The following is a 144179-nucleotide window of genomic DNA, read 5'->3' as shown; positions in this document are numbered from 1 at the left end:
AGAACAATATTTTTGGTTGGACAGGTCAAAATATTTAATCCGTGGATGATTACCAATATCCTTGTCCTTGGACACACAGACTTTGGATTTAGTGGCGAGTACATAGGAAGAGGATAGACATATTGTATATTACCACAGTCTAGTATATACAGTCACAAAGTTCAATATGTAGGAAATATGCATCCATAGATAGTTGCTAACCACTAGGATCGCTACTATCGCCCCATTACAGACAATGCGAAATAGTAAGTACCGGCACAGTCTATTGTTCCTAGTACCCTCACAACTCAAGCTTCGTGACTGTATATACTAGACTGTGATATTACTATGATAGTTTCCGTGAACACATATAATATAAGTTAACTGTTCACAGAATGTTTAGTAGAATTGATTTATTTTTCACATAATGTACGTGTCTATATGTTTGTGAATATGCAGAGAGAATACAGAATCGCGCACAAGCTGTTGATAGTGTGATTCTTTGAAAAGAAAAAAAATCAACTTTTACGTAAGATATTACTAATACAGTGCGCTGTATACACAATTTATCGGTATTATAGTCTAAGCGGTAGTAGCGCGAGTGTTCAGTGGGGAGATCCGACAGCTCTCTCGCGAACGAATCGGCAGTGAATGACGGTGATATAGGTTTAAAGTCTCGTACAAATAATGCACCGGTAAGGTAAGAGGTAATAAGAAAACATTATGTTGATCTTACCTTTTATCAAAGCATATGTTCAAAATTATGCCCACCTTTCTGGATATAAGAATCACATCTGTGTAGAAAATTCTAAAACACCTTCTGCAACTCTCTATTTGCAATTTCTCCAGCTCTTCAAGACTGTTTATTGTTCACAAAATCTTTCTGTTTTATATTCCCCCATAGATAAAAATCACAAACATTTAAATCCGGAAAACGAACGGGCGAACGTCCGCGACTAATTGCGCGATGATCAAACACGTTCCCTAATGTTTTTAACGATATAGCGGTTGTATGTGCAGTGCTGTTATCCTGCTGAGAGTAAGCAGACTTTTTTCATCTTCAGTCAATAGGCCTATTACAAAAAAAAAAAGTCGCAGTATGTTGGGACCAAAATTACACTGCGCGCAGTAATGCACCATACACCCACTTTCTGACCGTGTAAAGGCAGTCCACGCATTAAATTAGGGATTTCAGTGTCCCAATGGAGTGGACAAACCGTTTAAATGGAACCAAGCTTCTCCGTCATTAATTAAGATAGATCAACAGTACCATCATGAACAGTTTGCAGCATCCACTCATAAAAATACACTGCTGGATCCCCTTGCTGTAATGGATGAACCACTGTCACTCTCTAAAGGGTGCTATTCATAGACATTTCGCTAGCCCGCGCTACGAGCGTGGTAAACTAGCCCCGGCTATCGACTGGTTACTTGTACGGGATTCATATCATAATTATCATATCGCTAACACTGGTTTATGAATACGAAAATCGTTAGTTCGCTGATCATCCACCGGAAGCCCGCTCTAAGAATGTCTATGAATACGGCCCTAAAAAGTGCAGCATTTTCAGTCCTCTTAATGCTAATCGGCGTGAAGATTTCCTAGGACTTAGCTGCATTCTTGACTGAATATCTGTAAGTTTCTCCGATGTGATTCTTTTATCCAGAAAGGTGGACATCATTTTTAACATATGCTTTCATAAAAGGTAAGAGCAACGTAACGTTTTGTTTTTATCTCTTATCGATGCATTATTTTTACAGGATATAGGCCTAAATAACTGTCATTTACCGCGGATTCGTTTTCCTCCCGTGCGAAAGAGCAGTCGGATCTCCCCATTAAACGCGCGCTACGACCGCTTATAATGCCGATAAGTTGTACAGTGCGTCTAGAGATAGAGTGGACCACGGCGGCCTTGGACTGGGCTAGAGTTGCCGCATCTACTGCCAGATTTACATGTAAACAGCCGGCAAGACCACTCCATCTCTAGACGCACTGTATATACCGCGCACTATATATGGAGATACAAGTCTCAACGGCAATTTGTTTATTACTATGGGTTTTAGGGACATTGAATAGAGAGGGAGTAAAGCAGAGCAAAATTATATTGTAATCAAACTATCATGGAATAACACAAGACGAAATGTTAACTTTAGATGCCTGTAACAGTCGAACTGGTATTGCTGCTCAAAATATACGATACTCTGTCCAGATTAAAGTTATTCAAACCAGAGGTTAAACGAAGCAGGATCAGAAGGACTAGAATAGAGTCTTTTCTTGAGCTGAATTGAGCAGGGAACCAATCACATGGTCTCTCGGTCGCCAAATATAACTCTAATGTATTTTTTTCTATAGTAGCAACAGAAGGATCATGTGTACGCAGTACATCCCATGATTCGAAAACAGAATGGCAAGGCTTATTACAACACTAACACGTTTTACAACACCATGTCTGTGGTGAGATGCTTATCGTCTCAGAATGAACGGGTGACGATTTGGACAACTTATTCAATTAAAAAAGACATTAGATTGTTGCTTCATTTGACTGTTGTGACTCGAAAACAAAAGTCAAAAATTTTTTGTTATTTAAGATACTTCACTTACTTTTTTTTTCTTTAAGAATCAGGCTATGGAGGGCTTGTGCGCGAATTATAATCATCCTAAAGAATTTTACATACACTGTGTTTAACTTGTATCTTCAACAGGAGGACACTTGGGATATTCCTACTGCCGAATATGACCTCAAGAATGAAGTAACAATGGAAGACCCTAATATGCTCCAGTCAAGGTGAGAGTCATCCAAGTTTCTCTGACTGCTTTACAATAATCAGAAATGAACAAGTGAATAGATTATAAAGATAATTCTTATGCATAGTTTACACAGGGACATCATTTTATTTTTACTAACATTTTTAATATTAACCTGGCTATATCTTTGGATTAAGGTCTAGAACCGGAAACACCGCTTGCTCCCCCTTCCAAGACTGGAGTTCGATGATACTGGCATAAAATACAAATCACTTTACTAGGTATAGGAAGGAAGAAAAGTAGTTCATCCATTTATATAAACTAGGAAATATCGCAATTTTGAGTTTGATAATTTTCATTAGGTTTTTGTTTAATCAAAATACAATACTGTAGTCCACACCTGTGGAGTAACGGTCAGCGCATCTGGCCGCGAAAGCAGGTGGCCGGGGTTCGAATCCCGGTCGGGGCAAGTTACCTGGTTGAGGTTTTTTCCGGGGTTTTCCCTCAACCCAATACGAGCAAATGCTGGGTAACTTTCGGTGCTGGACCCCGGACTCATTTCACCGGCATTATCACCTTCATTTCATTCAGACGCTAAATAACCTAGATGTTGATACAGCGTCGTAAAATAACCCAATAAATAAATACAATACTGTATTAACACTTAGTGTTTTTACTAATGAATTGAGCTATCCATTCGGACTTATTAATTATGCAGTGTATATTGTACTGTTACAGCACATTAGCGTACAATATAGAGAATGAAGTTAAATTGAAAAATAATCATAATATGGATAAGGGTAATGGTGAAGATATCCCCGTAACATGCCATGAAGGCACTTGGGAGGCATGGAGGTAGAGCTCCATGCTTTCCATGACCTCGGCACTAGAATGAGGTGGTGTGGTCGGCACCACGCTCTGACCGCCTTTTACCTCCGGGAAAGACCCGGTACTCAATTTTATAGGAGGCTGAGTGAACCTGGGGCCGTTCTGAAAGTTTGGCAACAAGAAAAATTCCTGTCACCACCTGGGATGGAACCCCGGACCTTCCAGTCCGTAGCCAGCTGCTCTACCAACTGAGCTACCCGGCCACCCAATCATAATATGGATAGACTATTTAAACACACCCAATCATAATATGGATAGACTATTTAAACACATTTTTGAAAATGATGGCCGTTCATTTCGATACAGGCTTCAGATCTTTTGTGCATATTGTCGCACTGTAAACTATTGCATCTAATTCCAGTTACCAGTTTCGTCCTTCGTACTAGTAACTCATGTTGAAATAATTCTGTACCTACTCTATAAAAGAGTACCTTACGTACTGTAAATTCAGTTTTCACTTCCGCCCGATCCGAAAAGATAAAATTACTCAGACATGCTATCTACTGTCCGTCCAAGTAGTTATGTCGCAAAATCGTAGAAAGGGAGGAAATCACGTGACGGTTAATTACTTAACGAAGCCCTTTTATTTAAGTTATTTTAAACAGTTGTATAATATTACGTAGACGTCCAATTCCTAACAGAAATTAATGTTTTCAGAAAAGAGCTAAGACAGCCCAGCCACTAGTCTTTACAGAGGGGTGAACAGAAGCAGGTGGGGAAATCGGGATGCGACGTAGGCAAATGGACGACAGTACCTGTGCGTAAATATGATTCAATATTGAAAGCTCTTTCGTCACTGGAGAACGCGAACATATTTATGGAACGTACTATACTCACTAACTCAGTTCTGTTTACTATATGCGGCCTTGGTTCTGTGTGAAGGACAGTTGGAACTTCATTAGTAGAAGGGGTGGGAGTGAAGTACATTCAAAAATTCAGGTACAATAAAAATTGAAGTAAAAATAAAATGATGTCCCTGTATATTATGTAAATCTGAATTAGAGTACTTGTCAGTATGTCTTCCAAAATTTACTTATGTTAGTTCATAGCCTAACAAAGCTGTCTTGTTTCCACACAGCTTCCACGCAGTTGCTTGCGACGGTGCTGGCTCCACGGAATACGAGAACCATTTCATCAGGCGATCCAACGTGTTCGTGCGACGACGCAAAGTGCTGAAGGAGAAGCCGTTCCTGTGCGACATATGCGGCAGCGGCTTCGCTTACCGCAAGACCCTAGTCAGCCACATGCGCGTCCACACGGGAGAGAAGACCTACAAGTGCAACGTGTGCGGCAATGCCTTCGCGCGGCGCGGGGACCTGCACATGCACGGACGCAGTCACACCGGAGAGAAGCCATTCCGCTGCACTGTCTGCGGTAAAGAGTTCGCTCACCGCGGCAACCTTGTCACGCACGATCGTAGTCACACCGGAGAGAAACCGTACACATGCAACGTCTGCGGTAAAGGCTTCGGTCATCGCGGGCACCTCGTCACGCATGGGCGCATTCATACTGGAGAGAAGCCCTACACGTGCGCATTATGTGGGAAGTGTTTTGCACAGAGGGGCCAACTCGACAGACACATTCGCTACCACACTGGAGAGAAGCCGTATTCGTGCAACACGTGCGGGAAAGCATTTGCTCAACGCGGACATCTCGTCAGGCATGCGCGAGGACATACTGACAAGTAGGGCTTTCATATGCTGTGATTATGAGTTGTTTTTTGTTCATCGCTATTTTTTTGTATAATAAATTATTTTTTTGCATTGTGTCATTCATTTTCTAGTTGTTTGTACAACATATTCGCTATCGGCATAGTCTAGGGCATTGGTTTCCAAAGTGTGGGTCGCGACTCCTTAGGTGGTAGTATAAACCTGAGGGGCGTCGTGAGATGATTCATAAAATAAAACAAAAACTCCTTATTAAAATACATGTTGTATTTGAAAACATAAAAGTAAAAAATGTTTAATACGAATCAAGTACGCATAAAAATAATTAATGCGATAAATTTTCCTGTATTTGAAAAAAGCATTTTCTCAATTCCTAACTCTATATTCTATATAATAACCCTGCCTCTTTCTTTTGGAAATTAAGGACATTTTATCCAAAATAATAAGTAATAGAAGTAAAATACTCAGTTATGATCGGAGCACATTATTAAATCTCATTAACACGTAGGAAGTCGCGCAGTTCTTCCTAACATTAGTACTCGCGTGAGGTGTTCCTACAGTACCATTGGAAAGTCCCTCCGCAGCTACATTAGTTCTAGTAATCCTGTAGAACGTTCGCACGTAATCCTGTATAAAGTTGGCACTCTCCCATTAATTCCAATTTGACAATCTCACATCCCCAGTTAATCATATGCTTAGCTGCCAGTGCTGCCACTTGAATTCTCTGCCTAGTGGATTCTCGGCTACACCGTGGTTACATAAACTGCGGAGAGACTTCTCGATCCCACTGTACTTAATATTTATTGCATTATGTGGTATTTGTCTAGATATTGTTAAAATGATAATCTTGCAAGTCATTTTTAAGTTTTAAATATAATATTACAGTGTTAATTATCAAAAATTTACAATTTTATGAATTTCAAATTTTTTAACACCTAGCAAACACTGCTTCATTAAATCATCTTAATTTTTATTGCACACTTTCTGAATGCACTTACATATAAACAGGATAATTAATTACACTTGAAAGTAAGGAGTATCAAAAGTAGATCATCTGAATTCACTCTGTGTCACTGTTATGCCCTTCCGAACTTTCGAAGCATTTCTCACAAGCCGACAACAATTTATGTATCTATTACTTTAAAATCTAACGGGACGAAACTTAAGGCATTCCTTAAAGGTATTGAAGGTCAAGGCATTTTAAAGGAAACAATATCCTACATACAGTGTTCTAAATACAGGCGAGTTCTTATGGATTACAAATGATTATTATTAAGAAAATGGTCTGGAAAAAAAATACTCTTGCTAGGCCTGAATCATCATGGAGTTTATTAACAGAAAAAAAAACGTTGCAGGGACATGATCCTGTAAACCTACGTTGCAGAAACCAACCCCAATATATAATGTGAAGCTAACAGGAGAACCGACTGCAGGACATTGCATCCTGGAAAGAAACATTGTCTTTTACGTGATGCTCTGCTACTGAGCGGCACTTTGTAGTCAAGGATGCATTTTTCCTAGGCAGAAGTTTCAACAAAATCACGTTACTTATAGTTGATTCTTCAGAAGTAGTTACAATTCCGTGACAATACGGCTATATCATAGAATTTTTACTTGTAGTAAATGTTCCAGTAAGTATATCGTGAGTTGATTCAATCTTTTGCGTAGTATTGATTCATTTTTTCCTGTCGCGCGGAGTCTGGCAGAAGCGGGACATTGCTTAAATCACTTCACCTTTGCTAACAATTTATATCTTCAATAAAGGCACAATGTACAGAACAGACTATGTCATGAGAAAGTCGGAACATTACCTTTTTTTTATTAGTGTAAAATCATTGCATTACAGATTATGTTACGTCCTGAATATTCTTCCATTGCTTCTGTAGTGTGAGTATAGATAAAGCGGATATACTGCACAGTTGCTGCTATTTGTTGGAAGAGAGGAAACTAATTTCTTAGTTACAATAGATTTTACAATAGTGAGACCATTCCAGACAATTTTTCTGAATCAAACGTCCCGATTAGCTATTTTCTAGAAAGATCATTTTCCCGAACCCACTTCCCTGACTCCATTTTCCCCGAAACCACTTCGTATCCTTCCCCCTCCCCGATCCAATTTCCCCAATGCCCAAAAACCCGAATACGTAGATACTTTTCCTGAAATTCTCCGAAATAAGGATACCACAGTGAAGCCTGGGACAATAATTATAAATCGTTTTTGTTGTCATTGCATAGTAATCACAGCTTGTTTGTCTACACAATTAACATTTTTACAACATTGATGCGAAATCAGAAATTATATCTACTGGTACTAGATCGTTACAATTTCTCCTCTATCTACAGCCTATATATTATACACGGTAAAGGAAATAAAGTGTTTCCGGATCAATATTCATGTAACGTTTTTTCATCCTCTATATTTGAGTAATATTCCCCTAAAGTTTTTACATACATTTTAGTTACACCCTATATTATAAAAGTGAAAGTAAGGTTTATTGATATTGTCAAAGACTAGGCCAGGAAAAGAGTAAGGCCAGTTCGATTACCGCAGGACGCAGGGATAATATTGTCATGAAAGACTATATTCGTCACAATCACATGCACCAAAACACAGAGAAAAAGCTCAAGAGGAGATTGTTGAAGCTAATCTTAAAGAAGCAGTTCATGGCTATCCAGAACTAAATATGGAGCAGTTGCTGAGAAATCAATATATTTATTTAGTTGTGGAGAACGAAAGAAAAAATTACACCGAAACTACATTGAATATATCCATTTATTAGAATTTTATTTAACATTTTATATTCGGGAAAGTAGTATTCTGGAAAATGGATACCAGATATTGCATTCCGGAGATTGTTTTCTTTCGGAGAAATAATCATTGAGCATATTGTATTTGGAATTTTATACGGAAATCTAGTGAGACGTATCCATGGCGCAACAAAATGTAATCACTTTTTTGACGAGACTGTAAAAACTGTTGACAGCACCGAACTTCAGTTGGCAAAACACTGCAGTTTAACCACAGGCGGTGTTACACAGGAATGACGAACTTCTAACGAAACAAGTGGAAACTTTACAGGGAACTGTAGGCCTACATAAACTACTTTGCATTCTACATACAGAATAACTGAGCTGAAGCTACAAACCCCGGTAGTGTTATGCACACTGCGATAAAAATTGAATTTGTGAGAATGATAATTATAGTCCTAAGACATACAGAGAAAATTTCACAGGAGAGCGTATTAAAAGTTTAATAGAGTCCAATGCTATTAGGTGCGGTATCATAACTTCTTCAGCGTATACTTAGGCCTACGTCATTTGTTGAGTAAATTTTATAAAATATTACTAGTAGATTTCCCATATGTATAAGAAATATACCGGCACAAAAAAAAAAAACAATTTTTGTTAAAAGTGGGCTTTGGACTATCTCATTTTTATCCCTTATTAATTTCAACCGAGGCAGAGACTATCAAAACTTTTGATAATATAGCAAGTCGAAACTTTAGAGAGGACTGTACATAAACTGCATTGCAGTGTACATATAGGGAGACTGTGCAAAAGTAAAAACAAAAACCTGTGGTGTTATGCAGACTGTGAAAAACTAATTAAACTTCTTCCGAAGCAGAGACGATCAAAACTGTTAATAGCATTCAACTTCAACTGGCAAAACTCTGTAGTATAAATAAAAACTAACTTCTTACGGAGCAGAGACGATCAAAACTGTTGATAGTACTCAACTCCAACTGGAAAAACTCTGAAATATAAATAAAAACTAACTTCTTATGGAGCAGAGACGATCAAAACTGTTGATAGTATTCAACTTCAACCGGCAAAACTCTGTAGGGTAAGTAAAATCTAACTTTTTTCGGAGCAGAGACGATAAAAACTATTGATAACATTTAACTTCAACCATTAAAATTGTGTAGTTTAAGTAAAAACTAACTCCTTCCGAAGCAGAGATGATCAAAACTGTTGATAGCATTCAACTTCAACCGGAAAAACTCTGTAGTGTAAGTAAAACTAACTTCTTCCGGAGCAGAGATGATCAAAACTGTTGATAGCATTCAACTTCAACCGGCAAAACTCTGCAGGGTAAGTAAAATCTAACTTCTTTCGGAGCAGAGACGATCAAAACTGTTGATAGTATTGAACTTCAACCGGCAAAACTCTGTAGTGTAAATAAAACTAACTTCTTCCGGAGCAGAGATGATCAAAACTGTTGATAGCATTCAACTTCAACCGGCAAAACTCTGCAGGGTAAGTAAAATCTAACTTCTTTCGGAGCAGAGACGATAAAAACTATTGATAACATTTAACTTCAACCATTACAACTGTGTAGTTTAAGTAAAAACTAACTCCTTCCGAAGCAGAGATGATCAAAAATGTTGATAGCATTCAACGTCAACCAGCAAAACTCAGTAGTGTAAGTAAAATCTAACTTCTTTTGGAGCAGAGACGATCAAAACTGTTGATAGCATTCAACTTCAACCGGCAAAACTCCGTAGTGTAAGTAAAACCTAACTTTTATGGAGCAGAAATGATCAAAACTGTTAATAGCATTCAACTTCAACCGGAAAAACTCTGTAGTGTAAGTAAAAACTAACTTCTTCCGGAGCAGAGATGATCAAAACTGTTGATAGCATTCAACTTCAACTGGCAAAACTCTGTTGTATTATAAGTAAAAACTAACTCCTTCTGGAGCAGAGACGATCAAAACTGTTGATAGCATTCAACTTCAACCGGCAAAACTCTGTAGTGTAAGTAAAAACTACTGACAAAACTTTGTAGTATAAGTAAAATCTAACTTAATTCGGAGCAGAGACGATCAAAACTGTTGATAGAATTCAACTTAAACCGGAAAAACTCTGTAGTATAAGTACAGGCGGTGTGTTTTGCATGTCGGAGTTATACAGGAATGATGACGATCCCCCTCCAAGTTTCAAATGTTCTTACATGAAACTAACACTGAATATGGTGACATGATTTACCACGCAAAAGTAACATGGCTGAGCCGTGGTCACAGATTGGCAAGATGTTATGTACTGCTAAAGCAAATCCGACAACTTATTGAAAAAAAGGGATTAAGTGACTCCGATTGGCTAGCCTGCCGAGCATTTCTTGTTAATTACAAAACACTTGGATAGCACTGTATTATAATAGACGTAGCTCAGACGTTACTTGCTGACCCGCTCTTGTGCGTGTGTTCGATTGTCACTTGATCTAATTACCTTCTTAGGATTTTTCTAAGTTTTTCTCAGTCCGTAACGCGAACATCAGGTAGCTACATGGCGAATCTACGGCTTCATTTCGCCAATACCATCTCGCCATCATCAATTCGACGCTAAAATAGTCCACCAGGTGATGCAGACTATAATGCCAGCATCACGAATTAGTTTCGCATGGTAAGAGGATATCACGCGTTCCCGGAAAGTAGATTACACCCTGCATCCTACTTCCGAAAAATTGTGGTCTTCACACGTACTTCAATGAAAACAGTATTAATTCTTGTTCGACTGACAAGTATCCACGCCGTATGTAAGTGAATTAATTTTTCTTCTGAAAACAGTTCCTTGAGATAACATTTAAAGCAAACGATAATGAATTTTTCCACCACTATAATACGGGGTTAAGTTTACTCACCGGACGAAGTGGTGTCTTCCTTTGATTATAACCTCCTCTCAGCCGGCAAACGAGATCGTAAAGAGCAGTTCGTAGCATCAGCAGGCCAGGGCTCTCCTGAAATAATACATCATCTATATCACTTTTCCAACCTTTTTCCCCTGATGATGACACATTCTAATTGTCTTTAAGCACCAGAAATATCTGAAATTTTGAAGGTTACCGGAGGAAAATAATTTTTTTAAAGACAATATTTTTGAAAAAAAAAATATATATATATATATATATATATATACACATATTTAATTAACGTATACACAAAATGATAACACATTTGTATGTATCAAACAACGGGATCTGTTCATTTATCACACTTTTTTTATTTGGTTAACAAGGTAACAGGTTTTGTTTATAAAGTGTCAAAAGTAAATTTACTTCTTATTGAATTCTTAAATCACTATCATTGTGTTTTAAAATAATTTTGACTTTACAAGATCGAATTAGTCTTGTTCAGTGTTATTATCAATGTAAAAGAAGTTTAACAAACGGCAAACATAATTTAAGAATTGGTCCGTGCAGTTTACAACTTTACAGAAAGTTAATGTACAACGTGAGATAAACTGGTTGTGTCACGAATGAGAAAAAGTCTAAAAGACCCACACTGGATAATGATGTTAATGTTATTGAAGTGTTACATCAAAATGAAGATAGTAAACATAATAAGCAGACATTTTCCTAACACCTGGCCAGCGCGTTCCCCCGATATCAATCCAGCAGATTTTTGGCTGTGGAGTTATTTAAAAGACCGAGTTTTTGTAACTAATCCTACGACTACCGACGAACTAAAATATGCAATCTCGCAACAAATTGCAAATATTCCACCAGATCTATTAGTAAATGTTGTTCAAAACATAAAAGAAAAATTGTTGCAGAACAAAATGGCGGACATATTCAACATTTAAATTGCATCCAATAAACTCCATATCTTTATGAGTATAAGTGTGTTCTTGTTTTGTGTATATCTTAATTCTTAAAAAGATTATGGTGACGTCAAAATGTAACTTACTTTTTAATAACCTTATAAATATGCACGCTTAATGGAAAAGTAAAATATCCTACATATTGTATTTTTAAAATAAGGGTAGAATGGAAGTGTCAAAAGTATTATTGATGAAGCACTGGGATTTGCATGACTCAAACTAGTTTCTTTTTATCAGACTGAGTTTTGCTCAAATTTTTCACCACAGTCAGTCCTTTTCGATATTTGTACCTAACGAAAATAAACACAGAAAAAAATTTCTCATACAAATATAGAGTATTGATAAGAAAGAAACCAAGAAGTTGATGACCTCGGCGACCTCGGGATAGGCACATCGCGCTTTGATCCTAAAGAAAGAAAGAAATAGAAAATGTCGAAAAAATATTTTTTTAATTTTAGTACAATATCGTGGGTCTAGTAGTGTAACATCCATATTTCATGACTATCCACTAGGCCTAAAGATGTCGATTCGGTTATTCACACTAGTTCGTCTCGCCTTATCTGCATGGCTGTTGAATCGCCTAATGCTAAGGTTATTTCATTACTTATTATTAGAGGAGAAAAATTCGCTCCGGCGCCGGGGATCGAAACCGGGTCCATGTTTCTACGTACCAAGCGCTCTCACCATTGAGCTACGCCGAAGTCCAATCCACAGCACCGGATCAAACCAACCCCTCTCCTCCAGTGTTTTTTTCCCTTTGTGGCCTGACTTCCAGTTGGGCATATATGTTGACATTTTATATTGTCAACTGCCATTTTTCTTCTCTAATATTAATTGTTAGCATAACAGATGTATTCTGTAGGATCAAAACGAATTTTTCTCCTCTAATATTAATTGTTACCATAACAGATGTATTCTGTAGGATCAAAACGAATTTTTCTCCTCTAATATTGTTACCATAACAGATGTATTCTGTAGGATAGAAACGAATTTTTCTCCTCTAATATTGTTACCATAAACAGATGTATTCTGTAGGATCAAAACGAATTTTTCTCCTCTAATATTAATTGTTACCATAACAGATGTATTCTGTAGGATCAAAACGAATTTTTCTCCTCTAATATTGTTACCATAACAGATGTATTCTGTAGGATCAAAACGAATTTTTCTCCTCTAATATTAATTGGTACCATAAGAGATGCATTCTGTAGGATTAAAAAAATAATAATCTTCACATAGATTATTTCATCACTCCTGTCTGGTGTTATGTTATCCTTCAGGCATCAGCTCTTTTTGTGTACGCAAGAGACACGGAATAAGAAAAAAAAGAGAGAGATCACTGCGTTATAGCTGAATCCCTGGTCCTCCAAATTAGCTGTACCAGTCTGCAGTCTGTCCTTGACACCGATAGAAAAGGCATACAGGGATTCAGCTAAGAATAAGTGCAGTTTATTATGTTTTTTGAAAAGGTTATATATTCAACGCGTGAACGTGTACACATTTTGAAAACGTACATATGGGAAAATGAATCTTGTGGCAGAAGAAAGGAAAATTTTAGACGTAAATTCCCTGGCCGTCCAGTTCCGCGTAAGAGAACGAACAATATTACCTAAATTTAGTGAATATAATTGTGCATTATTATTATTATTATTATTATTATTATTATTATTATTATTATTATTATTATTCATTGTTATGATAAAATCATTTACATTATCCTATGCCAAAGTCTTTCACTTTTATTGTTGGTAAATTAATTAGACAGAAATACTGAATACTAAGTTGACTGAATTTTGCTTTGGCACCGATTAAAATGATAAATGTTTATATCAATTACCCGGTAGTAGAAATCAAAGCGAAATGTTAACTAAACTAGATGTGTTCAAAATAATTACATAGTATACACCTATTCTTAAGATTTAATCTTAAATGCATTTTGCATTAAAATAATCATTGCTACTTTTTATTTAAAACATGAATAATAACAAAAAAAATAATAATTAATTTATTCGTATATACATACAAATCTTTTCTTTAAAAACTAAGAGGGATTGCAACATCCACTCATAAAATTCACGTGGATGGTTTGATCCTTTCACAGTGACCGCAGTAATAAACCCTATATATGTACGCAATATGACTGTAACCTTCTAACAACCTTTTCCCTTACCTTAACCTTGTGCACAATATAGGCTCTTCTCCCCTTATGACTTTGGAGGGGGGGGTAGTGAGCAGTGATATTAGATAAGTAGGGTGCACTTCGACTTTCCTGAGGAGTCGAACAATAAAATACATACTACATGTACGAATCATGTAACTACTATTTTTCAATTTTCTGAATCACCAGTTTACCGACAGGGTTAATTAATTTGCTTACCGATTTCCCTAAATTATCTATGCGTCATGTCATTTTACAAAAATCTGTGGTTTCTACCAGCGTATTCCGAATCTCACCGCACCGGTGGACATCAATGACGTCACGCTGCAGCGGAATAGGAACAAAACTGCTGTAAGGTTCAATGGCTATCATGCAAGAGGAGTTCTACTCCTCTTGCTATCATGGTGGCTGTACAAATTGTTATTGTGCTACGCTAGCAAGATTTTTCGAAATTTCCATACTGTCATCTCGCTCAAAGAAAAGAAAGCATAAACAATTTATTTCTTGAACCAGTAGTAATAACTGGTCCGTTGACATGTTCGTCGATAAGTCATTAACATAGTTTTTTACGTTATGCTAATTGTAAACAATACAGCAGAATCAAAGCAGAACACACCGCCATGACACAACAGTGCACGATGTCATTCGTCTGCTAATTCCCGCCCAATACAAGAACCAATCAGATTAACTGATGGCGGCTGATGGAGACTGCCACCACCTGTGCAAGCTGATGGGACCGGTGTGACACCGGTGGAGTATCAATGACGTCATCGGTGGAATTCGGGTTGATTAGCGCTGAGATTCGGAATACGCTGTACTTATCCCTCTCCACTGCTAACCATGCCTACTCATGCGGAAATAAACAAACCCATACCTATAGTAAAGGAAACAAGTTTTGCTCCCTGTTCATCTTGTTCGCCAGTAAACATACATTCATTATAATTCTCTAACGCACACCTCCACTGTTTTCCTGTTTCAGTTAGTATTGTATATTCACATTTAACACTTTTGAATACCAAAAACTTATGGTCCCTCTTGCTTAACATTAAACATAACTATGTTTATGCGAACAAATGAAGAATGCCACACCCACTGCTGTTGTTTTGGTGACTTGAACGCAACTTGATGGATGGACCTAAGAGTACGAATAATGCGATCGTTATACTAGGCTGTAATAGTTATGCGCAGAGATTATGAGACAGCAATGTTTAAAATAACTTTCAGCGCTACGTGCCTATGCCAACGTAATATCTAGGCTTCGAGACTTCGGACCCAATAGAGCAGTTCAGTGGGAAATCCGCATAACGTCGTACTGAGTATAGTGGTAAAGCGTACAGTGGGTGGGGGTACTTTTTCCAGGCTTCATCAATAATTCAAGGAAATTTCATAATATAGCAAAAATATAACAAAACTAAAAGTTTAGGCAGTCCCTGTATGATTAGTTGAAATACATAAAACGGATAAAATCAATTTTATTTTAAATTTAATTAATTCGAATGTGTAGTTACGTTAAGGTACAAGTACCATCTGTCCTGGATTCCTGATGAGAGAATCTGGCAACCCTGGTTGCAAATCATGTTACTATTACATAAATGCGTTTCAAGTTATTTGCAACTAAATGCGCATAGGCTACTTATGCCTATTTAAGAGATTAATGCATATTTCAGCTTTTAGCGCATATAAAGCATAGCCTATTTTGTTCTTTTTAAGCATTCTAGCGCTTAAACCAAGATCAAGAACACGGGAAATCAGCAAAATGGAATACAGAAGAAACGAGTCATTGAAACTCATTGCATTTATACAGAGTGCAAGGGGTATAAGTGCCGTCCTTTTCACAGTCGTCGGGACGGTCTACAGGATCAAAAAAAAATGTCCATACAACATAGGGTCAAAACTTAATATTTTTCCCAGAAAAAAATATTTCTTTTCTTATTTTATTTGAATTATACTGCTTATATCGTTAGTAAAATTACGAAAACAATTACATCAGTACGTATATCTAGCAAACAGTTAATATTAGTTTAAATAAATATTTGTATGTTCTATTACGTTTTTGTGAAATTAAATAAAAATGCATGTTTAAATTTGTTAATATTCTGGCGTGAGAGACATGGAAACATGTTCAGCAGGCAGTACTCTGCACAGACGTACGTAGGTACACGTCAGCTGAGTTCAAGCTCCCTGTCCATAGGTATACTGCCGAGCGGATGACAGTACAGAGTATTCAATAAACAACTTACGATGTAGGAATATCATATGTTACTAATTTATGGAGAAAGTCGTCGTAATTCAAGTGAGACAAGAAGGATGTACCGTCAACGTTTTCCTCAAGGAAGGTTACCTAACCAGCTAACTTCTGTAGCAGTTTCTCAACGATTTTTAGAAACTAGTAGTCTCTTGCCCTGTTTCGAAAATCACACAACCAAAAATTTGTTTAAAAATGATACTCCTTTACGGAAGCGGGAGAAATAAAAATTCTGTATTAGAAAAAGTTCGTGTGATTTTGTGCAGAAAACCGTTATTGTTTATTTTTAAACATACAATAAAAAATGGAGCAATATTATTACATGCAATGTAAATTTACCATAATGTTCTATTAATTAGATTGAAAGTTTGTATTTGCTGCTCGTTTTATGTAAAAAAAAAACAGTATTATCATGGTCCGCTCCTGCATTAGAACAGAGCATCTGTACCGGTATGTCTGTACCCGCTTGAGCTGTACTGTGTACTTGCAAACTCCCTCCTCCCCATCCAGCAACGTTGCAAAATGTCTAATATTGTAAACTTTAACAATTTGTTAAATATTGCAATTATAAAAAAAATTGTAAGGACATTTTTTCTTCCTTATGACATGAATAATCACATAATAATGGCACTTATACCCCTTACATTCTGTATTTTATTTACTGCAGTATGACAACATAACAGTGCACTGTTATCAGCGAATCATTTGTGAGCAATTCCGCCACAATCAGTAAAGCTCTCTGATGTTGAAAGGAGCTTCTCATCACAACGCTTCATGAACATTTCTGTGTTGTATTAGCCTAAGTATTGATACTAAAACTTTGTGCTGTACTAGTAGACTATATTGTATAACCTTTCTGCATATATTTCAACTAGACTGTGACTATAATTAAGACTTTGTAGTACTATTAAGATTTTTTTTGTTTGACATGTGCCATATTCTAGCCGTGAAGCAAAGTACTATAACCATGGAACGTAAATAAATATAATACAATTTAAAAAGATTATAGTAGATATGTGGACAATAGAAAATGTTTGTTGTCTAACAATTTAGTTGAATATGCAACTCCAGCACAAATAAATGAAGTTATGTTCTCACTATCTTTATGTATAGTAACAGGAAAACCATCAATAATAGCAAACTGCTTAATAAAATAGAAAAGTTATTAACTTCTGTTTTCAATTTTAACAGTGCACACGTGCTTGCATATTTTGTCGTTTTTTAGTGCATATGAATCCGCTCCCTAATCATCAAACTAATTTAGCAGAGCCAAACAGATCTTAAGTCTCCATAATAAAAATTAAAATTAAAATTTAAATTTAAAATATTTAAATATAAAATTTTAAAATATAAAATATAAAAATTAAAAAAATAGCTATAAAATATATATAAAAAATTTAACAAAAATAAAAATATAAAAAATAGGAAAAAAATTAAAAAAAAAGAAAGTTAAAAAAAAAATAAAAATTTAAGAATGAAAAATTAAAATAAAAACGAAAAAAATATTATTTATTATTATTATTATTATTATTATTATTATTATTATATGTAATTTCTTAAAAATTGTAATTCTCAGTTTTGTACGACTAAGTATTTTACTGTACGTTTATCTTCTCAACACAATCATGAACTTTTCACAATTTGCTTCCATGTATTCTCAAGAAAGTAAAAAATCACTACTAGTCACGTACCTGCCTTAATATTATTAATTCCGGTGTCTTAAGATGTTCGTAGTTATCTCTCCTTTAATAAGTGCATAAAATCACTTGCACACACTATTAATTAGCAGAATAAATTTAATGCTAGTTCGACAATGTATAATATTCACATTTCAGTATCCCAAGAGTTGTTACGTAATTCATTCTTGCGAAGATTGTCTCTAACTTTGTTTTTAGGAGACATAGCTATAGATATGGCTTTTGACGCATGGATACAATTTGTTTGTTTACATTAGGATCCATTCTAAGAGTGAAACAATATCTTAACACATTATTCAAAATTATTCAACTAAAACACAGCACAAACAAACCAACATAGGCACTGTTCTCGACATCATAACCGACGTAATAAACGTTAAAGAAATGAATATCAACGAAAACAATTGTTTCGTAACGTACGTATGCCACAGTAGACCCAAGTATTCTATTGATTTGTTTTTTCAGAACATTACTAGTACTAAGAATCTGTCTTTATCACCTTAGACAACTTTTTCATGGTTACGATCTAATATAAAATAATCTACTGCCTCCATTAACTGTATGATAGTTTTTACGTCTTTTTAGAATACAGCTATCTTAAGACCGCCTAAGAGCAAATTTTGAGTGGAGTTTGTAAATGGTATTCACTATTAATTTATTTTATTTTTACTCACCATAAAGTTTGCTTCGGTTAAATTCCATGCTCTTGAGGTTCCGTACAGAGACAGTCACTAGCGGCACTCTAACCAGCAGCCCGACGGACGGACAACTGATTCCAGTATTGATATTAGCTTGAGGGGATGATAAGCAATTTATCTAAGAGCCACTACTCTACAGTCAAATTCAGCTATTATAAGCACACAGTTCGTCCTCATCTTTACTTACTATACCACCAGTCAAAATATTTGCAGTTTATAGTAATTGTTTCAAATAACATAAGCAAGTTTCGCATACGTTCAATTGCGTAACCTTCCCTCTCATTCATCTGCTAGAGCAGTTTTTATGAATGACTGCGGAACGTGGCTGGATATGTTTTAACGTGGAGCTATTTTAAATTCTGTATTTAGATTTGTTAATAATTTATTTCATAAAATATAAAGTCATGATGAGATTAATCAAAATCTTATTGGAATAATAATTATATAGTCCATAGCCACACGAACCTCTTCCCTTTCGTTCATTGACTTTTCTTCCTCTTCGCAATCGAAATGCGAGATTATCTTTATCTTTAAAACAGTAAAACTTCATGGTTGTATCTTTTATTTTGCTTCGCTTTCATTAGCGAATTGAACGATGACAAAAAATCATTGAACTTACGAGACAAAGTCCAGTGCTATGCGACTTTGAAAATAGTAAATATACAATAATATGATAGTTTTTAAAAGGTGTTTAACGTTCTTCCTTATCCAAAATAACAACACATACTATTTTTTTACTTGGTTATTTAACGACGCTGTATCAACTACTAGGTTATTTAGCGTCGATGGGATTGGTAATAGCGAGATGGTATGTGGCGAGATGAGGCAGAGGATTCGCCATAAATTACTTGACATTCGCCTTACGGTTGGTAAAAACCTCGGAAAAAACCTAATCAGGGAATCAGCTCAAGCGGGAATCGAACCCACGCCTGAGAACAACTCCGGATCGGCAGGCAAGCACCTTAGCCGACTGAACTACGCCGGTGGCTGATCAACTATCTAATATAATATAATATAATATAATCTATATTAATAATAAATCTGTAGCCGAAATTTTTCTGGTAATTTTCGATTTTCTAAAAATAATTGGTCCTAACATATATATAATTAATCACCCTGAAACCGAAAATCGCTTTTTTGACATTTTTGTTTGTATGTCTGTGTCTGTCTGTCTGTCTGTCTGTCAGTCACCTTTTCACGCGATAATGGCTGAACCGATTTATATGAAAATTGGAATATAAATTAAGTTCGTTGTAACTTAGAATTTAGGCTATATGGCATTCAAAATATTTTATTTAAAAGGGGAGTCATAAGGGGGCTCGAATTAAATAAATCTAAATATCTCCCTTATTATTAATTTTCATGAAAAATGTTACATAACAAAAGTTTCCTTAAAAATTATTTGCGATGAGTTTTATTCCTTGAAAAATTTTGATAGGACTGATATTTAATGAGATAAATGAGTTTCAAAATTACAATAAAAACGCCATCTAAGGCGGTGTAATGAAATAAAAAACAAATGACTTCGTCTATAAGGGGCCTTGGACAACAACAATCGAAAGCTATGAAACATATGGTAGCCTACAGAGAATGTTTCTGTGTTTGTATGAAGTAATATCGGAAGCTAAATTAACCGATTTGTATAATTAATTATTAATTCACGATTGGAAACTGTAGTTTCTCTAGATGGACATAATGCTATAATGTTATTACAGTAACTTCTGAGTGAATCGAGGACATGTAAGATTAAAATAGCTTCTTATGAACAGAAAACTTGATAGGCATTCGTTTCCTGTATTTCCTAAAATAATTTTTATGACCAAATGAGTGGTCTCTAGATCAAAATGATCGCATTTTAATTTTTTAATACAATTTAAATTAAGTAACATAGTAAACGATTTATCCTTCTATCAAACACGAATGTTCCCTGGATCAAATGTTATATTTTAATTATGTAATTACTTTATATTTATTTCTAACTGGTGCAGCGGAGCGTACGGGTACGGCTAGTATAATATAATATAATACTTATGTATCATTTATTATTTAGTACTTATTATTTCCTTAAAGGAAGGTGGAAAATAGAAAAGATTGAAGAATGCTGGGTTCGCAGTTAAAGATCTGCCCTTGGGCAAAACTCTATGAATGAATGTTTACTTATTATCTACTTACGTACCTCATTATTTACTCACCTAGGTTCAGTTGTACGATCGCGGAATAAATCGAGGAATAGCCTAACTATAGAATAAATGGAGCTCCGTGTTGTATGACGTTCGTTGATTCCAAGGTTACCTAATCCATAGTTAGCAGAATTGGAACAGAATTTGGCAATACTTTAGATCAGTGATCGTCAGCACTCGCTGAAATGGGTAACGGGTAAGTAATCTACCGGAAGATGCACCGTCGTGCAGAAGAGAGAAAGAGAAAGCATACCCGCCAGCAGCCACGGATGCACGCTAGTGCATCTTTTATTCGTGGCGGGTAAGAGACGCTAGCCCGACAGTGCACTGTGCTGATGACCGTTGCTTTAGATGGTGTTTCGTTTATAAAGTACGTTCACAATACCATTTTTTTATATTTTTGAATATATTATTAGTATTTTGTATACGGAGTTTATTATAAAGATTTATTTTTTATTTTATTGGGTTATTTTACGACGCTGTATCAACATCTAGGTTATTTAGCGTCTGAATGATATGAAGGTGATAATGCCGGTGACATGAGTCCGGGGTCCAGCACCGAAAGTTACCCAGCATTTGCTCGTATTGGGTTGAGGGAAAACCCTGGAAAAAACCTCAACCAGGTAACTTGCCCCGACCGGGATTCGAACCCGGGCCACCTGGTTTCGCAGCCAGACGCGCTGACCGTTACTCCACAGGTGTGGACTTATTATAAAGAAATGAATATGAATCAAGAGGAATTAGAAATCAAATCTATAAGACAGAAGATACATTCAAGCTAGTTCACTCGACTGACTGACTCATTCATTTACTCGCTCGCTCGTTCGTTCACTCGACTGACTGACGCATGCATTCATTCATTCATTCATTCATTCATTCATTCATTCATTCATTCATTCATTCATTCATTCATTTACTCGCTCGTTCGTTCGTTCACTCGATTGACTGTTCATTTACCCACTCTTTTGCTCGTTTGTTTGTCCGTTCGTTCACTCGACTGACTCATTCATTCATTTACTCGCTCGCTCGTTCGTTTGTTCGTTCACTCGACTGACTGACTCATTCATTCATTTACTCGCTCGCTCGCTCGTTCGTGGCATATGTGGAGTCACAACGCAGCTGTATTTGTGATGCGTTGTCTCAGTTCCTCCAAAGTGATAGCGCTGCCTCTTTGGTACACAGCATCCTTCATAAAGCCTCAGGAAAAAGGTCCAAACGGGTCAAATCGGGTGACCTGATTAGCCAGGCAATGGGTCCTCTTCTTCCGATCCACCTATCCATGTACGACGAACACGGCGTTGTATTCGCATAACAGATATTTATTCTGCTAGCTATAGCACACATTGAACTTTCTGTTATGGTGTCCACATCTTGACCATGGCGTGTTCTTCTACAAAATGGCGCCAGGCTTGTTTCAGCAAGAAACAAACGAAAGTTAAGCATGCAGCTGTTTTCAGACTTTGTTGCGTAAACTAGGACAGTTTCTCTATATTGTCAGATGTAAATCTCAACGATATCTTCATCTGGGTTTAAGTGGTGAGCATTTATTTCTCGATCCCTCTAAGCAGGACACGGTGTATTATCAAATTAATTTGCATTGAAAAGGACACTAAAACACACATACACATACTTTTGTATCATAGGCCTCCGGTTGACAGTTCTTTACCAGTGTTGCCGACCCAAAACTCCCATTTTCTATGTAAATGGCTCTGATTCATCTCAATAAGTTGTCTGTTGATATATTATTTGAACTCGTGTTTCATGTAAATAAACAGATGCGAATCATAGCAGTCATAGAGTTGGTAGACAAATTAGCACATTTCCACATTTTGAAATAAATACATATATAATATCATGAGGTAGAATTTCTTTATTTTTACCAGAATGAGTACAATATTATGTTTACTATAATTGAGAACAGGTTTAAACTTACGTTTTATGTAGGAGGGACCCGAAGGCTTATTGTGCTTATCACTGTTCTATGAATGATACTTGTAGCCGAACGGCCGCGCCCTTATACAAGTACAACACGCAGCACCATGAAGTTAATCCTAGCCTTGTATGGATGATGAAGTTAAAGGTGATGATGATGATGATGATGATGATTATCTGTGAATTAATGTTGGCAAAATGAGTCCGAGGTCCAACGCCGAAAGTTACTATGCTTCAATTGGTTGAGGGACTATTCCGGAAAACCACCAATCATGTAATTTGTTCCAACCAGAATTTTAATCCGGACCCGCTCGTTTCACAGTCAGACGTGTTAACCGTTACTCCATAACAGTGGACTCTTACACCTACTTACCACTACTTCGTGATCATACTCATGAAATCATGACTGAAGAGAGTAAAAACTCAAAACTTCATTTATGCTAAGAGTTTAAATATTATGATTTGTTTTTTGTCGGATTATGGATAGTTTTATATGCTGATGACTAGACTTCGTGGAATTGCCACGAGAATCGCAAGGTTTACTGCGCATGCAGTATAGACTGTATGAGGAGCGGGCGTGCAAAAGATGGAGTATGCCTCTGATGTAAACACTGAGCAGTATACTGCGGTTACAATACAACCTGTATCCTGTATTCAAGAAATATAATGAATGATCATTGAAATAGGTAATGTCTAAAAATGTAAATACACAATTATTTTATAGTGAGATATATTAACTCTTAAAATTTAATGTAAGATACTCACATCATCCTTGAATGTGTGCATTGCAGTGAAAAGTTACGTACATTTTGAGCAACTGCAAAGTAACCTCGTCCGATGGTCACTTAAACAGTTTTTAATTTGGGAAAATGTACGTTCAACATCACACGATGTAGTATGTGCATATTTGAAGAACGGCAAGTCACTACTTTTTAGTACACCAACTTCAGACGTCTTGTCGTGACCTGATGGTACATCATTTACAGTACGAAGTTGTGAATAGGCAGAATTTTCACCAATAATGTTTCTCAACTTACATTTCATTTTTTCTGAAATTAGTGAATTGCTATTTTGGATAACGGTTTGTGATACTTTATACACTATATTAAGGGCTTCTGAGAGTTGTAGTTTAGACGATTCTAACAGGATGATGCTTTTCGACACGATTTTAAAATTAGAATCAATGAACAGAATATATTCCAATAGCCGTTCAGAAGGCAATGATTTTACAGCTGCAACAGCGAAACTGTCTGTGCTATCCAATGCATCAATTACTTCCATTATTTTGCTGTAATGTTCTGCATAATAATTAACAGCATCCAACCACGTTCCCCAACGGGTCAAGACTGGCTGCGGGGGTAAGAGTATTCCAGGGGCAATTATTTGGAACAGCAACACTCTCAATGTAGTATGTTTGATTGAATTCTTGTCTGCACTGAACAAATGATAAGCTTTGACAGTAATGCAAAAACAAGTGCTTACTTAGGTATACATTAGCTGTAGGTGCTCTATCTATTTGGACCTGTCACAACTCTTAACATGGACTGCTGCTACTACGAGACCGGGCGGTCGCTCACCTCCTCTATATTACCGTACATCGGCAACCTGATTGCATGCTGCGTGTGGCAATTCAACGAAGTCTAGTGATGACTAGTTGATGACCTAAAAATCACATAAAATTACTATAAAATGACCTTAAATTTCAGAAAATATGACATTAAAATTTAAAAAAAATGAGCATGATTTTAATACCAAATACAAACTAAATAATAGTAGGCCCATACTTCCATCTGTGGAAAATGCACTGTCACCAAACTCAGTCATTAACTGTCGCAAAAAATACTTAGTCTGCTTTGTTTTACTTTCGGGAATTTTAGATCTTCACTTGTAAGATACAATATGCTGACTGCAGACACAGTGGCTGCAGTATTTGTTCTGTTGCATTGAATGGGGGGAAGCACGTAACACACGTGATCAAGAGTCAGGCTGATGCAACCATAAGGAAAATTCTGTAAAGCGCAATCGAAATCCGTAAGGAATCTGCAGTAGGTTCTCAAATATACACCGTAAAAATGTCCGTTCATAAGCAGAAAAAGGAAAATGCAAAATAAAAGTAGGCTATATTGGTTCGTGTTGAAGTGAAACGAGTCCTGCATTGTCTGTGATGTCTGAGAAAAAAAGATGATATTTCATCAACTTCTGAGCCCTAGTGATGACGTTCAAGGACTCCTTGGTAAGATAGAAAGGCTTGCGATTGGAATGTTATTGTTAGCAAAATACAATAACTAGTTTTCTAGTTTGACCTATAATCTTTTCGCTGTAAGAAAAATCCTAATGTAAACAATAGCACGTAACTGAAGTGAGGCTTCATTGGCCGCTGTTTGGCGCCATAGATTCTCAGTATGTGTTGTCGCCTACTGTTGTACATTCTGTTTCATGTCAAACATTTCCCGTTACTCGTCAAGTAGGCCTAACCTCACTACTATGCATTCGTTTGCTTAGAAAACATTTACTTTATAATTACTGCAATTAAATTATTTTTAAGTCTTATGTCTTCACAATGGACAGTTGAGGATACAGAACCCATACTTCAATACCACGTGTTTACGTGAACTACTACGAGATCAAGTGACGCCAGCTTGTTACAAGAACAGACTACCTTGGTATTACTGTTGGTATTCACCCGCGTTCATAGTACATAACAAAATATAAAAGTAGCTTTTCTTTTACACAGCGTTTTACATATGAGTGAAGTTATATGTTTCATCGTATTAAACAAATAGAATTCATTTTTTTTTTATTTTCAAATAATACAAGATTGTGGTTTCCAAATACGAACTATATTTTCCTGCGTCATGTGAGTGTTTCGACTGGGAGCCAATCACGGGTATGACAGCAACGTGCTTATGTTTACATTAGGATTTTTCTTACAGCGAAAACAGTATATACTGTAGGTAATCTAAAGGATAATATACATCTCTTAGGATATCAAACATTCGTTTGTAACTTAATCCAGTCGTACAGAGCGGATACCTTGGTGTACACGCCGGGATGGTCGGGACGCGCGCAGCCTTCGCCCCACGACACGATGCCCACAAGAGTGCCGCCAGTAACCAGAGGGCCGCCGGAGTCCCCCTGCGAGTACATGAATCTTATTCAAATCGATTCGGTATTGTAATCTGAAAAGCACGAGTTGTGTGTGTGGGGGAGGGGAACTTTGAAACACTTATCTGAAACAATTTAAACTGTTTCGAAATATAACATTTCCAAAAGGGGTTTCTATTATACTCCAGTGGTCGAAGCCATAGTTCCACATCGTTCAGAATAGCAACCAGTCCATTATACTCTGCGGCTATGGACACACTCCTAGCTATAACCACTACCTCAAGCCGAAAATAAACAAATACAGAGTGGAAAGTTCCCTAATGCATTAATTCACATAGTCAATGCGAACAAGTTTTGTCAAGTAAGTTTTTTGATACGTCCAATAGTTTTGAGAATACGAAATGTGGGGATGAGTGTAACTGCAATCATCCACTCCGTATGACTTGCAAGAGAAGAATGTAAACAAAAACGTCTCATCAGAAACGTTTCGATCAAATTACTATAGATGGAAACATAAAGTAGGGGAGACTCGGCTGATTCCGCAATATTAAGAAGTAAATCTGTCATGTTTATAGAAAAATATTATCAAGGTATGCAGACACGGACGGAACCTTTCATTACCAAATGAGATAAAGAGACCTATTAAAATGCAAATATATTTAGTTGTACATACATTACAGTTGAAAAAGAACAACTCGGGTAATTCCGCAACAGTGCGGATAAATCCGCAATAGGACTTGGTTAATTCCGCAGTCGTAAATAATTATTATGAAAGTAACATAAAGGTAACAATTTATATGTAACAATGCTCATTGTCTTCACAGCTGTGTAGCAAAACACGAAAAACAGCAAACTTTCGATGTTTCACTGTATGGCTGACAGAGGTGTCGACCAATATCCTTGATTTTTTTCTATAGCACTGCAGAGGACATGCCTCCTGTTGACAGCCTCTCAAAACTTACGTTCACGCTATTGTAAAGCCGCAGTAAAATCATACATGCACTACTGTGGAATTACCCGTACTGCGGAATTAGCCGAGTTTCCCCTACTTTTATTCAATTGATTACGCAAATTGTTTAGTTTTAACATTCTTTATTACCACTTTAAATCTGAATTTAATACCATGAAACTTATTTAACATTTACAGTGTCTGTTGATGTTTTTGCTTTTTACGTAATTACAAACTAGTAAAGTATGTACATTCTTATAAAACAAAACTATTTCAATTGAATATTCTTTTACATTTGATGTAAACTGAAAATAACATTATTACGAATACACGTTCTGTAACTCATTCTCCATTTAAGTTATTACCTTTGAAGAAATTAAAAATAAATTTATTTAGAAATGAAATTAAGTTTACAGTAATGTTAAGTAAATGTTACGAATGTAGCCTATCTGATGAGACGTTTTTGTTTACATTCTCCTCTCGCAAGTCTTGCGGAGTGGAGAATTGCAATTACACTCACTCCCACTGCGGAGCAATGACCTGTTGCAGCGTTGCAACACGTTATATTTCGTATTCTCAAAATTATTGGACGTATCAAAAAACTTATTTGACGAAACTTGTTCGCATTGTCTTGATCTATTACCCCTGTGAATTATGCAATAGGCCGGAAATGACCGAGTCGAAAGTTACAAGTAAAAATTGTGAGGAAATGAAATAATTTTATTCCTCTGTACACCTTATTTATGTGTATTTATCTGTACATTTTACACATACTGTATTCATCTGACGTTGTTTACGTTGTCTACTTACAGTATTCCATTCAGTGCGCTGTCTGAGGGATGGGGACAGGAAACTACACTAAAGCAATGCAGATAGCGTAATGTGTAACGGACATTGTCGGTCCTGATATGCACGTCTGTAGACAGCAGTGTATGTGTACAAGTTGCAGTGTCCAGTCGATCAGTCCTAGTGAAACGGAGGAGTACATGAGAGCGGAATAAGCAGACCTGATTTTCGAATACGGATGAGCCAATGGGAACAGTAGACAAGCTCACAGATTGTATCGGTCCTAGTACCCACGTAGGAGACATCCGGCCCATACCATCTTTCCACGACTGTTTCAAGGGTTAAGGGAAGGAGGGCACGTGGTGCCAAATTACAATTCCATTTTCACACAACTATTTTTGCTTGTAACTTTCGACTCAAAAGACGCTCGCAACTGCAGAGGTTATATCAGAGTGGCCGGATGTGCCGGAATTTTGTCCCGCAGGAGTTCTTTTACATGCCAGTAAATCTACTGACATGAGCCTGTCGCATTTAAGCACACTTAAATGCCATCGACCTGGCCCGGGATCGAACCCGCAACCTTGGTATATATATATATATATATATATATATATATATATATATATATATATATATATACATGTTACTCGCAAAATGAGAAATGTATTTTAAAAAATTAAATAAATCACAGTAACTAACATGCTAAATAACAACGGAAAGTGAACTAATTGGCTTTACATAGCGTATGTGATATGAAAAGTCCGTACGAATTGCGTAGTGGTTCCTGTTTGACTGCTTAATCTTTCTTTGATTAGCTCATTATAAAGTCATTACGTTCATATAGTGCAATTAATATACAATTATATTATACATTTTGTTAAAATTAGACGAATGGCATCATAGCCAAGTGCCAGAGCACTAGAAACCAACCAACCTTTTGTTAAAATAGGTCAAGTATAATCAAAGTAAGTGCAAAAACATATTATATTAATGAAAGGGACATAATTCAGTTCAAATAATGTAATTATACTGTATATTTCAAATTGTTGTTTCGGTACAGTTATTTTCAAACGGTTCTACCAGTGTTGAAGTTGTAGTGTTTGAAAATTGTACAAAAAAAATCAACCAACCACTAGACAGCTGTTGATTTAGCAATGTAAAACTAACGTTTATTTGAGAAAGCGTTCTTCTAATTATGATGTTCAAGCATTCTGACGTAATTAATGAGATACTGACATAAATTAATTTTAATGCATCTACAAGGTGTTCCAGTAGAATGTGCCAGTTTTCAGAACACTGTCGTTTCTAGTATTTTTTGCTTTGGAGGAAATATTGGGTGCTATGCGACATTCAAAACATGCTCTTGATTGTAGGAAATGACATTAAATTTAAAAGCAAACTTACTAGGCATTGGTCAGTAATTGATTTCTTGTAAATAGTTTCCTTAATCTATCACAAAATTTTTCAATATCCGGTAATTTCATCACTAAACAATTTTGTTATTCTATGTTTAAATTTGTAATTCAGTAAATATAAAATATTCTTTGTTTTTCTATGATAAATTATCTAGCTTTCATTAGTCAGGTAATATTTTCATACTTTGACTTTTATTATAATTGTAAATTTAATACTAATTGTAATTTTATTTGTAATTGTAATTGTAAATTTGATACTAATTGTATGTAATTTTATTTTTCATATTATAGTTGGAATCTTCTGGTAGAGGGACAGAGAAGGCCTGACGGCCTTATCTCTACCAGGTTAAATAAATAAATACTAAATACATTATGGCTAACTAGATGGTGGCAGTATGTGTATTTGCAATAACAGCATATATTGAGTCTAAATCCATCACACATCGCAGAAGATTTAGAAATGAATTTAATGTTTTACTTGGTTATTTAACGACGCTGTATCAACTACAAGGTTATTTAGCGTCGATGAGATTGGTGATAGTGAGATGATATTTGGCGAGATGAGACCGAGGACTTGCCATAAATTACCTGACATTTGCTTTACGGTTGGGGAAAACCTCGGAAAAAATCCAACCAGATAATCGGCCCAAGCGGGAATCGAACCAGCGTCCGAGCGCAACTCCAGATCGGTAGGCAAGCGCCTTAGCCGACAGAGCTACGCCGGTGGCTAATTTAATGTTCCACGACAAGTCAGAAGTAAATTCAATAACACTGGGAATGTAAAACTCACCAAATTGGAAAACACTGTACAATTTACTATAACTACTTGCTGATTCAAATTAATTAAACCGAGAATGAAGAAACATTACTAGCAATCACGAAAACAGAACTCCCTCTGATGACAAGATACTTACGTGGCAGACGTCCTTGCCGCCCTCCGGATAGCCAGCGCACATCATGCGGGGGGAGATGCCGCCCACATCTTGGTACACACGGGCACAGTAGGCATCGTCCAACACTGGGACCTTCACGTGGCGCAGCACATTGCACGAGATGCCGCTGTGCTCCTATAAGAAGGGCACCATCTATAGCTGTTGCTTAGTCAATTGTCGGAAAACAGGTTTGAACCTCTGAAGTGACATCAAAAAGGCACCATTTATGAGGCAACTAAGTCAGAAGATATGGGGTATGGTGTCCATTTCCTTTCCCCCCTAATCAGTAAGGTTCAGATAAAGTAGCTGTATCAGGATAGGCTGTATAGCTGTATAGGATAGGGCCTTGACTTGCTTCAGTCTAAGTAAACACTACCCCCTTCCACTAGCTAAAACTCTACCTGCTGGGAAGAACGCTCCCCACCCCCTAGCTGAAACATCAGTGAATGGACAGTACAGCCGATAGGAGCTGAATATACGTCGTCACTACTGTCGGCTGGGGGACACGCGACAATTCATCTACTTATCCTAACGGGGAATTCCCAGATCTTATTTCAATTCTCCCACCATCACACGCTGATTTTAGTTGATTGCAACATTCGCCGTTTTTTGTGAAGGTTTTGTATCACTTTAATGGATTTTTGAATGAAGAGTATCACAATTTTGTCTCGGCCCCACTCACTGAATATCCCCAAAATCCTTATTAATCACTTAACTGTAATTTCCGCGGATGCATGAGCAACTATGATTGTGATTGTGGAGAAAATTGAAAAATTACAAGTAACTTTTTTTTTACTTTAGTACAATCTTAACTATTTCATTTTGGGAATACTTAATTACTGGCTTGACTGGTGTGATATAACTTTATCAACAACTGTACAGAGAATTACAGTATAAGTTTCAGGTTATAGGTTCGGACTGCTTTGAAACGTAAAACAGTGAACACCTGACTTGTCGTCCAAATAAAATAATGCTACGGACTATGGCGGAGTATGATTTTGTGACACTCCAGGATGTAGGCCTAATAAACTTAAAAAAAAATAATAATTTGTAGGAAACGTCGGTCTATCCTGCTGGTTAAGCCAAAGTCATGGAAGGAGGCTATTCGAATGCCTGTGAGATACGAATTTAACATACTTACGCGGCACTGAATTTAGGAAGGAGAATTCAAATAAAGACTACTTTGTGGGGAGGAAAATGGACAGAATGCGAAATAGGACTAATAACATTACTAGATTTTCTTAACGCAGTTAAACGGAAAGATGTGCCCAAACTATAAAAGTAATATACTATGTGTGGCTAGAGATATGTACTTGAAGTGTAAATAGTGTATGATTCTTGTTTGTATTTTGCTGATTTAGAGCTGTTTCACCGGTTTGTGGCATATCGATGTTGTTGAGTTTGGCTGCGTGATAAGTCGATCTATGTGATGAGTCGGGTAACACCCAAAAAATGAATGGATGTGACGCTAAGTGTAAGAAGTGAAATAGTTTGGACTCATATACACATGTTTTAGGGATGAAAGCAAATGCTTATTTGTCCGTGTCTGGAATCTGTAGATCTAAAAGACGAAACAAGTCCTCTGCGCAAGTGGTGAGTGGAGGTGGCAGGGCCAATGACCACTCTGGAAGGAAAATCATGGCGTGGAGGAAGCGAACGATATCACCTTCTATAGGGGAACAACTTACAAAACTCCGTTGGTCTGCGCATGAGTCAATCTTAAAGAGTGACACAATATATACTATTCACCTCCTCCTTCCTAATTGTCAGCCAATAGTAGCGCGTACTGATAGCAGTGATGCGTCACATGACTTGTCAATCTATAGCGACAATGGTTCAGATTAATGGAGGGAAACTCCAGACTCCGCCTCCAGCACAGCGGTAAGGCATGGATAAATATATAACAGGATGCGAAACTGCGGTCAGCATCATCTGGCGGCAGGGGGCTCAAATAAGATGATCAGCGCTCGACGTCGTAGGTGGTGAACATTAGAACTACGTGTTGGGTACATTACCCAGAGTTCTCTATTTATCCGTTCGAGACGTTACTCGAGAAGGCAAGATGGCATCCAGAAACTTGCTAATTAGTGAACATAAAGTGATACTACGTCTGTGTATAAGCAGTGTATGTTAAACAGTGATGTTTATGGACATTGTAAAAATAGTGTTGTTGAATGTATTGTAAAGTAATAGTAATATAATAAATTGAACTATCTAAGTAGTTTTTGCAGACTTTCCATTGCGCTGTACAATAAATACCCAAAGAATACAATCTCAATTATCTAATCTTTTGCTTTATTTTTTGTCTCTGTCTAGTTATATTTTAATTGGGTAGTGTAAAATAGATCGTCTCTTTTATCTTCCTGTTGTCTCCGGTAAGAATTTTCAGTAGAAGATGCTGTGAGGAATAAAAATGTAAATGTTTTATTTTAAATTGGGTTAGTTTTGAATATCGATGAGAGTGGGAGGGAATACTTTCTGCACAGTTTAACATTTTCGTCACCAGGTGCGCTGCTAAATGCATGGAGTAATTAGTTCCTATTTTCGGTACTTGGTGCGCTGCTAGATGTAATAAGTTCGCCTACTCCCAACAGGTGGCAGAAAGATCAATTTCTACATTAGCGCCTCTAGCATATGTTACGGGAAACTCAGTAAGTTTCGCATCCTATTATATATTTATCCATGGGTAAGGTTTAGTAACCTACAACGGGGTTTTGCCAGTTGCAGACCTACAGGCCTACACTACTCGCATCTTACTCCTTAGTGGTCGAGCGCCGATAATGCCCGCAACACGACTCCTGCATTGCTAGGCTCCGCCCATTCGTTTCCTATCCACCTCAACCCAAATGCGCCAGCGAAGTCTACAGATTCCAGGATACGGACTTTAATACTATTATTTTGGAATAAAAGAAGGATTTTGAAAGTCTCTATTATCCAAGGTGAGAAGTACATTTGGCCCAATATAGGAGGTGTTACTCTAATTGTCGACTTTTATCGCAATAAAGCAAAAACTTTACAGACAAATTCATCTTACTAACCGTGGTGAAACCCCAGCCGCTGACTTCGCAGACGGTTCCCACAGGCACCGACGAGTTTCCAAGAGGCACGATTTGCACAGAGTCAGACAATTCGAAGACCGGAGTAACCTGAAAGTGACAGATTTTTCAATTTTCATTGGTATTCGAACACATATTTCATTTAATTTCTTTTTACACAAGATAATGGCGGCCTTAAAACATCTTAATTCATTTTAATTACATTTAACGCAGTGGTTCCCAACCTTTTTTGACTGACGACACATTTTACTGAACACCCACGATATCGCGACACACTTATTTGATTTTAATAATAATAATAATAATAATAATAATAATAATAATAATAATAATAATAATATAATAAAAAACTACTACTTTTCTTCTGGAGAAAAAGGTGGTCGAACTCTGTGTAGAATATTTTATAGCGGACGGGGAGATGGGATTCAAATTTTTCAAAATTAGTCCGGAACTATGTGAAAATATTAAAACTTATGCTCTAATTTTAGGATCAAAGGGGATTACTGTTCACTGCACGGGAATTTTGTCGTTTTTAACCTCCTTTTCGTCCAACTAAGATTTCCAAGATCTAAGCGGAATTCAAAGAAGAAAATTATATTAAAAACATAGTTATTCACACATATATCGGTTCCATGATGAAAAATGCAACAAAAAGGTGCCGTTCCAGCGCGTTCTGCCAGAAAAAGGGCATTGATAACAACTTCTATGTAGTGTTGGACATCCAGTGTTGTAGTAGGTTGATGTTAACACGCAATCGAAAATTCTAAATTCTAAATAATTTTTTCTAATGCCACTCAAGTTGCTACTTGTTATTTTCTATCTATGCTGGATGTTCGATAAAAGATTTTTATTGTCGTTTTTGAAAACTCGCCTATTTAAATTATTGTGAACTCTGTGCTTGGTGGGTTGCACAGAGTTTCTCCATACTTGGCCTTATGGTTGAGAAACTGAACTGAGCATTGTTGCAGGTGTTCAAGTTTCATTGGTAAAGTCTGTCTCAAAATAAAATGTACCATATCAAGGACTTCGTTGCAAATAAAAAATGCGTTGTAAAGAGGCTTTCTGGATGCAATAAAACTTATTTTTGAATTCCAAAATTTCGCGACACACTCCATGGAGCTGCGTGACACCGGTTGGGAACCCCAGATTTAACGTATGGTAATCATAAAATTATTTGCATGCACCTTCCCTTTCCGTTGCCACGTCTGGAGTTTTTGCGTGTACGAAAATAATCATTTAAGTACCATTTGCAAAATGAATGACATCGATCACCGGAATGCAAGTAAGAGAATATTCATATTCCTCAACAATATGTAAAGATTTAATGACTATTTATCATTTACTTCAGTTGGAAGAACACCAACTACTCACATAAGTGCTAGGCTAACTTAAACTACGAAAAATTAAATATTTACGGCAAAACCCATGTTTTAATATTCATATATCACGCAATGCATGTGACCATGAAATTTCTTATACGGTTCGATTTTCGACACGATATGTAGCGTGTTGTCATTTCGTAAGAGTGGAAGAAGCAGAATAAGGGACAGGCATGAGGAAGGAAATGTAAGTCTTTTGTTTTACTGCTAATTTGAGGGTACCCACCTTGGAAAGCCCAACTGATTTGAATAAGGTATCTCTTATTAGGGCCCTGTCTCTTATTTGGGTACTTACATCACTATTGCAGCTTTGAAATGTGGAACATTCATACACAATATATGCATTAATTTAATTCACAAATGAATCAGGGATTGCAGAAACAGCACATGTCACTATTTGTGGCGAAATGAGTTTATTCGAGTTTCATGGACTGTTGATATAGGGCTATCATTCCATACAGAAAACACATATGTCAGTATAGCCGTCTCACATTTGGAGACCTGTGAAATCCTGGAAGCGCGCAGAAACAGCTCATGTCAAAGACATGTGCCGATACATTGGTTCCGATTCCAGACGGCAGACATCTACGACACAAGGATACAAAAATTGATCCCACTGAATGACAAATGTCTCAGTTCTGGTGGTGAATACGTTGAAAAATATCTCAACAATTGCTATATCTGTTCCAATAAAACTTTCAATGAAATTTTGTTCCCTTTCTGTAAACGGCCCCAGAGGAAACTTATTTTTTTACGGCCTGCGTAATTGCGCTCGAGTGGCCAAAATTTGTGTAATCACTTCTTTTGACATTATTAAAATGATGGAAGAAAAAAGATTAATTTTTTATCTACCCCCATGAGAATATTTGCTTGTAAGTACAAAGGAGAATACCATATTTACCTTCATTGGCATATCCAAACAAAATTGTGCCAATTCAAAGAGAGAAGCTTGACGATAAACACAAACTTATGCGTTACATATCACACGAATATCAAGAATTTTACAACAATATTCTTCAGTGGCCTATTATGGAAAAATAAGTTCATTTACATGCTGAACTTAAGTATTAAGTACACAGTTGGCCTATGCATATATCATATCCCTAATTTGACAAACTTTAGTTGAACTGAAATTATTATACTAAAATTTTGATTCCTTGCAGAAATAGCACATGTATGTGTATATATGTATATATATATATATATATATATATATATATATATATATATATATATATTGATTTATTTCATTAACAATTCATTACATTCCAATAAATCTGGTATAAAACGACACATCTATTAGGCTTCTGTCTGAAGAAGCCAGTACTATAACCAATGATGTGGTCTACCACCAGTAATACCGTTTTTCGTGTCTACTGAAAAATTTAGTTTTCATGACATATGCTGTTTCTGCAATCCCCGATTCAAATATAGACAGTTCATGAGTTGAGTATAATATACTCGTATGAATATCGAAAAATTGTCATAAATCACTTATAAACTTATTTTCTTGCTGTCTTGAAAACATTAAGATTAAAATTACGTATGTTGTAATTACTACTAAAACAATTATCCTGGTTTTTAACAAAAAGAACATAATCATGAAGACATGTACTCATAAAATAAGGCTATGATTTTTAAATTTTGACAAATCTGTTTACAGGATGTCCCTTTACGCACACTTGGAAGATTTTCTTAAGGTTTTTTTATAACTCGAAGATATATTTAGCTTCAGATTAGTTAGAAAAAAAATCACATTTCATCATAGAATGAAAATATACAATATTTAATATTCCCCCTGCATCATCCATATCACCGTCAGGCTACATAGGGGACTTTGGCCTCATATAGGTACAGAAATATGAATCGTCTAGAACCTTCCACCACTACCATCTCCCAATGTTCTGACAAACCGCGAGGAACATCTATTGTGGAGGACTGCGACTTTGACACCACACAAACGCATGAGATGCCCTATTTTTCGAGACAGAGATGATAATGTGAGGGTAATTGTGGAGAGTTGATGAAATGACGAGGGAAAACGGGAGAACCAGACAAAACTCCTCACAACCAATGGCTTTGTCCACCACAAAATATAGCTCCGTCATCGCCGAGATTTGAACTCGGGTCTGTGGTCGTTATAAGCCAGCGTTCTGCCAATCCAGCTACCAAGGCGGCTCTTAATGAATGATGTTTTGACTCTAGATAATGATTCTGCCAAGTTTTCATGAAAATCTCAAAATGAATTTTTGCAGTATCACAATTCTGGTGGCGTGAAAGAGAAGGCCTGATGGCTTTAATACCACTAGAATAAATGCATTATTATTATTATTATTATTATTATTATTATTATTATTATTATTATTATTATTATTATTATTATTAATTCTTTCCCTTCATAAATCTTAAGCGGTAATAAAAAAGTGGGCATAGGTAAACTTCGGAAAGATGAATATAAATACCGCCTTACTTATTTACAAATATGGCTTTTAAGGAACCTGAAGGTTCATTGCCGCCCTCATATAAGCCCGTCATCGGTCCCTATCCTGTGCAAGATTAATCCACTCTCTATCATCATATCCCATCTCCCTCAAATCCATTTTAATATTACCGCCAAACATTTTTTTGTATTAAGGCCATACGTAAATTCCGCTGAAACCAACCAAACATTATGTTATTCCTTCCCACTTTCTCCAGACTTAGAACTGGCAGGCTTTCAATAAACCTGTTGTAATTAAAAATTATTTCGTTTCACACAAATCATAATAATTCTTCACAGTTGTTGCGTCAGAATGGAAGTTACTAAAATCATGCCCTTTTGTTTGTTTGTCTTTTAATTTAATTATCTATGTTTACATATGTATATTTATTTTTTGAGGATATACTGAGTCCGTAGGAGCTACCCTCAATGGGGGCAGTTTGTAATTAATTGTATAAAATTATAAAATCTGTGGAAAGCAGTTTTAACACATTTTCTGTGAGCAGCGCCATTTTTGTATTGCTCGAAAATGTTGTGAAATAGATTTAGGCGCTTCAAGAAACGGTTTGCATACTTTCTGTTTCTTATATTACTTTTGATATTCTTATGTAGTTTTCTGTTGTAAATTGCCGGAATATGTCCAAGAAACGAATAAAGATGGATAAGGAGAATGAAATATTTCATCAAAATGGGCGTGAAGGGATTCGCAAGCATTTGTGGCCACTCAGTGGTTGCATCCGCCATAGTCCATATTGTTGGTGGAAATTAACAAAGAAATTTTCTACGAGAGTCCGCAAAGTCTACCACTTTAGGATAGGATCTGCAACAGAGCTAACATAACATGGATACGAACCATAACATTGTGGCGCAATTTACACATAGACATCTTTCAGAACCTAGAGTTAGTAAGTTAGTTAGAGTTAGTAAGTCCAAAAATGGCTCAATTCTATTGCTATAACAATGTTTAATAAGTTACCACAAAAGGCGCATGATGCAAGTTATATACAATTTAAATCTGTTTCGTATAACTGGTTAATCAACCATTATTCTACAGTAATAGCGAATTTCTTGACTGCACTGTAAATTTTTTCTAAATTTATAAGCTGCATTGCTCTTTATTATTACGATTATTATTAGTATTGGTTATTGTTATTATTATTAACAGTATTGTATTTCATTTGCATTGTTGTATTCATCTGTTTTTATATTTCATGTCAAATATTATCTCTTGTAATTTAGTGTATTTTATGTCCATTGCAACACACTATGGTTGGTGGGTTGGGTTGGGTTGGGTTGGGTTGGGTTGGGTTGGGTTGGGTTGGGTTGGGTTGGGTTGGGTTGGGTTGGGTTGGGTTGGGTTGGGTTGGTTGGTTGGTGGGTTGGTTGGTTGGTTGGTTGGTTGGTTTTGGTTGGTTGGTTTTGGTTGGTTGGTTGGTTGGTTGGTTGGTTGGTTGGTTTTGGTTGGTTGGTTGGTTGGTTGGTTGGTTGGTTGGTTGGTTGGTTGGTTGGTTGGTTGGTTGGTTGGTTGGTTGGTTGGTTGGTTGGTTGGTTTACAAATTCCGAAAAAAAAAATATACAATAAACAGAAAGCGTACGAAATCCAGGCAGTTTGCAAGGAGTAATACACCGGTAATCAACGGCGGACTTGAAGCATACTGTTACCGTACCTTAATTACGGCGATATCGTAGTCGTAGTTGCTTTTGTTGTAGTTTTCGTGAATATGGAGTTCCGCCACGCTATGTATTGTGCCTCCGGTGTTGAATTGCGTGGATCCTGCATGCACAGACATGTTCTCGGCAGACCTTCACAAATGAGACAAATAGCGGCATGTGGTCAGTTACATATTATTTAAAGATGAGAAGAAAAATACATATCAGACTTCGAAATGGAGCATTGAAAAATGTATAGAAGAAGAATAACAACGGGCTACCGAGAGCTTCCCAGCTGGATGGAGCCACCTCCACAACCACCACCATCTTCTACCACAATTTTATAAATTTAATAAAGGAGAAGGTGGTAATATTGGACGGGGTTATAAAATGGGACATGGCTATTTTTATGAAATTAATGTGATAATGTGAAATATGATACGTATAGTGGCATATTTTACTCCTGGGTTAGTCTTTGTCTGCAATGGAATACAGTAAGTACATCGAGTGAGAGTTGTGCATGAGAGGGGGTCATGTTCATTACGCCAGTGTTAAAAGTTTTTGCAGAAGGTGCGTTTCTCGGCTCTTACGCAGTAACAAATTAAGGTAGAGGAATTCTCTTTATATGTAAAAAAATTAGAAGGTATAGATTTGTAATTCTCTGCAACATGGAAATCAAATATCATTATAAATTAAATTTATGCTACGGTATGAGTGGTGGTATTATGGGACACGTTTGTTCCATATTACAACATTACTATTCGTGTGAGGAAAATAGATGTTCAGGACAAAACTAGAGTATTAGAACCTTTTAATTTGTCTGCAAGATACTGATGAACGTGCATTAAAGGTGCCGAGGACAAAACTAGGGCCTTCACTTATGGAAAACGGAGAACTTTATATTTTTGACACAACTATCAAGACACTGACTTTCATATGAATTGTGTCTAATATATTACCAGTGTTCATGTCTGAAGCATTCTATGTTATTCCAGGCTTAATTTTTAGAATTTACGCAGGAAGTTTGTCTGTCTCGTATTGCAATCTCATTTTCTGGTAGTCCAATTATGTGGCATTAGAACTTTCTAAAACATAACTCCTGATTCCTTGACATAATCATGTTATGACTTTGCATAGGCCTACATAAGAAGAAATTATATCCCTATAAGGGATCATCTCAAATCCCATTTTTAACTTCATTGTTTTCAAATTAGAGACTGTGAAAAAGACTGTCCCATATTACCACCTTCTCTAATACTGTAACGTAACAGATGCGAGGTTATATAGTGTCAGTGGAATTGGTGATTGCGATATTAGGCTATATTTGTCGACATATCCGATGATCCGCTATACGATTGTCTCATATTCGCCATACAGTTCGGGAATACCTCGAATAAACCCGAGATGATCAGCTTATGATGGTGAAATTGAAGCTATCAGGGTAGCCTTAACTCAACTGATATGTCACCAAACTAAATTCAAGAATGTCGCCATCCTGTGCGACTCCAAAGCAGCCATAGAATCTGTAGGTTCCTCAGACCCCGAGTCTTCATCAATCTAAGACTGTCAAAATGCCATACAACTATTGCAAGCAAAACACAAAATCGTGGTACTACAGTGGGTCCCCGGACACTGCAATGTATTTGGCAATGAGCAGGCAAAAAAAAAGAAGGGTACTAAAATTTTACAAACATCTCCTAAACCAACACCCTTCCAGACAATTAAACTGTGCATCAAAGAAGTTGCCCACAACATCCACTCCCATGACATTGCACAAAAAACATATGACAAACACTGGAGAAGAGACCTTCTATCAATACCTAACAGATCAAGAAGTTTGACAGTCGCGCATTTCCACCTTGCAACTGGACATTACTGCTTGAAGCAGCATCTTCACCTCCTCGGTATTTATCAAAATCCAACGTGTAATCTTTGTGACCTTCAAGAAGCGATGAATAAGGATCATCTCCAACGCTGTCCAGCTCTAAAATCTCTGACAGAATGTCCCAGATACTGGGTAGCAAGCACCCTCATGCTTCTGCTTAATTTTTAGTTCTTTAAGGATTTTGTTTAGTTACCTTTTCAGATTTAATTTTAAGTTGTATCCAGTTTTATTGTTTTAATCTTGAGGTTGTGATTAGGTCAAAGATAAGTTATATATGTACCTGTCATTAGAATAAGTAAATAAATAAATAACTAGAAACAAGTAGGTAAGCATTATTTAACACTTTCACAATTTCAAATTATAAAAAACTGTCCTTTTTACGGTTTAACTTGCGTGTTCTATACTCATAACCAGGCTTCGAGACTTGGGACCGGATACGATAAGTTTACTGTGCTTGTACTATAGGTTGTTGACTCGCTGTAGGTAGTGAAAGGTAGAGATGTGTTGAGGTAACAACGTTCCTATTTAGAGTAGAGTACGGTAGTATGGGGAAACACACACATGTACATTCTGAAAGTAAATATACATTACACAATGATAATGTCAAAAGAATGTGAAAAGCATTTGTTCTCCTGTCTTTTATAAGCATTTTTGTTTAATTATACACAGTGTTAATGGTGGAAATAAGCATGAAGCAATTTTAATTTCTTCATTTATCCTATTGGTCGTCTTTAGGAAGTGCAGTTACAGTACCGAATTGCAATGTACTACAAGATACATTCTCAGTGTCTCAAACGTAAATCTTTTTCGGTTATCTGTCAAACACAGTTTGTACTGTGAAAAGCTGCGCTCTACGTCGCATTACGTGACAGGAGCAAAACGAAAAAAACCTATCATTACTGCAGTCTCTAAGAGACAGTCCTTTATTCTCGGGTGACTCTATGTCCACTAATCTGCTGTTTATATTACACAGTGATCCATATCCGTTATTTTTACATAAATTGATTTCCACTTCTATCTTTTTTACGGTCAGTAACCGGTGTACGTACTTGGTGTCTCATTAATTCTCTGTGTCATTTCTTTAACTAATTTGAGGGCTTCTGGCATCTCTTGCCCTGACTTTTCTAACCGTGTAATAGTTTCAGACACAGTTTGTATGAAAACCAAATTATTCATCAGAACCTTCAAATCCAGAGCGTTTTCCTTTGGGTATTTGTTGGCATTCATTCTACAGTACCCCCACCCACTGTACGCTTTACCACTATACTCAGTACGCCGTTATGCGGATTTCCCATTGAACTGCTCTATCATAACATAACCGAGCACTGAGCCAGTCGCATGTGGGCAGCTGCGCTGTGCACTGTTGCTTCCACTCTACTTATTTTATTGGGTTATTTTACGACGCTGTATCAACATCTCAGGTTATTTAGCGTCTGAATGAAATGGTGATAATGCCGATGAAATGAGTCCGGGGTCCAGCACCGAAAGTTACCCAGCATTTTCTCGTATTGGATTGAGGGAAAACCCCGGAAAAACCTCAACCAGGTAACTCGAACCCGGGCCACCCGGTTTCGCGGCCAGACGCGCTGACCGTTACTCCACAGGTGTGGATGTGTGGAAAGATAAAATGTATGTACTGTATTTACTGGTATCAACGGCGCTCTTGCTACTTTCAAGATGAAGGCATTATTCGATAAATACACAGGTCTCACACTTACCCTATGATGCAGTGTGCCGCGGTGACCACCCAGTCCTGACTGATGATTGCGCCCCCGCACACGGCGTTAGAAAGAAAACGAATGGAGACCTGAAAACCAGTTACAGAAGAGCTAAAATACCACGAACTTCGGCCATTTTGGTGTAATACCCTTCTAAGTTTTGTATTAAAACAGCAGACACAGAATCGTCAGCCCATTGTCGTTCCGCCTGCCTCCACAATATCAATGCATCAATCAAAAGACACTATATTCGCGAAGTACGTATATTATTGATAAAAAATAATTTTGACAGCTCTTTAAACGCCATACCCCCTTACAGCCTTAATTTTAAAACATTTTTAAACATATTTATAATCAGAATTGAGCTAAATCCATTTCGGATATGAAAATATACATCACAGTCTATTATACAATCACGAAGCTTGAGTTTTGAGGGTGCTAGAAACAATAGACTGTGACGGTTCTATTTTGCATTGCCTGTAATGAGGCGATATTAGCGATCCTAGTGGTGAGCAACTATCTAATGTTTGCATATTTACTACGTATTGAGCTTCGCGACTGTATATACTAGACTGTGATATACATTCTAAAGACGTGAAATAGCCAATAATGTTTTTTGGAAAATTTTCATGATTTTCATTGCAGTCTCCCCTTAACGAAGAACACAAATTGGTATCCACATGCACAAGCTTCCAGGCCGATCTCTTCGTTTTAAAACAAGCAGAGTTATGGTGAATGAATAGCACGTATGATGCAGTGCGCCATGGGAACAAATGACTATCATCATTATTGTCGTGTAGTCAGACGACATCCAGCGTTCTTGTTGTGTATAGCATTTTTACCATTGCTTATAACTCACGGACTAGCAGCATTCTTGCCTTTACATAACAACTAAATAATTCTGTCACCTAATGTAAATGATGTCATCCTTAACTTATTTTCGATAAAAAAAAAGTGACAACCATCATTCTTGCAGTGGACTCTTCAAATGTCAAATGTTGCACCTATTTTTGGCTTTCCCCCCTCAAAATTTTCTACAGTTCCTTCAGTGGAACAGCGAAACTCGAAGTGAGCCAAGTGGCCAACAGGCTTCGAGCTCACATATTCAGTTTTTCTCAGTCCCTAACTCGCTTGGAAGGGCGCGTTTTCGCATACCTTTTAATGTTTCGCCTCCCATTTCCCCTTTCTTTCAATAATTCGAATAAAATGTTAATATTTAGTTCCTTCAGCATTTTTAAATATGCTACAGAAGCTCCTGTTTCATACAAAAATGAACTGTGATTACTGGAAGATATATGTATATTCAGTCGAGCCAACACAAAGTACCTGGTACGGGAAATGTTGAATAGTAGTATTTGCATCGCCGCTAGTGCAAGGATTCATCGAGGGTCCGGACGCCACCACTGGCATTCCTGTGTACACAAGACAAGCTCGTTTAACAATAAGGATGAAAGTTTCTTTTGCTTTGAGAGTGATGTAACTATTCACTAGGTTGATTTCTAACTCCTTAGACATAAAATACATAAGCCTATAATGTATTTAATAACGAATTAAATAAGAACAAATGTACATCAATCTTAGAAATTAAGTACATTATTTTGATGACAGTCTGCCATCTTCAAGTCTGTAGTTCAATTTGACGGCGATACTTTCCTTTCGACTTGGAGGCAAACAACTCATTATAATAAGTATGTATATCATAAATAGGTAATTCCTGCAAAAAATGAGCCATAGACAGGAATAAACTGTAATCGGAAAGTTATGTATCTGGGTAACCTAACCAGTTCTTGTGACTTTATTTGTATCAAACATTATCTACAGGCTGAAGCGTTATTATACTAATTTAAAAAAACACTTTTTTCCGGTTAACTAAACACTGATAGCGATAAACGATTACCCAGGACGATGTATGCATGGTCAAACTGTTAAATATACTCGTCTAAATCAACGATCCGAACATCAGGAAACAAGTTCGAAGTAAAGCACACATTTAAAATTAAATTAACTTACATCAAGTTCATATCATAGTTTTTGCCAAAGCGATTTTGTCGGACCAAAAGTTGCTTTCGTTGATTATGGATTATCTACTTCTTTCTTTTGTCTCAATTTTGTGAAACTATCCACATTTCCTCGCACAGACCTCTTCCAAAATCGGTCACTGCGATGCCTGCTATTAATAAAAGGAAGCTTTCTTAGGTGACGTAAATAAGCTGTTTGAGAAAGGTCAAGTATTGTTGACAGTTTTTGAGTGCTTTATAATGATTCTACTTCTAATACAGATTTTAGAACCCATCATCAACGTGAGATTGCCGTTTTGACTGAGATTTATCTGTCACTCTCAAGCTACCTTCAGTGAACAGCATGGACTAAATCGATGCAGTACATCTACCTACTGTATGTATTATTTATTCATCTTCAATTTTGTAAATCTTTCCGAGAACTATTTCTACTCATAAGCCACTTTTAAAAGGGGCACAAAAGTAAGGGAATCGCTGAATTTTGTCATAAATTCTGAACTTAGCAGTACTGAAATATAATTTTGTTTTTGTAACAAGAGAAACATGTATTGCTATGATAGAAGAGTGCACGTCAGCAATAATAAACACTCATACAATTTTATATTATCTTACAAAACTCAAATTTAAACAAATTTTAAGTTTATGTTGAATAGCTTTTAAATCGACCTAATAAAAAAAATGTTCTTTATAATCGTTGGTATCATCTTCTAGTTTAGTATCCTCTTTCATGACGAGTTATATTTAAATCTTAATTCTTCCAACATTTACCTATAATACATAACTCAAATATCCTTACTAATATTTCCGTACATTTTTCCCAATCTGTAATTCCCAATGACAAATTTTCCCAATGTCTTTCTTCCCCTCAGATATTTTTCCCAAACTCCAATTTTCCAAGACTAAAGTTCCCAATTCTTGAATTGGCCACTTTCCCCAAAAGTAATTTGCATTTGCATTTCCAACAAATTCAAGCAACATATAATTTTCCGAAATTATTTACTTAGAAATTAAATATGACCAGTTACAAACAGAAGTTGTGACCAATGAATCTTAGATAATCCAGAGTTCTGTCACCTTCTTTGTACTGATTGTAATCAAGCACAATATTTGTTATTCTTTCAGTTATACGAACCCACTTTTGCTTAGCTTTGCCTTAACAAATTGATTGAATGTGCCATGTACAAACAACACATTCGATTGTATTTGCAGCTCTAAATTTATTTTACTCGCAAAAATTGTTATCCTTCTGTCGTCTTCATTTTTATCACGCACGAAAAAGTTGGGATTTACCCTAAATCTTCTAAATTAATTGGTTCTGTAGGCAGTTTCCTTTTCCCAAGACTGTGTAATGATTTATTACAATTTTCTCGATCTGGGAGCTGGCTTAAAATTCCCGATTCAACTCTTGGAAATTCTGTACGAAGAATTTGTGCAGGAGGTATTTCTGGGTTTTCAGTTGCAATTCTTTTCATTCGTTGAGCCACCAATTCTGCATTGATCTTTTCTTGGTTTGGAGCATGAGAATGAATACTTTCTATCAGTATGGTAATATGTTCTCCAACCCCTTGTGTAATTGCAGTAGCTCTGCATTCCTGTCTTTGAGAGCAATGCCAGTAATCTTTGTCACTTTTATGCCTCTTCTATAGTATATGTATCCATTAACCAATCATTTCTTTCCTCCTGCAGGTGAAATTATAATCTGTGCCGTAATTATAGTGAAATTTTGTATTACACTACACCTATGGGTAGCATTACCATAAATAATTAACTACAATATGTAATTCTTACTTGGAAAAAATGTATTGGGAGAAATGGTCATTGGGATAATTTAACAGTGGGAATATTAGATTGGTAAAATTGGATTGGGAAAATTGTCCTTGTTATAAATGTTTTGGGAGAAATGATCATTGGGATAATGCATAACTGAGACTATCAGATTGGGAAAAATGGTTTGGGAAAGCTGTCCGGGAACGCCTTACTAAAGAAACGCTTTAACAAGAGGGATAGATAAAACTTTATTTTAATCACTAGTGACTAAGGGATATTTTCACAAACACCGATAATTATTTTACCTTGGTTTTTGGATCGGAAAACTCGATAATGCTTCTTTTGTCTTTTACCAACATAATTATCCTGGTTTTGTGATACTATCTCAGTTTATATTTTATCCGCGGAAGATTGACCGGTAACAGGGTTATCGAATATACAAAGTGGGAAAGTGGGTTAAAAGTCGCTTTCCTCAAACACTTCCTTACATTTAATTACATTCAATTTACATTTTATTATACATTCCTTTACAGATTTTGTTCAAAATGGAGGTCCCGTTTCCCTGAGCAACGAACTGAGTATTTTCTTCCGTTCTAACAGTTCGTTCGTAGTTTTCCGCTTCGTGGCAGATCCACAACACTACCCGTTTGCTCAAGTCGTTTGTTCAACTTTCTAATCGCTTGACATGATGGTGGTTGAACATCAAGAAATCTTGTCTCAAAGTCTGCTATCACCAATGGTGTGTTCTTATTGTGCTTCCACTAACGTTTTAGTACAAAAACATGTTGTTTTGTGGTTAATTTGCGATTCATTGCAAGAAATAATCAGTTATTGCATAAAGACCCAACCCAACACAATAAAACGAAACAAGTCATGGCATGGGAAAAACAGTTGACGCACGAACATGGTTGTCAGCCCACCAACTATTCGTTTATTCAAGTTATGACATCTGTATATGTGTATAAGTATGAAACCTAAGAACGAATATTGGGAAAAGCGACTTTTGACCTACTTTGAGTCTACGGGGCTCTTCCAGAAAATAAGTATCCTTGGGGCTGTTTAGAGAAAGAAAATATAATTCTGTGGGAAGATTTATTGGAAGAGATACAACAATATTGTTGAGTTATTGTTCACCATATTTCCCACCGGATTTCAGACATTCGTCATATCGTGGGACCAATTTGTGTATCTCTGTGTCGTAGAAGTCTGCCGCCTGGGATCGAAACCAGTGTGTGACAGACGTCTGCACCTCTCTGTCACTATGAAAATGCTGACCGGAGAGGAATTTGAGGTGTAAGAAAAAATAATTATCACTGGGAGTGAGATCGGGGCTGTAGGGTGGATGTTGAAACACCTCCCAGCGGAACTCCTCCGGAAGATCTGTTGTGTGCCGAGCCATATGTGGCCGAGGAAAACTTACTTTCTGGATGCACCTTGTAACTGGCGTACGTAAAAGAAAATGGCGCGTAGGAGATTGGAACAGCTGATAAACACCAAAAAACATGATAATAACGATGAATGCTATATAATTATTTTGATGATCAGTGATTACAATTAAACCTGTTTGCCATTTCTTCCACTTATTTTAAATTTTGGTTGTCACTCTAGTTTTTCTCAATATACACCGTATCCCGCTTATAGGGATCGAGAAATAAGTGCTAATTTAAAGTATAAATAATGGTTTTATAACATAACTTTCTGTACAACTTGATGTAAAAACTCTCCGAGTTTCGGAGAATGGTCGGTGCAACTCGATGTGTGCGCCTTGAGCTATCCTGAAGACATCCAAAAGGTACTCAACCTTCTGCCAAGTGTTCCATAACATTTGTGGAGTGATTAGCGCAGCTACGTTTATAATGCGTTGTCTCAGTTTTTCCAAAGTGTCAACTGTATCACGTTGGTACACCATACTTGTCACAAAGCGCTATAGGAAGGTCAATGGGCGTCAAGTCGGTTGACCTAAGTGGCCAGGCAAGGGTTCTCCTCTTCCGAGTAACCTATTTGGAACGTTTGCATTCAAGAAACCACGCACTGCTCCATAGTAATGGGGTGGAGCCCCATGTTGCTGAAAAACCGATTCTGGGAGGAGTTGATCAGCAACAAAAATTCTGCAACATGTCCAGATACACATTCCCTGTGACTGTTGCCTCGATTAAGAAGAATGGTCCAATGACGGAATGTTCTACTGAATGACGTCAGGCTTGTTTCCATGATAAATGTTAGTGCGCATGCGCATGAACATGCAACTGTTTTTAAATCATTGGTGCATAAACTTGGACAGTTTCTGCATCTTTTCAGATGTAAATCACAACGATATATTCATCTGATTTTAAATGGTGAGCATTTATTTCTCGATCCCTCTAAGCGGGACACGGTGTATTTATGTGCCTTTGTACGAGTTCAAATAATAGATCTTTCTGTTGGTATGTCATGATGAACCTCTTTTTTTCTTCTTTTATCAACTCTCATAGTTCTTTATGGTAGCAAAACAATATTTATAATTAAACTACACCGTTGAGATACTCATAGTCATTTGTTTTTACTGTTCTATAATCAAGAGCTCTTCCAAGATTGTCTCGATCATTACCAAACAGATGGTCCTAGTTTAAGATAAGAATTTTAAGAATCAAAGTGAATTGAAACCAAATCTATATTTTGGAAAACTAAGATAATAAATGGTGTGGTGAACACAGAGTTGAGTGTTATTCGACATAATGTTATTGACCGAGATTTAGAAAAGTAAGGTAGCAAATAAATTTATCGGCGTTGATGAAAATGACCCAAAGGGCAGCAGTAACGCGGATCGCTGCTTTGTTGTCGGTTTGCTACGTGCTGTGTTACATGATGTTATAACCACTTGCGTAATGTGTGTTAGGGTTGTAAATAATTTCTAGCGCTGCCCTGAAATGTCGAAAAAAGTTGGAAAAGTAATCCTTTGGAAAATGATAACTTACGGTGTTAGAATCCATGCTGTAAAGGCGTAGCATTAAATAGTCAAACGTCAGAATTGGTGCGAAGCATTCGCCAGCTGTTGCGCAGTGGTCATTGTGGCAACGTTGCATCTATCGCTACGAACATTACGCAGAACTGTTAGGTGCAGGTATCACAACGACTTGAGTATAATGTATAATACTTATGATCTCTATACCTAACATGAATTATTTGAATTGAAAACTATCATTTAAGCCTATGAGCAGTTTTAGGAATTTACCCGATACGTAGACTGCAGCGGTTGAGAGGAAAAACATCACTACTTGCAAAACACGACATGAGTTGATGATCATCACCACCTGTAAAATATTACATATCTCATACAACGGAAAAGTAGGCACTGTTAATGTCTAAACTTGAAATTCGTGGTTTAGCTATGAACGCATTACAGTGAGAAAGAGAGAGATTGGAGCAGGAGACTGAAGAAAGGAAGTTCTTATTTCACATTCTGGGAGTCTGGGGTTCTATTTCTTGTCTATTTAAGGGATTAAATGGGTGAATTTTATATTTTACAGGGTTTCCGAATATTATATGATGATAAATGAGAAATAATTTCAAATTGAGAGCATATAATTAAAAAAAAAAAGACGTCTGAGTTTAGACTTCAATAACTCTAGCACTGAGTCACTCAGTTAAAAGAAGTAAGATTTAACTTTTTTAAATTGATTAACTTGTAAATGTTTATATAACAAAATAGAGTTTGAAAAAATTATCTGCAATAAACTATGATTTTTTTCATCTTCAAACAAAAAATACTTATAATCTTATATGAACTCATTTTATTCAACATAATATTAAAGTCATACTTCAATTTTCACATAATTAATACTGCGAGTATTATATTTTTGTGCTCTAAATTTCGTGCCTTTTTTTTTTTTTTTTTTTTTTTCCTTTTTTGTTGAAACCTAAACACGTCAGATTTCTTATTTTCCATCACGTCTTTACATTTGTAAGCAAGTCCTTCGATGTAGGCCTACACGTTCCTTCTCATTTGAGTGAATGTTTTTGTAAATAACACCAAATACCTTACTATAATAATACCGGACAGCTAGCAGTTTTACGTGCGAACGACGATGGTGCTGCTACCTACCTGCCGGGATGGAGATACTCGCGAAACAAGCTGTAATCAACTGCAATGTATATTGTTGCTGGGCTAGTTTTTGTTAATAGTTTTATGAATTAGTACTAGTGTTAAAATGTCAGGGTGTATATGCGCTGTTTATAATTGTGACAATTGCAGCATTACAAATTGCTCCAAATGGTACTTTTGATTTCCGACAGTTCATAAAACATAAGTCAACAAGATTCTTTAGTAGGCCTAATTCCTTCGTCTTTGTGTTAATAGAAAATACAATTTTTTTTTATTTAGACCTAATAAATAAATAGAAGTTAAAATGTATTGGATTTTAAGGTTTTATCAAATTAAGTTTTATTGTTGTCCACATGCCTTTACTAATCATTACAAGCATCAGATTACTATCAATTTTATCTTTGCAGTTGTCAGCAATGAGTACATAAAACATTACTGTAAATTCATTCCTAATATCAGATTGATTTTGTCTCGGTAAACCAAAGAAAAAATATGTAAAAATTAATTACGGAAAGTAATATGAAGTATGCAATATTTCTCATAATATGCAGCTTTGATATAAGATAATAATTTTACATTAAATATTATTCAACATTTCTTAAGTGTTTCATACATAATTCCACACGTTTTAAACAATAGTCCGAATCTCGCTATGTTAATATTTGTATATGTGGACGTAATTCCATCCCTCTGCGCTAGATGTCAGGTCCACGATTTTTCGCTGTTTTTTTCGCACTCACGCCAATGCTGTAGTATACAGCTGTCGGGTATTATTATAGTAAGGTATTTGATAACACGTCTGAAACAAAATATACCGAGCAATGAATTATTTCCCCATGGAGCACCCGTGGGCTTGAAGCACTACGATGACGATATGATGACATCAAACACCAAATTCACTTGCTTTTTATCTACATTTTATTTTGTCAAGGGAAAGATAAGTATTGTCTCTGAATACGGGTCCGAGACTTTATTTATACGACTTAATTCTGAATTGAAGTCAGGACGAAGTGAAGTTGGAGTGACGTTCTTGAATATGATTCATAGTGTGCGAATTTAAAATTATTTTAAAATATGACAAAAGATAAGGCATATGTAGAGGTGAAGGTCACAAATAGTAAGAAAAAGAAGGCGATGTACAGTATACAGTGTGTGAATTCTGATACGAGATTAATTATATTACTCGCTTGGAGTATTCTATTTACCTTCCAGGAGGATTCGGTTCCCGCCGTGTTCTGCATTTGTGTCTTGCTTTGAAAAGCGGTGTACCAACTGAATGAGTCAATTTTCACAGGACGTCGGGAGCGTCCTTGCAATGAGAGACGTCACGAGGCTTCTGGCCTTATATAACAATGTTGATTAGGAGGGACCGATAAGATACAGTGAGGAATATTTAACAATGCGGTAAGAACTGAGGTCGTGGTACAACCTTTCTGTCGCAAAAGCACAGCTGGCAATCAGAAAATGTCCATGAAAGGGATTGGAATTTGATACCCAGCAGGAAGGCCTACTCAGACGACGAGATACGCGTAGTTGAAGTTATCTGGAAGTATATTCATTTTATCCTGTTATTCTTCGGTAAAAATAAAACGCAATGACTTAGCTAGCTAATAAGCGTTCACTAGAAACGCACACTTACAATATTATCTCATCATGTTACAGTGGGAACCGATGTCAGTGGTACACTATTCTCGAACACTCTTAACCTTTGTAAATACCAATATACCATATCTATTTCTGCCGAGTTTTAGTGTAGTGTTACTACTTGTTTCTGTTCGCTAACACTACACTAAAACTCGGCAGAAATAGATATGGTATATTGGTATTTACAAAGGTTAAGGGTGTTCGAGAATAAAGTACTTAGGAAAATATTTGGGGCTAAAAGGGATGGAGTTAGAGGAGAATGGAGAAAATTGTACAACGCAGAACTGTACGCATTGTATTTTTCACCTAACATAATTAGGAACATTAAATCCAGACGTTTGAGATAGACAGGGCATGTAGCACATATGAGTGAATCCATAAATGTGTACATAGTGCTTGTTGGGAGACCTGAGGAAAAAGGACCATTGGGGAGGCCGAGACGTATATGGCAGGATAATATTAAAATGGATTTGAAGGAGGTGGGGTATGATGGTAGGGACTGGATTAATCTTGTTCAGGATAGAGACCGATGGCGGGTTTATGTGAGGGTGGCAATGAACCTCTGGGTTCTCTAAAAGTCATTTGTAAGTAAAGTATTTACAAATACAAATAGGCCACCTTAAATTTGTAAGCTTTAATCTAATTTTAAAATAATAAAATCGTATAATGATATTTAGATATCTCAATAATATAATACAGTAATATTACGAGGTGTGATCATTAAATTTCGAGACTGTGTCTGTTGTGGGCGAAGGGATCACGTGATTGACAAGCGCTCGCAGTAGTGACACTAGACGATCTTGAAGAGACCCGGCACAAAGTTTCGAAGCGCTATCCTCATTGAAACCTGTGTTACACAAGGTTTTGTTAGCACGTCCATCCGCGCATTTGCGAATTCACGATTGACTCGAAACTGGAGCAGAGAGTCAACATTAATTCTTCGGGAAATCGGCAACCGAAACCCATGGAATGTTGAAGCAAGCCTACGGGAATGAAGCAGTGAGTCAGGCGAGAACATCGCTGGAGCACGACGAGAGGCCAAGTCGACCACACACGTGCAACACTGACGAAAATGTCGAAAAAAATTCGACACTTACGTCCACATACAAATGGATGCTCCATGACGACAATGCGCCAGCTCACAGAGCTCTCGTAGCAAGCACCCGTAACAAGATGGTCGTCATTCCTCATCACCTCATCACCAGATCTGGCCCCTTGCGACTTCTTTTTTAGTTTCTGAAGATAAAATTCAAGCTTAAGAGTCGCCGTTTTGGCACTGTGGAGGAGATCCAACGCGAATAGCAAAAAGTGCTTGACAGGTTTCAAGAACACGACTTCCAGGAGGCATTCCAAAATGTCTATCGATGGTTCGCCGACCTTAAGGGACAATGTGACTGAGTTTTGAAACTTTTAAAATTTTTTATTAATTTCTTTCAAATTCGGCGCATTTGCTGTGTCTGTACGTTTAAATAACAGCACCAAATTTCATCAAGTTTCATTCATTAGTTCTTTAGATATTAATTTTCACGTATTTCAATTATATTACATTATGCGTAAATTCAAAACATCCCTGACAGCTACAGAATTGTTTTTGCTCTTAAAAATCTTCTGTGAAGGATTTGCAATTCATGATAAAGAAAAGTGCGCATGGATTTTTAAATCTGAGAATTAGTTTATGAGATAAAAATTTTCTTGCAAATCATAATTTTTGCTTGATAATTTTCTTTAATTTTTTATAAGTTAAAAATTAATATTATTTAAAGTTTTCAGTGAAGAATTGACTCCATGCACAGCTTTATGTATTGCAACATGCTGAGTAATCTTGCAAAGTTCCATGTAAATCGGAGCAAATGGAAGCCACTGGGAACGTTATAATTGACCAAAAACGTAGTTCTGAGAAAACGCAATTTTTAGTGGATGTGGCATTTTAAAAATAGTTACCAGACCTTAAAAAGTAGTAGGCGGGGCTAAATATAGGACAGAATGTTAAACAAATGTATAAAGTAGCCTAATTATTTATGTAAAGAGAAGAAATAGATTTATTTTTACCATTTTGGTCAAAAATTCAGTCCTAGTGTCCCTTACAAGCATTTCAGCTATGGTACCAATACTCGCTGTGAAGACTGTCAGCGAATTAGCCTCTATGTCACGATAAACATACAAAACCTGTAACACCATCATACTAGCATTTTCGCATATCGTTCATTACTTCAAGATAGTGGTACTCAAATACAAATTTGGGCTCATTAAATTAATTATCTAAAACATTATTTTTTATTTTATTTATTTAACCTGGTAGCGATAAGGCCATCAGGCCTTCTCTTCCCCTCTACCTGGGGATTACAACTACAATATTAAGAATACAATTACAATTATAATTACAATTAATTATGTATACTGTAATATGAAAATTTACTCTTTTATGTTCTTCTGAAGGATACACTGGAAGGAATGGTGAACGGGAGAAGAGTTCGGGGCAGAGAAGATATCAGATGACAGACGACTTTAAGATATATAGCCTAGATCATATGAGGAGACAGAGAGAAAAGCAGAAAATAGGGAAGACTGGGGAATGCTGGGTTTGCAGTGAAACAGCTGCCCTTGGGCATAACACAATGAATGAATGAATGAATGTCCAAAAACCTGGTGAGGCTAAGTCCCTTTAACCCTTAATGACGTATCGCCACTGGTTTACTGATATTTATTTATATGATTGGAATAAGTTTAACGTTTTTAGAAGAGAATTAAATAGTCCTTAAAGCTGTTTTCTATATCCCTTTCGATTTACAAAGTAAGCTATTTCTTAGTTGACAGTTGCCGAAACATAATACAGAATTCTCCAGCTAAGCATATTGTAGAAGTTTATCGGTCCTGCTTATCATTACAGTGTCTGATGTTAAGGTTGAGGCCTCATAATTTGTGAAGCAATTACGACAATGATAATAAGTTTTCAAGGTTTTGCCACTAGATACCGCACTCTTTGTGTGTCATGTAATTAAGAAATACTCGTCGTCTTTGTTATGTGAGTACAGGCAACCTAATAAAGCCGCAGAAAAAAAGGCACAAGTAAACATAGTGCAAGTTTCGATTATTCAAATGTTACAAGTGGTCCTATAGAATTTTATAATTCATAAATCTTAATGTTTCTTCAACGTATGCAGCTTATCGATTTTTGTTGCTGGTTTATTCAGAGATATTTTGGATTGAACTTTTCCTATTTGTGGAGAAGTATAGGCATAAATCTCACGATATTTGCAAACCTCTGTCTATTTACAAAATTATGACATCGGTTAGCTAGTGACTATAAGACAAGCTAGTCATGTAGTCTAGTTGAAAACAAATGTTCAGTAACGAATAATACATGGACATGTGGGGTACCAATACTTTAAAATGACAAGGTGTCTGCAAAGAGACAACACAATTCAAAACATTTAAAAGAGTTACCGCTACTTGCAATTTCATTTGCATCGACATTTGCCCCTACTGTAAATTGAATGGTAATATGTATAGCTCAACTGATGAATTGTTTGTGATTATAAATTGAATTAATCTACTTGATATTAATTGCACAAATTTGTATAGCTTAATGAAAGTATGCTACTTTGTATTGTATATATTTGTATAGTTTTGGCCGATGAATTGTATATGCTTTAAATTGAATAGTAATCTATATAGCTCTACTGATAAATTGTTTGTGTTTGTAATTTGAAGTAGTTTGCATGATATGTATTATCAATTTCTGTATATCACAACTGGTTGAATTGTTTATGCCTTAAATTTAATTAAATTGTTTTGTATTATAATATAGCTCAACTTATGAATGATCGTTTGCGTTTGTAAATTTAATAATCTGATTGGCTATGTATTGTATACTTTTAGTAGAGCCATCGATGTAGCTCAGTCGGCAGACTCGCTGGGCTGCTGATCCGGAGCTGCGTTCGGGCTTGGGTTGGATCCCCCTTTGGACTTTGGTTTCTTCGGAGGTTTTCCCCAGCCGTGGGACTGAAGCCGGATGGTCTATGGCGAGTCCTTAGCTTCAACCCCTTTGATTTGATTACCTGGTTGGGTTTTTCCGAGGTTTCCCCCACCGAAAAGGCAAATGCCGGGTAATATTTTGGCGAATCCTCGGACCTCATCTCATCTCACTACATCTCGCCAAAATGTAAAAAAATTGTACAAAATTGTAAAAATTGTAGAAAATTACTAAATTGTAAAACTATAAAAATTTGTAAAAATTGTAATTGTAATAGTGTAAAATGTTGACATGTTCCACATCTTAAAGCTTCATTGCTCATGTAAGATCTATGGAATAAAATAAATGAATGAATGAATGAATGAATGAATGAATGAATGAATGAATGAATGAATGAATGAATGAATGAATTTGCTAAATCGTTGGCTTTCTGTGCTGCGGGTCATTCCATATCAAATCAATAAGGCGCTCAACCCGACCGACTCAGATTTCTTTCAAATTTTGAAGGTTTGTTTTACCTGCCGCGCTAACTAAAACTGCCGAGTTTCATATGTCCTGTGCTTTTCGTTTTCTGTCAGTGGCGTTTCAAACATGAAGAAAAATCATATTTTTGTAAGCACGCCGCTTCATTTAAAATTATATATCTCAACAACGACTCCAGATAAATTTACAAAAATTCGGTGATACATTCTTAATATGTGATAGTTTTTATTGCTTATATTGTTTTCTGCATGTATTCAATTACACTAAAAAAACATGGTGAAACAATTTTCATATATTCATATTTAAAAATGCGGGGGTTCTATTTTAAGGAAAAAAATATATAGTACGCCTCAATTAGTGATATAATGAACTGATAAGTTTCAACTTGGAATCATCATAGGTTACAAAGATAAAAATTGTTATGTCACTGCAAGCGTAAGCTAACCGTATAAGTCGCGATAATTATGTCCCACACATTCGTTGTATTTAATTATATTTGATCATATTCTTGAATGTCGCTATGTAATTTAACATGTAGTACATAATTCGAATTTTTTAAATTATTACTTGAAATAAATTATTGTCACATGGATTTTGTTAAACCTGAAGTTCTGTAAGAAATGCTTACCTTTCATTGCTGAGATGAAATAGCCTGATCATCTTTCCAGACAGGATGCTGCGTTGTTTCAGCTGCATTTTAAAACTGCTTAGCAAGTATAATTTTTTAAAATATATTACCAAAGTATGAATGGTTGTGTGCACATTAGTCCTGTGATATGACTGAATTTCATCTTGGATTACGAAATAATAGTTTTCAGCGAAGTAGCATAACACAACAAGCTGGCATGGCTGTAGAAATGATTTCATATCACGTAGAAACTTACTTTGTTCAGATGATATAAATGAGTGAGTCAGTAAATCACCAAGTTTCTCCAAGAGACAGTCGAAAAATTTGTCTGTGGGTTTCATTATGGTCTCAAGCGTTGATCAGTCAGTCGTCATCCACTGCTTGTAGGTCACTGATTCACTGAAGTTTTATTCGAAACATTTCTCTAAACCCTTCTTATTTTGAATGGTTCAGAACATTCTGTACATTTCCTGAACAAGCAATTTATATGAGAAGGATTGCACACCATAGTAGCCAAGAAATGTTAAGTTGGAAGGTATAAAGAAAAATTTTTTTTGAAATCCATGTAGACTTGAAACTTTAATAAATTGCTTCCGGCATAAGTTTTACATTCTGATAAGGACACAAACACAGACAGTATAGTTCCACTAACTCCAGCTAGAATACAATTTCTTGGTCAGGGTTAGAATTTTTAAATACTGCATATAATTCATTTCTGCTCATGTGATTTACTCCCTGATTCTTTAATCACAACAAATATTTCTTACCAGGCATCATTCTGCTTATCTCGTCAGAACAACATAATTCTTTAACTTTACCGGCAACAGCCGCTAGCAAGGGTTTTCCAGGTTTCGGATTTGGTGAACACAAAATTCCCTTTCCCTTTGCCAGGACTTTTGCTTTCCGAATTATGTATTCGAAAGCTGAAAGAAACTCTTTTTTATATTATTTACGCTCCAGCTTTTAGGTAGTAGTGTTAAAATGGTGATTTTCTCACTTTTACCTGAATTTTGACAATTTTCCTGCAACTGAGACAAAATTTCAGAATCAGAAAGGTCCTGGTTCCTCGGCGTCTTTAATATCGAAGACTTTATCTTTTACAATATTTTCAAATTTCTGTCTCTTATATTTCTCTTGTTGTAGCCTTTCTTGTTTAATAAGGAACATACCTTGGTCAAAAAGACTTGTATTTAATGAACTTACATTTGCTGTAGAGTCGACGTATTCTTCATTACTAGGGTCATTATGAGGATTCTGCGTAATAGCATCATATTATATTTTTATTTCTTTGCGACACATAGCGCACACCTTTTGTTCCTGTTTTAAATCAGGAAATACATGAAGCATCCACGATATAACACTTATTAAATTTTTTCTCTAATTACAATGCCCTGATTTCTCGAAGGGATTGCAGCAAACATAGGCCTATAACTTAAAACGCGACTCCATTACATCGCACAAAACTACCACATACTACAAAAACTGACGACACCGCACTTGAAACAGATTGCACGTTTTGTATAAATTGAAGACTGTATAAGCTCCCACTCATGACGGCCTGACAGATCGATGACGTAGCTTATCAGACAAGTACGAACTCGTGTGCATGCAGTGTTGGTGTAAGACGGGTTTAAGTGCTACAAACCAATACATTGATATATTTTTTTACTGATATTCCTGAAACGTTTCCAAAATGAAACTTACACCAAGGGGAGAATACTCTTACCTCTATAACATACATTTTTCGCGAAATAATTTATGTCCCGCGTTTATAGATATTCAATGTTAAAATATGTTTCACGTGACTATTCAATAAAGAATTCATTACTTTGACGCAAACCTATTTTTATTGAAACGTATGATCCATTAGCTTTAAAATAAGCCCAAGTTTAAGATTCTACCTCAATTAGAAGAGAAGTTATGAATTATTTTTGTTGATATAGTATGCAACATTTTTATATTTTTTTCTCGTATTGACAGAATTGCTGTATGGATATCGTGCATTATTGAGGGCTAAAATTTTACATAATTAATTAACTTAAGGTTCTTTACCATCCCACCAAATTTTATGGAAATCTGAGGTGGTAGGGTTGAAAAGTCCACTTTTTTGTGTTGATTTGACATGGAATGGCACCTGCTAATCCGGATCCGAATCATGTCGGGTCATAACGGGTAACATAATTCCCTATTCCACGATTTGGTAAATGTTTTGGAAAACACCTTTCTTCAGTACTTTTTTCTGAAAATCATTAATTACGATGTATTTTCATGTGCTAAAACGATGGAAACATTTATTTTTGGTGCAAACAACTGTAGAAAAAATTAGCACATATGCCATTTCTGTTCTCACCACCGCTACGAAAAGTCGAAAAACGTAAAAATAATTTAGTACACATTGTGTTGTATCCACCACTACAAGCTTAAAATGTGTTTTAGAATTTTGTTTCTACGCTTTTCGATTTTTTCTTGAAGGTGGTGAAAACAAGACTGACACATGTCCTAACTTTTTTCTACAGGCATACATTACATACATATATAGTAGGGTTGCCAACCCTCCCGGATTTCCCGGGATCTCCCGTATTTGGCAGTAATTTTCAATAGTCTCCCGGCTCCCGTATTTTTCTTCTCTTCGAGCAATTTCCTCCCTTAATTTTTCATAATGTAAAAATTGTATTTCAAACGTTCAATTTTTTCCGTGAATGAAGATGATTCAAATGATAAATTTTGTTATTCCAGAGATTAATTAAAATGTGCAGTCTCTACAGAAGGTAAATGCTTGGAAGAAATGGGTTTCAATACTGACCAGGTTAAAATTTAAAAAAATAATAATAATAATATTGGAAATTTGGAAAAACTGGTGAGTTTTGTTCTAAGCTTCCAGGTAGTAATGCTGACAGAGAGAGAGAGATATATATGGTGTTTTCTGTCATGAACAAAGAGTGGACAGATGTTTGAAACAGGAGCACAACAATTAATTCAACTGAGAACTGCAAATTGCAACCAACTTCAATTACAGAGAATTTTTTTTCAATTTGTAAAAAAAAAAAATAAAATAAAATAAAATAAAGATTAAAAACCATTACTCGAGGCAAAACCTATCTTGAAATAATCTTAATTTAAGCTTAACTTTCAAAGTGTAGAATAACGTTTCTTTTTTTTATTATTATTATTTAAAAATTTAATTGAATAATTTGTCAATTTTCTATGTGAAGTTCTACCGATTCCTTAGTCTCCCATATTTTCCTAAAAAAAAAAGCTGGCAACCCTAATACACACACATAGTGATCTGCCCAAGGGTAAGTATTTCACTGCAAACCCAGCATTCTCCAATCTTTTCTATTAAAAATCGGGTGAAATGACTCATCATGCCATGTTTGCAATTTTTCTTCGGAAAGATAAATGTAATACGATATATAGATGGCCATGGTTGTTATGGAGATGTGGTTATTGATTTGTACTAATTGTTAATCTTGTTCTCTTTATAAAATAAATGTTCATGCTAAAACATGGTGACAAGACTTATAATATGTCTGTGCAAGTTACAAATATAGAGAATGCAACAAAGTTGGAAGGATCACAGTGTCGTATTGCTGAAAAATTTAGTTTTAAAGCAGAACAATGGCAGAGGTGGATATGCAGATATGAGAGGTTCAAGAAGGTCAGTGGAATAATTAAGAAACCTAATGAAGAACAAATTGAACACCTGATTTATACAATGGGAGATGATGCAGAAATAATATTTGAATCCTTTAACTTGAATGAAGTAGACTAATATAAATATAACATTGTAGTGAATTGTTATAATAATTTTTTCAATTCAATTTAAGGAGGCAAAATGAAGGTGAGTCTGTTGATGAAGTCAGAACACATTTATACAGATTAACAAAAAACTGTGATTTTGATAAGCAGACAAAGTTAAAATATAACAGTCGGCCATCCATCCAGACAATCTCTTGAAAGATTGCTAAAGAAAAAGAGAAAAGGCAAGCTACCCAACAAAGTAACTGTACCCTATGTCAAGTAATATACACAAAGACAAACGGAGATGTCCAGCTCGACTTAGGGAATGCTACAAATGTCATGCAAGAGGACATTTTGTGGTCATATGCCGCAAAAATATAGAAGTATCGGCAGGGGTTGAGCAGGTAGGTAAATTAACTACTTACAGACATTAAAGTCAGGTGATGCTGTATATAAACCATGGAAAATATGGGTTGAAGTTTCTCATAAGCCAGTGGAATTTAAAATTGACATAGATGCTGATGTAACTGTTTTATCTTGAAAGATGGTTTCCTCATATCACACTGCAGCAAACTTCTGCTGAACTGTTTGGACCAGCCAAGACGCCAATTAAATGTACCGGTATAGGAAAATTTACTGTTGAAAAGAAGTATGGAGATAAAACATTTTATAAGGACTTTTTGTGATTACAGGGAGACAGGAACCTTTGTTGGGAAGCCAGTTGTTGAAAAATTATCATTGTTTAAAAAAAATTAATCACTTGGTAGAAGCAAGATCGATAATTGATATACTCAAAATTATTTGATGGTATAGGCAAAATGAAGGAGAAATATCATATTTCTCTAAGGCAGCGTTGTCAGACACAGCCTAAACAGAGCGGAGCGCTCCACTATAACTCGTTGCGTGCTCCGGTGCTTCCACAGACATAAGCAAGTTCACGCTCTGACTGGACGTCTCTAGCACCACAACTGGTTTCGGAGCTTACAACTCTGACACTACTGCTCTACGGTCAGGCATCGTTTTTACGACGGTAAAACAACGCGAAAATGAAAGTTTAAAAAAAAAGTCCAAAATCAATAATTAACGAGGAATATAATATGTTGTTGTTGTTGTTGTTGTTGTTTTCTAATGCCAGGCGTTTGACAGTAAAGTCATTTGACCTCTCGCACTCCAATATTTTTCAAAGATATTATCATGATCAGCCACTGAAGCACAGATTTTGAGGTGTTCCGAATCCATTTCTTGGTTTGAGTTGCACAATGGGCAGTTAGGGGACTGATATATTCCAAGTCTATGGAGGTGTTTGGCCAAACAATCATGGCCTGTTGCCAATCTAAATGCAGCTACAGACGATTTTCGTGGTAAATCGGGAATTAACTGTGGATTATGATGCAGAGAGTTCCATTTTTTCCCTTGAGATTGTGCTATCAAATTTTGTTTGTTGAAGTCTAAGTATGTAGATTTAATAAATCTTTTCACAGAGTAATGTGTAGATTTAGTAACAGGTCTGTAAGTAGCAGTGCTGCCCTTCTTTGCTAGTGCATCCGCATTCTCGTTTCCCATGATTCCACAATGGGATGGTATCCATTGGAATACAATTCTTTTATTGAGTGATATTAAGTGAGAGAGCATTTTAGTTATTTCTGCTGTTTGAGATGAAGGTGTGTGTTTAGAGACTATTGATAATGCTCTTCAACTTACTAATTAGACGTGAAGTGGTGAATATAGGGTCTTTCAATCTGCTTTCAAAACATCCCCACAATTACCACACAAATAACTATCAGGTACCACACCATAATTAATTAAGAACTCACGCAATTCTTCTTCCCTCATTGTAATAAATTCTACCTTACTCGTTCTACACCCTTTGCACAAGACACCATCTACTGCCATCGAAGTCATAAAGACAAAAGACAGTCTACACTCCGTCCACAACACACCATCACGTGCGCCTCGCGACAGGATCATCTTGACTGAGATAACTGTATATATACGCGGAATGCGCGGACTTGGTTAATAAAACCTAAACTAACCAAACCTAACCTTCGTACATGCAAGATATGTAACAGATTTGGTTAATAAAAACCTAAACTAACCAAACCTAACCTTCGTATTACGCAAGATGTTAACAGGAGCACAAAGGAAATTTCTTGATTTGATCTTGATTTCATCTGGAATGTGCACGTGAAAATAAATCCCCTCCTCCATCCACTCCCATCAAAGTCATAAAGACAAAAGACAGATCACTGAATACTGTAATCGATCAACCAATCAAACTCCCCCACTCAGCAAACAATCATAACATCCCTCACTGAAGCCGAGCCACTAATCATAACAACGCAGCCACTAATCATAACAACGCCTGGCGAATTCAACCTATAAGTCGTAATATATCAGGCCTACTAATAAAAAAACATCTTCCCATCATTTTCGGAAAATAAAAACCAAAACACTGTTTTCACCTTATAAAACACCCTATAATAAAGGGCCTTTATTTAAAAAAAAACCGCGCAGTAATCAAACTCCATACTTATTTACAAATTGCCGCCCTCACATAAGCCCGCCATCAGTCCCTATCCTGTGCAAGATTAATCCAGTCTCTATCATCATATCCCACCTCCCTCAAATCCATTTTAATATTATCCTCCCATCTACGTCTCGGCCTCCCCAAAGGTCTTTCCCCCCCCCCATTCCGAGGCTTATTGTATGGATTCGTAACAAGCTGTTTTTTACGGTGATGGGTTGTTAGCCCTTCGCCCAACCCCCAAGCTGGAGGACCACCCCTTATCGGCTGTCCACGACTGCTTATTCAATATATTCGCAGCTACCCTCCATATCTGGAGGCCGTCTCCTCTATCCGCAACCTGAGGACGTGCCATGTCGTGGTGATAGGGACCCACAATACATAGAGTCAAACTCCATAATTACCATAAAAAGGTAAAGCAAGGCATACCAAAAGCCTGAAGAAACCAGTTAAATATTATAAAATTCATTTTAAGTATTGACCAGATAAGTCGTCAAATGGATATTTGTTTAATTATATGTCAATAAAATAATTTCTCTAATAAACATATTATTTAAGTACAACACTAAGTAATATGTTTATTGGAACCTAAGCCATTTGACTGTCATTATATAAAGAAATTTAGACATCCACCTGAACAAACCAAACCTAACCTGACAAGTGTCTCTGATCCTAGACCTTACGAAAACTGGCTTTCTGTCAAAAACCGTAGGTACCGGTATGCAAGGCATGCCAAAAGCCTAAACAAACCAAATCTAACCTGTCACGGACCATCGACCTTACGAAAACTCGCTTTTTATCTACCTACCTATCTAAAAAAAAAAAAAAACGTATATGCAAGGCAAACAAAACCCTAACCTGTCACTTATCCTCAACATTACGTACGAAAGTTCTCTTATTCATTTTTCCAGATATACATATTCTGTACAGGCCATTCGTTATCTCGTGAAACCAACTTGCGCGAGAGGGGAAGGAAAAAGTGGACTGGGAAGCGTCCCTTTCTCGCTACGTTCCGCTTGCAGCTACCTAGCAAACTAATGTCCACTATTAGGTTCTTACTACGAGGCACGAGAAAACTTAACCAATGGCCTGTATATTTATAAAGTTATAGTACCATCTGTCAGTTTCATTTCATCGTGAAATAACGAAACACAAATCAGACGTTAGTCTCATGTGTGTTGCATAGCGAGATCGAAGTTTCAATTTTTCTTAACTTACCTTTTTTTATTATTCGCCTTGGTTGAGATGGTCTCGATGGACAGGATAGCGTTTCAGTAGCCTATTAACTCTGCTAAATAAACACTTAGTCTGCTGTACGTCGGCGCACAATCTAGAAAATTTTACAACCAACACCGAACATTCACCGCAAGTTCCAAAAACATCCAAAAAAAAAAAAAAAACTTCCTACCATAACCTCTACTATCAGTATGCCTATAATCCAATTCCAAAGATAAATTATATTACTTATACGTCATTTCGATCACAGCACCCTCTGTCAAAAGTATTTACGTAATAATGTTCAAGTAAAAACGACATACCGCATCCCCGCTTCAAAAGTGGCAATAAAAATAAGTAAATTCTCACAAACACCATTCCAAAGTGTGTTTTTTTTTTAATTCACCCTTGATGATGCCATTTATACACCTATTCGAACGGCAAGGTGTTGGATACTTGGGGGTTTTACAGTTTTTTTTTAACTTAAACCCTTGAAACCAAACCTAATTTCTGTTGTGGCATTTTTGAAATGTTTCTTTATATATATATATATATATATATATATATATATATATATATATATTTTAAGTTATGTCAATATGACACGCCCTTATGAAATTACGTAAATTGGAGGGCAATTTTATCGTTTATTTAGCACCGATTATTAATATGAAACTTGGCAAATACAAATTTCCATACAATTTCACTAATGAAATTAATACAATATCGTTAATGACATTTCGTATTCAGTAAACTCCACTAGGCCTACATGCTTATGGTGCATACAGCAGGGATGACATATTAGCTCGCAATGACAGCTAGAAGAGCTTGACCTTCATCACGGGCGCATAGCGTAAGCACTAGACTATATTGTATCCCAATGTAAACATCAGGGATGTGCAGCGTCTGTGGCTACAGTGCTAGCGAGCTGGCGCTGTCTTCCGTTTATGCGGCCCGGATTCGATTCCCGGGCAGGTGGTGATGGAATTTGTGATTAACGAAGCAGATGTTGTAGAGGGTTTTTCTCGGGGTACACAAGTTTCTCTCTATCATTCCACCAACACTCTTCACTTCCCTGCAATAGTAAAAATAGGCTAGGGTGAAGTATTGGAGAGTAGTACGGATTTCCGATGCTGATAAGAGGAGGCTCTTCAGGCTGTTCGTCCGCGAAGCAGGTCCTGGTTCTATCAGAGGCTGAGGCAGGATGGCCCATCTGCCAGCGTCGGATTCACAAATGCCACCCAGGCTGCCTGTCGGACTTTGACAATCATCGCATATGGGTGCACAACAGGCCAAACCGTGCCTGTCCTGGGTCCAGTCCACGTAAAAGTCAAGCCAAACATCAGGGATGTACAGCTTAGAACAGAAAAACTTGCTGATCGAAAAAATTCTGACTCCTAATGGAAATATGACTCTCTTAATTAGTTTTCAATGAATCCTGAAAATGCTTTGTGGCTTTTATGAGGAATATGTTTATTTAAAAAAACGGGAAGTATTACCCTATTTTAATAGTTTTCTTATAAATGTATGGTGTCTGCTCTTTTCACGAAATCTACAGATCGAAGTATTAAATTGCCTGCTTTATGAGACAAAATACGACGAAATTAAGACAAAATGTCGCGTTTTTGCAAGTTACTGTACAATAATAGTCATACAGTTTTGTTTATGAAATAATGGGGTTTATTTAGGAATAAACCAATTTCTGATAATACAACATACTGTGGAACAGTTCATACTGGAATATTACGTTGGAAAGAGATAGGAAGAAAGACTAACTATGTTTCAGGCAACACTAAAATGCCATGTTTACAAGATATTTTATTCATTCAAAGTGACAATCATGTTTAACCACTGCTAAACAGAAACAATTTACAGCAATGAAACAAAACACACATCAAATAAAGACTTGATTGCGATATAAAAAGTAAAAGGTCAATATTGCAGTCCAAAGACAAATTTCACTATTATACAATAAATATTAATAATATTAATTATATAGTCTAAAATTATAATACAAATTGTAATTTCAGAGGTAACATTTATTAAATAAATTTTGACAATGTTTCTCTCTTCTATAATGATCAAACTTTGAAAGCACGAGTGAACTTCCAGATTTATGTGAACTTTCAAATCGTCCCATACATGAAATGATGTGTAGCAACAAGCTGCAGGCTCTGGTATAAGTGTAACCTTAATAGAAATTAGATATAACTGAACTTATGTACGCGGAATAAATTTATGTGGGCACATTGTGGTTCCATATGATACCAGAAGCTTGAAATGCAAGATTCGTGTGAAATAATTCACAAATCCTATACATGCACTTGGCTCATTAGTTGCAACTTATAATTTTCATTACCGTATTTCTTTTAAATGCTAGAAATTACGATTTGTAGTTTCAGATATAAGTAATAAATACACTGTGGTTACAAATTATTGGACGATTTCAAAAGGCTATATTTTCACCAATATTGAACATAAATATATGATCTTACCACCATTTGAAAGAGGGAAATTTGAAGTTTTATCCTGACTTTAGGTGCATTTGATGTGAGCCCCACGTGTAATACGGCAGACGTCCAGGCGGTGATCCCATTCTTGTCATATCCTCTCAAGCATGTCTTGTGTGATGTTCCTGATTGCTGTGTTAATGCACCTTCTCAATTCGGCCAACGTCGTTGGAAGTGGAGTTATGTAAACATTGTCCTTGACGAAACGCCACAGAAATAAATCACACAATGTGAAATCAGGTGAAGGGGGTGCCCATGTGCAGAAGATGCTGTCTGCGTCCGTTGAACGACCAATCCATTGACCTGGTAAGTGTTCATTTAGGTATCTCTGGATCTCCGTATGCCAATGTGGAGGGGTTCCGTTTTGTTGAAAAATGAACTCCTGTTCCTCCTCGTCCATGAGTTGTGACATTAGCCAATTTTCCTAAATCAACACCTACCAGGTCGACGGATTGGTCGTGCAATGGACGCAAACAGCACCTTCTGCACATGGCCACCCCGTTCACCCAATTTCAGTGTGATTTCTTTGTGGAATTTCGTCAAGGGCAATGTTCATATACCACCACTTCTAGCGACATTGCCCGAATTGAGAAGGAACATTAACACAGCAATCAGGAACGCCACACAAGACATGTTGGAAAGGATTTGGCAAGAATGGGATCACCGCCTCGTCTTCTGCTATTTTACACATGGGACTCACATCGAGTGCATCTAAGGTCAGTATAAAACTTCAAACTTCCTTCTTTCAAATGGTGGTAAGAACATGTATTTATGTTCAATATTGGTGAAAATATAGCCTTCTGAAATCGTCCAATAATTTGTAACCACAGTGTACAATGTAACATAGGAACATTAGTAAAAAAATATCCACTGAATACAAAGCATTTCTATGCAAATCGGTCCCACCCCATTCTCTATCTAACAAAATACATCAGCAACAGCAGGTCCAATCACGTATAAATATATGTGACCAAAACACGGATTCGGATGTTACTGAGGACTGATACAATAATGCATGCAACCAAAACAAAGATTAAGATTTTATACAATAGGTATTGACGAAGTTTTAAATAAATTAAAATTTATAATGTTTAAAAAAACCGGTAGAATGGCATAGGTAGGAGTTATAGTAGCTAACCAAGGTGATAAAATAAGAGGCTCACTTGTTGGACAGTGGGTTAAAAGGTTATTCTTTAAGAATGCTGGCAATAAACTGAACATCTCCAGCTACTGTGATATAAGCCAACAAAACATGACAACCTGAAACCGGTGTGCATAGGAACACTCAGTATGTAAGCAACTCAAGTTTGTATGGCACACGTGAAAAAAGTGCCACCTACATCTCAGATCAGTCTACAGAAAATTTCACTTCTTATCAATATATAAGCCATTATGATGATTATATCGATATAACCCAAATATTACGTAATTTATTCTAGTAATTATAAAATACTTTTTTTTTTTCCTTATTTTAAAATGAAGTCAAAGAGAAGACCTTGTGTGATGTTTCAAAGTTATTTACACGATTGCACTGCATTCTATGAACAGATTATACAATAAGACATAACCTAATAGCGACACATTGTTGATAAGCACATGGCATAGAAACTAACTTAACCCTTTACCGCATGGGACAGTCTTGCACACATCGGTTTAATATTCAAATAACTTAAGTAGTTCTTTCTTTCTCAACTGATGTCACATACGGTCAAATCCAATTCTTGACAGTGTGTCATATCTGTCTCAGTATGTTGTTTGAAATATTATATGCTTATATTATAAATTATACGAATATAAAACCGGTATGTGCCATATATCCCAGAATGCAGTAAGGGGTTAACAGTTTCTTAAAGAAAATAAATTCCATGACTTTTAACACTCTTAACTCTCACTGCTGCATTTTAGTGACAGATGACACATGGAGCTCTCTGCTATTTAATAATTCCAAACTGTTAGGTTCATCACAATCATAAAAATCGAACACTAATGGCACATCTAATTATCACGATTCCTTTTTTTCAGTGACTTTTCTCTATAGCCATGCTTCTCTACTTGAAGGTCATCATCTTGTGTTCTTAACATACAACATTCTGCTACGTCAACAGAACAAGGAGACTACCCAAATACTGTTCAAGAGCTCTTTAATTCCTGGAAATCAATTGAGCAATTCTCACTTTATTTAAATGCTCACAAATACTGGTATCATAATTCCATTGCCGATAAAAACATCCTCACCACAGAATGTATATCATACCACAACAATTAAATAAAAATATATTATCTTCAGTGGAGAACTTAACCGGATTGCGAACTAGCTCACACTGTCACTGGACAATTCATTTTACAACTAACAATTCCTTTACATACCACTCGTGCTTTCAAAGCTTACCTTAGCACATTGCAAGTGTAATTTTCGTAACCACAATTGGTCATCATATTTTAAATGAGGAATGTCACTACCTGTTATTTGCATCACTGCTAACATACATGTCTTTAATGTTTTCTGCAAATCCATGTCACAACAGCCTCGCTGACAGAACAATTGAAGTTTCATCACTGCTTCACAATAGGCCTATATCGAAAAATAAACTAAAAATTAGTTTTAAGAAATCAGCCAACGAAGTTGCATGAGGCTGTATAATTTTAAGTCAGCCAGGGTGGAATATTGCCACCCAGCTCATGAGAGTGACTGTGCATGTCTGTGGTCTCTGTCAACATTGTATCATGGTGTGCTGGAACTTGAATAAATTTTAAAAAAAACTGAAACCAATATATTTATTTCTTTGAGTATTTACTCGAATACCAAGATCTCTTTTTATCTCATTTTCATTCCCAAAAAGTATAAACAGTCTTATTTTTCGACAATCTCAACTGAGTGAGAAACAAGACATTAAATGGTCTTGTAACAAAACATGACAGATATGTAACAACCACTAAATATAACAATAACGCTCCACTCATACTTATTCAGAAAAAAAATTATTAATATATGCCTTAATAAACCAATTGATTACTCATCTGAGCTTTTGTTTACTGATTTTAATGTTTTGAAAATTAAACAGATTTATTATATTGCCTTATTAATCTTCATACATAAAAACCGTAATAAATCCAAATTGTATCATCATAAATATGGAACTAAAAGATCCGATTTTATACGACTAGAGGTACCGAAGTGTTTCACAAGCACAGCTCTGAGCCAAGGTTATACAATAAAATAATTGATAAATACCCAAATTTGGAAAATTTTAATATCAGAAATTTCAAAAATAGCATTAGGCATTTAATTTTTAAAGAATATATATTGATTTAATATGTATATGTATTTGTATGACTTAAATTGTTAAAACTGAAATTGTATTTTTAAATTTAATTTATTCCTGTAAAATTTTTTTTTTCTTGACCCAGTTTGTGTCAATTATCTTTGTGTTTATCTCTGTGTTTAGATATCTCCCTGAGCATGAGTTTTTTACTCCTTCAGGGAAGAACTAAGATTGTATTTTTGTCAATGTTATTTTATTAACAATAAACAATAACAACATCTTCACTGCATATTCACCAAGTTCGATCGATGTAGGCTCCTCTAATAGCACAGTAGATATCTAAGCAATATTTCAATTCCTGCCACACATGACAAAAGACAGTTTCTTTCAAACGATTAATATTGTTAATGGGTACACTATGAATCCTAACACCATAATACCATAAGTAAAGTCCAGAGGAATGAGGTCTGGAGACTGTAATGGCCATGGTTTTCATTCATCCCTTCTTATCTATCTCTCTGGAAATGTTTCATTTAGGAATTCCCGAATTACGCCAGAATTCTGTGGAGGAGCACCATAATGCTGGGAGGTGAGAACAGTCTATCAGTAGGTAACCTTTACGACCATGATAGTACAAAACACTGACAATGCAATGGTGAGAAAACAATAATGATAACTATCTATCAGTAAGCAACCATGATAACCATTATATGACAAAAACTTGGAAAGTTATTCTTTCATTCGGTGACTGTTCCACATCTCTATCATGCTTAATTGCAATTGTACAATCATTTAAAACCCACCTTGGCTTTATGAATACTGTGAGATGTACTTTATTATGCAATGAAATAAATGCCATACAAAGCACATCATACTTAGAACACAAGAAAATTTGCATGTTTATTATATTACTCATAGCATAAAAGCACTATGTTCCTGTTGTCACTCTCTAATTGAAACTGTTATTACAACAAGCACATAGCGACATGAGTTATGGAGCCATAACATAAGGAAAATTGTCTTTTAATTATGAATACATGTAAAATGTGAAGAAAAATAGGAAGTTTATTTTTGGCTCTTGAAAATAATGGCAATCTCGTATACACAATAGAGTATAACAATCGAGTAAATAGGTCTTTCCTTCTTCACAATTTCACTAATTACACAACCAGTTGAAAATTTAATAGATCTCTTAACATCATTAATTTTCTAAATCGTTTTCAGTGTGTTTTAATTTGAAATTTAATCCTACAGAATAAATTATATATGCCACTAGTTGCACTGAACGAGTTTTTTTAAAGAATATTCTTCTAGAAGATCTCGGACTTCAGGTTGATTACCTTTCACAGATCACCATTAATAATTCCGTCATTAATTTTTATGATTGTATGCAACCAGCCAATGCAAATGAAATTCTTCTGGAACGCAAATAGAACACTGCCCATGATAAATTAACTATTATATACTGATGGAATTTTCAATACATCAAAAGTAAAATAACTTTTAACAAATATTTATAAATTATGATTGAGAGTAGATAAAACTTCATGTTCACTATGCACATAGTAAACTAACACATTAAATTACCTCTGATCTAATCCTTGTTACGCATTTTTAAACCTGTTCGGTTCTTCTGTTAGTAGGTGGTACCTTGTTTTGATGAGTTTTTCCATTAGTCTTCCACTTGCTAACAGCTGTAGATTTCCAGGCGAAGCAAGGGAAGCTCAAAAAAAATGGCGGTGTTTGACCTCACTTCCTGCTGTGAAGTTAGTGATCTCAATAGGATCGAAATCTGTGGTTTGTAGACACAAATGCAGCAAATAACACTGGCAGTTCGTGATAATTTCATACTCAGTATATATATATTGCACATTTACATAGCATGTAACACAAATATGTAGAGCCAACACAGGTTCTTGCCAGCTTTAAAAATGGCGACTTTCAGTCTCACTTCCCAATGCAAAGTTAGTAATCTATAGTCGCCTCGCTATTATTTCAAGTGTGGCTCCTTATCTTTGCTTACACCTTAGGAAGTATAGACTCTATAAAGACTAGGTAGGTATTATCGTTCGCCATTTTAGTTTTTTCGTTGCCGAGCTACCAGACAAGGATGCCATTTGCCGCACCGTTAAACATCATGTCGTAGCTTCTATGATAGTCAGTCAATCGCATTGTAATTTTTAGGATTTATTGATAAATGTTTAAGAAAAGCATAGAAAAAAATTCTGAATCAAAATCTTGTTTGGAAAGCGAGAAAAAAATTACTAACTTCAAAGTGATCTGTTCAAAATAGACATTAACACTCTCAAAAGTTGATAACCGACAAACTTTTTTATTTTTCACGTTAGATGGGGGATCAAAGCAAAAGAAATGTTTAAAAAAAAATTGAAATACTTTTAAAAGTAGCAGCCACTTCTTGGGGATTGCGAATGTTGCTGAGTTATCCAAAATATAACCGAGTAATTATATGACACATAGTTTTTATCACTCTTCTGCGAATTGGCATATCAGTGCCATAAATATTATATGAACAATAGAAACAAGAAACATAATATAATTTATTATATCCAATATTTAATACTATTGTGTTTGTAATATGTTTAGTTAGGTTTCACGAAAACGTTTATTTGTAGTAGCTATTAATACTTCAGTATTATTATGAAAATGTTAAAATATCTTTCTCCAACTTGAAAGGCGATTAAGAGAGAGAAGATATTAATGGAAATAAAAACATAAGTTTCTCCTATGAATCTATTACTTCCCCCTACTTCTGTACTACAATAAACTCGTCATTCATTAGACACTGAGCTGAAGTTGTATGAAGCTGTAACACTTGATCATGTATAGTCATATAGTTACAGTTGCTATCATTGCTATGAGTCACATAATGGGCAGAGATAGAGATTTCTCTCGCTGTGACAGGTAATTGTGATTTTGCCAAAGTGTGATTTTTGTGTTCGGCTGATTCATGACGCTTGGAATGTTGTTAAATTATACCGAGAATATAATCGAATTGCTATATGACGCACATGGTTTGCAAACCACTAGACGACAGATGTTTATGTTTATCGCTTTTCTGCGAATTGACATACCAGTGCCATAAATATTATATCCACAATACTGATTAAAGGAGTGAGTAACAAACATGCAATGAAAGGTGTATGTCTGTATCAAAGAGCTGAGTGGGACGATAAATACGATAATAGATCCTATTTATCTTGTCATTCAACTTAATACGAGTCTCTTAAATTGGAGTTGCCTGCATATTATGGTTACATATAGGGTGGAAGTGAAATAGCCTTGCAGATTTTCGGAGCAAATAGCTCATGTATGAATGTAACAAAAAACTATAATATCATACTGGTGAAAAGTTCGTAGTTTTTTCAAAGAAGAATAGGATCGTGATTTTTGTCCATATCGATAGGAAATCTAATAAAGAATAATTTATCCCTCTGCCATATTTCAATAGCATGGTCAGTTTTCGTGAAATTTAATTTTAAAAACCTCTAATTTCAAGCCACTGCACAATGTGAACAGGTTGCAACAACGTCGAGGCAGAGAGCAGCCCACCTACCGAGAGACACCGAGTTTGTTGACCTCTTACATCTGTATCATTAGTGTGTGTTAGCAGCGATGTTGCCATACTGCTGAAACTTCAAACTTAATTTTCTAATTAACCATGCATTTAATCACAAAACATAATCAGGTTTCCTAATTATTCAAGTGTGCCCTATCATCTCTTTTAATCTGCAAGGTTATTTCACTTCCACTATGTATAATCATAGTTGACATCAGTCACCATCATCGCTATGAGTCACATATTGGTCGGAGCTGTGATTTTCGAACTGTAGTCACAGTCGAAACCTGTGACAAACCCATCACAGCGACAAAATCATAGGTCTTCAAATCACACCTCACCACTAATGTATGTGTGTATGTATATATGAGTCGTAATTATGTGCTATAAAATACTTCAGAGTATTCTATACACCAAAACAAACATATTTTGTCCTATAAACATATAACCGATACTGCATCGTTATCAAGGTATGGCAACATTGCGTTATTTCAAAGCTAGTCTACCAAGGTCACGTTCCACTGCTACAAATATTTTTGGAGTTGGGTGCCATTAGGCAGAAAAATGTTCAGCAGCAGAATTGTTTCTTACTTCACCTTAAATCAAGATCATATCTGTCATTTCACTGTTTATGTATGGCTCCCTCATTCTGCATTAGTGCCAACTGTTATGTTCTGCAATTCAGTAAAGTAAAAATAACACTAATCTCAGTTACAATACTCAACATCATGAATAAACAAAACATCACCATAACTACAAGACATGATGAACTATGAATAGATCTCTTTTTAACCATAAAACAACATCGACTATTAGTTCCGATTTTAGCCATGGGTAATTGCTCAACTAACTTTGAAATAACGCAATGTTGCCATATCTTGATAACGATACAGTATCGGCTATACGCAGAGTGCGAATTAAGATTTCTGATGAGGGGGAGGATAGAATCCTAGATAGAGAATACCATACATAAAATTATTATTATCCTCATTCGATACGGCTCAACGCTTGGTCGCACTGAGTTGTTTGTCTTCCATCTTGATCATAACAATAATATTACATCCATGAGCAGGCTTAAGATAAGATGTGTAATTCCTAAGTTATTGATTGTTGTCAGCTTGCCGGTGATGATAATACACCAATATTATTTTCTTCGCTTACTTTATACTTCATAATGTATATTCATATTAAAATAATAAAATTATATTTTGTAAGGGAGGGATAAAAGTTATCCCTGGCAGGGATGTTAATATGAATTTATGAGAGGGTGATAACTTTCCAACAGGGGGGGACATCCCCCCCCCCATCCTCCCTGTTAATCTGTATGCTGGCTATACGTTTATAGGACAAAGTATGTTTTTTTTGGTGTATAGAAAACTCTGCAATACTTCACAGTACATAATTACGAATCATCCTATATATATATATATATATATATATATATATATATATATATATATATATATATATATATATATTGTGTGTATGTATAATGCGTACATTCTAAATTAATTTTAATTGATTTTGTATTTTAGTCAAATTCTTATTAGTTTATATTCAATTTGATTTGTCCCATATCATGTACCATTAGCAGAAGCAATAATGAATTGATAAGTAAATAATAGTCTGATAATCAGTAAACAAAATAGTATTTAAAACAGTATTATAATACAGTCTTTAACTAAAATGCTTGCCAACCTCTAGTGAGTTCGTCCATAAAAAAAGTACATTGTGTTGAGGACAAAAGGAATCACGCTTTACTTTACTCCCCCAAATTACGTTAATTTTCTATGTTACCAATTGTTGTTCCTTTGTTGACTGATTGCTCTTAAGAGAAGTTAAACAAAAATCTCATGTAGAATTTTCAATGCAAAATTGAAAGACCTATCAAAAGTACTTATACCAGAATTTGTTAATATCAATTGTAACCACTGCTCTCACTTGCATTTAAGTTACATAGGTACCTTTCCATTGTATTTCCTCTATTACAATTACAAATATAAAACAGAGAATGGGAAAGAAACAGTTCACTCTCGAGTTAATCACAATATGTGATCTATGTTGACACACCGTTTTATTGTATGACAAAAAAAATTGTTGTTCTTTTACTATAAGTAGTAAAAGAAATATAACAGTGATCCATCTTGCACAAGAAAACTGTGTTGTAATTCAGTAAATTGGCCACATGAGGGCACTCACAAAGACCAACGACTTGCACATGTCAGCTCACTTAAGCAAACGGAAGAAAACACAGCATCCAACTTTACGACCACACAAAGTACACTAGTATTCTCTGAAAGTCAAATCCAAGAATTAAAAAAATAATCCTACATCACTACACAGTAAAACTGTCACGGCACACAAACTATTCACAGGATAATCCGTTTCTACCATCAAACTCAGTCTTGGCACCATTAAAAAATCATGTTTCAAAATATTTAAGGAATAAGGCTTCGTTCAAGAGCTGGCAATTTCTGCTGCCATCTTGGATTCATGTTTCATATATGAGTAATTATTGGTGTTGACTCATTCTTCAGCAAACAGCTTGACTGGTTGGCTGCCAAAAACCGGCTTAGTGAAGTATTCTGTTACCATGGCATTGTGAAGAATTTAATTTCTGATTAACCGGAATTCATTGCTTACATCAATTTTGACGTATGAAAAGAACACAATAAATTTTGCTGATGTCTTCACTATCTGGGATAGAATACACATGCATGCAGTAAAAATGTTATTTACCTATGTTCTAGGTCAATAATGGTCTCTGACTAACCAAGATCACCAGAGTATGTCCCTGGCAAAGAATTGTATACATGTTAATACTTAAAAACAAATACCTGATTCAAGTCCAGTGAATATCACTTGCAGCACAGCTCAGGAGATAAATGATTCAGAATATACTTATACACATAGAAATAACGCTATTTATATAAATAACTGATTAAATGGCGATCTTACTCGTGTTAATTATATAAGCATGTGTGGCTTGCAGCTGTTTCGGTGCTACTTAACACCATCATCAGAGCCTACTAGATCTCGGCGCTATCTCAACTTCGCTGCCTGTTGTGTGGGTGCGTTCATGTAATGAAGAGTTGTGTCAAATAGTGTGTGTGTTCTGAAATTGATCTGTGTGTTGAGAATTAGGGTGTGTTTTAGTGTGTCTGTATATTTCATATTGTTCTAGTGTGCTGAGCTTTTGGTTTTTGGGTTGTATGTGTAGAATTTCCATGTCTGTATTTATGTTATTGTATGTATTGTATGCTCAACACACTAGAACAATATGAAATATACAGACACACTAAAACACACCCCAATCAAATTCTCAACACACAGATCAATTTCAGAACACACACACTACTTGACACAACTCTTCATCACATGAACGCACCCATACAACAGGCAGCGAAGTTGAGATAGCGCTGAGATCTAGTAGGCTCTGACGATGGTGTTAAGTAGCACCGAAACAGCTGTAAGCCGCACATGCTTACATAATTAACACGAGTAAGATCGCCATTTAATCAATTATTTATATTCAAGTGTTAAAAGTAGTGTACGAAAGATTCAACATGGGCTATTTATATTTCTGAATTTAAAGATATATAGGGGTCTTCACTTTGCCATAGTCCGTTCTTCACAAAAAACTACTTACGAGACAACATCATCACCAATTATACTCCAAAATCTTATATGTAACACAAATCCATAAGCCCTATCTTTGTTACCCGTACCACCACAACTTGGCCACACACACACACGCACACTCACACACAGCACAACAGCCATTCGATGTACAGGAAGTATTCACACTAGTACATTGGATTCCTCAATTTGTTTGCCTCGTCTCCAACATTACATTTGAGACGAGAATCCATCTTTACCATACAAACAAGTTACGAACTGACATACAAAATTACCTAGCCCACTCTTTTCTATGTTCTCACACACAAACTGGGAAAAGACTTAAGTGGCCGAGAGTGTGATGTAAAGCAGCAACATGTCTCAAGTTCAAAATCATAGATAAACACACAGTAGTTATCAGTCAATAATGCACTGTTGCCATGGCAACTCAATTTATTATTATGACTGGATGTTTTTATTGATCTAAAGTGATAACTACTTGCATTAAAAATTTAACTATTGATTAAAAAAAAGTCTCTTCAATCGCATGATGTTAATTTATAATCACTACTCATAAATATTAAACTATGTGGTGACAGGAAATGAAATATCAGTTAAAAATAACACTAAAAAATTTGTTAAAAATCTAATAATCAGAACTAATTACGACATTCAATTAATAATGCGGAGTTCAGGGGGGGAAAAAAAAAAACATATTACGTAATATTTTAATCTTTCTGCAACCTTAAGGTTACTTGACAATTACTTGTGTCTCTATAAGTGTATAGCCAGTATATTTTTATATCCGTTTTGTCCTTTAATAGTATATTATGAAATTAATCTATAATGTTATATTTTATTGAAAAGCAAAGCTAATTTTCTAATTTTTACGAATGCATTAACTCTATAACATTATAAATTGGTTTTATACACTTTTTGTTTTGTACAATAGCATTATAACAGAATTCATAAAAATGAAATAGGTAAACAAGATATCAAATATCTAATCATTTGCTCTGAAACAAAAGCCTGCAATATACTAGTGACGTAATTGCTTGATTTGCTGAATTTTTTTGACACTGTTCCAAAATATGGAAATCAATTTACCAGCAGATATTTTAGGAGAAACAAGGTAGAATCGGGTTCCATTCCCAAAAAGAAATCTCGTGAAAGCTATTAAAAAAAAAAAGAGCACAATAAATTAAATTTATTTTATGGCTCAAGAATAAGGAAACGAAAAAGATTTCAGAAACAGAGGTTTTAGCATATCTATTGGAGCAGGTCAGTTAATTATATTCTATATTTCATTCAGTGGGTAGTTTATTTTATCATACCTATCAGAACTGGTTAGTTGATTCAATTTAACATTTCATTTTCAAGTTTAATTTTAATATTCAGAAACAAAGCTGCATTATTTATTTCCTTTTAGAAATTCTTTGTTTTAATGAATACCGATACTGATATTGTGGTGTAGTAACATTGTTATAAACACAAATTAGTTAATAATGTAATTGTTGCTATATCAGTTTTATTATTTTGCTAAAAAAAAAACTAGAAAAAGTTGATGTTATGATATATCCAATACATCATAGCTGCTAAGATGATCGAAAACATTGATTCTGACATATTTATTACATAAATATTCAAAAGTTATGGAAAACTGGCTGCAATTCATTGGTACTGTTGCGTAACAGTAATCTGTTTCTCTAGAAACCAGTCTACATGTTGTAAATTCGACTTACAAGGCCTGTTGACACTAGTGATAAGTACAACAAAAAACACGATCATACAAAAAATAATATTACACATTCTTCCCGCAAAATAGTGGATAAACAACAACTACTTACAGTATACACGTCCATACAGCAACCAATAGTATCAAAAGTCGAAATTGGTTAAGTCTTACAAATACGAGGTGAGAACCATCATCTTCTAGTGAAATCTCTTTCATCTGTAATATCTTATGCAAGGGGTAAGTGACAAACAGTCAGGAAAGAATATATATTATTATAATGTACCGAAGTACATATGATATTTCCATGCAGATATTCTGCGTCATCATACATATGGAAATATCATATGTACTTCAGTACATTATAATAATATATATATGATATGCGTAAATCACTTTGTGATTTAAGACGGCGCTTATTCCGTCGGATCCCGGCCAACTAGTCACTCAATATGAGTGCACCTCAGCACATGTGTGGACTTCGGTCCTAGGTTCATAGATATCTATGACGTAGTGCAGAGGGCGGCCACCAGAGGCAACCCAAGAGTTGGAGCTTAATCTGAGATGATTCTTCAGACGCCGGGGTAGAATCCGGTGTGGCTTAGTGGATAAAGCGTCAGCACGTAGAGCTGAAAACCCGGGTTCAAATCCCGGCGCCGGAGAGAATTTTTCTCCGTTCCATTACTCTTTCATAGTCAGGAAAGAAGTAAATGTCGCACATAGCACTCTGAACATAAGCAAAGGGATACTCTTTGAAAATTATGTCTCAAAGCATTTGTTCGTGAATATAAATTCATATTTTTACTGATACTGTCTGAGTATAAGAATAATCGTGATGATTTTAGTACATCATGCAAACAAATATTTAGCAACCCTACACTTTTTAATTTCTTTAATATGTGAGTACTGGTGAAGTCTTATAAATCAGAAGAAACATTTTCAATACATAAAATACATTTTTATGACAAATGTAGAAGTTCCACCAAGTAAAGTCTCAGTATAATTATCATTAAACACTGCAGAAAAACAGAAAATAAGGTCAATTCATTAACATAATACAATAATATAATATTTTGATTTGTATATTTTAGTAAATTTTGATAGGTACATACTTCAGTATTTGCATATAGGCTATATATATCACTAACTATGAACAATTTGCAAAATCATATTTAAGTTTAAGAGATACCGTAATCATTAAGGAAAACAAACCTATCAAGTTTATCAATTACGTAAGTAAAATAGTCCTTTGATTACAGGAAAAGTATGCAACTGATTGCAAATCTCATCTTGTTCAAGACATCCTGTATCTAAAAACTGCTATTGCAATGCTAACGATGTTACACTATAATAATAAAATTATGCAGAATTCACCTAAAAATTGCTCTCTCTCAACTTTAGGGACCTGCAAAAGGCGAGGTTATTTTTTGGCTAAAAGTGATATTACATTTGTTAAAGAAAGCAATTTTATTTTAAAAATGATTTATTTACAAATCTAGTAATATATACACGTCATATTTACATTAACTGATGTACTGTAACCATACCTAGCTTTCAAATGCAAAAGCTAACAGAATAGCAATATTACCTTCAAATTTGTTCCTTTTTCTGTGAGAACATTGTTTTAAGAAGACAAAAAACTTTCACAGTCCACATTTGCGCAAGGCAATCATATCAGTTCCATATATTTCGCAGTAAACTCTGGTTTTGAAATACTCGCTGCTTTTAATACAGTCATGTCAAATTCATTTTCCGAGTCACATTTATCAACACAATAGACTATAGGTGAAGTAAGTTCTTTGCACTCGAAGTTCAAAATATATTTTTACGGCACAAAATCACAAAATTTGCGAGATATTTTGCGGAAAATTTCAGAAATTCGCGGTACCGGTACCTTAGAAAAATGGTAAAATTTGTGATATTAAAAACAAAGGCAAAATTCGCGTAAAATTTCGCGTTATCGCAAATGCGAATTTTGCAGGTCCCTACTCATCACATATGCAATGTAAACTACCAAGAGACTGTAATACACAGGGTGGAATGAGACATTATGTATTTACTTATAAAGTAATGAAAAAACATGCTATTATGACTAAAACATTCCTGATAACTATCATTTCTTGGATATTATTATTTTATCGTAAAATATAAATCAACACGTTCTCATCAACTCTATCTGCAGAAGACACTGTAGCCTAGAAGTATTGGACAGCACGAATGCTAATGGCTTCATTGCTAGATGCAAGGGATTGAAACAACAACAACATATAAATCAACACAATTACAATACCGCACAAGAAGGAATTGCACATCACTAGGGTGACCAAAACTCACATATTTTTTCAGGAAATCCATATACACACATACATATTGTTTTGACCAAAAGCAGGTCTTTCACTGCAAACCCAGCATTCTGTAATCTTTCCTTTTTCTGCCTTCCTCTTAGTCTCTGTGCAGTTTTTCTTGGGAAGGATAAATGCGGTAGCTTCCCCTTGCTTTCCGCACACCACTCTCTCTTTCGCATCTTAAAAGATCCCAGGGGGCACCAGCGTGGAAGTGACGAGAGTAGATTTGATTAATTAGATCCCTCCAGACTTCACCGAAATTTACCGTAAGGGTTAAATACAGCTCTTGAACTCCCATATTTGAACTAATAATATTTTTGGATCCTTCCGGCTCCCATATTTGTATTCTAATCCTCTTGTATTTTTCTTTATTAATCATGACTGTCAATTTTTAATGCAATCTAATAGTAATACCCGCAAAATATATATTGATATAAACTGACATTAATATCGATCATTTAGCAGGTACCAATCAATACAATTTTATTCAGTTCCAGTGATCCTGTAATCTCTGGTGTTACCTATTCTAGGCAAATATGATTGTAAAGAGTTTTTATTTTTATCAATTTGCATAGCAGGATAAAAAATTAAATGTTCTGCAGCACCTTGTTGACAAATATAAATACGTTAAAACTGAGAAATATTGTATTTTTAAATATCATTGTACTCAATATTATGACCTAAATCATAGTTCTATTATAGTTAAATTTATAGTTTTGTATTAAAGATCTGAACCATTCCATCAATGAATTCAGGCTTCATATTCCAAAAAATTGCGTTAAATTTGTCATAACCAAGTTTTTCGTATTTTTTGTGATCAGAAGTTGGTCACCCTAGACATCATGTACCTTAACACAGATGGTCTGTTGTAAACATCAAGTTTTCTACCACTTTCACTTTAATCTTCTTGCAAAATCATGATCAGAATACACTCTGTTGCGAGCTCCTCCACTGGTATTAAAATTACTATTTTCAGTAAGGCTAGGATTTTAATGACGTAAAAATACCCATAAAATAACCTAAAAATAATAAGCAAAGTATCTATTATTTACTGCTAGCTGCTAACAAATTAATGTTACGAGCAATTGTATAGATAAGTCCAACCAAAAGGTCCAAGTTTCCTAGAAAAAATTTATTTAGCATAATTAGTTTCTATAAATACATTTTCATTTTTACAGAACGTATATTTCCTATAAATACAAATTATACTATAAAATAAAAAGAAAATGCTATTAATTTATTTACTTACAAAATTACACGAAGATTACACAAACTGCGAATGTTCAGACAAAAAAAAAAGGTCTGCATTGCAATAAAGAATGAATATGATGTACATATTTCCAAATGAAAATTATTGTTGTTAGCCAACAATGAATTACACCTTGAAAAGCACTTTCCATTTTCATCGATACAAAAGGAATGTATAGTACTTAAAAATTTAACTTGGATTTTAGTTTGTAATGGTCATCGTCACAGTCACAAGGGAAAATATTCTTCCTAATAGAACTTGTGCAATAAAGCACATTCATTTGTAGACTTTATTTTTGTCCAAAATCATTTCATTTTTTTTTGACACAAACTGTCCCACTTTGCAATATACACCACTCAATTCATTTAGCACTTTGTGCATCAATCGTATAGTGGTTGCTCCACTTGCAAGAATTTGCTAATTATAAAAAAATATTAAAAAAAAAAAAAAAAAGGATAGTCTAACAACTACTTTTTAAAAGACTCAATTTGTCATAAAATGTAAATACTAAAAAGATACGGTATATTTTAAATTATCATTAAGAAGATACAATTTCATAGAAATTCTAATCCTGGTTACAAGTAAATTTTGTAATTATGTACCGTGAATAACTCCTAAGTGATACACTTTAGAGAAATAAAAATGTTACTAGAATCAGAATGTTCCATAATATTTATAAACTGCATCGTAAAAGTTATGTAGATTTCTTGACATGGACCATTGAAAGTAGGTTCAAAGAATGTCTCCCCCTTCACAACTCAGGTCTGTAAATAAACTAATATGGTCTCATTTCACCCTATGCAATGTTATGTTCAGAGAGATTTGCAATGACTAAGTTCTTTAAATTAAAAATATAAAGCCACTAAAATAATAAAAAAAATCTTTTAAATTTATCACAGATCTTTGTACAATACAATCATAGTTAAATAGTAGCAGCGACTGCTGAGATTACAAGACAAGAGTCTGTTACTCTTTCTGCACAAACCACAATAATACTTGTTTCTAACAAAAGTAACCACACTCTGTGATTCTCTTCAAAATTAACTTAATTTAAATATCAGAATGCATGTTTTAATTTTATTTACACGGAGTATGGCAAGACAACTTGCTTACCAAAAAAAAAAAAACACTCCTCTTCAATCACTGATTCTTGTGTCAATCATTTAAAAATTCTGTTGAATCCGCATATAAAAAAGTAAAGTAAAAAATGTCATTGATCGATGTTACACAATACCCTACATTGCAGTTCATGCAAATCTATGTAATTCAGAAATTCTGTAAATATAGTACGGAGTCAACAGGTAGTCTTGGTAGCTCAGTTAGCAGAGTGCTGGTTTATGACTGCGAATCTGGGTTCAAATCCCAATGATGGCACAGCAGTATTTGTGGTGGACAAAGTCAAGGTTCCTGACGGTTTTTCTCAGGATTCTCCCATTTCCACACTCATTGTCTATTTCAATAATAATAATAATAATAATAATAATAATAATAATAATAATAATAATAATATTTTTTCCACATCTAGGACTCAAGAAATCAGCACAAACTACAGAGATGATGATGATGGTGGTGGTGATGGTGATGGTGGTGGTGGTGGTGGTGGTGGTGGTGGTGGTGGTGGTGGTGGTGGTGGTGGTGATGATAATGGTACATACTTCCACATTAGGCATTTTACCATGTGATCAATCATACTCCTCTTTATAACTTATTTTTTGAACTACGATTCAAATGACTATTGTCAAATGCCAGGCACTAGAAAACAACAACATTTTATAGTATCGTTTTTCGAATCTGTTACATTTTCCAGTTTATTCTACGTAATATAAAATATCAAGAAGAAAATCGTCTCTTGTTTCTTGAAGTGGACTACCAATATGTTTTTTTTTTTATTTTAAGGGGGACATTCCACTTTTTTCCTGATCATTTTTTTCAATCAAATTTTGAAAGCATGTTTACTATAATAGAAGGGACTAACAAAATCCAAATTTTGAACTCTCAAATGTTTTTGGCGTTTGACTTTTTTCTACTCTTTTTAGAAATGTTTTCAAACCCAAGTTTTTAGTAAAAGATCTCAATTTTTAAGCTTTGTTGTTTTTGGTTACATTCACAAGACATAGAGAAATTTTCTATGCATTCATTTTATGAATTAGCTGATTTATTGAATTTGAAAAAATTGTTTTGACATTTTAAAAATGTTATTTTTTCTATAATTCATAAAAATAAATATTAATAAAATAAACTAGCAGCAGTTCTCACAAAATAAATGTATAGAAACATGCAGCTATCTCATGAATACTTCCAGTAAAAAATTAATTCAGATTGATTAATATTTGGCGTAAAAAGTGGTGTTAAATCAAGAAAAATAAACTTACGGAAAAATGGATTTGAAAGTAAAATTAATATTTATGTAAATTAAAATTCTTCTCCGTTACACTACATTAATCTAGTAACTTCAGGGAGTTCTTTGATGAAAAATTAATTTTGGCAGCTTTTTAAATACCACGCCCCCTTACAGCCTTAATTAAAAAAAAGAATTTAAACATATTTATAATCAGAATTGAACTAAATTCATTTGGGGTATGAAAATATACATTCCAAAGAAGTGAAACAGCTAATAAAAATTGTTTGAAAAATTTTCATGATTATTAGTGGAGTCGCCCCTTAATACAAAATCATTAATTTTTTTTTCCTAACAAGGCCATGCACATGTCGAAACCCTATCTGAAATTTTGCAGATGCTCAGATACCTAAGAAATAAAGATAACCTGTAAATATTATCTGCAAATTTCAACTGCATGCAAGAGTCCATATGAAGCATAATGATAATAAACTTCAAACAATAAGCAGCAATCCTCTCACCATGCTGTATAAAACAATTTCAAACTCACTGTTAGTGTTACTGTTTACATTTTCTTAACACTATATCTATGATATCTATCGTCTCTCTAAAACTTCATTTCATTTTCTTGCCCCGTTATGTGCTGGTGGTCCTTCTGTACTGTACCAAATAGAAATCAGGTATACAGTTTATAGACAAACCGCAATGTGACAACCCAGCTCTTGACAGAGTCACTTGCACACTCTGGTTATGCAATGCAGTATCTGATATCTGACACTCGTAAACTATTAATATAAAATATTACTAAATATAAACAGTTAAAACATAATTTACTTACACAAATTAAAGAAGCACTTCACTAAATATATATATATAATAGCCAACACATATTTAAAAAGAACAGTGAAAACCGCATATTTAGAGGATGTCTTTCACTAATTAAGACAACTGAAAGATTTCATTCTATAAGAGCGTGACATCACATTGCAATCCATTGAGTAAGTGAGCCTTGTTGGTGTATGTTCTTAAGCTCTCTAATTCTAACCTAGAATACTCTACAGAGTTCGTCCATAGAAAAGATAGCTTGATTGAATGAAATTAGATCATAAATTAAGTTACTACTTTACCTTATAGGTTTATCTAAATTTAAATAAATATGTAGTCTACTAGTCGTTAAAACTTAACTGAAGAATATTGCTGGAGAACCTTTTAAGTGTAGTGTAAATATTCGTAATTTAAATATGTATTGTATTGATTAAGGCTGGTTGAGTGGAAGAGAAGGCCTTATGGCCTTAACTCTGCCAGCGAAAATAAAACATTATTATTATTATTATTATTATTATTATTATTATTATTATGTACTGTCACAGAATCCTGTGGGAGAGGGAGAGTGCTTTTGCTTTTTTCCAACAGGATTCTGCAACAGCACCTACAGCTAACTAACAATTCTACGAAAAACTTCATAGAATATTCAAGGAAAGAACTGTCAGAAGGTAATGTGTGGACCAATCGATTTCTTGACCTAATTTCTTGTAACGTTTATTCCTAGGGAATTCTAAAACAGGTACGTAGGTACCCAATGCTCTTGATTTAACAATGGAGTTATTCTCTCTCTTGCTTCCCAGCATTTAGATATAAGACTTGTATTTTTTTGAAGTACTTCATAGTGTGTTAAATGATTCTTATTCATTTCTTCTTCTTGAGAACACAATACATAATTTGGAGTAGATGATGCCAATCCATGTTTATCCAATCATGACCTGTAAAGAGTCTGAATATGGCCACAGCAGATTTACGTGGTAGGTCAGGAATTAAATCAGGTCTTTCAAGTAAAGTTTTCCAATGGAAATTTTCCGCAGTATTTAATATTTGGCCATTATAATTATTTTTAATAACGTGTTTTATGAAATAATACGAAAAATTATAGTTTTGTTTTTGTTCAATTTTAGTGTCTTTCTTTGCTAGAATGTCGGCTCTCATTACCACTAGACTAGACGGCATTTTGGAAGGCGGTTGGCTGCTATATGCGATGTAGCATTTCTGGTATGTGACGTCACAAGCTTGTACAGTAGAACCAATCAGAATCAGTCTATAACAAGTACTTCCTGAGTGTGTTTGTTCATGTGTGAGTGTTTCAATACATTGAATAAGTAAAACTAACATTTACTGTGTATGTGTGAGATAAATAAATGGAATAAGAGAGTGTAAAAACACAAGTATTGTACAAGCAGGCATGGAAAATAGTGTTAAGGTGTATAATTATTTTAAAAACATTGACGAGCAGAACGCTGCTGGCCATCTTGATGCTGACTGCAACGTTGCCAATGCGCAAGAAACGACTGCAGAAGCATGTGGTGTGGGACTGAGAACCATGCAAAGAATATTGTTAGTGAAGGAAAGAGGGTTTGTTTGGTGTCATGCTTACAGTAATCAACGGCTAAGGTCATTATTGTCTTTTGATAATTTAAATTCTCTCCTGCGCTATTTGTATTGCACGTGCGCGTGAAGTACGATGTGGCAATGTTGTACGCTGCCTTGCTCTATCTATCTGTCTCTCACGACGCAAACGCTAGCAGACTACCGCCTTCCGAATTGTCGTTGATCCTAAATGTGCAGGAATCCACTGAAGAACTACGATTTTATTTCAACTTTGGATTTGTTTAATCACTGAATGGATTTCTTTAATTTTTTTTTTTTTTCCATTTTTGGTTGATTTGTTGTTACTACTGATTGCATTGTGGCACTAGAGTGACTTAATATGACTATATTCTTGCAATGATGAATCCAAAGAAGTAAATTTTGAAGGGATGTACAAATAGTTGCAACTTCTCCATCAAAATTTATGTATTTTTCTCCACATTCGAAAAGAAAAAGTATACAAAAATAATCCACACACTCTGGAAGAACAGAAAGATAGCAACAGGGAAAAAGTTGCCTCCATTCTCAAAAGGTACTGCAGCAAGTGATGCATCACTTCTTGAACAGGTGTTTTAACCGCTTACATTTAGTAATATCTTACATTAATAGTTTGGTATGTCGAATTACTGATACTACATCAACAGTAAGCTCTCTGTATAACAGATCCTGTTAAGAGCCATGTTGCGGTTTTTCTACAATCTATTCAGCCAGTATTTAAAATAGTTGGGCTAAAGAGAATAAGATTATACAGCAATAACGGAATTATGACAAATGGAAATAGCAGAATAAATAGAATTACTAAGAGAAAACCTGACTTATGACCACTGTGTCCACTGCAAATGTCGAAGAATAGTCTTGCATCATCACAGAACACATACACCAAGTCAAGTCTAACAATTAATCATTCTTCATAAGAAACATTTCCGCACTCTTACCTGCATGTTAAAGAAAGATAATCACGATTTTTATGCTTGCAAGAGTTCTGTGAAGGCAATACAGTAAAATCTCGATAAGACGCGCCCGCTTATTACACTATCCCATGTAATACGCTTTTTTTGTCCGGTCCCTGTACATTTTATATATAACGCCTTTATAAAATACCCCGTTTGTTGCGCTCAAGTCCCGCATAATATGCTGTTTTTGTGGAATATTTTCGATGTAATTTTCAGCAATGTAATGAAACATCTTGGTCACTGAACTCACTGGTGCCATTAACCTGAAAAGCATTGGTATTCGATCCTTTACCTGCACATTTAAACCTTCATACTTCATACCTTGGTATACCCCACCCTCTTGTTGCGCTCTCTTATTCAACTCATCTGCGTGGTTAAAGCCTACATACAGTTCAATACCCCACCCTCTTGCTAACCCTCTCTCTCAAACAACATTCCTCACTTGGCTGTAATAAAATTCTGGAAATTTTTGCTGGGCAGTTTGTTGTCCTTCAGTGTATTGAAGTGTCTGTGAATGTCATTACAATGAGTGTTAAACAAAAAGCGCTTTCTGTGTCGGAAAAGTTGGAAATCTTACGAAAGTACAATGAGAACAGTGCTCTTACCCAGAAACAACTCTCTGATGCATTAGGAATCCCATCATCGATATTAAGAATGATAATAAAAAATCGCGACTCAATCACTACAGTTGTGACGTCGTCGGGAAGATATAATCGCAGGAAACTGAAGTGTGGTAAACATGAGGACTTGGAGAGCACGCACACGGCAAACAACTATAAATGACTTTTTTTCCGAAAGAATTAAGTACAATGCATATTGTAAATGTCTTTGACGTACAGTACAGTAATTGCATAATGGAGTAATACTGTATTACCTTTCATGAATCATGTATTTCAATAAAGAAAAATGCTAATAGATAAGTCAAAATTAGTATACCCACCTAATGCACAGTCCCGGTTAATACGCGGTTTACACCCGGTCCCTTGAACAGCGTCTTATCGGAGTTTTACTGTATTATCAAATATAACAGTAAATACCATGAGAGGAAAAAAGGTAAAAACATGATTACAGAAACTTCAGTTACGTCGTAGGTTCTTCAAATTTCAATTGTTTCTAACATTTCAGAGGTCCACCACTGTGGAGTAATGGTTAGCATTCTTGACTGCGAAACCAGCAGGCCCAGATTCAAATCCTGGTTACGGCAAGTTACCTGGTTGAGGTTTTACTGGGGTTTTCCCCTCAACCCATTAAGAGCAAGTGCTAGGTAACTTTCAGCACTGAATCCTGGACTTATTTTGCTGGCATTATCACGTTCATCTCATTCAGATGCTAAATAACTATTAGAAGTTGGAAAAGCCTTGTAAAATAACAAATTACAAAAAAAAAAAAAACATTTCAGAAATCTTTTCTGATTCATTATAGGAAAGAACTCATAACACCAGTTACATATAATGCAATCACACTTCAACACTACTGTGGACTAGCTATAAGCTTGGAAAATTAGACTCAATTGAGTATGTTGAACTTCCTAAGATGACTAGAGAGCAGTTAACAAGACAGAAGTTCCAACAGACAGTTTCATGATTGTTGCCATATTGGAGTCACTGTAAACCACTTCTACTGCACACATGCATGTCTGTTATACAGCTTGTAATAACATGAACACAATTTTTTTACAATAATGAAGATTGTAGCAACGAAATCTTGGGAAATAACGAAAGTGTGCAAGTGAAATTTGCAGGCTGTTGGATATTAATGTTGAGCACTTAATAACTAAGACACCGGTTCTTCTTGAGTTATTTTGGCTTAACTGGTACCCATTACCAATTTACAATGATGGATTTCGTTATATGTAAAATCTGTGGCCCAGTGAGATATTACTAACATATTTCCAGTCTTTTCTATTTAAGATCTCCACAATTATTATCGTGGTGACAAAGAATTGAGAATGAAGTAACTATGAATCTGGGTGGAGAATTGTTCCTTAATTTATCTTCATTTGTGAACAAAGGGAACTTTTATAAGCAGTAATTCCACTACAAGGGACCAATATTTTCAATTTCTCATCTCATGGAAGCTGCACTTGGGATTTTTTCGCCTAAAAATCCATTGCCCTCAGCCAGGTTTGAACCCATGATACAGCAAACTCCAGACAATACAGATTAATATGAATCTATAAATGCACGGATACATGGGAAACATGGCTAACCATGTAATTTTATTATAAGTTATTTTATTTAAAAGGAAAACGATATGAAATACAAACACATTATATTACGATGTTTTACTTTTCGCCTTTTTCGTAAAAATAGTCATTTTCTTTTTAACTTTTATTTTACATTCTTACGTTTATGTGTCTTGGCTGACTGCACACCTATCTCATAATTATGGCACAATTTTGTTGCTGATTAACTCTTTCCTAATTAATCTACAATTTGTAATTTCTATTATACAATTAAAAGGACTTGCTTGCGTTTTTCTGCCATTTCTCTTTCCTATAGTAACGACAATTACAACAGACAAATGAACATGCGTGACTATGTTTTTACATAATATGTGCAGACAGGAAGGATGTTCCAAAAATACATTAATATCAACGCTACTTCTTTTAATTGTACAGTATACTGAACTCTCGGTGGGAAGGTGTTTTTGAAGCAACATAGAGTAAAGGGTATGAAGGAAAAGTATGCTCAGCTCGTAACTGCATGTTTGACACCTTGCTGCTTCTTTGATTTTCTTCTCTTTCTAACAGAAATCAGACTGAAGACTCATGCATGGAAAATCTGCAAGAAGGATAAACTGGGCACGGACAATTGGGAGTTTGCTGTACTTGGGTTTAGAGACAAGCATGGTAAGCACTAAACTAAACTAAAGGATGACACGTGGCATTTTCATATGTGATTATGTTTCACCTATGCTAGGCAGTGACAATACTCTCTACATTTCCGAAAAATATTACGTGATCGGCTTCATGATATTCCCATCTCAATGCATGGAAATTGTCACAGTTCAACTCTCACCGGTACCATATTAAGTAAGAATAATTGTAATGTATAAGTTGAAGTTATCTATTTTTCCTTAAGGTAGAGTTATGTGATCTAAATTCCCATAAAGTACACGACAATCCATCATAAACATCACTACACAATGCAGGCGTCAATGGCAATGAACTGCTATGGTTATTTCCTTTGTGAAATATTACGTTTGACCAACTGAGGTGACAATTTTTATTCGTTTCTTATTGCTTTCTGCAATTACTGTAAGGACGATTGTGTGAATAGAAATGGCGGAATGATGGCAAGCAAAATGATAGCATTCTTAGAAAACATGCCACAACAAAATCTTTTTTCGCAACAAATTCCACTTGTGTTTGCTAGGATTTGAACCTAGCCCTCGAGAATGAGAAGTCAATGTTAACATTGTGTTGCATCAGTTATGAAAACAAGAACACTGCTTCAAAGTTGCAGCGATCCTTTCAGTTCACACAAAGGATGGCGCCACTATGACTACAGTCTCAAAAAATCACGTAAAAAAAATTACAAATCACATTTCAAGGAAAATATTTACACACACTACATATATACACGTAACAGTTGGATGGCAACCTTTAGGCCACTTAGAAGTCTTCCTGGCTTGTGAGTGGGAGTGATTCGAACCAATTACCTCTCTACTTCCATGAGCAACATATTCCAGCATGCCAACTCGCACAGATTTTTATACAGGAGTCTGCGTTGTTACTGCTATGCCCTGCTGTTTGGTGGCACATGCTGCTCTACTGCCACCAACCAGACTGCATTGTCACAGTTCTCGCTCACACATGCATAAAAATCTACTCTCCAGTATATTAATACCCATTTATTTGTGAGTATTATTTACTACAGTCAATCGCCTATAGAACAATAGCTCAAATTCGGCTATTGTTACAAATGTAACAGTACAATGCAAACACACCAGATAGCCTATTGAAAAAGTTGATATCTGGATTGCAAATAACTCTCCCTTTCTTACACATTTCTTTATAAATACTGAAAAACTTTTTTTTCTGGAAAGAACAAGCAGTTGGGAGCAAACCCAGGATCTCTTGAAGACACATGTTAAAAAAAATCAACTTTTATACAAACTGCTTAACACAGGAAGTAGACGATGTGGTGAAGTAGGACTCGTCTCTATCTGACGGGGAGAACAGGCAACTCATACACAAATTACAGAGTCAACTCAGTCAAATTCTCTAAGTCTCTGATACGCACCAGTGAAACACCTGGAACAAAAGATGCAAACAATAACTCAATAGAATCACATTACCAAACTTACAATCAAAACAATTTTTTAAGTGCAAGTTGTATATCCAAAAGATAAAAAAAAAGAGCAATGTCAAATTGTTAATACTTTCTCATTATACATTTTATTTAGTGACTAACAAGACTGCCATTTTATGTAAATATAAGACACAATCTTCCACATATGAAGAGGTAGATTCCAAAGTGTTTTAAGTCCTTTTTTTTAAGATTTTAACTTGCTTTATTCACGTTTTAATTTATCCTTTTCAAGCTTATATAATAACTGTGTAAGTTTATTTAACAGATCTCCTAAGTTTTAACTTAGTGTTCTGCATATGTTTTTTCAAACGGATCTAAGGGTGTCAAATTTATTTTATCAGTTTTTCTCATTTGTCTCTTAACATGTCATTTGGACTTAGGCCAGTTTGGAATCCACCTCTTCATATGATATGATATGATATGATATGATATATATTTCTCAAAATCTTCGGTCCTGCTGGCCCTTCACATTTCTGTATTCGGGCCAGCATTCCCTTACTTGCACTATTTACAACTTAAACAAGACGTATTTTGACACTTGAAGCCTGTTCTTGCTATGTCTTCCATGTTCCTTCACTTTCACTTGGCCATCCTTTTACTTTATCCACTACTATTCTACTTCCCTTCTCTTATTCTCAGTTCCCTTAAAAATCATTCCTACCTTCATAAAACTAAATACTTTAAATAACAATACATATAACTTATTTAATATATAAGACCTAACCCTGTAATAGATCAACTATTGACCAGATATTTTGTATTCGACAGATAATGGAGAAAAAATGGGAGTATAAGGGTACAGTGCATCAGTTATTCATAGATTTCAAAAAGGCATATGACTTGGTTAAGAGAGAAGTTTTATATGATATTCTTATTGAATTTGGTATTCCCAAGAAACTAGTTCGATTAATTAAAATGTGTCTCAGTGAAACATACAGCAGAGTTTGTATAGGTCAGTTTCTGTCAGATGCGTTTCCAATTCACTGTGGGCTTAAGCAAGGAGATGCACTATCACCTTTACTTTTTAACTTTGCTCTAGAGTATGCCATTAGGAAAGTCCAAGATAACAGAGAGGGTTTGGAATTGAACGGGTTACATCAGTTGCTTGTCTATGCGGATGACGTGAATATGTTAGGAGAAAATCCACAAACGATTAGGGAAAACACGGAAATTTTACTTGAAGCAAGTAAAGCGATAGGTTTGGAAGTAAATCCCGAAAAGACTAAGTATATGATTATGTCTCGTGACGAGAATATTGAACGAAATGGAAATATAAAAATTGGAAATTTATCTTTTGAAGAAGTGGAGAAATTCAAATATCTGGGAGCAACAGTGACAAATATAAATGATACTCGGGAAGAAATTAAACACAGAATAAATATGGGAAATCCCTGTTATTATTCGGTTGAGAAACTTTTATCATCCAGTCTGCTGTCAAAAAATCTGAAAGTTAGAATTTATAAAACAGTTATATTACCGGCTGTTCTTTATGGTTGTGAAACTTGGACTCTCACTTTGAGAGAGGAACATAGGTTAAGGCTGTTTGAGAATAAGGTGCTTAGGAAAATATTTGGGGCTAAGAGGGATGAAGTTACAGGAGAATGGAGAAAGTTACACAACACAGAACTGCACGCATTGTATTCTTCACCTGACATAGTTAGGAACATTAAATCTAGACGTTTGAGATGGGCAGGGCATGTAGCACGTATGGGCGAATCCAGAAATGCTTATAGAGTGTTAGTTGGGAGGCCGGAGGGGAAAAAGACCTTTAGGGAGGCCGAGACGTAGATGGGAAGATAATATTAAAATGGATTTGAGGGAGGTGAGATATGATGATAGAGACTGGGTTAATCTTGCACAGGATAGGGACCAATGGCAGGCTTATGTGAGGGCGGCAATGAACCTCCGGGTTCCTTAAAAGCCAGTAAGTAAGTAAGTATAAGACCTAACCCTTATTGACTATTTCACTAAAAACTTGAAATATTATTATATTCACTGTCTAAATTCTTCTCACACAACACATTAGCGCTCGTATCCTAGCAACATTGCTTTCACTTTATTTATAACACTATTTAACACTGAAAAACGTATAACAGTTCACTTCTATTTATCCATTACCTAGCTGCATCTACTATTATTTCAACCCACTGATGCACCATTTCCTCAGATTATAGACAGGTTTTTCTCCACTATTGCCCCCTCTTTTCGCACTCCTGGCATGCTTTACACACTCAATACTTCCCCTTCTATTCCCCGCACTTATTTCACTTCCTCATTCACCAGTCTCTTCTTTCGTCGGTTCAGCATTCCTCTCTCTCCCCTTCTGCCTTTCTCCAACTCTGTTGCCATCTGACACTATGCTTGTTCCGCTGGCTTGGCCTTGGGGTGACATCATTACTGGTCGTCTACTAGATGGTGCAGCTGTTGCCTTAGGGTTCACCGCCTGAGTGGAATTTGCTGACGATGGATTCTTTCGACATTTTTCCCTCGCTATCACCTGAGTCACTGCCCTCATGTCTTCCACAACTTTACCTTTTCTATTTCTTCCACTATTATTAACAATCTTTCTAACTCTCTCCTTTATCTCTAATCTTTTACTTTCGTCAATATTCTCTCCATTTTCCGACGCATTCAAGTTTTCCAAACAAAATTCAACATCAAATAACTCCCCGTTAATTTTCAATTTGTCCTTAATTAATTTTGCATAATGTCCATTATTCCTAGCTGCTTTCATAAACGGCACTAACACCTTTCTTCTACACCTCACCTCGTATTCAAAATCTTCATCTATACTAATGCTCGAGTCTTTCAATGCTTTCTTACAATACATGATTTTCTCTTTAATCATCCGGTTTGCTAGTCAGACCAATATGGGCCTATTTTCCCCATGCCCCATTCTATACACCTCTTTCACTTGACCATTCCCAATGTCAATGCCTAACCATTCCCAGGACACATTTACTATCACTTCATACGTGTCCATAGACTGTTCTTTCACCTGTTCTTCAATACCAAAGAAAATTAAGTTGTTCCTCCTTTTCTCTTCTTCTAAGTATTTCAGCTTCTTTTTTAATATATTGTTTTCCTTTTGTAGATCTTCCAATTTTTTGTTAATACTATCGATGGTCGCCTTTAGACTTGTGGTATCCATTCTCCACAGATCTTTCACCTCGCTTATTAATCACTATGAACCGGCTTCCGTATACTACTGCACTTTGCTAAGTTAGCAGGCTCACGGTCAATCACGTCTTACTCGGTTGCTTGCTCATTGAGAACTGATGACCTCTTCATATGCACAATCACTCTGCTAAATTATCAATGCACTTCAAAGAAGTCGATACAAGTATAGCAATTATACAGAGTCATCTGTTATTCATTATACCATTTTAATCAGCTAATGTTGAAGAACACAGGTGAGAGATAAAAAAATTAACACTTAAAATATAAGGGGAAAGATTTGGAGACTGAGTAGCAACTCTTGAGTAAGAAAACTGCGACATACCACAATGAAAATTAGTATGCACTGTTGTTTCCAGCTGAAGGATGGTAGGATTGTACATTTTTTCTGTATTCTTACGTTTTTTACCTTAAAATACTTCTTCCATATTACGTTTTTATCCTCGCAATATAATTATTTTCAAACCGGAGTCTAATATGCAGAGATAAAATCCAATATTGTGATTTTGAAGATGCTGTAGGTATCTTTTATTTGCAGAATTTTGTTAACTCTAATGAATTGTATGAAGAGTTTTGTGAATCAAAAAAATAATATTATACAGTTACATACAAGAGGAAATCAGTGTTGTTTTCTTTCTGAAGTTGTTGTTAACTAATCCTAACTGCCCATTGTGCAACTCAAATCAAGAAATGGATTCGGAACACCTCAAAATCTGTGCTTCAGTGGCTGACCATGACAATATCTTTGAAAAATATTGGAGTGCAAGAGGTCAAATGACTTTATTGTCAAACGCCTGGCATTAGAAAACAACAACAACAACTTTAAAGTCCAGAAAAACAAAACTCCCACATGCAATTAGAAGAACAATAAATATAAATAAAAAATAAAACATGAAAAACTGAAGGTGAAAGGAGAACACAAGCATGCTACATTGTCCACAATAAAGAAATGTAAATACAATAATAATTATGTATTTTAGGCTACAAACTATTTTGAGAATCACTTAAACTTATGTTCTTAACAAAGTAAAGGAAGAAGTGGGACAGATATTCAGGGCCTTCACAAGATCTCTAATTGTGTACAATTACAAACTGAAAAAAATCGCAGTTATGTAAAAACACACAATTATTATCTCACAGGTTCAGAACATTCTTTTGAAGTGACAAAATCATTTCAATTTTTTAATTTTCATAACTTTTAATAAATCTGTTATTCCCAGTTCTTCTTGAACTTGCATTCTGGATCCTATCCATTCATGTTTTACCTAGAATGCTTCAGAGGAATTTCATGTCCACAGCTTGCAATCTACTTTTATTTCTTGAGTAATACCACAGTCTATTATATACAGTTACGAAGCTCAATACTTACTAAATATGCAAACATAGACAGTTGAAATACACATCCATAGATAGTTGCTCACCACCAGGATCGCTACTATCACCTCATCACAGACCTTTTCCCAGCAGAGGATAAAATGTATTGTACTTTCGATATCGTATTCTTTTGAAAAAATTAACACCTTCCTTCGACTTTTGAAATATGAAACACATAAGGTTTATATATTATTTTCATAAAGCATATATTATATTTTATAAAGTCACCTTCCTGGATCTTTCGGAAGAAGGATAACTCTGACCTCTTTTTCTTACAATATTTATAGAATCACAAACGTCTCCTTGTCCCATATTTACATTTACAGTTATTACAACCGATAACGAACATTTCACAGTTATATTGTTGTTCTGTGGTTTACACAACTTTTCACAACAAAGCGAAATACGGCACAGTCAATGCCTTTTCAATCCAGACCAGGCCGTAATGTATGTTCGGGTTTTCTGTTTCAGTGTATGTAGCTTTATTGCATATCATTGCTAAGTTTTATTTAGTGTAATGTGTCCAAAAGTTCCGTTTACTTCTTGTTGCATAATATGTTGCAGAAATAATTACAAAACTGTGTTATTTTAATGTGAAGAGAATTTTACGTGTTAACATAATCTGTTTGCATCAACATTTTAAGTTTAGATGGAAGCTATTTTGAGGTTCAATAAAAACGAATTTATATTGTGATTTTAATTTAGCACATCTACCTTCCTAAACTATAGACAGAAAATTTACCATACCACTCCTATGAAATTAGTGTACGCACGATTGTGTTACTTCGTCTCTTAGGTAGTAGATAAATACAATAATTCAGTACTCAATTGTAATATTAAAATACAGACAAATAGAATGTGACGGGTGTCATACATGACTTTATGTTTAATTATAATGTATAATTGCGAATTTAGGAATATAAGTTGTTGTTGTTGTTTTCTAATGCCAGGCATTTGACAATAAAGTCATTCGACCTCTTGCACTCCAATATTTTTCAAAGATATTATCATAGCCAGCCAATGAAGCACAGATTTTGAGGTGTTCCGAATCCATTTCTTCGTTTGAGTTGCACAATGGGCAGTTAGGGTACTGATATATTCCAATTCTATGCAAGTGTTTGGCCAAACAATCATGGCCTGTTGCCAATCTAAATGCAGCTACAGACGATTTTCGTGGTAAATCGGGAATTAACTGTGGATTTTGATGCAGAGAGTTCCATTTTTTCCCTTGAGATTGTGTTATCAAATTTTGTTTGTTGAAGTCTAAGTATGTAGATTTAATAAATCTTTTCACAGAGTAATACGTAGATTTAGTAACAGGTCTGTAAGTAGCAGTGCTGCCCTTCTTTGCTAAAGCATCCACATTCTCATTTCCCAGGATTCCACAATGGGATGGTATCCATTGGAATACAATTCTTTTATTGAGTGAGCATTTTAGTTATTTCTGCTGTTTGAGATGAAAGTGTGTGTTTAGAGACTATTGATAGAATAGCTGCTTTGGAGTCTGACAATAGGAATATAAGTTAAACATAGTAAACATAACCCATAATTTTCATATGAATGGCAAGGCATTGGAGATCACTAAATTTAGACAGAAAGGGGCAACTGGTACAGTAAACATAACCTATAATTTCAACATATCTAAATATCCGTGCAATGCAATTGAAAATTATTGAATCGTGCATAAATGAATGTACAAGAATTTCGCAATATTTAATCGAAATAAAGGCAGGTATTACACATACGAACAACGTAATTTTCACACCATAAATAATATTACATCTTAACTCGCAAGTGAATTATGTCTGAAGTGTCTCATAATCATTGTTTTAAATTTTATTAATGGAATTACACTACATTTTAGAGAAATATATGTTACTCTTTATGCATTCCAACTAATTTATATGGTTGAAACGCCACCCTTCGTGATCAAGTTAAGCGAGTTACATGGTCTGCCTTACGGCCTGTATTAGATCACGATGGCTGTGGCACAGTCTATTGTTCTAGTACTTACAGCGCTCCAAGCGGCTAGCAACTATCACGACAAATGCTAAAAATCACCCCAAGCTTCGTGACTGTATATAGTAGACTGTGGTAATACTCATGTTTCTACTCCATATGTTAAGACTGGCCTGAAGTATATTTTATACATTATTTTTTACAATTCTCTGGTACATCCTTGTTCCAAAATAAGTCCTGAACTATGGTAACATTTAAAACCATTTTGTACAGTTCTATTAATTTCCCCTTCAACTTTCCTTCCAGCATATAAAAAACATACACGCATACACACACATCTTCATGCACATGCACTACAAATCTACAACAAAGGAACTCTGGTTTTACTTCTCTTCCAGGGGAAGCAATGCTAAGATATTTTTGTACCTTAAAATCCATGACCATTGGCCAGGTTGCAAACCCTGATGTTTTATTTATTTGTGTTGGAACTTACCTCTAAGTACTAGTTCATTGGTCACTGTCTTCACAGACTGGAACATGGGAACATCGTGAAGGTCCTCCCTGAGTTTGACAGCCAGGTCCCTGGCTGGATTCCATGGGTCCATGTCAATGGTGTCATTGGGATCAACCTCATGCAGAGCCCGTGTCCACACCACTGCATAATGCCCTGTGTCCACATTCCACACGAATTTGCAACTTCCCTGGTACTGCTGTCGCTCCATGCTGCTCACTGGATGCCTGCGTGCATCATTTCATATCTGTGTAGCCACTCATTATACCAACTCTGATACTTCAGAATGTTTTTCTTTTAACTAATGGCGGGTGTTTGACTTGCATCATTCACCCAAGTGTCCCCATCTAGTGGACAACTCGCTGAAGCTTGTAGTTATTTTAGCCGCCATGAAGGCATTGTCCTTAGTGCACTATAGAAGGCGAATTATATAACACTACTGAGTGTTCAGTTCAAAGTGTATCATGGTTCGCTGTATGCGATCATGTGGCTAGCCGATGAGCCTAAAGAATTCAATCTTCCTTCATTTCCGCAGAGGTGTATTACCTATGTGCCAGAGAAGTTGCCTAGCAAGTACGGTGTTAATTCTGAAGAGTACTTACCGATATGTACGGTAACACCGGTAGTGGCAGGAATGTGAACTGTTTGGAAACACGTACTGAGGTGAGTTTACTTACGTATTTGTTGACATTAACTTCGACGGTCAATATGGACACGGAGCATTTGATTTGTATTGTGGAATGTTGCCGTACGCAACCGTTGATAACAAATATCCTGCGTACGACTTGCCCGCGCAAAACACAGTTCGAAAGAGGTTATGGTAGCACACAGACTGTACAGACCGCCATCTGTTGCTATGACGTTCAAGTTATACTGTACACGTTCTCAAGTTCAGATTGAACGCCTTAATTAATGGGCAACTTCTCTGACATAAAAGCTGAAACTCACTTCAAATTGCTGACTCACAACAGTGACATCACGACGCACTTTGAAATGAACACCCAGTATATATGATGAATGATTTATGGAACAATAGTGGAATGCTAGGAGGGCAAACGGGAGTACCCCACGAAACTCTACTACCAAACACCATCTCTGTCCACCACAAATTCCAGTTGGACCCGGCAGGATTCGAACCCAGGTTACCAGTGTGAAAAGCCGGAGCAGTAGCCATTCGGCTAATGGTATACTTAAAAAAATAAATTTCTCCATTTTAAAGACATTAGGAACTTAATTTATATATATATTTTTTTTTTGTCAAGTGTTCTGCATCAGATATCAACCAAGTATTCTCATGGAAATGTTTTCCAACTTCTAGTACTGAATTTATTTTTTTGTATGTCTCCTGCTCATATTTAACATTTTTGAGTCAATTTATCTATGAGATAGGCACATTAAGTGTTGTTTGAATGAAGGCATCTGACCCTTTCACCACAGTGGCATAATTACAAACCTACCAACTTTCATATAACGAAGAAATGGTCCAAATTAACACCTATAGATCAGATATTTTTAAAAGTTTACTGTTCAGAGAAAAAATTATTCCTAAATATTAAGGTATCTGAAAAAAAAAAACAAAGAGTTATACAACATAAAAAGACATACACAGCTGTTCAAAAGATTTAGTGTTTAATATTTCAGTGTTTCTTATTCTTACACTTTAGTCTTGATAAACATAAGCAAACTAAACAAAAATAATGCTAATTCCATCAACCACTGTTATAATATTAACTTACTACAAAAACTGGGTACCACAAAGATGACACATTTCCATTAGCTTATACATTTTACATGTTTCAAAACAATTCAGTTCCTTCATCATATTGTGAATAATAATAATAATAATAATAATAATAATAATAATAATAATAATAATAATAATAATAATAATAATCTGTGGCACACAGCCGGCTGCTCACGTGCACATGCCGAAGCAGAGGTGGACGATCATCCAACCAGAATGGAAGTATCGTGCTGTTTGTTATTGCTGGCTTTCGCAACTGGATTTCACTACCTATCGTAGCTTCCCAAGTGCATCACGATGTTGGGCGGGCACCAGTCCCATACACTGGCCGAAATTTCATGAGAAAATTTCTTCCTCCATGAAGACTCAAACCAGCATGCATTCCGTAACGCGAGTCCTAGGTAGGATGCCTTAGACAACGATGCCACAGCACGGGACACTAATGTTTATACGTAATTTATTTTATTCAACTATTATTTAAAAGATTCTACATTACAATTTATAGGAACTGGTAATACTGGAGTCTTGAGCTACCCAAGTGTCTGGTGGTACAACTAGGCCACACTGCTACAGAGACTTGGTCCTACAAGTTGGAGATTTGACGTAAGGCCATCTACCTTAAACCATAACAAATTGATAGCTATGAAATCTTAACTAATACAGGGTCCAGCAGAATGATCTCCCCGATTAGAAACACAAATAAGATGAGCAACAAAGATCCTATTCAAAATTTTATTTTGCCATCTTACAGAACAATGTTTGACATTTAGACATCACTTTGTTTTAAAGATAATTTCGTCCAAATACTTGCCCTCACGAGCTAAACACTCCTTAAACAGTGACTGTGCGTCCTTCTTCCTCGAAAAAGTACGACTATTATTCCAAATTGTGCAACAGGACAACAAACAGTAACATGCTCACCATGCAAAGATCACGTGTCCTAGTAAATAAGTCTGAGTGTTACAGGTTACCAATTCTATTTCTTGTAAGAAATCACTCGTAACGAGAACTATTTTGTGGATATTAACGTGGTAACCTTATTTTATTAGGACAATATATGGCTCACAGTGTTTTTCTAACGGACCATGTTAAGTGAGGTCAGTTTTAAAATAGCAGTGAAGCATGGGTTGTGATTTTGCTCCTTTTTCTCTACATATTATGGCAGTTGGTTCCTTCTTTTAGCTTTTAGCTTTTGGTATTTTGGTGTATGTAAATTTTTGTTACAATTCTTATCCACGAATGGTATGGCTGGTAGGGAATGATTTTTCTATTGTTAAATTTTATTTCATTTTGGGGAAATGTTAGGGTAATGGATGTATTGTTAAGAATGTTATCATATTTTTCTTATTGTAATGGAATTTGTTTTTCTTTTTTTTGAACTAAGTTATCTTTGTCTTTATTCATTTTAATAAACTACACTCAGGGACAAAAAAAACCGGACACTTTAATATTTGCTGGTATTTTGCAAAACATTATCTTCTCATACAATATTATGGTAGCCATCTGTTGTTATGGAGACGTGTATACATTGTTGATTGTTTTTTTGTTTTATAAACAAGCCATTACAACCAAATATTCCAATTTTACTTTCGGAGTCTCAGCTATAACAATTTTGTCTCAACCATTTTGTGCTTCATTATCGTTATCATTCGTTATTTCTTTATTTTTACATTTTCTGAGTTTAAGTGGGGTTGTAACATTTGTCTTAAAACAAGATGCGACCTGAAGATGTGGCTGTAGCCCTTTACAATGATGGACGCAGTGTACGTTACATTGCAAATGTTATGAATATGGCTAGAAGCACAACCCATGATGCCATAAAACGGTATAGAGAGACCCTAGAATATACCAGAAGACCAGTTTGGTCGTCCAAGAGCTACAAATCCAAATGAAGACAGGTATATGGTGTTGAGAGTTCTTAGGGAGCGCAACCTGCCAGCTACTAGTGTAGCCCAGCAATTTGTTAACATGCATGGACGCCCAATTTCGGCCAAAACAGTTACAAGGAGGTTGAAAGCAAGTGGACTGATATCAAGTAGACCTGCAACTGGTCCCAGACTTCTCAGGATGCATCGAGTTGAACGACTGCGTTTTGCAAATGATCACAGGGATTGGAGAAATGGACAGTGGAGCTGTGTTCTGTTCACCGATGAGTCCCGTTTCAATCTGTGCTCACCTGATGGACGTGAAAGAGTTTGGTGAAGGAGGGGAGAACGATTTTCACAGTGTTGCATTTCCGAAAATGTGCCGTATGGAGGTGGTGGAGTGATGGTTTGGGCAGGAGTGTGTACGGATGCTCGTACAGAGTTGGTTTTTGTTGAAAATGGAAGACTAACAGCTGATAGGTATATAAATGAATGTTTGGCTGATCATGTTGTGCCATTTGGCCAATTTGTAGGCGATAATTTTGTTTTAATGCATGATAATGCACGGCCGCATATTGCCCATGCGGTCGGAGATTATCTCCAAGAAGTGGGAATCCAGGTTCTTCCATGGCCAGCAAGGAGTCCAGACATGAACCCAATTGAACACGTGTGGGGCATGCTGGGACGGCGTGTTAAGAATAGACGACTGAGACCAGAATTGTTACAAGAGTTGAGGCGAGCATTTGGCGAAGAATGGGAACTTATTCCTCAAGAAGACATTGCTAACCAAATTGAGAGCATGCCAAGACGTATGGATGCAGTTATTCAAGCCAGAGGGGGTAATACCCGTTACTAAAGAGTTTTTAATGTTTAAGGCACCATAAAATGAAAAAAACAGTTAGACCAAACGATGCCATAGTTATACGCCCTTTGTAATTTTTTGTAAATTTTCTCATCAGAGATTTTTTTTTTTTTCAAATGTTGTCGTATAAGGTGCTAAATGAAACATTATTTTGTTTAAATGGGTTTTGTTTCATTTTTAAATAACTGGCAACAAAATACAAGCAAATATAGAAGTGTCCGGTTTTTTTTTTCCCTAAGTGTATTATTATTATTAAGGGAAATGAATTGTTAATTATTTCCTTTCACCCAATAAGGCTTTCTGGGCATTATCCAAAGTTCGGGGATTTTATTGGGGAATTGATTCCTAGTGCCTCTCATTGTAATAACCCTCTAGAAAAAATAACGTGCTAATATAATGTACAATACTTAATATATTTCTGTAGCATAAAAAAAAAAGAAAAAAGAAAAAAGAAAAAAAGACTGCGCATAGGATGACGGATAACCGGGGTTCTATTGCATTTCTTGTCTGACCTTACCGCATTATTCGCAGCTACTGAAATGAGGTATGCACATTGTGCATACTGTGTGAAGAATAATAGCTTGCAAGAAATATAAAGAAATCCATTAATCTTCCTTGAAAAGGCAAATTAAGATGGAGCACTGCATCACAAATTTTTGGACGTAAAAGAACATTTGATAGCATAAGGCAAAATTTTCTAGACGATATTCAGTCCTAAGGCATAATAAATTTCTCATCTCAAAAATGAAATTCTTTTGAAATGTCAGACTAGCAGAACTCCAAAACTAAGCATATGACGTGTATTCATCTCAATAATATGACTTCAAACAAAAATTTGTTGTGTACAAGGCTGATCAAACAAGTGATTTACTGTCCTAACCATACATACCTTTGGCTCTTTGCTAGTCCCTTTGTCTTAATAGTTGCCTGAATTCGCATTAATGCTATTGCAATCACATCGCCAGAAAATGGACAAACCTGCAAAGAGTACATACCACTTACACAATATTCTTTTACCAAGTTCATCAGACACACAATTTTTTTTTAAAATCCATTGTTAACTCTCTAGTATTTCTTATTGCTTTCTGACTGAACTCACAGATGTCGTTACTTCACTAAAATGCGATGTTGAAACTTGTGTTCAGGTTTCTGCTCAGCAGCAATTCTGATATACTACTGTATTATGGTTTTTTTCTTTTTTTTTAAGATTAGACACCCAGGGAACTTTTCTTTTTCAAGGAAAATTCCCGGGAGCTGAGTCCGGAAATCGAAACCGGAATCTCCAGACTTGGAAACCAGCATGCTAATCACCAGATCAAGGAGGCAGTCAAAATACGCAATTGAGAAGCATTTCCAACAGTTAACTAAGTACATGAAAGTTCGTTTCATCAGAACAGAGAGACAGATTTAGATTATAGGCCTACAGAGAACAGACACAAATAGATCACAATTTTTATCTCTCTCTTCATTTATTCTTCAAGTAATGAATTATTTTTTTTGGCAATAATTCTTTAGAACTCTTCACGGAGTGGAAGAAAGCATACATATATTGGAGGCTTTTAAAATAAATAAATGTTTTGTTGCTACTGTATGTAGTATTTTTTTCATCTGTATTCCTTTTTTCATAAGTTGTCACTCAGACAATAGGCCACTATGTAACATTCATCATCATATTAAAAACGTTTATGGTGATGATGTTTATGGATGAATCAAGAGTGCAGCAATAGTGTTAATAATTTAACGTTGGGAGTGAGAAATGATAAACAAACAGCATCTGCCTGTTAATATGGATGATTTGCTGCATTGTGTTGATAAATTTATTGAACAGGATCGACATCATACATCTGACAAAAACCAATTAACAATTCCCACTAATTCATGAAAACATCAACAATCATCTTATGTATGCAGAAATTTGTGAGAAGGGGTTTCGCATGTGTCCAATAATTTCGGAAAACAGATGAAACGCATTTAAAAACCAGTTTGTTGGTTTGAAGAGTGGAAGCTGAAAATGTGTATTTTCAAGGAAAATTCGAAATCGTTCAATCATCCAATATCATAACACTTTTTTTTTTAATTCTGTATAATGTATAATAAAGAAGTAAAAATAGTTGTCATCAATGTTATCCTGTTCGTGAAAATAAATCTGGCTAAGACGTGGACTATAATTTTTTTAATCAAGTGGCAAGGATGGCAGAAATTCTAAAATGTTATCAGTAAACATGTAAACGAGGTAATATGTTTATCTGTAACTCACATCAACTATTTCTACATCGTAATCGTTGCAGAACCAATACTTTTTCCCAGCTTCGATGCATAACCTCTCTGCTATCTCGTGGCAGAACTGTTCGACATCAAAACTTCTCTGATGGACAAGGACACATGGTGCCATCTGTTAACACAAAAGATATATCAGCCAGATATTTTAATTACATGCAAGTCAGTTCATACAATAAAGATAATAAAAATGCATACAACACTCATTATTTGCAAATGGTTATCAATCTTCCTAATGTATCCAGCTGTTTGCTGACAACATAAAGTCCACTATAGTCCACTGTAGTCTATTCAGTTGTTGTTTTTTACGAGAAATGAGGGGTATTTTGATCGGTGTTCATTATAGATGCCTGTTGCTAGTAGCCAGAGTTGGGGTGTAGTCAATATATACTGCAGGGATGTGTCTTCTGCATTGCAAATGGTTAAAATACGTATTTTTTTCATGCCCAAGTTTGACATTCAAAATATAATGCTGCATTTAATTTAATTCTCTCATCCTGCAGCAAAGCATTAATTGAATATCAGTCCAATTAACAAATAGTCTGTATTCTTATATGGTGACTACAGATAAATTTTGACAATATTATTTTTTTATTACGATCATTTTCATTTAGTTACATAATAAACAACGGGAAAAAAAAAATGTTATCTAGTGTAAGGGCCTCAACATTGTTAACACGCAAAAACAAAGAAGAAATTTGTACTACCCCTAAGACTTCACCCCAGCCTATTTTTAGTGTTGCAAATGATAGATGAAATGAGGGGGAGGTGGAAAGTGTCGGTGGAATAATAGAGGGAAATGGGAGTACTCCAAGAAAAACCTTCTGCAACTTCTGCAATGTCTGCTCTGCCAATTACAAATTCCATCATGACTGAACCCAGGCCATCTGGTTGAAAGACCAATGTGTTAGTGTTGAGCCACAGATGCAGCATAAATTTTTAAACAAATAAATCTATTCTGCCCTGCTAAAGCAAAAGGTTGTATCTGCAAAAGTTGTGTTTTTGAGTTAAGAGGTAGGCTATATGTGCTCGTCTCTTATACAGGCAGCTTTAGTAGATACTTACGTTAAATTTATGTGAACAATTCGATTTATTGCAGTTACAACTTTCTGGCTTAGTAATATGATACAAAACATTTTCATCATGCACATACACTTCTTAACTCAAAATCATAATTTTTTGCAGATACGACTTTTTGCTTTAACAGGGCAATATTGGACAATGAAACTGTACTTAACTGATTCAAAAAAGGGAGGCAAAAAATGATTATAAAGTTAATAAAACATCACAACGAAGCTTAAAAAACACATTAAAATAGGTCAAAATACACATGAAGCCAAAATAAATTTCAAGGAAAATAATATGAACACATAACAAGATCACAAGCTCCTAATTTTTACAAAAACTGGTGTTGGCACATTTTAGAAAAACAACAGCTAAGAATTGTCTGACTAATTCACAAAAAAAAGAGGGAGAGAGAGACAGAGAGAGAGGGAGAGGGGGAGGGGGAGAGGGGGGAGGGAGGGGGAGAAGGGAAGAGAGGGGGAGAGGGGGGAGAGAGAGTAAGTGAGTGTGTGTGTGTGTGTGTGTGTGTGTGTGTGTGTGTGTGTGTGTGTGTGTGTGTGTGCGCGCGCACGAGCGTGCATCTTATGCTCTGGATTTAACAATGAAGTCCTCATTCTTCTTGCTTCCCAATATTTTGATGGAAGGTCCACAAATGTCCTAAGAGTTTCACAATTAGCCAGGTGCTCCATCTCCATGTCTCTTCTCTGGTGCACAGTAAGCATTTAGGTGAATTCAGTACTCCAATACGATGGAGGTGTTTACTGAGGCAATCATGACCAGTAATCCATCTAAACATGGCCACGGCAGATTTTCGAGGTAGATCAGGAATTAGTTTTGGATCTTTGAATGATTCTTTCCATTTTGAATTTTGATGTTTTGCCTGTTCGCTGTAACTTATTCTTTTTATGACTCGCTTTATTGATTCATATGGGAACTTGAAATTTGTTTTTAAGTTGATATAAGTTCCTTTCTTTGCTAACATATCTGCTTTCTCGTTACCGTTCAGTCCGCAGTGGGCCGGGATCCATTGGAAGACCACTTTTTTATTTAGCATTTGAATTTGTTTTACCATGCAATGAATTTCTTTTACTTTTTCCATTTTAGGGGATGTAGTTGAGCTGACGGACTGAATTGCAGCTTTGGAGTCAGACAGGATGACTATGTTTTTGCACTGGTTTAGCCAAACAATTACATTTTGAAGTGATGTATAAATGGCTTCAACTTCGCCATCAAAATTTGTTGTGTACTTGCCAACATTTTTATAAAGAGAAAAGTATTGGCAAGTAGCTCCTCCTCCATCTCCTTCATTTTGATCCATGAGAGATCCATCAGTGTAAATGTACAACCAGTCCTTTTGTGGATATTTTCTATTAATTGTTTGTAGGGCAATGGCTTTTGCTATTTCTGGATTTATATCTTTTTTGTTGAAGACTTCATCAAGATCAAGGCAGCAATCTACTTTGAAGTTATTAAGTGGATTATATCGAGACATCAAGTTTTCCTTTTCACTTGGTATTTCTAGAATTTGCTTAAGCTTTTCTACCTCTTGTATGTATCCATTTTGGGTCCTCAATGTAAATTCAGAATCTTTGTATTTACTCCATTTATCCCATTTGGAAGCCTTCTTAATTTTTCATAGGTTAAAAGGGCTTGTGTTTCAAGATCTGTTACAACTGGTTTATTAGATGTGATTATTTGCATGGCTTCAATTGGAGTAGTTTTGATTGCACCAGCGATGAGACGTAAAGCTTGGTTTTGAGTGCGTTTTAATATCTGTTTATTTGTGGTTGATGAGGTTATTAGTGCTTCACCACAGTACGTTAAGATAGGCTTTATGTACGAGGTCTGTCTAAAAAGTATCCGACCTTTAGCCAGAAAAAATATTTCAAATACCTGACGGGGTTGGGACCCTAATCCCCTTCAAAGTAGGCCCCTTGTGCTTGCACACACTTAGCCCACCGATCCTTCCACTGCTGGAAACACCTCTGGAAGTCTTCTTTTGGAATGGTGTTCAGCTCCGTCGTCGCGTTCCGCATTATCTCTTCTCTACTCTCAAAATGGGATCCTTTCAGTGGTGTCTTCAATTTTGGAAACAACCAGAAGTCGCAAGGAGCCAGGTCTGGAGAGTAGGGAGGTTGGCGAACGGTTGTAATTCCATGTTTGGCCAAGAAAGTGTGGATCAATTGGGATGAATGTGCGGGGGCGTTGTCGTGATGCAAGTGCCAGTTGTTCGCCGTCCACATGTCTGGTCTTTTGCGCCGAACTGCATCACAGAGTCGCCAGAGAACATCGTGATAGTACTTCTTTGTCACCGTTTGTCCTTCCGGTGCGTATTCGTGATGCACAATTCCACGGACATCAAAGAAAACAGTCAGCATCACCTTGATTTTGCTTCGCACCTGCCGCGCTTTCTTCGGCCTTGGAGACTCGGAATGCTTCCATTGCGACGACTGTCTTTTTGTTTCTGAGTCGTACCCATACACCCATGACTCATCTCCAGTTATCACGGTGTTCAGAAACCCAGGATCAGTGTTGGCGGTGTCCAGAAGGTCCTGCGCAACGTCACGACGGAGGTCTTTTTGTTCCGGGGACAACAACTTGGGCACGAATTTCGCAGCCACTCGGTTCATGTTCAAATCATCACGCAAAATTGCATGTGCAGAATCTTTACTCACTCCAACCTCTTCGGCAATCTCCCGCACGGTCAAACGACGATCTGCCATCACCAAATTTCGCACCCTCTCAACAACAGCTGCACTCCGAGCAGTTTGGGGCCTGCCACAACGCTGCTCACTCTCCGCTGATGTGCGGCCATCTTTGAATCGGTTGAACCACTCCTTAATTTGTGTTACACCCATCGCATCTTCCCCAAATACCTGCTGAATCTTACGAATTGTTTGACTTTGAGAATAATCAAGCTTTTGACAAAATTTGATGCAGTATCTTTGCTCAATTCGTTCAGTCATCTTGCGAGAAAACTAAATCCGACAAACACTTAGAACAGCACCTTACTTGGCGACCACCAGCCAGTGACTGTCACAAGCGAATGCGGTGAAAAAATTCAAGCATGCGCATTACGGTTCCTCCTTCCACCATGCACAGTGGCGCCGCCTTAGAATCACTACTTTGCAGGAGAAAATTTAAGGTCGGATACTTTTTAGACAGGCCTCGTATGTGTTGTAGGTTGTGTTGAGTGTACTCCTTGAGCTACCCCATTTCGTTCCTGCCAGTCTTTTTAGTAATTTAAAACGATTTGTTGTCTTTGTGCTGATCTGTTCAATGTGATTTCTCCATGTGAGCTTATTGTCGAAATGTATACCCAGGTATTTTGCATTTTCAGTTCTTTGTAACTATAGTTTAGATTTATTTTCACTGGTTTCTTTCTTAATGAGAAGAGTTGAAAGTTTGTTTTTTCTGTGTTCACTGACATCATATTATTTGAACACCAAATTTCAAGTGCCACTAACAATGACTGGATGGAATTTTGAAGTTTCTCTACTGCGTTGGTTTTATGTGACGTCCAAATAACCAAATCATCAGCAAAGAGTGCTGTTTTAGTGTCATGTTTTTCCAGCTCTTGTGGTAGGTCGTTATATATGTTGAATAGTGTTGTGCTTAATACTGCACCTTGAGGTAAGCCCAAGTGAGTCTGTTTATATTTAGAACTTGCTGATCCATAAGTTGTAGAACAAAATCTTTGGGTGATGAACTCAGATATCCATCTTAACAGTTGAAATATATATAGAAGTGTTTTACAATATACTACTGTAGTATAACCCAGGGGGTTAATATCAATACTTAGTACAAGGCCTAACATTATTTGTTGTATTACTTCCAAAACAATCTATGTTGGCAGTCATGTAAATTATGCTTCAGCAAGGAAATAGACATACCTGACAACTATCAATAATTAAAAAGAAATCCCAGTAGTTAAGTCAGAATATCCATTGGTATACTGTGCCCCTTGGTTTACTTTACTTAGTCTCCACTTACTTTATTTGGATGGTCCTAGTCCAACTTGCCTAGGAGTAGGTTTCTTTAGTCTACTTCCACCCATGTCTGTCTGTTCCCTTTAACTTGGAAACGAGAGCTAATTCGAGTTTTTGATTGTCATTTTCGTTATCAGCGTGGTCGATATAGTTCATAAACATTTATTTCATCGTATACATTGCTATACATTAGGCAATAGTGAATAAAATAGTCTGGTATAGTAGAGAACATTGTTACCAATGCAGCAAGGGAGGTAAGTGGTAAGATAGTAAATGCTGTTGCTGACTTCTGATTTGAAAATGCCTACAGATGGCTATACGGTCGTCCCGGCAACCTACATTGGCATTGTGTGGGGATTATTCCTATATTCGTCCACGGTCTGGAATTTAGGTTAAGTTTAGATTTAAGACCTCTCCTGGCACCACATTATCATAATCATCCTATCACATCATCGGGGTAATGTAACTCCGCTTCCAGGCACCCCAACCTCAGTAGTGGGTTACAACTAAGCCACGGGCAGGAGAGAAGACCAGAAATGTCGAAAGACAACCTGGTGGCATTGGATTAAAACATTTATTTCATCGCAGTTACATATTCACTGTTGGCTAGTGTTATCTGTACAGATGTCAAGCATACATCAACACAAACAATGAAGAACATGAGAATTGAGAAAGCCCCGACAGCAATAAAAGAATGAAAAAAGTTCATGTATTAGATTGCAAAGTAAAAAAATAAATAAATACGCAATTAGAAAACAACAAGAATAACAATTTTCATACTTAGCCTCATGAGAATTTAAAGTAGTTCTCATTATAAATATGCTTACAGAGGAGATAGAAAATAATTCTTCACAAAGTAACTTACTAGTTTCCCAGCCTTGGTATTTGAGATCATTTGCAACTGAGCATAACCAGCACCATGAACCTCAACAGGGAGTGCGCAATGGTAACCAGTGCTTTCACTGAAGTCATCATCTGAAAAAGAAGTCGAAGTTCACAGTTGTACTTACACCTTCGGGCACATGTACAGTTTTCATCTGTCTTGATAGTAATTAAGAATGCCAAAAAAATATAAGTGTAGGAATAGTTCACAGAAATTGGAGACAATGAAAAAATTACTAAGAAGTGTCTCCATTATGGACAGATATATGCACACAATGCCAACAAAATGAGAAAAAATTTAACAAATTCTCTGAAGTATTAAAAAAAAAAATCCATTGCATATTTAATGAAATAGTAAAGTCTCCTGGCACATGTGCAAGCTAAGTTGCTGAAAAAATGTCTTCTGTTGTTGGTACAGCTGAAAATATTGGCGTTGATGAACAGGTAAAAGTAAACATTGAAGATATAGCAGTATCAAGTTCAAAGTTTATCAAGTGTTTTGACAAAGAATATAACAAAATCCACGCGAAAGTAGCACAGAAACTGAATTCCTCATAATGATGTCAGACAGTTGGATGGACATTTGTGGAAATCCTCTCATTGATGTGACCTTAGCAACACCTCAACTAGTTTTTATACAGTTGTAAATACTAAAACATCACGTCACACATGGGAGTAGAGAGACTGAAAGTACTGGTGCCTCGAAAGTAAAAGCAGTAGCAACCGACATGAAATTCACCTGGAAACATCTGAAGGATAAATTAATACTCCACTTGGTGACGTTTGGTTGAATGGCCCATGTCTGAACTTGTACGCAAAAGATATAAACAACATTGATACAACATCACTGGAATCTGCAAGATTATCGTACATTTCTTTTCAAATCATCATGTGGCAAATTAAACCCTGAAGAAAATTTAAAAAGAAAAGGATGGAAGAACAAGTGTCTTGTCAGTCCCAAAACAAAATGGGATTATACCAGAAAGATGTTAGGACAGTCTGCTGAAATCTCAGAAGAGCCTTCAGGGTACTACTGCTGAAAAAAAATAACTAGAACAGTCTCTCTATGCCAGCTAGCTCTCAGAGCAGGTGATATGGCTTAATATCAAACTCTCTGTTCATAATTTATACAGCAGAAGGCTCCATACTAAGCTATAACACAGAAGAGCATTGTCTTCAAGCTACGATTGCTATAATTTCCATTTTACACCCAACAATATTTTCCTCCTAGTCTAGTAATAATCAGTAAAACTGTAAAGAGTAAGGTAATGAAAATCACTATATATAATCTATCATCTTACCTTCTATATCAGTTATAACAGACACCAGCTCATCATCCACTTCGATATAACGTCGCTTCAACTGGACAATACATCTAGTAGTGTTGCTGCTTCCATTCACATTACTCGATAGTGAGGGACTTGCCAATTCCTTCTTTGCAATACGAGTTCCACTGGATGGGGTGAGGTTGCCTGGTTGTGCTGCTGTATTCTCTGGTTTCTCCAGAGAGTTATGTTCAGGTAGTGTTATGGCATCAGGTACAGATAACTTACGACTATTGTTGTTCTTGACCCAGTCCCCATTGCTATCACGGTCTCGTGGGGAGAGGAGGAGAGTAGCTGCCGTGTTACGATTCAGGGGACGTAGCACAACCTTATCCGTCTCCAAGTGGTTTGCTGTCTGGGTTATTGGGTGGATATCACTAGCCAGGATCTGTGGTGACCGAGGACCAGATATCACGAGTTCTGGTGGGTCTGACAGAGTTTCATGATGTCGTCTTCGATGATTCAACAAGAGTGGAGATGGAGAGAGGTACAGAGGTGGCGAACGAAGTCGAGGTGACAGTTCTCTGCGACGAGTCAATCTAAAAGGAACTATATTCTCTGCGTCTTCTCCTTCCTCGCAGAACTCATACTTCTTATCGGCAAGACGGCGACGACGGAATGAGCTAAGTTTCTCACAGCCAGGTTCCAGACCATCATCAGTAAACTCATAAGCCTTCTCAGCTTCTGCAATCTTGTTGTGAGTATTGTTGGCAGGCAGAGCTGGCAGAGGACTGCTGAGCTTCACAGTCGCGCCACCACGAATCCGTCTGGATCGTGATGAGCTCGGTGTTACAATTTCCCTCCTCTTGTCAGGATTTGACTGACAGTCGTCACTCTCGGATTCCTCAGTTGTGTTCACCATGAGTAGTGTCCCTGGATTCGGAGACATAAGCGTAACAGAAGATCCGGTCTCCTGTGAGGTGGTGGGATTGGCATTGCCACAAGTTATGTTTAATTCCTGGGTGGAATCCATGATTCGACTCTCTCTGTTGCAAACACCGCTTAAGTCCCCTTCCTTCCAAGCCACATCCCCAGTGGCATACCTCAACTTCTCAGAAACGTGAGATATCTGCAAGAATTCATTTTTTCTTATCTTCTCTGTATCAGTTTTACAGCTCTCATCCATTGAGGTAAAGTCTACTGTTTCAAATCGTCCAGTAGCTCGCGACGTTTGAGATCTGGTGATACGACCGCTGAAGATGCCATCTCTGAAATCTCTCACAAGCCGCTCCCTGATGGACAATGCTTCAAAATCTTTTGTACAATGACCTGTCTTGGCCTCAGATTTAAACATTTTTTCTTGGCTTTCTTTGTCAAGTCTTTTATTATCACTTTCATTACTCTTACTATTTGCCTTCATGACCTGTCGTAGAATACTGTCAGAGGCACTCACAAGGCGAGACTCTGAGCCCAGTCTTAAATTGTCGTCACTGCTGCTCTTTGCAACTGCCCCATGCCTGGTTAAGAGGAAGTGTTCTGCATCTGGCTCCGAACACATTCTGTTCCTAGAACTAAAAAATATCTGTTGTGAATTACCAGAAATCACGTCGTCACTAGCACCAATATCATCATCAATATCATCGTCATAATCTTCCTCCTCGAAGACAACCCTGGAGACCCTGCCCCTGTGCGCATGTCTTTCACTGTCTAAGGTAGCATTTCTATGTAAACAACTATTAGCACCAAATCTACAGTCATCTTGTCTCGAAGATGGTGAGTCACCAACGACTTCCTGCTTCCTGTGCAGAACAGTGCGGGAGCGGGTGTCATACACTCGTGTTTCCTGGTCGCCATCATCCAACTCGTGTGCAAGAGGCAGATCTTGCCTGACGCCATCACCAGACGGGTTCTGATCCGGATTTTCTGTGCCAGGCTTACTTGCAGTGGCTGTGCCATTTGTTAGGTGTTCCAGCTCGGCATGTAGCACATGCAGGAAGTTGCCTGTGTTGAACACCACTGCTCCCTCCCGCTTCATGCAAACTGTTGGTTGGAACTTTGGGAAAGGTGACACTACGTCAAACGAAGTGTGCACTGTCAAGCCGTGCTTAAGGCAGCTGAACCGCACACAACTGTCCCAACTTGCTGCGAGATCTGCAAACAAATAAATGTTATAAAATTATATTAGGAATGACAGCAATCTTTTTTTATAGATATGTGAGTCCATTTTAATATTATCTTCCCATCTACGTCTCAGCCTCCCCAAAAGTCTTTTTCCCTCCGGCCTCCCAACTAACACTCTATATGCATTTCTGGATTCGCCCATAAGTGCTACATGCCCTGCCCATCTCAAACGTCTGGATTTAATATAGGATGAAAAAATTACAAAGATCAGTCTACACAAACAATATTTGTGAAGAATATATTATCATCTCAGAAAATTAAAAAAAAAGTAATAGATTCTGCATTTGCCTTGTGCAATCCTCAATAGAATCATGACTACCTCTTTGGCGTAGAGATTAGTTTGTATAATTATGAACCAGAAGATTCCGAGTTCGATTTCTGGCTATTCCCAAAACATTTTTTAAGTATGTTTTTTTTTTAACGAATATCTGTACTGTCTATTGTAATTGGGGCTTTGCCCTGTTATAGGCATAAATAAATAAAATAAATAAATAAAATGGAGTTCACCTAGCTGCTGTTTGGGAAAATTTGGGAGCCACTGTAGATGGCACACTCATAACAGAAAAGTTGATTAATTACACCTGAGCTGACTAGCAGCATTAACTGTGCAGCACAGCAACCCTGTCTGGTGGTTACATAATTGACTACTAGAGGGCAGGAACTCAGCTCAGCCTTAGGTCTCGTGTGGCTGTAGTGCATAGATGAGAGGAAAGAACATGTTCTTGGGTAGTTATGAGTAAAAATATTAATGAATTTTCAATTTTACACTATACAACTACGCAAAATATTTCAATATAATTGTCATTACATTATTCTTCGTCCTTGCTAATTACAAGTATATGTACCAAGTCTGTTAATATACAACATTTGACTTATATCTCTGATTGAGGTTCTGGCTGATATGCACATCTATTATCAGTGGGGGGCGGATTCATTATGCACTAAAAAATAGCAAAATATACTTGCACGTATTCACTCAAAAACCAGGATATATGCACTAAAAACAACAAAATATGCACTGTTAAAAAAAACTCATTTATTTTAAGCAATTTACTATTATTGATAGTTTTTCTACTATACATAAGAGTATAGGGACACCATCAGTTATAGTTGCATATCCTTGAACCCACTGCTTAAGCAGTACACTTTTAACACATTTTTCTTTAGCCATCACTGATAAAACTAATTCAAAATTAATAATTTTCATGTGACTAGCTTTCTAAAACACAGATCTTACATTTTATCTCTGTCAGTCGGTCAGTGCCCGTTAAAATTTTAAGTGGCTTGTCTTACAACTTGGGCATAAGTGTATTAAAAAGCATTACAATCTTTCTGCCATCTCCTTGCCTCTCCACTGCAAATGTGATGTTGCACAGATGCAGAGTGAAAATATAAGATGTGTACAATCCACTCTCAACACACTGTCGAAGCTTCTTTGACATGTCACTATAATAAAATGAAATATTCTGATTTGCCACATTGACAAGTAACACAGAGAAAATTGTATTATTGTGCCTATATTAGGCTTCTTGTTGACAGGTGGCGATTATTTGTTCTTTTAATTCCAACTTTCATTCACCATAACACCCCAATATTATACATTTGTACAGATTCAGCAATGCATTTAATTATGGAGAACTTTGTTGTTTGCAGTGGAATTGTTCACAATTATTCGCTGACAACAGTGCACTGTCTGCATGTTGTCAGATTGTCATAAATAAAATATTCGATATCTGTGTTTCTTCTGTATTCCATTTTTCGATTTTCCGTATTTTTAATCTTGGTTTAAACATCAGATTGCTACAAAATAACGAAATATGCTTTTATATGCACTAAAAGCTGAAATATGCATTAACCCCTTAAATATGCATATATTTTGACCTTTGGTTACAAATAACTTGTAATGCATTTATATAATGGTAGCATGTGATATGCAACTAAGGAATAAAACATGCAAATATGCTAAAATCCGCCCTCTAGTTATCAGGCAGTATATCTCACTTCACGATGTGTCAGAGGAAGAACAATATTGCTTGTACACATCTGAAGTCTGATTAATATAATATGTTACTAGTCAGAGAAGTATGGAATGGAAGGAGAAAGGAATTGGCCACCCTATCCCATTATCTCTTGGTTTAGTTGTCTCATGAGTGATGCCTTATTGGTGTCACCTGTCTTCGGACAGTTGACTAAACAACATTTGACTTGAATACAATTGCAGTTAGATTTACGAAAGTTTGTAAACCATTGTTTTAACAGCTGAATGCTCTTAATAGCCAAAATAATCATTCTAGGAATATGGAGAATCTAGCTTAAATATTCCAAAAACAGAGAACAGTGTTTAGTCAACGTTCATTGCTTGCTGAATTAACCAAGGGAGAAAGCAGTTATGCATATTTTATTGAGGATAACATCCTGTACACTTTGCTAATTATTCAATAATCGCACATTTTAAAGGCTTTGGCAATAACATTGTCAATTGTGGTTCATGATCTGAGAGGTCCTCTAATTTAAATTTGTGTGATTTCTTATTTGGGGAGGGAGGGCAAAACGTCTGCCAAGAAGTCCCATCCCCAATACGAAGTTAAATTCTCATTTAAAATATCTGCTGTAAATAACAAACATATACGAGTTCATTCCTAAGTCTGTGAAACATTTTAGAAATTCACAACAAATAAATTAAGTAACAGATACTACATTTTGTTAGAGTAGACACAAGAAGAGCTTGCCACGGTAAGCTGCGCGAACTTTCGGAAACGTTCGGATGCACTTGACCTCACTTTGATTGATTGGCAAACTGTCGACAGTTCTCAGTCGTCTGCTGGCTTGATGTTTCGAGTGAGATTTATCACAGCACTTGTAACGTAACCTAAACCTTGTTGCAGAGTAACTAATAACATAACATTGATGTAAATACAAAAGCACGAATCTTTTTACATATAAAATCACTGAATGAATGACAAAGATCTTATAAGAAATATGTAATTGTTGAAAATACAGAAACACGAATTTTTTTTTACATATATAATCACTGAATGAAATGACAAAGACATTATAAGAAATGTAATCGTGTAATAACTGATATTTGACGTTGCAATAAAACACTAATACCATGTGATTTTATTAAAATGCTCCGATAACTAGGGTACCATGGTCGGTTTATTTTAATCTGTATATACTCCTTATGTTACGAGCGGAGCCTGTTTCGTTTTTCATAAATTTATGAGCGTTATAAATAATTACCTAGGTTGACAGTGTAACATTTTATTAGCACTTCCTAATTTAGAGCGAAACGGGGGGTATTGTTAAGTACATAGAATGTTATACAGAACTCTGTTATTTGAGGGGCTTAGAACAAAAAGCAGGTAAGTGACATTATTAAAAAAATGAGGTAAGTGCGTGTTGTGATAGCTCAAAAGGATGTTTATTTGGGATAAAATCAGGTAAGTGATCACACTGTGCAGTGTTGCTATATGGGCATCATTTCACCAAACTAGTGTATAATATTTCATTGCATGCAGAACTTTAACTGTAATTTCCTCAAAACTAGGTTTCCGTCACTTACCTGCTTTTTGTTGTAAGCCCCTCCTTTAACAAACACTTTGAACTATATAAAACTCCTGATATCAGGGATAAAACGCAGAATATGTAATGCAAACGCTAGCTGCTACCCGCTCTGCACAGCAACACTCCACGATACGAACAGTTCAAGACCACACTTTCGAATGCGCCCTGTAATCAGCATTAGGTGATTCATAGCAGCCCTGTAACGAGCATGGCGGCACGAGGACCGAATATCGGTCTCTGTGCATCAGTCAAATGGGCAGCTTTCTTTGCGCTTCCTCTACGCACAAATGTAGGTAAATTCTCCAAGTTTTTTTCTAGGAGGTTTCTATTTGAATTCCAGATTTTTCTAATATTTCTTTGAATTCCTGAACTTTAAGAAACATATCTCACAAATCTTCAATGTGTTCACCGTTGCTGATACAGTAGACATCTAGCCAATAATTTGCACAGTCGTAATGGATGATGTTCTTGCGCATTAAAACACACAAAATGCTTTCTCACGTTTATTTAACACCATACTGACTGCTACTAAAGGTATCCTACAAGCAAAACTCAGCTCAGACGCCTCGTGCCGCGCATGCTATACCCTCTTACCCCCCTGCAGTATGCTGGTTCTTTAATAAGCGGCTACTGGTATAACTATAACGGCTACAGTTGCGGACATGTGCACTCAAAGAGCAGCTGTAACAATAACCAATTAAGTGAATATAACATTACAAGATGTCAACATCGTCTCTTTCTAAGTCACAATCGGTATCTGTCTTTACTGGAACTTTAAATTTTAAATATTTAAATTAAATTAAATTAAATTAATATTTAATATTAATTATTGCCTTTAGAGACAATTAATATTAGGTACCCTCCACAAAACTGGCTTCATTTATACACCGACGGATCCTTGATCTCCAGAGAACAAGATGCCGGTGCAGGTGTTACGTGCTGTCTCTTCTCACTTTATAGATCTCTTGGATATGAAACAACAAGTTTTGATGGTGAAATCATTGCAATAAGTGAATGTCTCAGGAATCTTCTATGCCACATCAATAAATTTAGGAATGCAGTTATATTGTCAGACTCCAAAGCAGCTATTCTATCAATCGTCTCTAAACACACACCTTCATCTCAAACAGCAGAAATAACTAAAATGCTCTCTCAATTAATATCACTCAATAAAAGAATTGTTTTCCAATAGATACCATCCCATTGTGGAATCCTGGGAAATGAGAATGGGGATGCTTTAGCAAAGAAGGGCAGCACTGCTACTTACAGACCTGTTACTAAATCTACGTATTACTCTGTGAAGAGATTTATTAAATCTACATAATTAGACTTCAACAAACAAAATTTGATAACTCAATCCCAAGGGAAAAAATGGAACTCTCTGCATCAAAATCCACAGTTAATTCCCGATTTACCACGAAAATCATCTGTAGCTGCATTTAGATTGGCAACAGGCCATGATTGTTTGGCCAAACACCTGCATAGAATTGGAATATATCAGTCCCCTAACTGCCCATTGTGCAACTCAAACCAAGAAATGGATTTGGAACACCTCAAAATCTGTGCTTCAGTGGCTGGTCATGATAATATCTTTGAAAAATATTGGAGTGCAAGAGGTCAAATGACTTTGTTGTCAAACGCCTGGCATTAGAAAACAACAACAACAACATATTTAATATAAAATGCTATGTGACTCCCTGACTCTGTAGCAATAACACGTGTTCAGTTCAGCACAAGGAGATAATATGTGCGCATGCGCATAGTGTCGGTGGTGTGATTGGAGACGAGCAGCACGCTGGAAAAGGGAGCATACATCATCTGCGCGAGACAGTGATGCCCGCTGGTTTCTGCACACTGAGTTTTGTTTGTTGGATGCCTATAAAATCTCTCTTAACAACTTGAGTCGACGGCAATTGGGAAGGTGGTAGTCTGCTAGCGTTTGCGTCGAAAGAGACAGATAGAGAGAGCAAGGCAGTGTACAACATTGCCACATCGTACTTCACGCGCACGTGTAATACAAATAGCGCAGGAGAGAATTTAAATTATCAAAAGACAATAATGACCTTAGCCGTTGATTACTGTAAGCATAACATCAAACATAAACTCTTTCCTTCACTAACAATATTCTTTGCACTGTTCTCAATTCCACACCACATGCTTCTGCAGTCATTTCTTGTGCATTGACAACATTGCAGCCAGCATCAAGATGGCTGGCAGCATTGTGCTCGTCAACGTTTTTAAAATCATTATACACCTAAACACTATTTTCCGTACCTGCCTGAGCAATACTTGTCCTTTTACAGTCTCTTCTTTCATTTATTTATCTTACAAACACACAGTAAATGTTAGTTTTAATTATTCAATGTATTGAAACACTCACACGTGAACAAACAAACTCTGGAAGTACTTGTTATAGACTGATTCTGATTGGTTCTACTATCCAAGCTTGTCACGTCACATATCAGAAATGTTATGGCGCATGTAGGAGCCGAACACCTTCCGAACTGCCGTCTAGTCTAATTCAGTACTACTATACTACTCCTAGCAGCAAATTATGGCGACTATGCGATACAGGTTTTTCCTAACAAAACTAATTCATTACTACTCCTCCTAGCGGCAAACCACGGCAACTATGTGATACAAGTTTTTTTCTAACAAAACTTGGAGGGTTTCTCATTCTATAGGCATAAGAATTACAATTATCTGTTGCTTAGTTTATTTGTGATGAATTTCTAAAATGTTTCACGGACTTATGAAAGACGGTGTATAATGACGAAAGCAGATTACAATTTACTAACAGAAAAATCAGCATAATATAGACCTAATGAGCAATACATACAGTTTTAGCAATTACGAAAAAAATTAAAAACTACAGTGAAGAAATATCCAATTACTCACATCTCCTAGCATTTTTCCCTCATCCTCACACTTTCCATTGCCCCATCAATTTAATCTTTATCTTTTTCTTCCTTCGTCTCATTTTTATTTTAGTAGGTTATTTTACGACGCTTTATCAACATCTTAGGCTATTTAGCGTCTGAATGAGATGAAGGTGATAATGCCGGTGAAATGAGTCCGGGGTCCAACACCAAAAGTTACCCAGCATTTGCTCATATTGGGTTGAGGGAAAATCTCGGGAAAAAATCTCAACCAGGTAACTTGCCCCGACCGGGAATCAAACCTGGTCCTTCGTCTCATCAGCTTCCTCTTTCTCTATGAGGAAAAGCAGAACTCCCCTACAAAGCCATTTGAATCTCTACAATCAAATATTTCTAAATATTGCTTTCACATGCCTGGCTCAGTTACACGAAAAATATTACAATTGCTTACCTTCTTCCTCATACGAAGCTGCCACCTTCAGACAGTCCTGGCATTTATTCAGTGACGGCACAGTGGTGATTGTGAGATATGAGCGTTCGGGTGGGGATGTACTCCAAGTACCAGCATGCTGCCCATATGACTCTTGGCTGCAATAATATAAACACACATTTAGGCATTACACTTTCAACCATTGTGTTCTGTGAAAGCAAAATGCCATCATTATACAGATTTATGCTTATATTTAAATCAATTTTTCTACAAAAACTATACAATTAATGTTAATATATGTGACTGAAAGATAAATGGAAACGAAGAGAATAAGGGAGATTAATGAGTTACCGGTACTTTTAAATGTCAAGCACTTGACAACTAAGTCACAGACTCTTTTCAACCATTCTTGACTTTTTTATACACGAGCACCTCGTACAGTAGAGGATTCCAGTTAAGAAAAAGGCATTGAACATATGGAGCTATTCCACCAAATGACCAGCTACCAACGCTACTATGCCTACCACAGAGCTTCTATAGCGTACTAGGCAAGGCCCATAAACCCAATGCTCTATAGTATACTAAAGGGTAGTTCACATAAACGTCTGTGGACCAGTGATATTTTGAATCAACAAGTTCCCATGCTTTTTTCTACACAATCATAATCACACCTCCCTCAAACCCATTTTAATATTATCCTCCCATCTACATCTCGGCCTCCCCAAAGGTCTTTTTCCCTCTGGCCTCCCAACTAACTATCTTATGCAATTTCTGGATTCGCCTATACATGCTACATGCCCTGCCAATCTCAAACATCTGGATTTAATGTTCCTAAGCATGTTACACAAAGAATACAATGCGTTTAGTTCTGCATTGTGTAACTTTCTCCATTCTCCTGTAACTTCAGCCCCAAATATTTTCCTAAGAACCTTAATCTCTGTTCCTCTCTCAAAGTGAGAGTCCAAGTTTCACAAACATACAGAACAACCAGTAAGAACTTAATATAACTGTTTTATAAATTCCAACTTTCAGATTTTTTGACAACAGACTAATTAAGTAGATGACGAAAGCTTCTCAACCGAATAACAACACCCATTTCCCATATTTATTCTGTGTTTAATTTCCTCCCTAGTGTCATTTATATTTGTTACTGTTGCTCCAAACAACTAGTAAAAAAAAAGTATTATGATACACAGTCATAAATGTACATAAATATTAGATCTTTCATACTCGTGTAGAACTTCAGATGTACCCTAGCTAATACAGGTTATGTTCGTCTATCAAGCTATCCCCGAAAGGGAAAATAATTTGCTGCTTCTAAGCAAAGTAGGAAGCTCCCTCCCTCAAATTATTACATATTTACATAAAAGAACATTAAATTATTCACCCTAGGAGTTTAATATTGTTAAGGTTAAGGTTAGAAAAAGGCGTAAACAAAACTTTCTTACCAGTTTCCATAAATAAGGACTCTAGAGTAATCCATTGGCCACTGACAGACAGCAATGAAGAGTGTGCTATATACACCTTGATTTCCAAACAACATGACTTCTGAAACTTTGCGCACTTGCTGGTGAGGAACAAATGCCCACCAATGTAGCCGGTACTTATAAACTTGGTTGAAAGTCATCACGTCTAATTCTGTTGTGTATGTGTAAGACAACAAAAACTGGCCGCATCTCGAGAGACCCAGGAATACATGGCTGCGAAAGAAACAGGGTTTATTATTATACAGATAGGCCCTAATCTTATCTTTAAGTTACATATTATTCCATATAATACGATTTGAGTATTCGAATATGTAAATATTATGTGAAACGTCAAAATGACACATAAAAGAAGCCACTACCCACTTTGAATCAAGAGCAGACTCGGGAAGCACATTTCGAAGGCGAATCTGGCAGCGGGGTGGAACTTGACAGAAAAGCCTCAAATTTGCTGCGTGTGGTCGAGGAGCAAAGTTACCCCTTATCTGTAACGATAAAACAATTTGTATCTTTTCCCTACCGGTACCGATAGCCACAAAATTAAATATTACGAGCTAGTTTAAATCCTACCTCTCTGTAATATAATTTATCCAATATGTGTGGTGTCCGTTTTCTATTTTTCTTCTTATTTAAAACGGCATTTGAAGGTAATTTCGGATATGAGTCTACTGAAGATTCTTGGGAGTCTACTGAAGATGAATATACAGATGAAGCAGAGGATATAGAACTACATGACTCTTCAGAGTCATAAAGCTCCATGTTTGATGTTTGTCAGCTAGAGATTGTTGCGGTAGGGATGCGCACTTTTTTTTATTATCCCATAAAGCATCACAAAACAATGGAATATCGAATAATGCTTAACGCCATCTTGCATTTGAAATAATAAGAAACGCGGAGAGTTCAAATTACATGAATATCCCTACGCAAACATATTGATTAGTTCACGCAAACTCAAAGCTTTAATTAAGTTAAATAATGTATCACTTAGACTACATAATAGAATATAATTATATATTATTACATATTCACTTTATCTTAATGTAGTAAGATAATTTACTAAATAAAAACAGACAAAATAATTTTTAGGATGTACGCGAGTGAGAAATCAAGATTCGAATGAGATTTTCTTAATTTAACTTTCATTAGTTATGCATAGGGCGACCAGACATATTCTTTTTGAAAGTAAATACTCTATACTCTTTTCTATCCAAAAATATCTCCAATTATACTCTTTTCTTTATTTTTGTAACTTCTGGCGTATTTTCTAATTAACGTATTGTAATTTTTAAATTCCGAATACATTATACAAAATGTATTTTCTAATTAATGTATTGTAATTTTTAAATTCTGAATACATTATACAAAATGTAGTTAGAAGTTAATCATAATCTATGATTATGTACGTGCTTAGGTATGAGCCATTCAGTTAATTTCAACTTTACGGTACTTGGTGCAATAAGATAAGCTTCCGCGTGATTATTCGTTGGTCAGGCGGCATCGTCTTACGTATGTACAAAGTGTCTGCTAGTGTCGTGCATTACAGGCTTTATGTTCGGTTCAAGTTTGTCGACTATGGCAAAGTTCGAGATTCGCCGATGTTCGCTCTACAGAAAGAAGCTTGTCATGTTTGTTCCACCTTGTTATAAAAACATTCGCTGTCCTTCACTTCTACCCCTTCATGTTTTAACCGTTTAAGAATCTTAGTACAGATCTTGCTGTTAGTTTTTTCATATAAAATAAGACGAAATTTGTAATGTCTTGGTTGCCTCTCTCATGTTCGAACATTGCAGGACACTAGTGTCTACTAGCGTCGTGCATTGTAGGCGCTAAGTTCGATTCAAGTTTGTTGAGTATAGCGAAGTTCGCTCTGCAGGTGTGTCGTGTTTATTCGACCTTGTTATGAAAACATTCGCTGTCCTCCACTCCCAGCCCTTCATGTTTTAACCGCTTAAGGATTTGAGCACATGTCTTGTGATAAGTTTTTCATATGGAATAAAACGAATTTTATATCTTGGTTCTCCCTCTCATACACATTGCAGTTGCAGGACACTACAGTCTACAAATTATTGAAGTGATTTAAAAAAATCATTGTACTGTAGATATATTACAACAAATTAACATAAAACTTACCTCTAATTGAGGTTCTGGTTGATATGTACATCTATTATCAAGCAGTATATCTCACTTGATGATATGTGTTACAGGAATAACAATTGTTTGCATACATCTGAAGTCTTATTAGAGTAATATGTAACTAGTCAGCGATGAATGCAATGGAGGAATGGAACTGGCCCTTTATCTCCTGGCTTAGTTGACTCATGAGTGATGCCTTATGGTGTCACTTCTGAGATTCAGACCTATCTTCGGACAGTTGACTAAACAACACAAACCTGTAGTTACATACGGAAACTTATCAAGTTTTGTTGAAATGTTACAGGTGTTCGACATGTGCTCTTCTAGTGACTCTGCACACATTAACTCTGTAAAGTTCGTCTCACACTCGATGTAGCATGTTTCTGTCGATTTCAGTAAAGGTGTTAATGATGCAAGCTCAAAATTCTGGCAGGTCAGCTGGTAATGGTGGTACAAACACTGAATCCTTCACATACCCCCACACAAAAATGCCACAAGGGGCTAAGTTGGGAAAGTGTGGAGGCCGTGATAGCTCGTGATCATTCCCAATATGATCAAGGCATGAGTTTCAAAGCCTGGTGTTTAAGAAGTCACGAATGCGAAACTAGCCCGTACACCCTCAACTGTTTCTTCAGATACAGGACGATGACCCATTGATTTTCTTTTACCGAGGCATATAGTAGGGTTATACTCTTTTTTTGTCAAGAAATTTCTGGGCACTCTAGTTATGCAAAGTATTAAGTGTAACTATTCCGTATAAAACATATTTAGAGATCAGCGAGACCTGAGAATACATATAAATGTGATTAGGAAAGGTACTTGAGTCGATTTTTTTTTTTAAGTATTCAAGACCATTGTTCACGTTCAACAGTAAATCAAATTATCCAGGATTATGTAAAAAATAACAGGGGCGTATTTTTCGGGCGTGTTTCGTATGTGGCATACAGTCTGTACAAATGGGATACCTACTTTAAGAACTCATCTTTCTAATTTAAACATTCTCATTTTAAATATGTTTAACACATTAGAACATCCCTCTGAACTGTTTGTGATAAGAAATTAAGGACATGACCATCTTTAGCGCAGTTTACTGCACCCTAATCTCCAAAGTACTTATCTTTATGATTTTATTGAAGGTACTGCAATAAAAGCTTTTAAAGTTTACAAACTTGTGGGCACCCTTATTGATGATCTATGGATACCAGAAAACATTTTGAACCATTGACTAAAATTTTAGTCGGTTATTCATGTGCTGTTGTGAGTAAAACATGCCTCTTAGCCGAGAAGATGTCGCAAGGGTAGTTGCTTTGGTAAAGGATAGATGCAACCTTCGTTATATGGCTCGAGTCATCAGAGCATCGCTGGGTAGCATTCACAGTGCAATGCAACACTATAGGAAACTTGAAACATATGACAGTAGACGAGGATCAGGCTGTAGAAGGAGCACAAGTGCCAGAGCTCTCACCCTGCAAATTGTGTGTGATCGCCATACCACAGCAGTAAAGGCAAGAAATTGACTGAAAAATGTCAGGCATGTGAGTGAACGAACAGTGCATTCTTTCAGAGATGTCTAATTCCTTTTCAGAAATATATTGAAAAAGTGTTGTATTTTTTGACATTAGTCATTCTAATTCGTATTGGAGAAGTATTGAAGCCAGATATTTCTGTCAGTGACATTAATTTGTATAGTTTCTCTTGTTTTCTGCCCTAAATTGCATAAAATTTTATACATTTTTGGATTAGGTTTAGTACAGTACAAAATTTTCTCAGTTATATTTATTGTGATACATTATTTAATCAGATGTCCTATCAGCACTAAAATCTTTAAACCCTTTTTGGATTCAATGATGTGTACAAACTTGTTAAAGTACATACATACGTGTTGGATTCCCTGGTAAGGAATATACTATAAAGATATGCTTAGTCTGATTTGTCAGGATAATGTATTTTTCGAAAGTCAGGCAGTCAAAAATGTAAACTGCGTGCAAAAAAAAAAAAGAAGAAAAAAGACTTCTGGAAAAAAAATAAATAATGCATGTGTTCGATTATTGTCTGAGTAACTAAATGAGTAAGTTATTTTTTTCATCTGATTTACATGCATGTCTGTTTTAATTTTTATAGTACACCTTCACTAAACAGAAAACTGGCTTTAGCAGAACATTTTCTCTGTCCCTTGTGATTCCATTAAGGGCAGGTCTTACTGTACTTTGAACTTCTAATTTGAAGTACCAAAACATTCGTAAAGATTTGTCAAATTATTCATGAGCACAATCATTCAAATGGACTTAGTCATCAATAATGACCCCAACAAGTAGAATACCCTTCCTGGTTCCTCCTTTGTCTGCATAAAGACGAAAGTGATGACAGCAGTGGTAGTGTTTTACTTAATGCTTTCCATTACAGAAGTCTTTGAGCTTTCAAATTAAACATGGGAGAAAAATGGACAACACATAATTATTGTCTGCAGCTCTTTATCAAGAACAGGGTTCTTTTAAAACCCATTATTTATAACATGGTACTACAGCTTTACTTCTTTTCCATAGAAGTCATGCTAAAGATTTTATCACCTTTAGAATTCATTGCCTTCGTTTAGGTCTGTCGTAAATTCCTTTTTTTATCATCAGCAATGGAAAAAGTTCAAAACTCACCTCTTCTGAATAGTTTAACATTGCTTTCTCCTACTTACAGAACAATACATTCTTGCAGAATCTTTTTTTTTTTTTTTAAGTCATTCCTAATATGAAATCTCTCTGATGCAACTTCTAACTTAACCACATGCTTGCTAATGCAACTGGCAAATGTGGATTAGAAAAGAAAACTTTGTCTGTTACGTAACATAAGATGCTGTTCGTAAATAATGTGAACATATAATAGTACATTATGCAACAAGCCTATAATAGTAGTAATTAAGACGCGAGTATGTTTGTTTATGAAATGAGCGCAAGCGAGTTTCATAATTTTCATACCAGCGTCTTAATTACCATTATAGGCAAGTTTCATACGACTTTTTATGCTCGACCATATTTCTAACTTGAAATTATTCATAAGTATTCATGTTATGGTTATGTGAGGAGTGGAACTGACCTGAATTGTGAGATGTGCGCAGACAAGAAAGTATTGATTTTTTTCCGAGGCATGAATGTCATTGACCTTGATATAATCTAGATAATAACATGAAGATTAGTCTTGATATAACCTGGAAATTGATTTAGAATTGAAAAACGAGATGACAAATTCAATTTATTTGAATATTATTTACAATTAACGCTAATTATTATAGTAACAGAACATAACCTTCTGCGACAGTATTGGATTTCCAGCCTCCGTGACTTTTCACTAATTGTCTTTCGATTGCATATCCGAGAATAATCGATACTTGCGGTCTTATAATGGTACAATGGTGATTTCTCATTGGCTGAACAACTGAATTATAATGAATAGGTGTACTTTAATGAGGTGCATTAAAGGGCTACTACTAGGTGCAAAGTAAAAGTAATTCTTGTAGAGCTCTTAAGTCCTTTTTATGAGCAGAAGGTGTTGTTGCAGGAAATTGTAATAGTAAACAGCATCTACCATTTGCTTGGTGCAGTATTATCCATACATGTCATGTGTCAAAATGAACATCACCTTTACACCATCTTGTCAAGAGTGCACTGTCCTTAAATGAGGAGAGCCAGAATGCTTCCATTCATTTGATTTCTGCTTGAAGCATGGTTCGTATTAGTGAGTCCATGTTTCATCCAGAGTGAAGATCTGTCCAAGGAAGTCATCACTTTCCCTCTGGTAGCAGTTCAGCAATTCCTGTACAATTGCATAATGCTGATATTGTTGCATCTCAATAATTCAATGGGGTATCCAATGCGCTGCAATTTTGCACAACCCAAGAATATCGTGCTGAATGTGGAGAACGGTTTTGTGGTACAGAATTCGATTATCCGAATACCAATCAACGGAAACATCGGTTAACCAAAAGTGTTCCAGTCGGCAAATTCAAATTTCTGTGCACGCAATGTAGAAGTTTTGCTAGTCTGCTTGCGAGATTAAGCAGCAAAAAAAAAAAAAATAAAAGGACTTCTTTCCCTAAACTTTAGACCTACTTTAATGGCCATTTTGAACTTGCCAAACTAAGCTAGTCAGTTCTCCGTGTTATTTGTAAGACGTGTGATACAAAATATATATTGTATGTACAGTTTTGTGTTTAATATCAGTCTTTCTTTGTTTCATACTGCTCCTATGACACTGGTACAAACTGTTTTCGTAAATGATTGGTTATCCGAACACCACTCGTCTCCAATTGTTTTGGATAATCGATGCTCTACTGTATATGCCTATCTCTGCAGCTAATTCACATCCAGTAGAGAAGCAAGAAGCTGAATAGTGTGGTCGTCCTGAACAGAATCTCTGCCTTAATGAAACACTGTCACCCATCACACCACAGTACGATATGACAATGCTGCATCACTACATGCTTCACACAGTCCCCGATCACAGTCTTGTGCACTACGACCTCATGTAACTTCAATTTTGATCCACGAATGTTATTCCAGCTTCGTAAACATGCCATTTGGGTGCTTGCACTATCCTCCTGTACTTTAAGGCATCGTCATATTTGACTGAATACCATACAACCGATACCACTTGCTGCATTAGCTCGCCTGACCTTCAATTCTTAGCTCCACATTGCTGACATAGCAGCAGTGTTGGCCATTACTTTTTATCAAACTCTCGTATAATGTTTCATTAATTGCAATGGTGGCTCAGTGCTAGAGCACTGGCTTATGAGTCATGAGGCCTGGGTTAAAATTCTGATAAACTCTGAATTCATTATTAAGGAGCGGATTTCTATGTAATTAAATATTATTTTTTCGTGTGATAAAACACAATTAACATAGTTAAAAATTCCGAACATGAAGTTTCAAGTTTAAAACCCGAATCTTATTTCACATAAAAACACATATTTTCACAAAAAAATTATGTAAATACATACTTTCAGGAAATCTATTATAAACACATAAATCTTGGAGTTTTTTTACTTAAATAATTTTTTTACAAGAACTTTTCAACATTTTAAAACTAAATCAATTATGTCACTCAGAAGTACGTTATCTTTTTAAGAATTCTTGGTTGCTTCGTGTTTCTAAGCGCTGTGTGGTGTATCCATGATCCATTTTTATAGTAGTATCGCCTCAAGTTCAGAGAACTGCTAGGGAACATATCAGTGTTATTATTAGAGAATAAATTAATGAGGACAAGGAGGAGAGATCTTGCAATATATAATTAGGAATGTTTATTGTTGCTGAAGATGATTTCATTCAATGCTTTGTTTGTGAAACACAACAGATAAGAGCTCGGGTATGAACATTATCTAATTTAAACAAATCTCTCGCCTCTCGCTCATGTCCATCAAGTAAGGCAATACGTCTTGTTGTGATTCCCTTTTATCGGGCTTCGTCAATCGATATCCTTCAAGATATACTGAAAGATGGTTGTTTAAAAAACGATCTGGCTTTCCTATTAGCAAATCTAAGCTTTTTGTGTGACACCATAAAAAGAACTCGAAACATCCAAAAACCTGTTGTCTGAAACAGGGAGGTGCATGCTGTGAAAATTAAATTAGACTCTCTACCAGGTTCAGAAGTACAAGTACTAAGGGACAAATTCCAGAATGTGTTTGGGAAAACCAGTGGATATAAAAAAAATGTGTAAAGTTGCTCAAGTATTGGAGGGTGTGCCTGTAGGTGAAATTGACGGTGTATGTGTTTGTGACATTCCTCTCTTTAAATATGCACATCTGACGTCCTGTGATGTGGAAAGATCGTTTTCATAGTATAAGTCGTTGTTCAGAGATAATCGGCATGCATTTGTGATGGAGAATTTGGAGATGACCTTTGTTGTTCACTGCAATTCTCGGCCAACTACTAGCACACAAGTGTGGTTGGTGAGTACCTAGTAACATTTTTTTTTTCCAAGCTAAATAAGGTATTTTTGTCATATATATATTTTTTTTATTTTTAGCAAATATTTTCGTACTTTTTAGCACATAAAAAATAAATATATTTAAATTTTTTAGCACATAAAAATCCGCTCCCTATTCATTATTTATGTTAGGCAAATCTGTAGTCTGGGCAACAAATGGGTTTTTTTTTTCTGGGTACTGCAGTTCTCCTGTAACATCCCAACAATTCTCCACCATATTAATTTATTACGAATGTAATGTAGATGCAGACTCACAGCCTACATGGAGAATCCATGATGAACTAATTGTTCTATGCTTTTCAGCACTAGTGATGTCTATGAGTCACACTCATGGGGGCAGGGTGAATAACAGCAAGTTAGGGCCCTGCCAATACAAAAAAATTTTTCATTTGTCACTTTAACTTAAGTGAAAGGCTAAAATTAATATCACTCAAATTTATTTGGAAAAACGGCTATTTTATGTTATTTCAAATGAATTTTTTTATTAGGTTATTTTACGATGCTTTATCAACAGCTTAGGTTATTTAGCATCTGAATGAGATGAAGGTGATAATGCCGGTGAAATGGGTCCGGGGTCCAACACTGAAAGTTACCCAGCATTTGCTCATATTTGGTTGAGGGAAAACCCCGGAAAAAACCTCAACCAGGTAACTTGTCCCGACTGGGAATCGAACCCAGGCCACCTGGTTTCGCGGCTAGATGCTCTAACCGTTACTCCACAGGTGTGGACATTTCAAATGAAGATCCAGTACATTTAGTAAAAATTATATTTAATTTCTAGATCAACTAATTCATAAATACTGTATGTGGAGGAGGAGCAATCTGTCAAATAATTCAGAAGAAATCGTAACAGATTGTGTGTTAAAAACCAATTTCTCATTATAACATGTGAAGAAAACATGTATTTCAATGAAAATGTCGAAACTATCCTTTCACTGCAATCCCAATCCATATACAGAAAAAGTAAAATAATAATAATAATAATAATAATAATAATAATAATTTATTTAAAATATTAACATGCAAAACAACAGCACAAGGCCAATAATAATAATAATAATAATAATAAAGGAATGTATAGGAAGCATTCATTTTTCCATATTCTTGACAAATGAACGAATTTGTTACATACAATTAAGCAATATAAAACAAATTAAACTGTAACTTTAATTTTTTGACATGAGAGACAAACTAAATTACAAGCTATTTTAATATAAAAGTAAGCCTACATTGACACTGGTATCTACATATTCTCTAATTATGATGAAGTACTCTACATCCTGAAGAATGCATCTGCATAGATATAAATAACAAAAATGTAACTTACCTTCTTAAAGCCTGAACAAAGCTAAACCTTCTTCCCTCGACTTCCATGAGTCACTCTGAAGCTAATGTTAGGTTCAGCTAACACAGACTGAGTACCCGGTACTAAGGAATGAAAATTAGCCTAATGATGACTATTACTGAAAAATCAAGTCTGCATGAAATAATAAAGTTATGTCAGAAAAAAATTAATACTTTTCTTAATTTTCACAAACCCATTTGGCTTTCTTGGTAGCATGTATGATCATCAGTTATTCGACTATTAGGAATGTGGGTATTTCTCTTGTACTGGGGTTCATCATGTTCCTCAAAGGACAATTCATGTCTGAGCAATGAGCTGCTTGATGGCCCATTGCTGCATATAAACAGGCTAATAGGTTGCGTCAATTTTTTACTTTCCCCTTCAAAATTCTCTAAAGCTCCCTTCAGTGGAATGGCAAAAATCAGTGTGAGACAAGTGCTTAACAAGCTTGGAGCTCACATGGTTTTTTTCTCAGCCCTAAATTCCCTTGCAAGGACGTGTTTTCGCATATCTTTCAAATGTTTCTACCCTCACTTCCCCATTGACAATGACAATGACACAAATCTTGCATGAAGATGATAGTAACAAAGACAAATAATAGAATTCAACATTAAAACAGCAAATGATTGTTGTAAAATGACAATATATCTTGTTTTTAATGTGACACAATTCAGTTGCATTGTGACATGTATACAGAATATCAGAACTCAACCCAGAAGTGGCTTAGATGAGGTGGTCCAGGAATAAAAAAAAAAAGTGACATACTGAGAGAAGAATAATGGGCAACAAAGAAAGGAAGTATAAACTGAAAATGAAAGTAATTAAAATATTTAGTACAGTAAAATGGGGTGAATGGGGACGAAGTTTTATTATTTTTTATTTCTTTGTGTCAAAGATTAAATATAATAAGAGTGTTTATGTTGTCATTCATAATGAGCACACAAATAAACACTCTTATTATAAAACTAGCCATACCCGTGCGCTCCGCTGCACCCATTAGAAATAAATATAAAGTAATTACATAATTAAAATAGGACATTTGATCCAGGGAACATTCGTGTTTGATATAAGGATAAATCGTTTATTATGTTACTTAATTTAAATTCTATTTGCATAATTAAAATGCGATCATTTTGATCCAGAGACCAATCATTTGGTCATACAAATTATTTTAGGAAATACAGGAAACGAATGTACAGAATAGCCTATCAAGTTTTCTGTGCATAAGAAGCTATTTTAATCTTACCTGTCCTCGATTCACTCAGAAGTTACTGTAATAACATTATAGCATTATGTCCATCTAGAGAAACTACACTTTCCAATGGTGAATTAATAATTAATTATACAAATCGGTTAATTTAGCTTCTGATATTACTTCATACGAACACAGAAACATTATCTGTAGGCTATCTTTCATAGCTTTCGATTGTTGCTGTCCAAGGCCCCTTATAGACGAAGTCATTTGTTTTTTAATTCATTACACGGCCTTAGATGGCAGTTATTTTAATTTTAAAACTCATTTATCTCATTAAATATCAGTCCTATCAAAATTTTTCAAGGAATAAAACTTATCGCAAATTATTTTTAAAGAAACTTTTTGTTATGTAACATTTTTCACAAAAATCAATAATAAGCGAGATATTTCGATTTATTTAGTTCAGCCCCCCTTATAACCCCCCTTTTAAATAATGTATTTTGAATGCCATATAGCCTATAATCTAAGTTACAACAAACTTAATTTATATTCCAATTTTCATCGAAATCCGTTCAGCCATTATCGCGTGAAAAGGTAACAAACATACAGACAGACAGACAGACATACAAACAAAAATTTCAAAAAAGCGATTTTCGGTTTCAGGGTGGTTAATTATATATGTTAGAACCAATTATTTTTGGAAAATCGAAAATTACCAGAAAAATTTCGGCTACAGATTTATTATTAGTATAGATTTACTCTTTGACACAAAGAAATAAAAAATAATAAAACTTCATCCCTATCCACCTTTAACTTAACACTTAACCACTCACTTAAAAAAATGGTAATTTGAATCACAAAGAAAGGCAGCCTGATTCAGGTTTCTATTATATCTTAGGTAGCTCACTCAATAGATTGTTAAATGTGGATAGAACCAGTCCCCAAAATGTTTACCTCGAGATCTGCATCACAATGTTATTTGTTTCATTATACTGAAGACCATTACAAATTGAGGGTAGATTTTAGATCAGGAATATCTTTACTTAGGTTATGCAGCATGAGAGGATGAGGGGATTTACATCTCCTCCTTTTGTCTTTAAGAAGTCCACACGACATCATCATGTTTATTAACGATTATAAAAGATTTCACTTGACAGATGTCTTTCACATCACCTGCGTAGTGCTCCACTTTAAAACCTTTTTTCTTTAGTAGCTTAATTCCAAACTTGGAGGGAGGACAGACAATCATCCACTTTTCCAGAGTTGTGAACGTTGTTTCTACTAGATCTCACAAAATGTTAGGGATGTTGCAGCGAACAGACATCAATATTTTGATAATTAGTTGCATGATAAATCACACTAATTTGTGTATGTATCTGGACAAAATTTTCTTTTGCAGTGTTATTCTGAAAAACAAATATTTTCAATTAGTAAAGCACCTATCAATCTCTAGAAATTTTTTAAATTTTATTTTGGAACAACTTAGAGACGTAACAGTAGGGTATCCCTACATGCTCATATGTCACAGTAAGTCTGCCATCTCTATCAAGAGGACTTTATGGAACTGGGTAGAGGAATGGTGTACAAGAAATAACTGTAGACCTGACTCTTGTTTGTGGACATTTGCTTACATTCCACAGTACCAAACAAGTGTACAAAAACAGGTCTATCTAATTTCAAACACACAGCAAATCACAACAGGAAGGGGAAATTGTTTTCGTCTTCTTTCAAGGCAGTTTATGTAAGCAAACAAGATGTGCCGAACAGGGGGAGGGATTGTTCCATCCAATCCTCAGAGTACACTGTTTTCCCAATCTTGATATGTGACATCGGTGAGGCACACACAATCAATATGATGGACATGAAACTGGGAAAAACATGTTATCTATATAAACCAATAAATCGAAGTCTGGAAGAAGCAAAGTATTACATTTTTTTTTTCATCATAATGATCCAAATATTTATTATTCGGAACTTTTTCTGAAACAGAACATATGAACTGTAACACACTCTTCACACCCACAACAAAAAATAGTTTAATCACAAATATATATATATATTATGTACACATGCATACACACATCCACACATACATACATAAATATATACAGCTCAATGTATGTACATACCAACAAAAATTAATTTAAATTATGACTAGGATTTTTCTCTCTTTCACATAATCTTACAGCAAGAAACGTTAAAAAATAACAGAAGGAACACATAATGACTAAATGGGCGAAACTATGTTTCACAATATGTTTAAATATATTCAACAGTGTATTCCAGTAAATAAATAACAGTAGAAATTTCGTCACAAACGAAAATGAATGTCAACATAAACACGACCTGGAAGTATCTCACTTGTAACGTGATCTCGAGGCTATTGCACTGAACAGAAACAAATAAAAAGAAACTAAGTGGTGAAATTTTAAAATAGACATCAAATGTTGAACAAAATGCAACTGACAATTTTTGACATGACAGAATGAAGGTACAGGATCTGGCATCATCTTTGCTTCTTCCATATAGGGAAATCAGTAAAACGTTTGGCCAAATATATAACCATCCAGACGCACATTAATGTGAAACTGATGTAAGTAGATAAAGCAGTTATTCATTCTGTTTAAAATGACAGTGTGTTCACCATCAAGCAACAGTTCTGTGCTTCTTGATTAAGGCATTTCAAAACCTAGAAACATGGGCATAAACAACAAAACATTCAATTTGTATCTGCTCATGGCAGGCAGTACATAGAAACACTGATTTCATTTTTTTTTTTTTTCAGCGTCTTGTGAGAAATTTCTTCCATTGATTTATCAATTTTTATAAGCAACTTGATCACAACTCACAAGTAAACCACTTTGAATAAATGAACCAGAGAACACACAATGATATTGATAAATATATATAGGCAATATCCATGTAGTAAATATATAGTACACTTTAAATAATAAAAAAAAAATTGTGTACAATATTGTTCTTCTTAAAAATCTATTTTCTTTCTTTTATACCTACCATCATTTCTAAAACCATGGTTCACACAAAGAGGAATAACTTCATTTGAAAACTCAAGTTACTAGGCACAACCTGATTTCCTCAACATGATTAGACTATGCTGGAATAAGGTGCCAAGCTCAATGCAACACTTCTTACCACTTTCAATAAAACTCTATGTCGCAGGTCATGACCAACACGGCCAAAGTAAATAAGCAGGTAGCATTTCTAAGCAGACATTTTAGGCTGACGTTTAAATCCACACTCATAAACCTCCCCCCAACCCTGTCCGGGACATACTAATTTTTTAACAGGTTTCTTGACAATGTGCTCTTTTGAAATAAGTTCTATTTAACAACCTCAAAAACAGCACAAGTGCAAGAATCGTCACTCAACTGCAAGCTATAAGTGTTTCTCAAACTGTTGTCCGAAAAATAAGAGGCATGTTGTCAATGTAAATGTCTCTCATCTTCTTTGTCCCTACCCTGATGCATACACAACGAATTTTAATTAGTGCAATTATATTTTATGAAAGCTCGCTTTACATGTTCTTGTCCTATTGGAAATTATAAGTTTTGTATTACACCTTCATATTTTTCAAAAATTTTATTGGGCTTACTGCAAGGAATTTAAAAGTAAAAAATAATTATGGGTAATTAATAAAAAAAAGTTTGAGAAACATTTCTTTAGCCACCAAAGCAGATATTTATATATCTGTCAGAATGTCCACCTACGATAAACTCACATCTTAAAAAAAAATGTGTTCCTATATTCTGAATTCAAAGTGATTCTTGTAAAAAAATAAATAAAGAATTTAGAGAATGACATATTAAACATACGAACAACTTCCTCTGTTACTTTATCATACCAATGCTGAATAAGACACAATGTCTGATGATGGTCCTGAAACTCATCAGTAATAATGTAAAAAGGGTATTAAGTATTGATATTGATAGATACAGATACGAAATACAGAGCTATCTTCAATAATAGAAAAGTGCTAATACTATTCATGTAGATGAGTATAATGTACGGCATTTTACAACACTTGTGAAGTAACAGAACTACACGATACAAACCCGAAATTCATACCCTGTTTATACACAGCATGTATCTGAATACACAAAACTGTGGCCATAAGGCTCACTAAGACAACCATGATTTGTGAATAAAACAATTACTTTCTTGAAAATCTTTCTAAACTTCCAGCACTTTTCAAAATATTTAACAGCAATGTAAGTTAACAGTATTCCTTATATGTAAATTTATTTACATAGCACCACAATTTTCTTCCTCATGACGCATTTTTAAGAAGTTAATTGACTTCTGTCAAGCCAACTGATGCTCCGAATTAAACAATTACTTTATTAAGACATGTCTTACCCTACTAACCAATGGGTAATATTATAATTACGGAAATTAAAGTCTCAGTTTAAATTAAAGTTGCGACATTTGTTCTCGCCTAATTACAACCATTAAAACAATGCAAATTAAAAACAACAATTTCCCTCTGAACATGCCACTTATATGAGCTTTTAGAAACACTTGTTTAATTATATTATTACTTATAATTTCATCTTGAAGTTAAAAATTAAATACCGTATACATACATAATAGAAAATTTACTTGAATTTCAATTCATGTGCCAAAAAGTCAACTATAAGCAACCTGATGACATTTTACTATTGAGATGGAAACAAGCTCATTCACGTCACTAAGTATGCTCGTATTCACCACAAATGTCTGCCAAACATCTGGGTGGTCTACAGGAAGAAATTCAGTGAAGAAGGTAGGCTGTCGATTTCACTAAATGTGATTTATTCTTAGGCCCAAACAATGACATGTGGACCATGACCTCGACATGGCGGCAATATACGAATGATGGTACAACACACACACACACATGCACGCACGCACACATGACACCAGCATGATGACCGCACTGAATTTTTCAATTAAGAACATATAATATTCCGAAATATCAAACAAAACAGTACTTAGATAATTTACATACATGCAATACAATGAAAATTCACCAGAACTTCGCTCCAGCAACCATGTGGCTCTGAATATGCAGAAACTACACTTCTAAGTGATGGTCTGGAAAATTCGAGAGTGTCACCATGCTTCATCAATTAACAAACGTGAGTCATCAATATCATTAACAAAACTAATATTGTACTTGTATTGTGTTTAAGGAATGTATCCGAATCCTACATATTCAGATCCTCTTCAATTCTTCTCCATTACAATTAACAATTAAAAAGAATAATTTACTTTATGGATGGATGGAATCTTGAGCAAAAATGCAGCAGGAAGAATATATGTGTTTTAGTCAATGGTATAAATTCTTGCTCGATCGAGATTTTGGTGTGAATGTGCCTAACTCTTCATTTTTTTGAATAAGCTCGTCGACATTCTGTGAATTTTTATGCTTTTTTTTTTCTCTTTTTTTTTCCGCTGAGTACTCTTTTCTGTATTATATTGGATAGTTGTTTGGCAACATGGTGCTGTTCCACACAACACAAAAATACGTAGCAGTGATGTTCATTACAAAACAGAGAGCAAAGATCATTAACTATTATAAATCACACATTTATTTCAATTTAAATGTAAGCGGTGACCTGGCATGACAAATCGTACAAAACTGTTTCTAAAGAAAGAACAGCCTTCAGTTACAAACCCACGATAAAAAGAGAGTCTGTCCTTTCTTTATGTTTCTCTTAAGTGCACCACTTTGGCTAGAGAAAATTCTGTACTTATCTACAATGAAAAAAGTTAATGAATTCATTCTTTTCTGAACATGAATAAAAAATATTTTCAACAAACCCGAAAGCATGAAAACTTGCTCACCAACATCTAAAATTAGGAGTGCGTTAAATAGTGACATATGTATTCTGTTACATTTTGGATATCGGCACCCCTTGCATCATTAGGACATGAGATAAATATGAAACTCCGAGGCACAACAATGATGGGAAGTGTGCAACATGTCACCTTCATGCACCATATATTAAGTACTTCACACGCCTGTTAGGAAAGATAGATACTTCCGTTCAAAGAAAAAATTGCCATCGCATATTACCCTTCCAGCATCCGCATGAGGGGAGGGAACGTGTGTATATATATAAGTTTATATACACGTATAATATAACCTCCAATACTTGGTGAGGTATACAATACAACATCAGTATTCTTTCTACAGCACCATGAAACCAAATACAATGCACTACACTTTATAACAAAATATCTTTTCTAAATGCCCTTTCTAGTTCTAGCTAGAAACATAAACAGCTTGTTTCAATTATCTTGATTTTTTTTAAGTAAAATATTTCCCGTTCTTCTGTCTCTTGCAGGTATTTAAATTTAATTGCGGCATTAGTTTGACAAATATAGTTGTATATAAGTATGTATATATATTTATATATTCTTCAGGTTTCATCACCAAGGTATCATTTACACCTCAAATTTGTTTGGTTCTGATAAAATGTTGTGTTCTAATTTAGGTGCATGGATGGTCCCTACCTTACGCAGCGTCTGGGTTACATTTCACAAGCTGTTGTTGTGGCAAGATGAAGTTTGAGGTATGACATTGTACAGTTTCATCTCCCCATGACTAGAATGGATGTAGTTGTTAGCTGATCTTGAGGCGCTTTGTGGCTACAGGGTGGTGGCTCACTTCGTTACTGCCAACAAGAAGGGTTGCGGGAGCCATCTTTCCACTGACAGGAACTGGAACTCCCATTGTGAGGGATACCCCTCCATTGCAGGGCCCTGGCTGGAGGTATCCACTCAAACTGGACGGATTGTTATTGTATTTCTGTCACAACAATCATATGCCAAGTTAATACACCATTTAATCCCAATTTTTACACTTATCTTATGTATATTTCATGAAACAAAGCAGTGAGTCCACTTCAAAAACAGTCGATCCATTTACTTAACTCTTTTACCCTTCTCATAAAAAAAACTGTATAATAGTTCAGTTAGTCTCATTGGCTGTAATTTTAAGACATCTAGCAACCGGTGATTAGAAAACTTCTCTGATGTATTTATTATCGAATTTCTCAGATTATTCTAGAAATGTAGCAAGGTTTGTATATGATTGAAATAACTTGTGAAACTAAGAATCATTGCAGTTAATGAAAAACCTTACAGTGTGAAGACTTTGTTGGGATAGATATGAGCTGTTCAGAGCAGAAGTGGTGTAAGTCAAAATTGGGTAGAGATTTAAAGTAAAAATTCTGTAAAATACAGCGCAAAGTAGCAATTAATATGTCCTTCGTGCTATCCACTGACTACTAACAGTTTAAATAAATTCAATATTAATTGCTACTTTGTGCTATATTTTACAGAATGTTTACTTTAACCCTCATTACTCATTTTTGACTTACACCACTTCTGCTCTGAACGGCTCATATCTGACTAACCACTGTTACACAAAAGCAATGATATTATTAAAAAAGTGGTAATGATTTATGAATGTCTTTTTACATTCTAAAATAGATGTCTAAAGATTTTTCTTCTGACATAATTCAACATTTAGCTCTTTGAGAACAAAGTCTGTATTACTTTATTAATAACCTCTCTTTATGTAATGGAAACACTGGGAATAAAGCTGTGTCGATTTCAAGTAAATCATTTTGTGCTAATTTTGACAAGGGGTTTGAAATATTATTCTTATTTTCGAGTGAAATTTCTAACATTTTGTGTGCATACTTTCTGAAAGAAAAGATAGATAAAACTTATAAGTAAGAGTGACACAGTACATGAGAGTAGGGCACTAAAGGGAAAACTGAGAGGTAGAATTTAAACTGAGGGGATTCGATCTAGTACCGGAACTGGAATCTGGTGTGGCTTAGTGGAAAAAACGTCAGCATGTAAAGCTGAAAACCAGGGTTCGAGTCCCAGTGCCAGAGAGAATTTTTCTCTGTTCTATCCATCCTTCATCATATGGTAATGCAGAATTCCTGCACGGAAATATCATATGTATTTCGATACTTCATAATAATATGATATGCGTAAGTAATCACTTAGTGATTCAAAATGGCACTCATCCCATCAGACCCCGGCCACTTAGTCATTGTAATAAGTGCATCTCTGTACATAGTGCGTTGGACATTGTGCCACTGTCACATGTTCTGTGACACAGTACATGAGGGTAGGCCACTAAAGGGAAAACTGAGAGATAGAACTTAAACTGAGGGGATTCGATCTGGCATCGGAACTGGAATCTGGTGTGGCTTAGTGGATAAAGCATCAGCACATAGAGCTGAAAACCCGGGTTCGAGTCCCGTTGCTGGAGAGAATTTTTCTCTGTTCTATCCAGCCTTCATCTTGCAATGTGAATTAACATTTGAAATAGGTCCTACACGTTTTAGAAAGAAACCTCTACAATTCCAGAAATATCTGTTCTCTCAACAGACACCAGTATGAAGACTTGTGGACGAATAAATGTAGAAATACATACATACCTCCCCCATTACTGCGATGGGAGTCTCTCCTGTCTCCAAAGCCACCTGGTGCTCGATCAGGAAGAACATGTATTCATCATATAGCAGACGGATCAGATGAAAAGAGCCAAAGCTTGCTGCACTCCGGAGGGTTAGGTCCCTGATTACCATTGAGCTGTCAATAACAATCAGCACCTTACAGTTCTTGTATTAATAACAGATAATAACACTCTTCTTGTAAATCTACAAATTAAAACAATACCATAATGAGGTAAAAGATTTCAGTATGTAGACAAGAATAAACTATTTACTAATTTGCAAATGAACATGAATTACAGTACGAAACTGTGATAGTTGGCACGCAATCACAGGTTTGAGATTCACTGTGTTTGCACGAAACTACACAGATGAAAACAAATTTTAAGGAATGAAATAATATTTATAGGAAGCAAATTTTGACGAAAACATTTCAATCAAACAAGCATTTTCTGACCGAAAAATTCAGGTTACACATGTTCAATGAGCTATAAACAATGTTTGTAAGAAACTTTAGGCACAGCATATCATGCATCAGCTTTTCTTAATAATTTTCAGATCTCAAGGAATTCCTGCATAGTCTTCAGTTCATGAAATGTCAGCATAATTGGTAAACTGTACATGTAATAACCCAGTAATAATAACAATAAAATTATCAATGCTTCTTTGAGTACAGAGGAATATTTTTTCTGGAAATCTCCTATTTAGGGCAACTAAAAATTTTATTTCATGTGTATCTCTCACAAACAATGATCCACAGATACTGAATATGAACAAAATATGTTCAAACAGTTTAAGAGAAATCACTGTGCACAGACAGACAGCACGCTCAGAACCATTCTTTCGGTATCAGAGATGCTGTAAATATTATTCCGCAAACATCTCGAAATCAATTTTTTGCAGCATCACAATACTGATTATTTTCTATCTCATTTAACTCTTTGAGTGCCAATGACGATTAAATTAATCCGCAAACATCTCGAAACCAATTTTTTTGCAG

At 35.8% G+C, this 144179-nt stretch overlaps 4 protein-coding genes across 7 annotated transcripts in view; 1 reads left to right on the top strand and 3 right to left on the bottom strand.

Moving 5' to 3' along the window:
- The window catches only part of LOC138715004 (gastrula zinc finger protein XlCGF7.1-like), an 11922-nt gene extending 6546 nt beyond the window's left edge, over nucleotides 1-5376 (top strand). The window contains exons 3-4 of the mRNA XM_069847378.1: nucleotides 2683-2765; nucleotides 4692-5376. Coding sequence (XP_069703479.1) covers nucleotides 2683-2765; nucleotides 4692-5301 — 693 coding nt within the window. The 3' untranslated portion in view covers nucleotides 5302-5376. The remainder of the gene's footprint in view (nucleotides 1-2682; nucleotides 2766-4691) is intronic.
- Nucleotides 5377-22710: 17334 nt separating this feature from the next.
- On the bottom strand, nucleotides 22711-84174 carry LOC138715715 (vitellin-degrading protease-like). The gene is made up of 10 exons (XM_069848770.1): nucleotides 84059-84174; nucleotides 52751-52929; nucleotides 51215-51318; nucleotides 49140-49218; nucleotides 43470-43555; nucleotides 42144-42232; nucleotides 38558-38693; nucleotides 33015-33122; nucleotides 29959-30111; nucleotides 22711-25924 (listed from the first exon to the last, which is right to left on the bottom strand). The coding sequence occupies exons 1-10, from the start codon at nucleotides 84172-84174 to the stop codon at nucleotides 25778-25780; spliced, it is 1197 nt and encodes a 398-aa protein (XP_069704871.1). The 3' UTR covers nucleotides 22711-25777.
- On the bottom strand, nucleotides 76573-124829 carry LOC138715003 (uncharacterized). The gene is made up of 10 exons (XM_069847377.1): nucleotides 124618-124829; nucleotides 124414-124532; nucleotides 124012-124263; nucleotides 122585-122721; nucleotides 113543-115657; nucleotides 112225-112334; nucleotides 106286-106420; nucleotides 104918-105006; nucleotides 99540-99784; nucleotides 76573-92478 (listed from the first exon to the last, which is right to left on the bottom strand). Exons 1-10 carry the CDS (start codon nucleotides 124804-124806, stop codon nucleotides 92423-92425), a joined length of 3447 nt encoding a protein of 1148 aa, XP_069703478.1. The 5' UTR covers nucleotides 124807-124829; the 3' UTR covers nucleotides 76573-92422.
- Nucleotides 124830-136627: 11798 nt separating this feature from the next.
- The window catches only part of LOC138715002 (DNA-binding protein RFX2-like), a 148460-nt gene continuing 140908 nt past the window's right edge, over nucleotides 136628-144179 (bottom strand). For all 4 annotated transcript variants that reach the window (XM_069847373.1, XM_069847374.1, XM_069847375.1 and 1 more), the window contains 2 exons: nucleotides 143165-143318; nucleotides 136628-141510 (listed from right to left, as the gene is read on the bottom strand). In XM_069847373.1, the coding sequence (XP_069703474.1) occupies nucleotides 141325-141510; nucleotides 143165-143318 (340 nt within the window). In that variant the 3' untranslated portion in view covers nucleotides 136628-141324. The remainder of the gene's footprint in view (nucleotides 141511-143164; nucleotides 143319-144179) is intronic.

Source organism: Periplaneta americana, chromosome 15, assembly GCF_040183065.1.
Source record: "Periplaneta americana isolate PAMFEO1 chromosome 15, P.americana_PAMFEO1_priV1, whole genome shotgun sequence".
Classification (NCBI taxonomy): Eukaryota; Metazoa; Arthropoda; class Insecta; order Blattodea; family Blattidae; genus Periplaneta; species Periplaneta americana.
Note: the sequence above shows the minus strand (reverse complement) of the source record. Positions and strands in the feature narration are given on the sequence as shown.

What these genes read in the sequence shown, in the direction of transcription:
- LOC138715715 (XM_069848770.1), bottom strand. Translation starts at nt 84,174, where the DNA reads ATGTGGAAGTATGTACCATTATCATCACCACCACCACCACCACCACCA. An exon ending in CGCTGCAGTCTACGTATCGG is followed by an intron (nt 43,556 to 49,139) that starts GTAAATTCCTAA and finishes TTGTGTACACAG; the next exon opens with GAATGCCAGTGGTGGCGTCC. An exon ending in GCGGCACACTGCATCATAGG is followed by an intron (nt 38,694 to 42,143) that starts GTAAGTGTGAGA and finishes TCATTTGTGAAG; the next exon opens with GTCTGCCGAGAACATGTCTG.
- LOC138715003 (XM_069847377.1), bottom strand. Translation starts at nt 124,806, where the DNA reads ATGGAGCTTTATGACTCTGAAGAGTCATGTAGTTCTATATCCTCTGCT. An exon ending in GTCCTTATTTATGGAAACTG is followed by an intron (nt 122,722 to 124,011) that starts GTAAGAAAGTTT and finishes ATATTATTGCAG; the next exon opens with CCAAGAGTCATATGGGCAGC. An exon ending in TGTTATAACTGATATAGAAG is followed by an intron (nt 112,335 to 113,542) that starts GTAAGATGATAG and finishes CTTCTTTTTCAG; the next exon opens with ATGATGACTTCAGTGAAAGC.